The sequence below is a fragment of the Chlorocebus sabaeus genome, chromosome 4 (assembly GCF_047675955.1).
Source record: "Chlorocebus sabaeus isolate Y175 chromosome 4, mChlSab1.0.hap1, whole genome shotgun sequence".
Classification (NCBI taxonomy): Eukaryota; Metazoa; Chordata; class Mammalia; order Primates; family Cercopithecidae; genus Chlorocebus; species Chlorocebus sabaeus.
In genome coordinates this window covers 66060585-66204763 of record NC_132907.1, presented here as the reverse complement: position 1 = coordinate 66204763, position 144179 = coordinate 66060585, and the positions used below count along the sequence as shown (strand labels likewise).

The 144179-nt window shown below is 36.1% G+C and overlaps 1 pseudogene; it reads right to left on the bottom strand.

Moving 5' to 3' along the window:
- Nucleotides 1-49136: 49136 nt before the first annotated feature.
- On the bottom strand, nt 49137-123636 carry LOC140711548 (uncharacterized; annotated as a pseudogene).
- Nucleotides 123637-144179: the final 20543 nt, after the last annotated feature.

Here is a 144179-nt window from a genome sequence, read left to right as displayed (position 1 = left end):
ATCAAAAAGATGTGAGTTTTGAATCAGTTATTTTTTAAAATTATGCACAGTCAAAATTATACTTACCTTTGTTGTTTTTACTAGGTTTTTATTTTGTTACAAATTATTACAGAAATCTCAATAATTAGATCAAAATCTACCATGAGAAAATCCAGGAGTTTTCTTTCATTAGTCCCAGTTAAGGTAGTTAACAGAAATTACACATGAAATTTTTCATTTGTTTCCTTCTGACAAAATTATGGTTACTTATGCAATCGCCATTCAGAATTTCATTCTAGACAACAAAAAGAAAAATACAACTTTCTAACTCGGTAAATTAACATTCTTATTTTTCTCAGTTTTAATTTCTTGTCCTTTTTTCCTGTTGCTTCCTTCCTCACCTGATTAATCACCTATGAAAATTATTCTCATATTTTTTGAGCTTTCATTTTAAGAAAGTTAAAAAGATAACAACTTCATCTTAAAAATAATTAGAGTAAAACATATTTTAAGACAAATGTTCTGCAGCAAGTTTTTGTAATTTTCGTCAATTTATAAGGTCATGATAGACTTTTTAAAAATTGTATCAATCAATATATTAATATTTGATCTTGTATATATGACTTCCATTGAAGGAGCCTTCCGTTGAAGGAATGCTAAAAGATAAAAATCACATTATATACCTTAAAGGGATTTATTCCTTATTCTGTCCATACTCCTGAACTTTCAAAAAAATAAAAATAAAATAAAACCTAATTTGTATTTAACATTGACTTGATGCATTTTATAGCTAAATGCAATCTTACAATCGCGTATGGTAATCTTGTTCTTCGTCATTTATTATTTGATTAGAGGCTTTCCTCAAGTACACTTTTCAAAAGATGCATGCAGGTGATGTAATCTGAGTTACTGTCTATTTTTAAATACTTTGCTTTCTAATTGACAGAAGAATGCTATTTTGGATGTCCACAGGATTCTTGATAACTTTCCTTTTTTTCTGATAAATTATACCCCTTTCTCCTAACTTCAATATAGTAGTTGTTAATTTCAATGGCAGTCTGATTTGTTATCTTTTGAAGTTAATTTGTTGTTTTATCCTAGCCAGTGGTCATTCTTTTCTACTAATACTTAAATTGCTGTTTTCCATTTTAATTTGTTTTGTAAATTACTGGCCCAATTATCTTTTAATGTGTATGCTCATGTCTTTTGTCAGCTCAGGAAAATCTTCCATTATGTTATTAATTTTTGTTTACTCACTAATTATTTGTTCTGTTCCCGAGACATCAATTATTCCTGTGTCAAGTGAGTTGAACATATTTATCAAATCTCTTATAATTTTCCCAATTCTTTCTCATTTTATTTTGTCTTACTCTGTGTTTTGGGATATTTCCATGCCAGTGAAGTTCAAGTCTACTAACTCAGGACAAAAAAATGATTGTTTTATCTGCTTATTCATTCAGAATATATTGGGAAACTTGATATTCAGCTCCAGGAAGTAATTTGTGATATTTACTTAAATCGCATTAAATGTTTGATTATTTTATTACTCTTATTGCCATCTCTCTCCTCCAGCAGATCCCATTTGTCAAACAAGTTTTGCTGTTGTTCTTGATTTGATGCATCTTTTTTTCCCCAGATTCTGTGCACTCTATAAGAATGAACATTTTTATTTGTCAGCTCATTTTAGCTGAGATATGATTGTTGAAATACACATAGAAAAATACTAAAAAAAAAAAAAAAATGAAAACTTATATGGCTACTAACTCCATGTGCTTGTATTGCAGAAGCAGGTCTACTGAAAAATTGCATGCTTAAGACATTTTGAAAACCTCCAAAAGAAAATCTTTCAACTTTAAGACAGGTAAATTAGGTTAGCCCTAATTTACTCATAAATCTCATAATCTCATAAAAAATAATGAATTAAAGTTGAAGAGTCCTCAACATCATCGAATTCTTGCCAAATGTTTTAATAGGTATAATTTATCACAGGAATTTTACATATATACTGCATAATTAATATTAATCAACGCACATAGTAGATTTACTCTATTTATTAAATGTGCTGATATTACACTTCATGTATTTGGAGAATTTTATTGCAAATATTTATGTTACAATTAGTTAATTATAAATCTCATTTTTGAGGTGGCTATGGTTTAACTGTTTTCTCAAAATTCATGTTGAAATTTTACTGCCAATGTAATGGTATTGGGAGGTAAGGTCTTTTGAGATGACTAGGTCATGAAGCCTCTCCCTCATGAATAGATGAATGCCATTATTGCTGGTATAAGTTAGTTATAGAGGGAGTGGGTTCCTAATATTAGGATGAGTTAAACCAGATTTGCTGTTTCTATCTTAGGCACTCTCTTGCCCTTCTATTATGCCATGGAATAATATAGTATGAAGGCCCTTGCCAGATGCTGGCAGCAAGCTCTTGAACTTCTGAGCCTCAAGAACTCTAAGAAATAAATTGTTGTTCCTTATAAATTACCCAGTCTGTGGTATTTTGTATGGCAGTATGATAGCCCAAAATGAACTAAGACAAGAAGTTGTGGTCAAATTTGGATATTTTTATAAGGAGACACACACACACACCACGCACAAGCACACACACATGCACACACATGCTTGTGCATATATAAAAGCATGTACATGTGTATATAGTCTTTAAAATTACCTTCAAGAGCAATTCATTTTGCTATGATCTTTTTCTTAAAGAATAGCAAAATATTCAAAGTTAACATTCATAAAAATCTGTTATCAGTCTCAAGCTGTTGTTGAATGAAAACTGAAGACAGCAACTTTAATTCCTATATTGACATCTATCTATTCTTTTCCTTGAATGGTATTAATCACAGACTAAAATAATCACCTCTAAGTAAATAAGTAAGCATAAACGTTGAATCCTTTGTATCATCTGGCCATATAACGCAAAGTTTCCATATATTATTTCACCTCATAGAAATTATTGGGGAACCCCATAACAAGATTTTCAAAGTTGAGAAGAATTTGTGTTTAATTAATTCAGACTTCACTGCTAGAGCAAGGACGACATAATTATTATCACTGACTAATATTATTAACATACTAGTTGAATGGAAGATTTGTTAGACTTAGTAAAGCATATTCATACACTACAGCAACACCATCAAGAAGATGTGATAAAGTAGATAAAGACAAATTATTGAATTCTCTGTCTAAAAAGAGAATTTCAGATCAGGTGTGGCGGCTCATGCCTGTGAATCCCAGCACTCTGGGAGGCCCAAGAGGGTGGCTGACTTGAGTCCAGGAATTTAAGACCAGCCTGGGCAACATAGTAAAACCTCATCATTACTAAAATACAAAAAATTAGCTGGGCGTGGTGGCACATGCTTGTAATCTTAATTACTTTGAAGGCTGAAGTGGGAAAATCACCCGAGCTTGGGAGGTCAAGGCTGCAGTGAGCCATGATTGCACCATTGCACTCCAGCCTAGGTGACCAGAGTCAAAAACAAAACAAACAAAAAAGCCAAAGAGAATTTCAAAAATAATAACTATAAAAATAAAACAGCAACTGAAGTAGTAATAAGGAATAATAAGGAAATTGTTGCTTTGACACTTCTTTTTACTTTTTTTTTAGGTTTGGGGATATATGTGAAGGTGTGTTTCATAGGTAAGCATGCAACACCAAGGATTCTTGTACGTATTATTTCAACATCCAGGTATTAAACACAATACCCCTATAGTTATTCTTTTTTTGCTCCTCTCCATCCTCCTACCCTTACTGTTCAAGTAGATCCCAGTGTCTGTCATTTTCCTTCTTTGTGTTCATAAGTTCTTACTATTTACCTCCCACTTACAAGTGAGAACATGTGGTATTTGGTTTGCTCTTCCTACCTTAGTTTGCTAAGGATAATAGCCTCTAGCTCTGTCTGTGGTTCCAAAAAAAAAAAATCTTTTTTTTTATATGACTACATAGTGTTCCATAGTGTATTATGTGCCACATTTTCTTTATCCTTTTAGGTTGATTCTCTGCCTTTGCTATTGTGAGTAGTGCTGCATTGAACATTTGCATGCATGTATCTTTATAATAGAATGATTTATATTTCACTATACACCCAGTAATGTGATTGTTGAGTCAAATGGTAGTTCTGCTTTTAGCACTCTGACGAAATGCCATACTGCTTTCCACTAACTTACACTCCCACTAACGTATAAGTGTTCCATTTTCTCTGCAACCTGCAGCATCTGTTATTTTGTTTTTTTTTTTTTTTTTTACTTTTTTTATAATAGCCATTCTGACTAGTGTGAGATGGTATCTTATTGTGGTTTGGATTTGTATTTCTCTACTAATCAGTGATAATTAAGTTTTTATTCATACGACTGTTGGCTGCACGTATGTCTTCTTTTGAGAAGTGTCTGTTCCCGTCCATTGCCCACTTTTTAATGGGGTTGATTGTTTTTCTCTTGTAAATGTGTTTAAATTCCCTATAGACACTGGATATTAGACGTTTGTCAGATTCATAGATTGTAAATATTTTCTTTCATTATGTAGGTTGTATATTTATTCTATCAATAGCTTATTTTGCTGTGCAGAAGTTCTTAAGTTTAATTAGGAGGATTCAGGGAGGAGTCATGGCAGACAGGAGGCAGGACTAGATTGCAGCTCCAACAGATAGAGCAGTGTGCGGAGGCTCACATCATGCATTTGTGCTCCAGAATGACTGCAGAAATGAATCAGGAAAATTGAGGGGACCCACAGACTCTCTGAAGGAAGCAGATTGCTACTGCAGGACCTGGGAGACACACCAAATGCTGTGAGTGTCCAAACTGTGGAAGTGGGAAAGGGAGATCATCCACTCCTGAAGAAATACCTGCACTGGAGAAACTGATGCTCTAGATTACGGGAGAAGATTCTGATCTCATCTGGAGCTGAGTCAATTGAGAGAGCTGAGTGAAATACAGGGGTAGAGGAAAAAGTGGGAAAAGCCCTGCGAGCTTACTGGCTTCCTTAACAAGGCATTTCGGCTTGACCTCACAGGGGTCCTTCAGAGGGGCAGTCAGAGAGAGGCAATGAGAAAAGGCCACAGGGAGAAGGAAATCTCCAGCTGAACTTTGTAACAATTTGAAGTGATCGAGAAGTCTCCTGGCCAGAACTCAGGGGAGACCATGAATCCAGTGGGCCTACTCAACAGGCAGGGGAAGAAGGAAAGCCATACTTGCTTTTGCAGCTAGGAGGTGGATAGCTTAGGGCAAGTTCTCAGCCCTACTCACCCACTGCCTGGAAATAGATTCAGTGCTGTTGTGTTGGGGCAGGGAGGGGGACATGCACAGTGGGAGTGAAACTGGCCCTTTGGTTTGCGTGGGAGCTGGATGAGGCCTGTCACTGCTGGCCTTCCCCTACTTCCCTGACAACCTACAATGACACAGTAGAGGCATCCCTAATCGTCCTAGGAACATAACTTCATTGACTTGGGAACCTCACCTCCATCCTGCATGGCAGCAGCAGCAAGACCTGCCCCAAGAGAGTCTGAACTCAGACATGCCTAACCCTGCCCCCACCCAATGGTTCTTCCCTACCCACCCTGATAACTGAAGACAAAGGTCATATACTCCAGAGAGTTCTATGGCCCTGCCCACCACCTGTTTTTCCCCATAATATCACAGCTGATGCTCTCTGGAAAGTGCCAGCTTCTGGCAGGAGGCCAACCAACACAAAAATAGTGCATTAAACCACCAAAGCTAAGCACCCTCCCAAATTCTATTTCAAACCCCTGCCACCTCCACCAGAACAGGTGCTGGTATTCATGGATGAGAGACCCACAGATGGTTGACATCACAGGACTCTGTGGAGACAACAGCTGGTGCCAGCTGGGAGCCTGGGAGATTTGCTGGTGCTAGATCCAGAAGAGATATAACAGTCACTACAGCTTGGCTCTCAGGAAGCCACATCCATAGGAAAAGGGGGAGAGTACTACATCAAGGGAACACCCCATGGGACAAAAGAATCTGAAAAATAGCCTTCAGACTTAGACCTTCCCTCTGACAGAGTCTACCCAAATGAGAAGGAACCAGAAAACCAAATCTGGTAATATGACAAAACAAGGTTCTTTAACACCACCCCTAAATCACACTAGCTCACTAGAAATGAATCCAAACCAATAAGAATTCCCTGATTCACCTGAAAAAATTAATTCAGAAAGTTTGTTATTAAGCTAATCAGAGAGGCATCAGAGAAAAGTGAAGCCCAATGTAAGGAAATTTAAAAAAAAATTATACAAGAAGTGAAGGGAGAAATATTCAATGAAATAGATGGGGGGGTGGGGAGGAAACAATGAATCCTTCAGGAAACAATGGGCACACTTATAGAAATGCAAAGTGCTTTGGAAAGTCTCAGAAATAGAATAATAATAATAAAAAAATAACCTAGAAGAAAGAAATTCAGAGCTCAAAGACAATGTCTGAATTAATCCAATCCAAAAAAAAAAAAAAAAAAAAAGAATAAGAAAATATGAACAAAGCTTCCAAGAAGTCTGGGATTATGTTAAATGACCAAGTCTAAGAATAATCAGTGTTCCTGAGGAAGAAGGGAAATCTAAAAGTTTTGAAAATTTGAAAATATGTTAGGAGGAATAATTAAGAAAATATTCCCTGGCCTTGCTGGAGACCTAGACATTCAAATACAAGAATCACGAAGAGCACCTGGAAAATTCATTGCAAAAAGATTTTCCCTAGGCACATAGTCATTGGGTTATCTAAAATAAAGACAAAGGAGATAATCATAAGAGCTGTGAGATGAAAACACCAGGTAACCTATGAAAGATAACCTATCAGATTAACAGCAGATTTCTCAGCAGAAACATTACAAACTAGAAGGGATTGGGGCCCTATCTGTAGTCCCCTCAAACAAAACAACAATTGCCCGTCAAGAATTTTGTATGAAGTGAAACTAAGCATCATATATGAAGGAAAGATATATATGTATTTTTTTCAGACGAACAAATGCTGAGAGAATTCACCACTACCAAGCCACCACTGCAACAACTGCTAAAAGAAGCTCTAAATCTTGTAACACATCCTGGAAACACATCAAAACAGAACCTCATTGAAGCATAAATTTCACAGGACCTATAAAATGAAAATACAGTTTAAAAAACACAAGCAAAAAAACAAGGTATACAAGCAGCAAATAGCACAATGAATGGAATGGTGTCTCACATCTCAATGCTGACATTGAATGTAAATGGCCTAAATGCCCCACTTATAAGATACAGAATTGCAGAATGGATAAGAATTCACCAGCCAACTATCTGCTGCCTTCAGGAGACTCAGCTAACACATAAGGACTCATATAAACTTAAGGTAAATGGTTGGAAAAAGATATTTCCTGCAATTGGACACCAAAGCAAGCAGGAGTAGCTATTTTTTATATCAGAAAAGACAAACTTTAAAGCAACAGTAATTAAAAATGACAAAGAGGGACATTAGATAATGATAAAAGGCTTTGCCCAACGGGAAGATATTGCAAACCTAAGTACACATGCACCTAACACTGGAGCTCCCAAATTTGTAAAGCAATTACTAATAGACCTAAGAAATGAGATAGACAGCAACACAGTAATAGTAGGAGACTTCAGTACTCCACTGACAGCATTAGACAGGTCATCGAGACAGTCAACAAAGAAACGGCAGATTTAAACTATGCCCTGGAACAAATGGACTTAACAGATATATACAGAACACTCCATCAAACAATGACAGAATATACACTCTATTTGATAGCAGGTGGAACTTTCTCCAAGATAGACTATATGATAGCCACAAAATGAACCTCAATAAATTTAAGAAAATTGAAGTTGTATCATGCACTCTCTAGGACCAAAGTGGTATAAAACTGGAAATCAACTCCCACAGACACTTTTGAAACCATACAAATGAATGGAAATTAAATAATCTACTCCTGAATGATCATTGGGTCATAAATGAAATAAAAATGTAAATAAAAAATTCTTTAAACTAAATGACAATAATGACACAACCTATCAAAACCTCTGGGATACAGCAAAGGCAGTGCTAAGAGAAAAGCTTCTTGCCCTAAACATCTACATTTAAAAGTCTGAAAATAGCATAAACAGATAATCTAAGTTCAAACCTCAAGGAACTAGAGAAACAAGAACAAACCAAACCCAAACCCAATGTAAGAAAGAAAATAACCAAGATCATGGTAGAACTCAGTGAGATTGAAACAAACAAACAAACAAAAATATGAAAGAAGAATTAAACAAAAAGCTTGTTCTTTGAAAAGATGACTAAAATGGATAGTCCACTAGCAAGATTCACCAAGAAAGCAAGAGAGAATATCCAAATAAACTCAATAAGAAACAAAATAGAAGATTTACAATGGACACCACAGAAATACAAAAGATCATTCAAGGCTACTATGAACACATTTACGCACATAAGCTAGAAAACCTAGAGTAGGCCGGGCGCGGTGGCTCAAGCCTGTAATCCCAGCACTTTGGGAGGCCGAGATGGGTGGATCACGAGGTCAGGAGATCAAGACCATCCTGGCGAACACAGTGAAACCCCGTCTCTACTAAAAAATACAAAAACCTAGCCGGGCGAGGTGGCGGGCGCCTGTAGTCCCAGCTACTCGGGAGGCTGAGGCAGGAGAATGGCGTGAACCCGGGAGGCGGAGCTTGCAGTGAGCCGAGATCCGGTCACTGTACTCCAGCCTGGGCGGCAGAGCGAGACTCCGTCTCAAAAAAAAAAAAAAAAAGAAAACCTAGAGTAGATGGATAAATTCCTGAAAAGACAAAACCCTACTAGCTTATATCAGGAAGAATTAGATACTCTGAGAAGATCAATAACAAGTAGTGAGATTAAAAGACAATTTAAAAATTACCAACAAAAAAAGTCCAAGACCAGACAGATTCACAGCAGAATTCTATTACAGATTCAAAAAAGAATTGGCACCAATCCTATTGACACTATTCTACCAGATAAAGAGAAAACCCTACCTAAATCATTCTATGAAGCCAGTATCACCCTAATACCAAAACCAGGAAAGGACATAACCAAATAAGAAAACTACAGACCAATATCCATCATGAACTTAGATGCTAAAATCCTTACTGAATCTAACAACATATTAAGAAGATAATCCACCTTTGATCAAGTGGGTTTCATACCAGGGATGTAGGGATGATTTAACATATGTAAGTCAATAAATGTGATATACCACATAAACAGAATCAAAAACAAAAATAACTTGATCATTTCAATAGATGCAGAAAAAGCATTTGGCAAAGTCCAGCACTGTTTATGATTAAAACTCTCAGCAAAATCAGCATACAAGTGACATACCTCAATGTAATAAAAGCCGTCTATGACAAACCCACAACCAACATAATTCAGAATAGGGAAAAGTTGAAAACATTCCCTCTGATAACTGGAACAGGATGGGGATGCCCACTCTTACCACTCCTCTTCAACATAGTACTAGAAGTCATAGCCAGAGCAATCAGAAAAGAGAAAGACATAAAGGGCACCCAAATTGATAAAGAGGAAGTCTAACTGTCACTGTTAATGATATGATCATTTACCTAGAAAACCCCAAAGATTTATCCATAACGCTACTAGAACTTATAAATGAATTCAGCAAAGTGTCTACAAAATTAATGTACACAAACAGTAGCTCTTCTATACACCAACAATGACCAAGCTGAGAATAAATCAAGAACTCAACCCCTTTTACAATGGCTGCAAAAAAAATACTTAAGAATATACCTACTCAAGGAGGCAAAAGACATCTACAAGGAAAACTACAAAACACTGCTGAAAGAAATCATAGACAACATGGAAACACATCTTATGCTCAGGGATGGGTAGAATCAATATTGTAAAAAAGACCATACTGCCAAAGTCAATCGACAACTTCAATGCAATTTCCATCAAAATACCATCACCATTCTTCACAGAATTTGAAAAAAATATAATTCTAAAATTCATATGGAACCAAAAAAGAGCCCACATAGCCAAAGCAAGACTAAACAAATATAACAAACCTGGAGGCATCACATTACATAATTTCAAACTGTACTGTAAGCCCTTAGTCACCAAAACAATATGGTAGAAAAATAGGCACATAAACCAATTGAACAGAATAGAGACTCCAGAAATAACCTCAAACTCTTACAGCCAATTGATCTTAGACAAGGCAAACAAAAACATAAAGTGGAGAAATTACACTCTTTTCAACAAGTGGAGCTGGGATAATTAGCCACAGGTAGGAGGATGAAACTGGATCCTCATCTCTCACCTTATACAACAATCAACTCAAGAAGGTTTAAGGACTTAAATCTAAGACCTAAAATTATAACAATTCTAGAAGATAACATTTGAAAAACTCTTGGAGACATTGGCTTAGGCAAGGATTTCAGACCAAGAACCCCAAAGCAAATGCAATAAAAATGAAGATAAATAGTTGGGATTTAATTATACTAAAGAACTTTTGCATGGCAAAAGGAACAGTCAGCAGAGTAAACAGACAACTCACAGAGTAAGAGAAAATCTTCACAATCTATACATCTAACAAATGACTAATATCCAGAATCTACAACGAACTCAAACAAATCAGCAAGATAAAAACATAAAATCCCACCAAAAAGTCAGCTAAGGACGTGAACAGACAATTCTCAAGAAGATATACAAATGGCCAACAAACATACGAAAAAATCCACAACATCACTAATAATTAGGGAAATGCTAATCAAAACCACAATGCAATACCACATTACTCCTGTAAGAATAGTTGTAATAAAAAAATAGTAGATGTTGGCATGGATGCACTGAGCAGGGAACGGTTCTATACTGCTGGTGGGAATGTAAACTAGTAAAACCACTATGGAAAACAATGTGGAGGTTCCTTAAAGAACTAAAAGTAGAACTACCATTTGATCCAGCAATCCCACTACTGGGTAGATACCCAGAAGAAAAGAAGTCGTTACACGAAAAAGATACTTGCACATCATATATATATATGATAGAATACTACTCAGCCATAAAAAATGAATAAATCGCATTCACAGCAACCTGGATGAGATTAGAAAATATTATTCTAAATGAAGCAACTCAGGAATGGGGAACCAAACATCATATGTTCTCCCTCATAATTAAGAGCTAAGCTTTGAAGATGCAAAGGCATGAGAATGACAAAATGGACTTTGAGGACTAAGGTGCAAAGGGTGGGATAGAGGTGAGGGATAAAAGACTACAAATAGGGTGCAGTGTACACTACTCAGGTGATGGGTGCACCAAAACCTCACAAATCACCACTAAATAACTTACTCATGCGACCAAACACCACCTGTTTCCCAATAACCTATGGAAATATTTTTTTTTAAAGGCAAATTCTTAAGTTCAATTAGATCCCCCTTGTCAAATTTTTCTTTTGCTACAGTTGCTTTTGTTGTATTTGTCATAAAATCTTTGCCTGTTCCTGTGCATAGGATGGTAATCGCCTAGGTTGGCTTCCAGGATTTTGAATAGTTTTGGGTTTTACATTTAAGTCTTTAATCCATCTTGAGTTGATTTTTTTTTTTTTTTTGTATGATGTAAGGAAAGGATCCACTTCAATCTTCATAATATCTTGAAAGATATGTTTCAATTCTGTTGAATAATAAAAAAGTTGAAGTTATTTTTGGAATTACAGCTTAACAAAGTAGATTATTTTTCACTAATAAGTTATCATATATCTCTTCATCCATTTTAGAAATGGAATAATTTTAGAAATGGTGTAGTATTTTGAACATTTTTATGTAAGAATTATTTTATGTTTTAATATGTAATAATATATCACAATGTAGGAGATAAATTATTTTTTCTCATAGTTCAATATAAAGGATGGAGAATATTTTTTCCACATTAAACTGATTAAATAAATTAAATTAAAATAAATGGTACATATACATGTCTGCACACTCATTGACACATGTGCAAAAACACACACAAGCATGCAGAAAAAGAGAAAAAGTTGCAAAATATATTTGTTGATTACAGTATGTGATAAATTCTTGGAAAATAATGTTGTTTTGTGGTCAATACTTGAATAAGAAAACTATATTACATTCTCAAGACTTGTGAATGTAAGAATAATTTGTAGGGCAACCCCCTTTGGGTCCCCTCCCATTTTGTGGGAGCTTTGTTTTCACTCTATTAAATCTTGCAACTGCATGCTCTTCTGGTCCGTGCTTGTTACAGTTTGAGCTGAGCTTTTGTTTGTCATCCACCACTGCTGTTTGCTGCTCTCACAGACTCGCCACTGACTTCCACCCCTCCAGATCCAGCAGTGTGTCTGCTCCGCTCCTCATCCAGCAAGGTGCCCATTGCTGCTCCTGATCAGGCTAAAGGCTTGCCACTGTTCCGGCATGGCTAATTGCCTGAATTCATCCTAATTGAGCTGAACACTGGTCACTGGGTTCCACAGTTCTTTTCCATGACCCACGGCTCCTAAAAGAGCTATAACACTCACTGCATGGCCCAAGATTCCATTCCTTGTAATCCATGAGGCCAAGAACCCCAGGTCAGAGAACAAGAGGCTTGCTACCATCTTGGAAGTGGCCTGCCACCATCTTGGGAGCTCTAAGAACAAGAATCCCCACCCAGTAACATTTTGGCAACCATGAGGGGACCTCCAAAGCAGTAAGTAATATTGTACCACTTTTGCTTGCTATTCTGTCCTATCCTTCCTTAGAATTGGAGGAAAATACTGGGCACCTGTTGGCCAGTTAAAAATGATTAGCACGGCCACCGGACTTAAGACTGAGGTGTGAGGCTGCCTGGGAAAGGGCTTTCTAACAACCCCCAACCCTTCTGGGTTGGGAGCGTTGGTCTGCCTAGAACTAGCTTCCACGTTCAATTTTCCTGGGAAAGCTGAGGGTCCACTAGAGGCAGAAAGTTGTTGTCTTGAACTCCTGGCATGAGCCAGTTGAGATAATGGCACAGTCAGAAGTCTCTACTCAACAGTCGCCCATGCATGCACTCCTACCTTTTCTTCTGACCCATACCTCTTGGGTCCTGACCATGACTTTCTTGAAAGTGTAGCCCCAAAATTCTCCTTAGTTCTGAATTTACTTCCTCCAATCCCTGCCTCCTAGGTAGTAATGCTTCAGACTTTCACTTCCTCTTCCAAGTATTAGAGCAGGTTGTATCTCCAAAGGGATCTAAGGAAGCTCTACACTGTGTCCTTAGGCAACTAGGCTACGAACCCAGGGAATTTTGTCCTTGGTGTCACTCCCAATTTAGGCATACAGCTCTCGGCATGGGCAATTATGTGGGACCTGTTCCCCACCACCCTTGCCAGGGCCCCAAGTTTGTAAATGGCTAGGAGGATTGCTCTCCCATTGTGTAAGGTGCTCTCTTGTCTTGATTTCTACCCAGCTTACCCCTCTGCAATACAATCTCCAAGCCTTGACTCCAAGGCCAGGGCCTTAGAACTGATGACCCAGTACTTCAACAACTGGAACTTGGTCTACAACAACGTAACACATCAAGATGAAAGTGAACTGAGTAAGTCAAGGAGAGAAGAGACAGAGGGAGAGACAGAGAAAAAAAAAAAGAGAGAGAAAAGAGAGGGAGAGAGAAAAAGAGAGATAGAATTAGTAAAGAAAAAACAGTGTGCCCTATTACTTTAGAAACCAGGGTAAATTTAAAACTTATAATTGATAATCGAAGGTCTTCTCCGTGACCCTATAACACTCCAATACTACCTTGTTGTTAGTGTAAACAAAGGCATAGCTTGAAAACACTGAGACCACTGACAACCAGTAGCCTTTGTATCAAAAATCCTTAACCCAGGAACCCATGGATGGCCCAAATGCATTCAATCTGTAGCAGCAACTGCTTTGCTAACAGGAGAAAGTAGAAAAGTAACTTTTAGAGGAAACCTCATTGTGAGCACACCTCACCAGTTCAGAATTATTCTAAGTCAAAAAAGCAAAAAGGTAGCTTACTAACTCAAAAATCTTAAAGTATGGAGCTATTCTTTTAGAAAAAGGTGATTTAACATTAACCACTGAAAATTCCCTAAACCCAGCAGATTTCCTAACAGGGGATTTAAATCTTTATTACCATACAATGGTCCAACCAGACCTAGGAGGAACTGTGTTCAGAACAGAAGGATAGATGGTTCCTCCCGGGTGATTGAGGAAAAAAAAAAAAAAAAATGGGTATTCAATAATTGTTACGGAGACTCTTGCAAAAGGAGAGTTAGGAGAATTGCCTAATAATTGATCTGCTCAAATGTGCGAGCTGTTTGCACTAAGCCAAGCCTTAAAGTACTTACAGAATCAAAAAGACTCTACTTCAATCCTGATTCAAAAGGTTACCTACACCCTCTCTGAAGTGAATTTGCATAAGAACTGTTGTTTATGGGAATGTATCTTGATGGGGCAGCTGGGTTGTTATGAAATACTCAGGAACCCAGCCCAGCTCTAGAACTCATCCTTGAATGCAAAGGCAATGTAGGGCATGCTGGCAAAAGACCACTAGAATCCAGCAGCCCGGATCCCTTTCTTCATCGTCAAGAAAGGTAGGAAAACAGGTGCAGGACTGCTACATCAGTGAGCGTAACTAATCCCATAAGCAGAAGACCATGGGTGGTTACTCACTCTGCAAAGGAATAAGCATTAGGACCATAGTGGATGCTCTAGAACTAATGCTCATTGGAAAATGACCAGGCGTGCTGGTGTCGCTATGTTTTTGTTTTTGTTTTTGTTTTCCCAGTTGGGAAATGTGCCCCCCAAGGCAAAAACACCTCTAAGATGTATTCTGGAGAATTCGGCCCAGTCAGAGTGTATGTACCTTTTTCCCTCTCAGATTTGAAGCAAATTAAATAGACCTAGATAAATTCTCAAATAACCCTAATGACTATATTGATGTTTTGCAAGGGTTAAGACAATCTTTTGATCCAAAATGGAGAGATATAATGTTACTGCTAGATCAGTCACTAACCCCAAATGAGAGAAGTGCTGCCATAACTGCAGCCCGAGAGTTTGGCGATCTCTGGTATCTCGGTTGGGTCAATGATAGGATGATAACAGAGGAAAGAGAACAATTCCCCCCAGGCCAGCAGGTGTTTCCAGTGTAGACCCTCATTGGGGTGCAGAATCAGAACACGGAGATTGGTGCTGCAGACATTTGCTAACTTGCGTGCTAGAAGGACTAAGGAAAACTAGGAAGAAGCCTATAAATTATTCAATGATGTGCACTTAGACACAGGGAAAGGAAGAAAATCCTACTGCCTCTCTGGGGAGACTAAGGGAGGCATTGAGGAAGCACATCTCTCTGTCACCTGACTCTATTGAAGGCCAACTAATCTTAAAGGATAAGTTTATCACTTAGTCAGCTGCAGACATTAGAAAAAACTTCAAAAGTCTGCCTTAGGCCCAGAGCAAAACTTAGAAACTTAGAAACCTTATTGAACTTGGCAACCATTTTTATAATAAACCTTTTTTATAATAGAGAGCAGGAGAAACAGGCAGAATGGGACAAATGAGATAAGAAAAAGGCCACTGCTTTAGTCGTGGCCCTCAGGCAAGCAGACATTGGAGGCTCTGGAACATGGAAAGGCTGGGCAAATCAAATGCCTAATAGAGCTTGCTTCCAGTGTGGTCTACAAGGACACTTTAAAAAATGTTGTCCAAATAGAAATAAGCTGCCCCCTTGCCCATGCCCCTCATGTCAAGGGAATCACTGGAAGGCCCACTGCCCCAGGGGATGAAGGTCCTCTGAGTCAGAAGCCACTGACCAGATGATCCAGCAGCAGGACTGAGGGTAGTCGGGGCAAGCGCCAGCCCATGCCATCACCCTCACAGAGCCCCAGGTATGCTTGACCATTGAGGGCCAGGAGGTTAACTGTCTCCTGGACACTGTCATGGCCTTATCAATCTTACTCTCCTGTCTCGGACAACTGTCCTCCAGATCTGTCAGTATCAGAGGGGTCCTAGGACAGCCAGTCATTAGATACTTCTCCCAGCCACTAAATTGTGACTGGAGAACTTGACTCTTTTCACATGCTTTTCTAATTATGCCTGAAAGCCCCAATCCCTTGTTAGGGAGAGACATTCTAGCAAAAGCAGGGGCCATTCTACAATAGAAATAGGAGAAAGAAAAAGGGTAAATATATATACAGACTCTAAGTATGCTTACCTAGTCCTCCATGCTCATGCAACAATTTGGAGAGAAAGGGAATTCCTAACTCCTGAGGGAACACCTATCAAGCATCAGGAAGCTATCAAGAGATTATTATTGGCTATACAGAAACATTAAGAGGTGGTAGTCTTACACTGCCAAAAAAATGGAAAGGAAAGAAGAAATAGAAGGGAACCGCCAAGCGGATATTGAAGCCAAAAGAGTTGCAAGGCAGGACCCTCCAATAGAAATGCTTATAGAAGAAACCCTAGTATGGGGTAATCTCTTCTGGGAAACCAAGCCCCAGTACTCAGCAGGAGAAATAGAATGGGAAACCTCACAAGGACATAGTTTCTTCCCTTCAGGATAGGTAGCCAGTGCAGAAGGAAAAATAATTTTGCCTGCAGCTAGCCGATGGAAATTACATAAAACCCTTCACCAAACCTTTCACTTCGGCATTGATAGCACCCATCAGATGGCCAAATCATTATTTACTGGACCAGGTCTTTTCAAAACTATCAAGCAGATACCCAGAGCCTGTGAGGTGTGCCAAAGAAATAATCCCCTGCACTGCAGGCCATACATTTCAATCCCTGTAACTTTACCCTCCTTGTTAAGTTTGCCTCTTCCAGAATTGAAGCTGTAAAACTACAAATGTTCTTCAAATGGAGCCCCAGATGCAGTCCATGACTAAGATCTATTGTGGACCCCCAGACCAGCCTGTTAGCCCATGCTCCGATGTTGATGGCATCGAAGCACCCCTCCCAAGGAAATCTCTACTTCATGACCCCTTCTACGCCCCAGTTCAGCAGGAAGCAGTTAGAGTGGTTGTCGGCCAACCTCTCCAGCAGCACTTGAGTTTTCCTGTTGAGAGGGGGATCTGAGAGACAAGACTAGCTGGATTTCCTAGGCCAACTAAGAATCCCTAAGCCTAGCTGGGAAGGTGACTGCATCCACCTTTAAACACGGGGCTTGCAACTTAGCTCACACCCGGCCAATCAGGTAGCAAAGAGAGCTCACTAAAATGCTAATTAGGCAAAAACAGGAGGTAAAGAAATAGTCAATCATCTATCGCCCGAGAGCACAGGGGAAGGGACAATGATCGGGATATAAATCCAGGCATTCGAGCCGGCAGCAGCAACCCTCTTTGGGTCTCCTCCCATGTTACGGGAGCTCTGTTTTCACTCCATCAAGTCTTGCAACTGCAAAAAAAAAAAAAGAATAATTTGCAGAGTGACTGCATTTTGAATCAATCACTGACCTGTGTTTTGCCATTTATATAAAACATTACATCATGGTTAATGAAAATGTCCATCTACTTCTTATGAATCTATAATAATAGATTTGAGATAATAGTTAATATTAAAATAATGACATTGGAAATTCAATATTGACATAGTCAACTAACATATTTTTTAACATGTGGGGTGCATTTGTTGCTTTGACAGAGAAAGGAAGAGAAGTACATGCAATTTATGGGAATACTGTGAATTTATATTTTATTTATAGCTGCTGATTTAGTTTTATTATGAATTAGAATAGCTTGGAGGATTTCATGACTATACAAGGAGAGACCATATCCTTTGCACTATCACCCATCAACAAAATAAAATACAAGATTTTTTTTAAAATCTGAGGAAAGATGTTTTTGTGATGTGCTGCCTGGTATACTAATTATTAGCCATATATGACTCTTGAGATTCTAAATTAAATTCGTTAAAATTAAGTAAAAGTATACAAATTCGTTTTCACAGTCACATTAGCCATATTTCAAGTGCTAAATAGCAAAATTTGACTAGTGACTATAACACTGAACAGTGCATCTGTAGACTATTATCACAGAAATCTCTAATGGAAAGTACTAGTTAGATTTCAGATGGCTTACAGATGATTGTATTTCATTGACTAGTTGGAAGGAATCCTCTTTGGTAAGTTTGGCAATGGAGAAAAGGGCAGAATAAACAGTCTATTTTTATATAAATGGAGTCATTTGAATAGCTCTTATTAATCAACAAATTGTTTCTCTCTTTATTCAATCGAATAAATATCATGGGAATAAAGGAACATTATTATAAAACGATTCCAAATACATATAGAAACCTGACTAGTCTTAGAAAAATGAAGACAAAAGCAGCAAAACCTTGCCAACTCTATTTCAGACTCAGATTTACTAATTTGAAACACACTTATGAGTGAAGATGTGTACTAAAAATATAAACTTGTTTATGTTTGTGTGTTAGGACTGCTATAATAAAAATACTACTGCTTGGTTTTAATGACAGAAATTTATTTTCTCACCGTTCTGGAAGCTGGAGATCTGAGATCAGGTGCCAGAAAATTTTTTTTCTTCAGAGGTCTCTCTCCTTGGCTGTGGATTCTAACTTGTCAGTGAGTCCTCACATGGCCTTTCTTCCCTGTGTGTGCATCTCTAGTGTCTCTTTCTCTTGTAAAGACAGTAGTCATATTGGATTGTGAACCCACTCATGTGACCTCACTTAATCTTAATTACCTCTTTAAAGGTTTGATCTTCAAATGCAGTCACAGTGGGGTTTGTGCTGTGGTTAGTACTTCCAGCATTTGAATTTTAGGGGGACACAACTTAGCCTGTCACATTATCTCAGCTTACTGAACAACACTTAAATTTCTGTCATAGACAATTAAAGTCAATAAAGGGAAATGAATTCATTCTATCTCCTTTCAAACTCTTTCTATCACCTATATTTTCTGACTTAGAAAACTACATAGATTTCTTTTTCAAAAAAATATTAATTACTTACTAGGGTCAAGTTGGGTGTGATTCAAAGATAATGTAAACTGGGTATTCATTAAAGGAAAACAAACTTTCATAGTTACCAGGGAAACCAGAGCCCAATATTTCAATGTGGGTTCTTCTCTATTTTCCTTAAGTGTTGGCTGGTCTGAGAAATAAAAAGAAAGAGTACAAAGAGAAAAATTTTACAACTGGACGTCCGGGAGTGTCATCAGATATTGGTAGGACTGTGATGGTGACCTTGAGCCACAAAACCAGCAAGTTTTTATTAGGGATTTTGAAAGGGGAGGGGGTGTATGAACAGGGAGTAAGTCACAAAGATCACATGCTTCTTTGTGGGCAAAGATCTTTTAAGGCAATAAAAGATCACAAGGCAAGGGCAAAATTACAATTACTGATGAGAGTCCATGTCCCACTGTGCATGCATTGTCTTGATAAACATCTTAACAGGAAACAGGTTTGAGAGCAAACAACCAGTCTGACTAGAATTCCCCAGTCTGGAATTTCCCAATCCTAGCAAGCCTGAGGGCACTGCAGGAGACCAGGGCGTATTTCAGTCCTTAACTCAACCTCATAAGACAGACACTACCAGAGCGGTCATTCATAGACCTCCCACTAGGAATGCATTCCTTCTCCAGGGTTATTCCTTGTTGGGAAAAGAATTCCATGATATTTCTTCCACTCGCTTTCTGCAAGAAGAAAAATATGGCTCTATTCTGCCTGACCCCACAGGCAGTCAGACCTTATAGTTACCTTTCCTTGCTCCCTGAAAATTGCTGTTATGCTGTTCTTTTTCAGGGTGCACTGATTTCATATTGTTCAAACACACATGTTTTACAAACAATTTGTACAATTAAAGCAATCATCACAGGTTCCTGAGGCGACATACATCCTCAGCTTATGAAGATCACGGGATTAAGAGATTAAAATAAGACAGGCATAAGAAATTATAAAAGTATTACTTTTGGGAACTAATAAATGTCCATGAAATCTTCACAATTTGTGTTCTTCTGCCATGGCTTCATCCAGTCCCTCCGTTCAGGGTCCCTGACATCCCGCAACACATAGTTTCATTTCAAACTAACTTTCATGGTAGTTGGTATAATATCAAAATCAAGAATCAGAAATATATAATGATCATATAGCATGTGCCATGCTTGAAATAGTCACATGGGGCATTATTGTCTGAATGTTTTCATCAAACCCCTTTTTTTCACTTATTCTGCCCAATTCAATAAACTTCTAAGCATTGTTGAGTTTTATCTCTCAAATCCACCTTTCCATTTCCACCTCTATTGCTTCCATTTGAATCCTTGACACCTTCCAACTGAACTATTACATTCACCTCCAATAAGTCTGCCTTTCTCCAAAGTGCCTCCTTAAAATGTTTCTCTTAGGTTGCATTAGGAATGTCCTTATGAATGTATGGCCATAGCACTATCTTGACAGTCTTATTTGGATGGACGCATCAAGCTTTTACTTTGATACGCAGGGCCCTGGGTTAATCTTTTACTTGAGATTTGGTGTCCAAGAACATGTCAGAGGTGCACAAAATCACTTGTAGTTTACTAATTTCACCATAATTTCCATAACTTTTTGACTCTTCTCAAGCTATTCTCATCGTACATAACTCCCTGAGTTGCCTTTATCTAGTTGGAAAAGTATGACTTATTCTGGGGAACTAAAGTATCAAATTTAAGTTTAAAGCAATAAGACAATTCACACTAAGATACTCCATAGGCATTTACAGTGTGAAATAATGATGGGATAAAGAACATCTGGAATAGCCAGATGATGTAAGCATAGAAAACTATTTTTATAAGAATCTATTTTATGAGAAAACCTGTACCCTATGTGCTGAAAATAACAGTAGATTACTAGGCATGCTATTAGTAAAAATACAATAAAACTTGATATAATTTCAATGTATGTTTTCTCTTCATCTATATGAAAATTTAGTTCTTATTTAATTGAATACTAATAAAGACATTCTGTAGTTTGAACATAATATGTTTCTGATTATCCATTTTTAGAAAATTTAAAAATAGACACACATATATATGTGTATACATATATATATAAAAAACGTATTTGTTTTTCAATAGAGTTAAGAAATTACTTAAAAATAATTATTAAAGTGCATTAGAAATAGAAAAAGTCTGGGCATGGTGGCTCACATCTGTAGTCCTAGTACTTTGGGAGGCCGAGGCAGGTGGATTGCCTGAGTTCAGAAGTTCGAGACCAGCCTGGGCAACATGGTGAAACTCGCTCTCTACTAAAATACAAAAAATTAATTATTTGGTTGTAGGGGCACGCACCTGTAGTTCCAGCTACTCACGAGGCTGGACCAGGAGAATTGCTTGAACCTAGGAGGCAGAGTTTGCAGTGAGCCCAGATCACACTATTACACTCCAGCCTGGGCAACAGAGTGAGACTCTGTCTCAAAAAAAAAGAAAATAAATAGAATAGAAATATAAATTGATGAATATAAAAGGAAATATTCCTATTTCTATATTCAGCCATAAATTCAGATTTATGAATCTGGAATACTATAAATTTTTATGCTAATTTTCAGTCCATAATTGTAAGAAAATTTTTTTCTTTTTTCAAAGCATCTAACTTTTTAGACCTCAACAAGCTCTTGATTCATCAAAATAAATTAGCTTTAGTCTAAAATCCGTGGTTACAATAATTTCCCAGCAATCATAGTTCCTTTTGAATATCCAAAGGTGATCTACCCCTGACTTTTTCAGTCCAGTCTCAAAATATTATCCAGATACAGTGATAAAGATAAACAGATCTGGTCACAACTCAGTCTTAAAATTAGAGAGACTTGAAAACAACTGGAACTTACTACTTGTTACCAGAATTTTTTGAAATTTGGTTTCTTGAAAAGAAATCACTGAATCACAATTGAAACCAATTTCAGAAGTGGTATAAGCAGATTTGTCCACTAGGGACCAGGAACGATTTTTGAAGGTGTAAAAGGCACTACTATGGGAGTCGAATACAGACAGGAAACAATAAACACAGATCTTCTATGACCTAAGTGGTCATTCAAATTATAACTCTTGATAATCTACTTAGGACAAAGGAAAGAAGGATTTGAACTGCCCCATTTATAGGAAACAGGGACACTAATGCAATTTTTCCTGAGGTATTTGGGCACACTTGAAAAGCTGAAATCAATACACATTTTACTCCTTACAGAACCATCCCACACATGAGAACATTCTTGTAAATAGCAATATACCCACTCTCTTCGTTGGATCAGCTGACTCTCTCAAGCTACTTGAGGGACTGTGTTGGAAACTGGCTGGTACAGTACAGCCAGTACTTTTTTTCCAATACACCTAGAGTGGTCCAAATTGGGACCACTCTAGAGGTTCCACCACATGCTCTCTGCCATTTTCAAGAACTTATAAGGAGAATAAATTAAACACTTGCAGGTAGAAAGGGTTGAAGGTGATTCTACCCTTGCTTCGGTTATTTAGTAGAATATCCAAAACTAGTAAAACATTTGCCTTGCTGGGCACGGTGGCTCATGCCTGTAATACCAGCACTTTGGGAAGCTGAGGCAGGTGGATTACCTGAGGTCAGGAGTTCAAGACTAGCTTGGCCCACATAGTGAAACCCCGTCTGTACTAAAAATACAAAAATTAGCCGGGTGTGGTGGCATGTACCTGCAGTCCCAGGCACTCGGAGGCTGAGGCATGAGAATCACTTGAACTCAGAAAGCAGAGGCTGCAGTGAGCCGAGATCGCACCATTGCACTCCAGCCTGGGTGACAAGCAAAACTGAGTCTCAAAAAAAAAAAAAAAAAAAAAAAAAAAAGAAAGAAATTTGACTTCAAAGAGAAGAAAATTAGATGCTAATGCTATTTGGTCCTATAAAAATCAGCTCTTTATCAAACAAAAGGTTTATGAGAAGGAAAAAAGACAGTCTCAATGGGTGTAATAGCATATCTGGAGATAATTTACAGCATTTTACACTTTCAATCTCATTAATGTATAAATGTAAAATGTATACAATGTTATTGCAATTGGAAACCTTTTTTATTTATTACACTCAGTTCTCAAGAATTCTCTGGTATAGGGAATCTTTGCAGATTAATTATATTCAGTTGTAAATTAAGAAACTAACTTTACAAGTAAAATTATAAATAAATTTTCATTATTATATAGTATAAAATATAGTTAATTCATTTCATTTTAGTATGTGTGACATAATGTGGGGTAAGACCCATGGAAATAAGAGTTCCTGGTCTGAAAATATATTTTGCATTCATATTTGTGATTTGAGAGCATTGATTAGGTGACATAATTTAATTTGTAATTTAGGAGCATTGATAAGTGATATAATTAGGGATCTAGAAAGGCTGACTGTAGGAAATATGATGAGAGCAGTGTTATTAATGCCTGAGTTCCTGACTTTCCATTTCCACTATTCTGAAGGAGATGCTGGTTTTACTTAGCAGTTTTTCTCCACCATGTTCAAAGCACAGTTATTCTAAACCTGAAGTCTTTTTGGAAAGCACACTGGCAGGAAAGGGGCAGAAAAAGTAGATGCTGGGGCATACAGAAGGGTATAATATTGTTCAGAAATTTTGGATACTGCGAGGAGAAACTCTAGTATAAGCATAAGGGCAATAAGGTCTTAAAGAGTGACAATGAAAAAAATGTTTTTATACTTGTATAGACTATGTCATACAAAAAGCAAAAAAGTCAGTTTATTTTAATTTCTCTTTTGCTTCCCATGTTTTATTCTTTTAAACTCAATAGATGTACGACCCTATAGTAGAAGTTACAGCTCTTTTCATAATTTCTTTCTATAGGTGTATTTAAGTACAATGCTATACAGATATATGTAGACACGTAACTAAATAACTCAATATATATCAGCAGTAAGATTTGGGATTTACTTGCTTATGTTTCATGTGGCAGTATTAAATGTAACACATGACAATAATATAATTTAGATATTCTTCACTTAATAGAAAACATATTTCTAAAATGTTGTTATTAAAGTTAGTTTTTATGTTTGCTCATATTTTATAATATACTGATATTTTACATTTAATTTGAAATATAGTTTTGCTAAAAATACCAAGTTGATCCCAAATCCACATCATTTTGAACTGTCAGTAAGAAGTCTTAAATTAATGATAGTCAGAATCATTTAATTCCCATCAATTTCTAAACATTTCTGAAGTCCAAATAAGTCACATCCTCCAGGAGATACCTCAGCACTATTATTCTGTTTTAAGTGGCATTATGTTACCTAGTTGATGCCACCAACATAGTAATGTGACAAAATATAAGTCCATGAGGCCGAAATTTTCAGGTTGATGAATTTCTCCTGGGACACAGTCCGGTTTAAAGAGAATGTGTTATTGAATGTGGTCCCTGCATACAATTTCGAGACAGAAAGTAGGCTAGTCAATAGGATAAGAGCTAAGTGTAGGCTGTACCCTAACTCATAAATTACACTTTTATTTATTGTGACTGGAAGAAAGGAATTAAACTATGATTGATTTCTCTCCAGATTATAGGAGAATATTTCTGCAGGAAAAGAGCAAGCAATAGATGTCCTCTAATCTCTTTGTAAATGTAATGATAACAGATCTTTCAGCAAACAGATTAATGATATTTGCCGGAAGGAGAGTACTATCTATGGATTGATCTTAGCAGAATGATCCCAGTTTAGCATAGAGTAAACAAACCTGAAATCTGTAGGTTTATAAGGCACACCACTCTATAAAAAAGAGATGTCTCAAAACTTAAATACAGAAGGTTGTCCACAAGCCTCATTTAGAGAATTAAGTTCTTCTGTGTCTGATGTGAATAAAAGGGTTTGAGGAGCTGGCTGAATTTCCCAAACCTCTCCTTATTTTAGCTGTGCCCCTCGATGTCGATATCTTATATTCTTAATATTATTAATAAGGCTGAATCCTAGACAAGGTCTCTGATTCATGTGAGTCTCATCTGAAAATTCTATTTTCATGTTAGCAGAGTGATAATGTCCTAAGTTGCTCAGAGCTTATGGACAGGTGTGCACGTGTGTATATCATCCAAGCCTACTGAAGAGCAAAGCAATAAACAGATTTTTTTTGTTTCACCTTTTTTGTGATCTCTTGTGTAAATTGATTTCCAAACTGTTGAGATGATGGCTGTAGAGTTACAAAGTGAAGCATTGAAAAGATCATACGCATTGAAAAAAATATGTAAATACCTCCCATGTATCCTGTATGGTGCAAGGTTTGAGCACGGGGAGCTAAACATTCCTGCCCAAAACAATAGGCTATCCCCTTCATTAATAAGTCATGATTATAGGGGTAGACATTTTTACATGCTAAAGCTAGAGAAAATTATATTTTGTCACTTAGAACATATTGTAAGTGAATGTTTCTGTGTGTGCTTATGCATGTACAAGTGTATGGGCTTACACAGAGCCTTAAATATATAAGACAGTTTCAACTTCAAGTTGGCAGCATTTGCTAGCTTTTGAAATAAGGATTATATTAATTTTTCATTGTATTCAAAATTATTCATCTGATGAAGTTCTTAGTACTAAAAAATGTGGTGTCTTACCAAACATGAAGTAGCAAAACATCACAGAGTAAATGATCTTAGTACTTATGACCAATACTTAGTCCAGAAAATTCAAGGTGAATGTGTCAAAAGAAATTAATATATTTTGTGGAAAGTATCTTCAAAATTACAAAATTTTAGTAGTAAATGTTTTATTTTAGACAGTGTATAATAAAATACAATTTTACTGAGGAGAAAGTAACATTAATCCATCACTCAAGTAGTACAAATCTTATTTACAAGAAATATAATTTCTACTGCTCCCAATATGTGAGCAATTGCAAATTGTGATAGATGTATTATAAATAAAGTAGGTAAGTTAGCTAGCAAACTGTAGCTCTTCTCTTAACTACGTTGAAGTATATTTGAAGTTTTCTATAAAGTGCTTTGCAAACTTGTTATGTGAGAAAAATGGCACTGTATGCAATGTTTAAAGAATATTTACTACTTAATTATTCCACTGGCATTTAGCTCCTGCCTCAAGAAATGGTTTCTTTAATTATCTGTAAAAGAAAAAGAACTTTAGACTAACATGTATATGAATTATCTGGACTTTTTCAAGAAACCTAACAAAGGAGCTAACAATAAAAATATTTTAAACCTTTCTGTTTCCTATTAGCAAACTGATCAGGTAACCTGCACAGATGTTCAGGTTATATACATAAACTACACAGATATATCAACTACACAGATGTTCAGAGGTAATTATAATTATCAAAGCGATTAACAAACAGCGTTGATTTATTATTTAGTAAATATTAACTACTTAATGGAAGGCTACTACATTTTATATATTGGAATAAATTATTATTTGTGAAATTTTACTATTTGTTATAATAAGCTTTATGTAGGCTTTTCCATTTGCAAGGATATATTACATTCCTGGAAAGCTTTTCTCTCATTTGACTTCAATTTAAAAATAGTTAAAATTAAATTGAAAACACCCTAATAATATGATTATAGTAATAATAATAGAAAAACGACATTTATTTTGATAACTACCTCTGGCATTCTGCTAAATATTTTTTATGTATGACCTTTGCAATCATTTCTCTACCCCTTTAAGGAACTATTATTCTAATATCAATAGAAAGAACACGAGTGCATACGTTACATTATTTAGTTGTCAGAACCTCTTTACAGTAGGCAGTCTTATTTTGCCCTTGCAGACACAAGTAAATTTATTCTGAGAAGGTCGGACAATTGCCTGAGGACACACAGTTTACAGTGGCAGGGCCTCAATATTCTCCTTCATTGTCTGAAATTAATACACATAGTCATGTCTTTGTACTGCCTATAAGAAATGAAATATTAGTAATACCTGCCTAAAATAAATAGACAAGATCTCTAAGTATTTTTACCAATCAGGAAGTCAAATGTGTATTATTCTATTTCTTTAAATTATGCCTTAAGTTCTAGGGTACATGTGCAGAACATGCAGGTTTGTTACATATGTATACATGTGCCATGCTGGCGTGCTGCACCCATCAACTCATCATTTACACTATGTACATCTCTTAATGCTATCCTTCCCCCCTCGCCCCACCCCACTACAGGCCCCGGTATGTGATGTTCCCCACCTTGTGTCCCAGTGTTCTCATTGTTCAGTTCCCACCTATGAGTGAGAATGTGCAGTGTTTGGTTTTCTGTCCTTGCGATAGTTTGCTTAGAATGATGGTTTCCAGTTTCATCTATGTCCCTACAAAGGATGATTCCTCAAGGATCTAGAACTAGAAATACCATTTGACCCAGCCATCTCATTACTGGGTATATACCCAAAGGATTACAAATCATGCTGCTATAAAGACACATGCTCACGCATATTTATTGTGACACTATTCACAATAGCAAAGACTTGGAACCAACCCAAATGTCTATCAATGATAGACTGGATTAAGAAAATGTGGCATATATTATTCTATTTTTATTTTATTTTTCTTTAAAAGATGTTTATTTAAAATATTTGATGGCTCTTGAAAAACAACATTCAAGTTTTAGATGTAGTTTAACTATCAAATTATATTGCCAAGACTCTAAAATGTTTCGCTTACATGTTCATGTGAGAGATTAAAAAGTATCAGAAATTTCCTTTTTTTAATATTTTAACTAATATTATAAAGGTCAAAATGGCTAATTGTTATTTAATCTTGTTGTAGTCATATATTAGGGCTGCCACTGCACATGAGGGTACACAGGGTGGCTTGAAAGAAAAAAAAAAATTTCCTTCACTGACTGTTAAGCCAGAGTCCTAAATCGAGGTGTCAGCAGCACAAGCTCTGGGAGAGAATCAGCTCCTTGCCTCTTCCAGCGTGGTGGTTCCAGTTGTTCTTTTTGTTCCTGCCTAATTCCAAACTGCTCTGTCTACACATGGCTTTCTCCTCTGTGTGTCTACCATCTATGTTTCTCAGAAGAACCCTTGCTATTGGGTTTAAGTCCTGCCCTAAATCAAGGATAATCTCATCTCAAGATCCTTAACTTGATTGCATCCACAAAGCCCTTCTTCCAAATCATATCACAGTACACAGTTCCTGGGAGTTTAGCACTTGCATGTATCTTTTGAGGGGCCCATTATTCCACCCACTACCCTTCTTTTCTAAAGAAAGACTGCTTTGTTAATGGTGAGTTGATCTTATATTTATTAATAAAAGCAGAATGACTTTAGGCATCCAAATCCAGCCACCCTTCCTTTCCTGAAAATTTTAAGAAACGCTAAAGTTTATTTGGCTCTCCAGAAATCAGTGCTGAATCCTCTTTCTGATTGTACTTAAACCTGAACTCAGACATATGCCTTTTGAATAGGGAATATCATTACTGCTACCAGAGATTATTGACTGTATAAATAAAGGCTATATACTTACTGGCTAGGAATTGTAATGCATCTGCTCTGAGGGACTTCCTCATAGATAATTCTACTGAGGATTTTGTAGAGTGTAAACATCAGACTAACTTTAGGGTTCCAGAATCAGGCTATTAAGGTAGAAATATTGCTCAGCAATTTCCTCACTGTGTTATCTTGAATAGCTTACTTAATGAACACATCTAAGAAAGGTCCCAATTGGCACCAAATTAAAACTCAAGAGACAAGAAAGCTAGGTTTCAATATCTAGATCCCCTAAATGCCCTTGTCTCTTCACTATCAATTGGTTCTGTAAGTACAGCGTTGGGTTGGTAGGTCTCTCATCTAGAAAAATCACAAAAATATCTGTTTTCTGCACCCCACCTGCATGGCAACAATACCTTTATTTACTTGCATTTACATGACTGTGTGAAAATGGACAGAATCAAAATGGAGTCACTTGTGTTAAAAATCCTGACAAAAGAACTGAGAAGGCCATGGAGGGAGCATTCTCATGCATGGATGCCTGATAACAAGAACTATCACAAAAGATTGCAAAAGCACAAACTGATACAAAGGCCATTGCAACCTTACAAACACACATGAAAATACTGTGCAGGCATTTGCCCAACAACTCCCTTCCCAACTTTGTATTGGTGCCACCCTTGTTATTGATTCTTGTAGCCTAGGACAATTGATTTAAAACAATTATGTAAACTTCTTCATTTAAAAAAAAAAAAAAGTCTTTACCTTCCTGAATACCCACATAGTTTACTACGGCACATATATTACCACTGAAATTCCTATTCCCAAATAACTGTAATTTTCTTTTATGAAATAATATCTATGTTATCTAGGTGGACACACAAGAGGTAACTTAAGTTCTAATTTGCAGAAATAATTTTTGCTTTAAAGCAAATTTCTTCTTCTAGCAATGTACTTGAAACTACTGACAACTTTCTTTCCATAACCACTTTCTTTACAACTTTCTTTTCCACACGTTCCAGGAATGTATTTGGAACATAAGGAACAAGATGTACACTTTAAAGAATTTTTAACAGTCTTTGGATCTCTTTGTATTTTTGTCTTTTTATGTGTTTTGATCTAAAATACATTATAGATGTTTAAAAGTATGTAATTCATTTATGTATTTGGTTAGAGTTATGAAAGTGAAGGATTATGTCTTTATTTTATTTTACTATACATACTTTAGCAAATAAGCATTGGGAATCTTTTCTGCTTTCTTTGTTTCTGCCCTCTAAAATATCCTTTGACTTGGGCTAGGATTTGAATTGCATGTACCTCTCCGTAATTAATATGTTGGAACTTAAACCCCAAGGTGAAAATATTAACAGGGGAGGCTTTGGGGGAATGATTAAGTCTTAAGTCATAAGGGAGTTTCCCTCATAAATGGATTAGTACTTTTTGTTTGTTTTGTTTTGTTTTGAGACAGAGTTTCACTCTTTTCACCCAGGCTAGAGTGCAATGGTAAGATCTTGGCTCACTGCAACCTCTGCCTCCCGGGTTCAAGCAATTCTCTTGTCTCAGCCTCCCAAGTAGCTGGGATTATAGGCGCCTACCACCAAGCCTGGATAATTTTTTTGTATTTTTAGTAGAAATGGGTCTTTGGCGTGTGTGCCGGGCTGGTCTCAAACTCCTGACCTCAAGTGATCCACCAGCCTCAGCCTCCCAAAGTTCTGGGATTATAAGTGTGAGCCCCCACCACACCCCAGTGGGTTAGTACTCTTAAAAAAAAACCTGAAGAGAGAGCCTTAGTGCATTTTACCCTTCCTTTCTTTTGCTGTATGAAGATAGAACTTTTGCCTTTATGACACATGATGATAGCAAAAAGAAACCATCAATGAGGAATGGACCCTCACCAGACCCCCAACTTGCTGGTGCCTTGATCTTGGACTTCCCAGCACCCAGAACTGTGAGACATAATGTTCTCTTTTTATAAATTACCTAGTGTTAGGTATTGTGCTATAGTAGTACAAATGGACAGAGATAACTTGCTATATGTTTAATATTTATACTCCAGGCTCAAAAAAATTTTAGTGGATCCAACACTTCTTTAAAATCTAGAAAATAAAGATGCTTACATTCATTATTTTCAATGTCAAGAATATTCCTACTTTGTTTCTTAAGCACTATATATACACACAGATACACATTATTTATAAAATGTATATAAATATGAAATAAATATAAATAAGCTATATGTAAATTTACATTTTGTTAAAAGATGCTTTCCTTACTTTCAGTTCTTCACATTTTTAATGAAATTCTTCATATTGCTCTGTAATTAAAATGGTTCCTTTTCTCCTATTCATACTGTCAACATTTATTAATGTTTTAAGGTCTGCTCATATCTCAGTTCTAATATTCCATTCATTATTATAACCAACAATGAATTATGTATTATCTTATATTAAGCTTTTGCATTTAGAAACAATTCAAATATTTCAATATTCTTGTAAATATTCTTCAATTCTTTAATTTTTGTGTCTTAACCTCCCAAATAAATTGAAAACGTTATGAGAAAAAGAGCCACATTTTATACCGTTTTTGTTTCTCCTTTAAAACCAAGAAAAATACTATTACAAACTTAAGACATCATTAAAGCAAATTAAACTTCTTAACTATCAAATTTATTACTAGTTGAATTTTAAAATATTCAATTAAAAGTCCATTAATATGTTAAGGGGAATAATATGATACCCTTCAATTAAAGAAACTTACTTTATACATTTAAAATGTTACCATTTCACCTAAGGAAAAAAGAGTGGTTCCTTGGAAAAGCTTAACCATTCAAATCAATGTCACCCACTTACATGGCTTCAACTGACTAAGTTTAAACTTAATTTCTTTGTGGATTTTCGAAAACAAAAGATGAAGAAATAAATGATGAGGCACTTGACAGGCTAAAAGATGCTGTAAATATGTGGAAAAAATCCAAAAACACAAAATCAATAGTACTATTTCTAATAATAGCAGTTAAACATTCTGAAAGGGTCCTCCTGGTAGCCTGTATTTCAAAGTTACAGTTAAGTGGAGGACCAATTTGACATAAAGTAAATGAGTTGTGTTAGCAAATAGCTATCGATTAGCACAGGGCTACTCAATAAAAATTAATTTACATTACAATATACATCATTATACTTTCATGTTGATAGAAGGAAAGTAGTAAAGCTACTTTTTCTTTGACACTAAATCTGAATGTTCTGAAGGCTATTACAAAAATCACTGGCAAAGACTGTAATCCCGGGCTCCAGCCCTGCCCTTTTTTATAGTGTCAAATATGCTTGAAAGTCTACTTTAAAATCAGGCTAAATATCTTGATTGGAATTCTGTGTCAAACACAATTATATATATGAATAAGAGCAGTTTTAACTTTCAAGTACATATCTCAGTTTTACGTTGTCGCGTTTGCTTTTCTTGTTTAATTTCTATTTCAGATAATTATTAGCATAATTTGTCAGAATACTTTATGGTTATATACATTTTCATGAAATCAACTTATAGGCTATCTACCAATCTTTTCAGTATTTTAAAAAAATTAATTAACATAATAATCTCTTTATAGCTGCCTTTTAATGTTTATACCTCTTCTGATCATAGGCAATTTATGATTTTTGCTTAAAGAGCTTTCAGAATCTAAGGTAAAATTTTTGAAGTGGAATCTGGAATTCATATTAATACATAGTTCTGAACATTATTCATTATTAAGTGCTAATATATTGGGTAATTATTTTAATTCTCAATTGTGTGATTCAAAGTTTTTCTAGCATTAGAATGCTGTAGTTAAGCTTGGATTCTACCTCAGGACTGCTTGCATTTATCATTTAGATACGTTTTAAGTTCAAGTATTTAGAAAACCTCTGAGTAATATGTCTACAGATACATTCCCTGTGAAATTTTATGTCCCCTGTTTCATTCTTTATAAACATATTTAGTGCTAAATTTACACCCTGGAATTTGTCATTTATAAGTACATTAGATAATTAAATAGTTCAACTTAGGAGTATATTTTAGAAATCAATGACATACGGAAGACTGTGACTATGAATTTAATTATTTGTAAACAAGATTTTTATGACTATTTGCCCTTGTAGAATTATTTGTATTATTCTTCTTGAGCCATTAATTATGCTTAAGCTCCTGGAAAAGGCTTTTTGGGGGTTAGGTTTAACTGTCAAAATCTCAATCTCAGATATATGTGTATATAAAATAACAACTGAACATATCTGCGTAGTTTTTTAAACGTGTTTTAAAATCAAGGAAGAGAGAAATGTTAAAAATCACCATGGCAAACCTTACAAAAAAAAAAAAAAAATTGGTGGATTACAGACAAAATTGTCTATGTACATTTCATGCTGAAAACAAATAAAAAATATTTATTATATAAAGTCTGTTACACATATATTTTTTCTTAACTAAGATAAATTTGACTAAATAAAATTGTCCTGCCGATTATAAGATTATGTTATTCTTTACTCCTCATTTTTAAGTCCTTTCTGACTAAAGATATCTACACATTTTTTGACATTCCTGCTATCAAGAGAATGGGTCTATGTCCTACACAAATTAAATCCATAATGAGATGTCAATATGCTAATAAAAGGAGGGCAATAAAACAAAAAAGGTAGATCACACTAAGTATTTTCAAGGATAGAGAGCAAACAGAATGATTATGTAGGCTGGTGGAAACTCTAAAACGTTCTCCTGTATTCTTTGCCTCCATCTACTAAAACACAATGTACACATACAACAATTCCACATCTACTATATGCCCCAAAAGTAATGCAAATTATGTTTTCAAAAAAGTATATATAAGAATGTTCATTGTAACATTATTTATAATAGCCGCACATTTTTACAAAGTGTGTGCAATATACAAAAGTTCAAAAGCAGCCAAATAAAGTCTATAGTTTAAGAAATCAAATCAGTTGTTACCATTGTGGGATATGGAGACCAGAAGTTATCTCAGTGGATTTCCGGATTACTGATATGTTTCCAAATTGGTATGCTGTTTACATCACTGTTTTGTGAAAATTCAGCAAACTGTACAGTCATGATATATGTTACTTTTTATATTTATACTATGCATGCTTTGCTTTAATAATTTTTAAAAACTTAAATTGTAGTATCTTCAAGTAACAGCAAAGTATTATTTTCTTGTGTTCCAGGAACTCAGACACAAGCCATAGATATTTATTTGTCATAAATTGTAGATAGTAGTATCTCTCTCTCTCTCTCGCTTTTTTTTTTTTTTTTTTTTAAACAGTCTCACTCTGTCACCCAGGCTGGAGTGCCATGGCATGATCTTGGCTCACTGCAACATCTACCTCCCAGGTTCAAGTGATTCTTCTGCCTCTGCCTCCCAAGTAGCTGGGAGCTCCCAGGGACAGGCGTCTGGCACCACACCCAGACAATTTTTTGTATTTTTAGTAGAGACAGGGTTTTACCATGTTGGTCAGGCTGGTCTCGAACTCCTGACCACAGATGATCCACCCGCCTAGGCCTCCCAAAATGCTGGGATTACAGATGTGAGCCAAGATGACCGTCTAACAGTAATCTCTTTTGTTTGTTTGTGTTGTTGTTGTTGTTGTTGTTTTTGAGACGGAGTCTAGACAAGACGGAGTCTTGCCAAGCTGGAGTGCAGTGGTATGATGTTGGCTTACTGAAACTTTTGTCTCCTGGGTACGAACAATTACCCTGCCTCAGCCTCCCGAGTAGCTGGGATTGCAGGCGCCCACCACCATGCCCGACTGATTTGTTTTTGTATTTTTAGTAGAGATGGGGTTTCACCAGGTTGGTCAGGCTGGTCTCGATCTCTTGACTTTGTGATCTGCCTGCCTTGGACTACCAAAATGCTGGGATTACACATGTGAGCCACCGTGCCCGGCCAGTAATATCTCTTTAAGTGTAATTTATTAACCAGGTATTTAGTAGTCTTTTGTTGTAGGGGGAATAACAAAAAAAGAAAAATCTACTAAAGGATTCAAATCTAATTATTCAACAACTATTTAAAAATGATTTTCTTTTTAAAAATAATACATATTTATTTGATAAAAATAATCATAGTAGCAGTAGAAATGACTGGTATTTACTAAGCACTGACATATGTAGGCATTATATTTTTTATTTGAGCAAGCCAATTTCTCAAAAAAAACAAAGATAGTTGGCATTAGGATTTTGTAAACATAAGAAGTATATTTGCTACCAAAACCTTTTTATGTTTGTTTTCAATTTTCTACTTGTTTATATCATTTTAATTGAGCAAATTGGTGAATTATTTATGGTGTAAATATGTGGTATAACTTGGAGTTGCTACTCAGTTGTTTCCAGAGACAAGCTCCAGTGACTCTCAACTGCATTAAGGTGAGTCACGTCATGTCTTCCATACATAAAGTACAAGAAGTGAATTCATTAGATGGAGTGGTTACAGTGGTAACCAACCTCTAAGAAGGCTCTCAGTGACACCCACCCTCTAGATTTTCATACTCCCTTCTTGAGTATGATTAATACTTTTTACTCACTGCTAACAGAAGAAGGCAGAAGGTATGAGATGTCACTCGTAAAATTAGACTGGCTTCCATTTTGGGCATACAATAGAGCCCTTAGACCCTCTTTAACCTGTACTTTCTCAAAATTCTCACCCCAGGGGATGCCATGTTTCATGTCACAAAACAAATGGCAAGGAAGTGCCAGAAATACATGAATGAATTTCAACTCAGACCATTCCTCCTCCTACACACATTCAGTTGAATCTCTAATGAAATGAAAGCTCCAGGCAACAATAACCTCATGAGAGAACTATATGGGGCACCCAGCTAAGCGTTAAACATAAACACAGCCAGACATTAGCTGAAGTATTGAAAACATTTTATTCAGTAACTACTGACAGAAGGGGAAAGCTGAGCTCGGTTCCAATTTGTGCGGAGGTGACTGGGTGTTTTAAAGGGAGAACGTGGGAGGTGGACAAGTAGGGATCAGGTAGAATCAGAGAAGTTGAAAGTTACAAAGGTTTGGTCAGTGTTAATGGATTAGGCCAGCTGTGTCTGCTCTCTAGCTGGCAATTATTGAAGTCAAGAATCAAATTCTACCACAAAGGCTGGGAGACAAGGCCTTACCCTTTCTTATGAATACATTTCAAAGGAATGGCTTTCAGGTTCTTCAGAAAGACGCTTCTGAGTTATAAGAGATGCACGTAAACCTCAAAGAGGTAGATAAAGAATTTATGATTCTAAGTCCTTTTTAGCAAATGCTCTAAGAAAAGGAAATCAGGGGCCTATCGTCAGGTATTGGCTAGAACAAACAGCAAATTCTCTTGGTACCATTGAGCTTTCTCAGGCAGAGATTTCACTTGGGAGGAGGGAGACCAGGGTCATCCTAGGGGCACAGCTTTATGCTGCAAGAAACCATGTTAAAGTTTGCTCGTCTCTTAGAGCAGAAGTTTGGACAGACTCAGCACATAGCTGAGTTCTTTAGTTTCATAAGATACACCTGAATTTCTAGCCCTATCTCACAGAAATTGTGAGATACTAAAAACTGGCTGATAATGCATTATGTGGTAATAAATAACTAATACAGGTTTTGGTTGCAGTAAGTAGCAATAACAAACCCCTAACATATGGAAGTGGCTTTGGAACTGAACAATGAGCTTTAAAGAAATTGAAAAATGTCGAAATAGCTAGGACATGCTGTAGATTTTAATCTCGAACATGCTGATAAGGGCTTAATGGACAGTGACAACTATCTTATTGAAATGGTAACAAAGGGGATCCTTGTAATGCAGTGGTATAAATCTTGCATGAAGTATTGTAAACTAGGAATGGGCCTAATGAACTGGGTCATCTAATATTTTAAAGCAAATTATTGGTCAGGCACGGTGGCTCACACCTGTAATCCCAGCATTTTGGGAGGCCGAGGTGGGCTGATCAGAAGGTCAAGAGAACAAGACCATCCTGACCAACATGGGGAAACCCCGTCTCTACTAAAATACAAAAATTAGCTGGACTAGGCAGCAGGTGCCTGTAATCCCAGCTACTGGGGAGGCTGAGGCAGGAGAATTGCTTGAACCCAGGAGGCAGAGGTTGCAGTGAGCTGAGATAATGCCACTGCACTCCAACCTGGGTGACAGAGTGAGACTCTGTCTCAAAAAAAAAAAAAAAAAAATTCTTGAACATGTTACCTGACTTTTCCCTTTGTAGAATAAAATGTGAGAAGAGATAGATAAATCAGAGGAAACGCTACTAAATAAGAGAGTCAAATTGATAGTTTTGAAAATCTTCATATACTATATTATAGCATTCATGTTGTTAAAGCAAACTAAAAATGACCTGAGAAGGACTCTCTACTTCTATATTTGAATCTTTGTAGTCAAACTGTAATATAACTTAATATAAGTAGACAAGACTGAAAACCTAATTTAGGAGTATGCATCTGTAACAATAACTGAGTCTTGGCCAGTCTCAACTGCCATACTTCAACCACTTATGCAATACTGAGTGTCCAAACTGTGTTCAAATAAGGCAAAGGCCAACCTCTAACCAATCCAGCTGTTTCAGTACCTTACTTCCAATTTCTGTACTTCCTTTCCCTTTTTTGTTTAAAAATTTGTTCTGGCCACAAGGCACCCCTGGAGTCTCTCTGAATCTGCTGTCATTCTGGGGACTGCCTGATTCGTGAATCATTCATTGCTGAATTAAACTCATTTAAATTGAATTCAGCTGAAGTTTTTCTTTTATCAATATATTATTGTATAGCCTCTTCAGAAGCTATCTGATCATAAAGTTAAGACATGACTTCCAAGCAAAGATAAAATCCAGAGCCCTGCAAGAAAAACATGGTCTAAAAATAAAGCCCAAACCAGAAATCTTTCTAAGATTTTAAAGGTATAAGGTATATATCATAGACCTGCCAATTCAACATGAGGGCTTTTATGATAAGGGCATTCTATCTCAGAAGAAGGCACAGGTGAGAAGGAAAGATCTGTAGTTGAGGCTTTTGTCTAATGGAGTGTTTCCCAAGAAGGTTCACAGCAGACATACACATTGTTAGAAGAAGTAGATATTCAGAAATATCACTAGCATTTACTGAGGAAGACAGAAACAGCACAGACTGAAAAGAGTCCTTTGGACTCTCTGAATAACACTGGCAGAAATCAGGCAGGAAGATCTGCTCAGCAACAAACACATGCAAAAAGAAGCATGGAGAGGGTTGGATAACTCAGAGGGCATAATCCTGAATTCAAAGGGTAACACAAAAGCAATGAAGAATTATTCCAGGGACTTGTATCCTATTCAAAAATGTCCAGCATTTGCCTAACTGGATACCAGGATTGACATGAGTCAGTGATTCCTTTGTGCTTTCAGCTGTTCCCATCTGTAAAGTGATTCCTTTGTGTTTCCATCTGTTCCTATTCCAAGACTGTCTGGAAGAGTTATCTTCTGTCTTTTCCACTCTTTCTATTGAGTAGCTTAAAAAGTACATAATATTCTTTAATTTCAAAGGTAGGGAACAAGTGAAACTTCACTCAAGAAGAACTAGTTAAGGAACCAGGAAGCCTCATTCATATCTAGACCTAATATAGAAAATGAGATTCTCAGTTTTAAGCAGATACTATAATTGGAGCAGACTTTTGAAAACCTTGGAAGGGTCTGAATATATTTTGGATATTGCAATGACATGACTCATGGGTGCCAAAGGACAGACTGTGATAGGTGACCTTTAAGTGGTTCTCATCTTTCTCACTTCCTAGTAGTCACAGCCTGTGCAATTACATCCCCTTTATTTTTATCTGGGTATTGAATATTAATATTTTTTCATTTTGGTTAGTACATGATGCTGGACCACATTGAAATATTTGAAAACATGAGGAAAAATATGGAAAGAAAAGAAAAATAAATGAAAAGGAAAATTATCCATAAATCTATCTCACAAACCAACCACCCTTTAAATGTTTTATGCATTTTCTGCCATTCAACTTTCCATGTGTCATTTTTTCTTCTTAAAAATGACCATACAATATTCACAAAATGGTCATAAATAAAACTACAGTAGTTTCACATTTCATCAAATTGTTGCCAGTCGTGTGCAATTGCATGTAATTCTGCAGACACCATAATAGTACATAACATTTTCCTTTCTAAAGTTAAGATTTTGTTTGTTTATAGAAATGATACGTAATCTCAAAGTACATTTCTGGTCTAATGCTATAATCTTAATGTAGTGAAGCTCTTGATTGGAATCAATCCATTATTATTAGGTGAATAAACATGCATTTAATATTATTCAATAAGTAAATTATTGCTAAATTATAAATATAAAATTTCATGGCTGATATTTTTCAAATACATTCTGAATGCTTTCTATTCAGAGTAATTAGCTGGTAAGCTATAAGCTTCTATTGATGATGTTACCATTATTCAAACTATTTGTGGAATATTTCTCTTAAATATCTCTTTAGAAGGCACATATCAGTCTTACAAATGCCTTCAATATTTATGTAGTTTTCTTTAAAAAATGGATTCAATGTCAAGAAACATGCCAAAAGCATTGGAGGACAATTCTGGGTTAAATATTATTTTTCTAGAAAGATATGTTTAATATGCTTTGAAAACCACTCTGAGCTGAATTCAAAATGAAGAGAAGACAAAAAATAGTTTTCAACTAAAAGAGCTTCATTACAACATGTTCTATTCCTCCAAAGTTAATACTGTAAAGTTCAGTATTCATTGGAGTCTATAAGCTGGGTATGCTTATAGAAATAATCCGTCACATTGTCATCACATTTAATACATTTCACTAATTGTGTCTTTATGGTTTAATGGAGTTATTTTTTCACCAAAAGCATTCAACTTAAACAACATTAATGAGATCAAGCTTAATTTTCAACAGACTCAATGAAATGAAAAATGAGGTTAGCTTGATTAAACGCATTGGCCAAAAGGCCAAACTAAATCCTTTTTTAGAATTCAGTGTCTCTATTCTGTCCTCTTAGGACCTGGTGCTCACGTATTTTGTTTCAAAAAATAAGTTTTTAATTATTATTTCTTTGTATGCATCACTGCTGACATTTACTAGCCTTAACTTTGACTTATCTCTCTATGACTCAGTTTCCTATTTTGTACAATGAGAATAGCAATAATTACTTTGTGTTATTTTTCATAGCTTTAAAAATGACTCCATCATAATGCAGAGCAGAGTGCCTCACACATAGTAAGCACTTGATAAAATGTAGATATAATCACTTTTCTATTCCATTATTTATTTAATTACATACCCCTGATCCCATCTTTTCTCTCTCTTATCTTCTTAGAAATATTGTCTTCTAACATCATTTGCAAATATTTTATCTCATGCATGTCCATCTCCATTTCTCATTGTTGGCCTGTTCTTTCTTTATATATGTTTACAAATTCAGTTTATTTATGGTCATACTTCACAGAATGAGAAGCAGTTTTTCTTTTTCAGTTGTTCTTTCATATTTAAAGCCAACTTATTGAATGAGCCGAAGTAAGTTAGAAGTCAAATTTAATTTTTGTTTTTCTCACTTGTCTTTTAAGTGTGTTCTGTCAAATCACCTTCTGTCAAATCACCCTGAGATTCCTCAGAATCTCAGGAACATCTCTGAGTTTTCTGCACATCCTCATTTACTAACACAGTGTGTCAGTCACACACATGAAAGAGGCACAGTCAAGTCTAATGTTCAAACCTCGGTTGTTCCCAACTTGGATTTATGAGACTGCAGTGGGAAGGGAGTGTGGCATGATAGGATTATCATGTTTAGCTCATTTTCACCTTTACTTTTAGTCTTCTGGTCCAAAAGTGACAAAAGGAAGCACAGGGAAGGAGGCATAAGGACCCTGTGTTTCCACCAAAGAGGTGTGGAATCTCTTTAGTGTTCTGCTTTATAGAGCTCTTTTGTGAATTTTTGAGGCTCTCTTGGAAAACTTCCACCATATTTCTTTCTAATACAAGAGATTCATTTTCTTCTGGATGGCTTTTCTCACACACTCCCCAGTAGTTTTTTTGATATGATGACTCCCATTGGTAGCTGATTTACTAGGGCCAGTATATTTTCTAGGTAATTCAAACTTAGCTAACTTCCATGGGGTCCACCTGAGTCTTGAGAAGAACTGCCAGAATCTGGAACTCCAAGCTGCTCTCCGCATCCTCTTATCACAGGTAACCACATCAAGTCCTATGTATAGACTGTTCCAGGAGGGGGTCTGGCACTCTTCTCTTTATTCCACAATCTCCACTGGACACAGGTCATGTTTTAGAAACATTTATCTTTAAATCAGTCCTTTACTTGATTGGAGACAGACAGGAAGGAAGTACACACCTGCACTTTCAATAAAAGAAAGAAACTAAAAGTGCTTAATGCTCAACCATGCATTCAAAAGAAACGTCCAGTATTTACTCTTTTTTAAATCAATTTTCTTACTTCCTTTTATATGCCCTCAACTTAGGTGAGGAACTTACGTTCTCCTGACTGCTTTATTTTGATATTGACCAAAATTATAAAGCTAAAGACAAATCTCACTTGATATCTTGAGACCTATTTATGCCCAGAACCATTAAATATTTAATTCATGACTTTGAGCACAAGTTCTTACTCCCCTATTTTCAATTATTTGGTAGAGAACATTTTGTTATATACCCTCTGATACTGATATTAATTAACAAGTTTTTAGTTACAATTCAGTCACTAATTAGTTGAAATATCAGAAGCAAGCTAATCATATAGAGAACTGTTAAAGTTTAAGTGCCCTGAATAGAGTCCAATTTGTATACAGAGTTAAACTTGCTGAGTTCTCATTCTTGCACCATTTATAAATTGTGTGACCTTAGAAAGAGTATTTAATTCTCTAAAGTACAGTTTCCTTTTGTGTGCATTGAGAATTATAAAGCCACACAAATTGTGATAATTATCTCAGAACACGCATGTTAATCCTGCAGCTCTGTGTGTGGCGCATTATAAACACTCAGCATATCATTAACACTCCTAGTTTCTCTGTCTACACCCCTCACACATTATTATCTGCCTCATGTGGAATTCCCCATTGTGTGCAGTAACAAAGGAAGCCGTGCTGCCTTCAGAACCGCAGGGAGCCAGTTTTTCCAGCTCCCTTTCTGCGCACAGTCATAGAGCAGACATATATTGTACAGATGGGCAACCATTTCCTTTTCCAGGACTTTGAAATTTGACAATGAAATGTGAAAGTGTTGGAAGAAAAGTCATTGCAGAGGCAAAGTAGACCACGGAATGGGGACTTGCCTTTATTCCTACTGTTGAATATCAAGTCATCCTTGTGGCCCCTGACTTCTAGCCACTTTGATGGCAGCAGTGGCCCATTTAAAATGGCCGCTGCCAAGACACCAGCCGCAATGGGGAGGCACTGCCAGGGCTATAAGGCTCCGTGGAGCAGACAGGACCTTCGCCCTTCCCAGGTGCCACTGCAGCCATCCTGCCACGGCTCCAGACTCGGGCTCCAGACCTGTGCTCTTGGGGGCCCGGGAAGACCCCTCTACTCCCTCATGCTCAGAAGGGCCTACCCCCCTGTCTGGCTTCTCCCCGCCATTGGCACTGACTTAGATTTCAGAAGCGTGGCTGGGGCTGCATGCTCTATAGAGCCAGCAGGAGCCAGGGACAAGCCGGTGCCCCATCCTTTCTGAGTTGCTGGAGTGGCAGCTCTCCGGGTAGCTGCAGCTACCCTCCCAGACTAGGACCCAAATGTCTAATCAGTCTGCAACGTCGGGGTCCCGGGAGGGTCCCCCTCCGCTGCAGGCTTAGCGGTGTCAGCTTCCACTGCCTGACCTCTCCTCTTCTCCCGGCACCCGCTCTGATCTTGGAGCGGGCTCGAAGCTGTGCCTGGGCACTGTCACAAGCTGGCTGGGTGGGCACACACTTGGGGCAGCGCTGACACGCCAGCCCCCTGCCGCCTAGGCTCCCTCCACACTTTGGGCACGAATGAGCCCAAGAGGGGAAGCGCAGGCAGGGCTGAGAGTGGTTCGGTACTGGCCTGGAGATGCCCCTTGCTGCCTGCCCCATTGCTCGGCACCTGCTGCAGGTGCACCTGAAGCTGCCTGCCCCATTGCAGCAGCTAGCATGCCTGACTGTGCACGGTGGTCAGACCCTATGCTCGCTCGCTCACCAACCCTTGCGCTCTATGCCTGGCTCGCCCTTGGCGGGTGTGGGATCCAGGTCAGTAGCATGAGCTGAGCACAGCCTGCCAGGCTGAATGGGCTAAACGAGCCAAGTGCGCCCAAGCAAAAGAAGGGCAAAAGCGCCACCGACCACAGAGGTTTCTGGCCAGAAAAGCGACACCCCAGACATCCCACAACAACTTGTCCTCTGAACCTCTGATTTTCCTTATCTTTTCAAATATCCAGAGTCGTCATTTTTTTGAGGCTTACAGTCACCCTCATAGATTCAATCATGATTATTGTTTTACTTACATCTGTCTTCTCTTTTAATGAGAATAAAAGTAGGAATGGTCAGAATATTCAACATTTAAAACATTACGTCAATTTAAAATGTTATGCCATATTGTTCCTATGACTGCTTCATTGCTTTTTTTCAATCTCTTTGCGGCTCTCTTTTCTCTGTCTTTCTAATAAAGATTTCCCCAGATTTTAGGCTTTGCTCCTGTTAAGTTTTTTTTCTTCTCTGTCACATATTCTTCTTTGACATTGACCTCCAGGAACAATCTGTTCTTCTAGCGGAGACATTTAAAGTATCTATATTTCTAACCTGAGTTTGACAGTTATATTTCTTTCTCCAGTAATTACGGAATGCTTCCATTTGGATATTTAGCAAATAATTAAAAATAAATATGAATCAGATTGATTGTACCTCTTTCACCGATAAATGTTTCTTTCCAATGTATTCTCTATCTTGATGAGTAATGCTGTCTTCTACCCTGTGACCCATAGATGAATTTTTAGATATAGTTTCGTCAAATTTCCACAGCCAATTACTTGCTAATCCTAGTGATACAAATCCTAGTGATACAACTTGACAAGAATTTTTAACTTCCATTCTTCCCTTTGCAATACTGGTGCCCTAATTTGGAGCTCATTATTTTCTTTCTGAATTGCTGAATGTGATTCCTTACCATCTTCCTGCCTCCAGTGTCTATTCATTCAAAATACATGAATTATACACTCCGCCACCAGAATATGTCTTCTAAAATGGCAATCTAAATTCTACTATTTTTCTATTGCCCTCAAACACTTCCAGGGACTTCAGGGTAGATATCTGAGATCTCACTTATGACAGTAATGTCATAAGTGCTTTGAGTAAAGTTAACAACAGGAAAAAAAATAATTTTTACTGTTATATCATCACGAATACACATGCCATTTCTTGCCATCTTCACATAGTTTGAAAGTTCTCTCTTTCCTTCTAATTGTCACTCCTTCTAGTCCTCCATCTCTCGTTTTCCATGATCTTCTTAGTCCTTCCTACTGAATAGTCATTTTTATAAAATCTAAGTTCCATGCTAAAGTAGTAAGGCAATGTGTGTTATGCCTTGGCCATCACAACTCATTTAATTTTAATGACACAAAAGTAAGATGTTTTATATATAGATAGAGCCAGTGTTATATTTGTTATAGTTTTCAAAATCTAAAAACAATCACATTTTCTTGTCTGCAAAGGGCTGATTCAGATGGTTGGAATTAATGCCCTTCTAAAAGTGACTTCAGAGAGCCACTTTGTCTGTTCACCATGTAAGGCTATAGAGAGAAAACACCTTTTCTGAATTGGGGAGTGGGCTCTCAGCAGAAACAGAATCTGCCAGTGCCTTGATCTTGGACTTTTCAAACTTGAGAACTGTGAGAAGAAATTCCTATTGTTTATAAGTAATGCAGTTTATGATATTTTATTATGGTAGCCCAAACAGACTAAGAAATTGTCCCAGAAGACAATTCAACATGTATTTCAATTAACAAACTCTATGCCTCTTTAATCAAATATTCTCACCAGTGGTAAGCAGCAACATAAAATGGAATGAAGATGAAAATTTCATAGATAGATGGCATCATATTCAATTTCCTTTACTGATGTTTAATTCTCATACTTGTTTATTATCTAATTTATTCTTTTACTATAATGTATTTTGGCAGATACTAAATGCTACCATACTACATTTACTTCCTTTATAGATCTTCTTTAAATATTTTTCTCTAAGGCAAACATTTTCAAACCTAAAAGATCCATTTTAGAGTGTGTTTTGCATTAGACAGTCAATATGATGAAGATCTGGACCATGAGATAGAAATAGAAGTATGAATGTAATACAGGACAAGTAAGCTCCAAAATTGGGGCTTAACCTAGGAAGATTCTTGGCTTCACCCAGGAAAAATTTAAGGGTGAGATGGTGGTGTTAAACAGCAACTTTTATTGAAGCAGCTGTGTATGGCAGCAACAGAGGTGCTGCTCCATGCCAAGCAGGGCTATACCTCACAGACAGTGTTTTCAGAGTAGCAGCTCAGAGCCAGTTCTATAGTCATACTTATATCCACTTTCAATTATATGCAAATTAAGGAATGGTTTATGCAGAAATTTCTAGGATGAGGGTGACAACATTCAGGTCAATGGGTCATTGCCATGGAAAAGAGTGGTAACTTCCAGGTGTTGCCATGCCAATAGCAAACTGACATGACCTACTGGTACACGTCTCTCATGGGGAGACGGCCCTTCAGCCTTCTTTAGCCTGTCTTCAACTTTGTTCATTGTCTGAGCCCCACCTCTGGAGTCCAGTTATACCTCCTACCTCACACCCCCTTCAGAGATTAGAAGCTCTTCCTTAAATTTAAGAGTGCTGCAGAAGGGAGGAAGTCCATATTGTGTAACTGCTTCCTGTTGAGTTTACGGGCAAAAGCCCTGCCTAGCATCGAAGGACTAAAAATTTCTGGATACCTAATCTAAGGGTCCCAGAGGCAATATGATTTTATTCTCCAGGTAAGCAGGTGGGATGGGTTAGGAGGCCTGTGTCAGCGTTGTCTTTACCTACGACTGTTGTAATCGATAAGACACAAACTTCAACATGAAGTTAAACAAGCAAGGGCCAAAGATTAGTAATAGCAAGACAGCTATTAAAGGTCCTAGGAGAGACCTTGGAAGGTACATTAAATTGTTAACCAGATAGAGTTGGGGTCAGTGCCCTATATATATCTGTGTAACCAGTTAGCTTGCTCATAGGTCTTTGAATGTTAATCTCAACTTGTCCACAGTTGTTAATATATGTGCATAGATTTTAGCAATAACTGCACAGACTCCACCTTGCTTGGCTAGTAAATAATCCAACACTAGTCTGTTATGAATTACTACATTTGCCAGAGTCTAGTGACTCTTGAATTCCCTTTAGTGCCAGATTTGTGTTGGTGGCTGAGGTTTCCAGGGTTTGAGTCTAGTTCCTTAGTGTTGACTCATGGTAGACAAGCCACCTCAGGGCACTGCTAGTTTTATAGCTGCCCCGATTCCTGCTAGAATTATTCCTATTGCTCACTTATTTCTCATAATCTGGGCTCTTATGGGGTTATAGACAGTGACCCCTGGAGAGGCAAGAGTTGCCAATGTATATTTACCTCTGTTCCAAGTTTTTAGTACAAAAGGTTGGCCATTGACACTGCCTTTGTTACACCTTGACCAAAAGGGAGAATATAAAACAAACATCAAAACCTATAACCCCCAACAGACCAAAAAGATGCCCCTCCCCTAGACAAAGGTAATGGATTTGGGCAAGCTCCCACCAGCCTCCAAAACGCTTCTAAGTGAAATAAAAGTCAAAAACCAAAAGCCAAAATAAGGTTACACATCAAAGATAACCAAGAGCATTAGAATTAAGCTAGAATGGGAGAAAACACTGCTCCCACCAACCTCTAAGACAAAACACTTTGCCATCAGGCTACAAGAGCAGTCAAAAATGAGAGAAGAAAAATTCACAGTTGATAATGACAAAATGTGAAGGAGTTACATGAATCTGAGCAGCTTTAAAAAATAGATTACAAGATTGAAAATAAAAATTTCTGGTAATTTAGCAAATTAATACCTTAAGAAAACTTTGTTGTGATATATAGACTATTTTTTAGGAAGTCTGTAATAGACAATTTCCTTTGAATCTTTTCATAAATTCCCATTTATAAATCTTATCATTATGAACATGGACCATCTACAACATGCTTGAGCTTTATGGCTTGTCCTATACTACCTCTTACTTAAATAATCAGCCATTTTACTCTAGGGCATAAATTTAATATACACGATCCCTCCTCATGTAAAATTACTATTTCTTTATACAATTCCTTGTAAAAAATACATTTTCTATACAAAACATTCTTTACATCTCCCTTTTCTATTCACCAGTTTTTTCATATTTTGAACCTTCCTTTCAATAATTTCTGTATTAGACAAAAATTATTTTTTCCTCCTAAAAAATACTATTCTTTGGTACATTTTATATAAACCTAGGAAGGAAGAAATTTTGAACTGCCCACCAGACATTGGCATTCTATAGATGAGAATTATTTTCTAATTTTTATGTATTTATTTATTTTTATTTATTTATTTATTTTTGAGACAGAGTCTCACTCTGTCACCTAGTCTGGAGTGTAGTGGTGCAATCTCAGCTCACTGCAACCTCCACCTCCCAGGTTCAAGCAATTCTCCTGCCTCAGCCTCCCAAGTATTTGGATTACAGGCACGTGACACCATGCCCAGCTAATTTTTGTATTTTTTGTACAGATGGAGTTTCACCATGTTGGTCAGGCTGGTCTTGGACTCCTGACCTCAGTTGATTCACCCACCTTGGCCTCTGAAAGTGCTGGGATTACAGGTGTCAGCCACCGCACCCAGCCATTCTGTCATTTTTAAGACTTTAAACCACACAGTAAGCTCATTAAGTATCTATTCCACTTTCACTTTTAACAGGTGTAACTAGACCACCTCCAAGAACCAAGATACCATGAGAAATTAGTCACCATGTAAAGCCATTTTAACTATTTGGAAGCCTATGGACATCAGCAATGCCTAGGTAAATTATCTCAAGGTTAAATTTCAGAACACATAACATTCTCTTCAAGCTAATACACTCTGACTAGTTTTATTTAATTTGTGCATGCTCTTTTATTTATAAGTCAACTCGATAATATGTTAGCTAGACATAATACATTTTGCAATATCTGTATATACACCTAAACAAGCACATTAAATAAAAAGACCTATACAAGAAAACTGAATTCAAGTAATTAAAAAAATTGGGACCCATCTACCTGGACAAATTTTATTTGTCCCAGTGGGTATGGAAAACAGGAAGAGACAGGAAAAAGATCTTATAGCATCAAATAAGGAAAGGAAGGGGCAAACAGCATTGCTCAAGGGGAGACTCTGGAGTCACTAAGCCATTAGAGACCTCAGCCAGCAGTGGAGACACCAAAGAAACATGTTTGGACAGCTGCTTGTCTGCTACTGTGGGAAGCTGTCTGTGGGGCAAGGATCCAAGACTCCCAGTACACTCACTTAAGCAAGGCAGCTCTTTGGGACCAGTGCAAGAAAGTCAGCTCTAATATTGATGGGGGAGTCTATTTTTTTCTCTCTCTCTCACCAGGGAGAGTTAAGATATTTCCATTGCCAATCACCTTGCTTGTAGTAGGTACAGTGATTCTGGCTTAGGGGCCAGAGAGTCAGGGACATTCTCCTGGGCATTCCAGATGCTGATTTTGCTATATTTTCTTGAGATGGGTAACCCTGAGGGGGTAGGTGACTTAAATTAACTGTTTACAATTGTACTTTTTGGCTTTTTTTTTTTTCTCCCTTGCCCTGTTTCTATTGTTATAAACTTTAAAGGCTACATTTAAGAGTTTGCTCATAGGTGTTTGAGGTCTTATTGCTGTTTTTGTAGCTTCATCCAAATGTCAGGGGGAGATTGAGTAAATAAATATATCCCCAAGGACAGCTTGCCCTTCTGGGTTGCTGGGCCTGCATTAGTATATTCTCTGAATGCCTCAGTCAAATGATCCTGAAACAAAGTGGATTTTTCATATTTTCCCTGAATTATTTCTCTAACCTGTCATAACTGACTGGCTTAACCACACATTTTTTTTTCTTTACATATTTCCCACAGCATAGGAAGCAGATGACAATATTTGTAAGTCATGACAAGTTAAATCAAAGAATATGGTAAACTTAACAAACTCCTCTATACATTTTTCCAGATTCTCTGAAAACTGTCCAGATTTTTCCTTGTATAAAGCTAAATTAGACATAGAAAATGGCACAAATATTGTGTTTCCTCACTTCCTTTAGCTACCTTCCACAATGGGCACAGGTTTGACTTTAGGGGCTGATATAGGGCCCCCCTTCTGGTGGTACTTGTTGGTCTTACTTTCTTGGGAAGCAAGAGGTACAGGTTGGGGCTAGTTGATTAAGAGGTAGGTGGTTCTGACGACTTTGGGATGGAATCCTTCATTAAAGAACCGCTTGGCCCCCCTCAGAATTGGAGGAATGAGGAGACCCTGCAGAAGGTGTAGGTCTTTCAAGGAGAGCAGCTAGGAAGGCATCCCTTAGGCATGGATTTCTGGTGCCCGGAAGTAATGTGAGCCAGTAAAGGGCCGTAAAAGCCTGTACGTAAGGGACCTTTTCCCATTTTCTGTTTTATTTACAAAGTAAGTCTAATGGTAACATGTCATTATAACATATAGAACCATATTTAGGATCAATCTGTTGGTTTTTGAATTTTTATTGAATCCAAATGGTGTTGCAATAGAGATGGGTTTATTTTTCTTTAAACTGAATTTGAATTTGTTCCAATAGCCTCAAGGATACTCTAGTGGCAAGTCCGCTGGGGTACTTCTCATTGTCTCCATGACTAACAATAACTGCTATTAGGGGCAGAACTTTTTCTAAGTCTAACAAGAAGGAAAGCAACTGGGCCCACAATATGTTTTTCTTTTAATCTTCCACTTTCTATAAAATATAGAGGGCAATGCATTACAAAAGTGGGTTATGGGCTACAAATGAAGAGTTGGATGTTGAGCTTAAATTCCGTATAGAACAAGGATTGGGCAGAAAGGGGCTAAATAAATGATGATTGTGGAAGGGTGGAAGAGAAATGTCAAATAGCATTGCCCAAGGGGACACCTCAGAGGCTCTGATTTGTCAGCAAAGCTACCCAGTAATGGAGACACCAAAAACATACTCGGATGGCCACTGGTCTACAGCTGTAGGGGACTATTTGTCAGACCAAGAGTCTGGGAACTCCTAATTCCCACTGTCTTCATCACTTCATGGCTGCTGGAAGGTGCACGATGGGCAAGTCCCGAAATTCGGCTTCACTCAGGAAAGAATTTAAGGGTGAGCCAGTGGTGTTAAACAGCAAGTTTCACTGAAGCGACAACGTATAACAGCAGCAGAGGTACTGCTCCTTATGGAGCAGGGCTACCCCATAGGCAGTGTGCCCAGAGTAATAGTTCAGAGGTAGTTCTGCTGTCACATTTATACCAACTTCTAATCATATGCAAATTAATGGGAAGTTTATGCAGAATTTTCTAGGATGAGGGTTGTGATGGTTAATACTGAGTGTCAAGTTGATTGGATTGAAGGATGCAGACTGTTGATTCTGGGTGTGTCTTTGAGGGTGTTGCCAAAGGAGACTAACATTTGGGTCAATGGGCTGGGAAAGGAGACCCACCCCTAATTTGGATGGGCACCATCTAATCAGCTACCAGCATGGCCCAGATATAAAACAGGCATTAAAAAAAACAAAACAAAACAAACAAACAAAAAAAAACGTGAAAGGACTAGACTAGCCTAGCCTCACAGACTACATCTTTCTCCCATGCTGGATGCTTCTTGCCCTCAAACATCTGATTCCAAGTTCTTCAGTTTTAGGGCTTTGACTGGCTCTCCTTGATCCTCAGCTTTCAGATGGCCTACTGTGGACCCTTGTGATTGTGTGAGTTAATACTTAATAAACCCCCTTTTATATATATGCCCACTCCATTACTTCTGTCCCTCTAGAGAACCCTGACTGATACAACGGTGGTAACTTTTGGGTTGTCAAATTGCCATGCAAAAGGGCAATAAGTTCCCGGTGTTGCCATGGCAATGACAAACTGACATGGCACACTGGTGGGCTTGTCTTCTGAGGAGGTGCTTCTGTCCCAGACTTGTTTTAGACCTAGTTCTCAATTTGGTCCAGTGTCAGAGCCCTGCCTCTGGAGTTAAGCTCTACCTCCTACCTCAGATAGGTATTCTAAAAATTATCTTATACAAATTTGCACCTCTGTGCTTTTTTCTTTCTTTTTATTTTTTTAGATGTATATTTTCCGGCCTGTCAAACATGCATGATGATTGAGCTTCAGGACACTTTTTGGATCAAGAGGTTTTTCTAAAAAATATATTTTTGAAGCTGATTTATAAATACAACAAAGTAGATAGAAGAATGCTAGATCTCTCTAGAAACCACCATACGAGCCCTGGACAGCTATCTTCAGAATATGTTTTATGTGTTCTAAAAATTAATTTGTATTTTTTAAATAGTTTTCTGTTATATATACCTGATCTCAATGCTAAATGTTATGTCTTCCCACTCCTTCCTTTACTTCTTCTCTGTCCCTGATACAGGTAAACACAGACACAAACATAAAGGAAAACATTCTGGTAAGCTGAAATCAATTCACACATAAAAGACAATTTTGTGCATCTCATCCCAAATATGCATTCAGTAACATCAGAGATGGTGGGCAGTGATACCAAAGAACTAAGCAAACATAATAAATCAGATTGCTTTTTATTTTTATAGTTTTAGACACAGACAACAGTTGTTAAACCCAGCACAGTGCTGTGCATGTACACACACGTGTGTACACACACACACACACACGACACATTCCTCATGCTCAAGCTACAGCAGACAATCCTGATTTTTGCCACTTGATATTTTTCGTTCTGTTCTCTCTCATCAGAAGACCACACATCCATCTTCTGTTCACATCACTATAGCAATGTCTGCTTAGTAAACATCAACTTATTTTTCAAGATCCTCTACAAAAATAGTCACTTTATAAGACCTTTCCATATTGAACCACTCATGTAAGAGTTAAATTCACCCTCCTTGTTCTCATCTTGAAATTTCTTTGTGCCACTACATTGCTCATTAGAGTTTTTAGTTGCATTATTATCCTCCCACACCCCTGTCAGTAAGTTGAGATCTCTTGGAGGGCAGAAAAGTCTATCATTCTTTTTACATCACTCAATTCATTGCATTCAGTTAAAACTGAACAAAACTTTGCTGAGATTAATTGGCCTCATTATGAGTTTGGAAGCATCTGAGGATGAAGGATATTTATTATTTTTCTTAGAGCTCTCTAATGTAGGCCAGATTTTATAGTACACAAAGTATATTTTTGTTATTGTTGTTATTATCATTTTATTTTATCTAAGTGTTTCAAATGGTGAATTTATATTATACAGCATACATTTTTAATACATTAAACACATTGATCTGTAAATTCACTTTCTCTGACTTATGAAGTGTTCTAGTTCATTTTGGTCTCATTTCAAATGTATGATTTAAGTTTACACGTGCACTATGTGACTATAAAATAAGAGCTGATAATATTCAGAAAATTATCCCTTTACACTGTCTGTGGATGTGTAAATTAGGAAAGACATTATGGAAAACTCTTGGGGGTTCCACTAAAAATTAGAACTATAAATGCTATATGATCCAGCAATCTCACTCCTGAATATACACTAAAAAAAATGAATCACTGCGTTGAAGAGATACCTGCACTCATATGTTCATTGCCCGATTATTCACAATAGCCAAGGTATGGAATCAACCTGAGTGTCCATAAAAAGATGAATCAGTAAGCCAAATGTGATATGTATATGTCATACTATTCAGCCATAAAAAGGAAATTTTGTTATTTATCACATGTATGAGCCTAGAAGACATTATGTTAAGTGAACTAACCCAGACACAGAAAGACAAACGCTCTGCAATCTCACTCATATGGAGAATCTTAAAAAACTGAACTTAAAGAAGTAGAGAGTAGAATGGTGGCGACTAAGGGCTGGGGGGAGTAAAGGACATTAGGGTGATGTTTGTCAATGAGACAAGATTTCAGTAAGGAGGAATAAGTCCCAAAGACTTATCGTATTGCCTGGTTACTACAGTCAATAAAATTTATTGCATATTTGACAATTGTTAAAAGAGTAGATTTTAAGTTTTAGTACTATGGAAAAAAAACTATGTGAGATAATACATATACCAATCAACATGTTTTAGCCATTCCACAATGTATACGTTTTTCAACACATTCTGCTATATACCATAAATAATTTGGATTTGTCAATTAAAAGAAAGAAAGAAAAAAGATTTCTTCATGTTACTTAATTTTATACTGTATTTGTTAAGCAATTATTTAAAAGTCTTAAAATATGTTAAGCAAATATTTGATAACAATGTATACTGTGTACTAATTTTCTGTTGTATGATAAGCAATATTTTTTTTCTGACGCAAGGTATTTGTTGCGTTGGTGGTAACAAATTACATCCAAACCATAACACTGGTGTAAACAAACCTATAGCACTGCCAGTCATACACAAGTATAGCACATACAATTATGTACAGCACATGAAATATGATGATGATAAATGACTATGTTATTGGTCTAGGTATTTACTGTATTGTGTTTATTATTTTTATTTTAGAGTTTACTCTTTCTACAAAAAATTAGTTAACTGTAAACAGTCTCAGGCAGGTCTTTCAGGAGGTATTCAGCGTGTTTTAGCCATTCCACAATGTATGCATATTTCAAAACATTCTGTTACATGCCATAAGTGGACCTATGCAGGATGCTGGTCTCATCCCACGTTGGGGAAAGTTACTGGGGACTCAGTGTCCATGTCAAAATTATTTTATCCACATTTGGACAACAAGGGAGGTTTGAAGGGTATGACTCTTAGGCTAAGTCTACCGGGAGTTCATGATTAGTTCAATTTTGTCTGTTTCATCTCAATGTGCTGAGCCAGTCCTATTTTGTTAAGAGTTGTATTTCATCAAAAGTTTAAGGGGGAAATAATTTAATTTAAATTAATTTAAAGGGGAAATACAAATAAAATTAATAGTGGTATGACAATTCCAGTTTGCAAAATAATTTGGAGCCATACATTTAGTCTTAAAGCAAATAATTGAATAAATCAAATGACAATAGGAAATTAGGTCACTGTTGTAACCATGTGACTTGTTTTCTTATGTTGTGTATATGGATCTTAACTTTCCCAGAGGGATTTATCCAGGTACAACATGTGGTATTAGTGACAGCAAAAAAATGCTCTTGTTTAATGAACATATAATACAGAATTTTTTAAGCTTAGGTTTTGTTAAGTTAGCAGCAGAAGCTATTAATTGTGATATTTCAATTACACCATTTTCTTGTCAAGTGGAAAAGATAGCATTAAAAGTGATAAACATCTCAGTAAAATATGAAGTCTCATTCTGACATTTTGGAAAAAATCTGTCTACAGCATAAAAACATTTATTTCTCTGGGCTTATAGTTTGAATGTCCTTAATTATGACATAGGAAAGTTTGGTAAACTTTTTATGTGGTTCGTACATCAAGCATGAGGCTTGTTTCTTAAAATTTGATGAGTTTTAACTTACAGGGCTTTGGGAAAAGAGCAGTTTTTGTTTTGAGTTGAAGAGTTGTAGCGAAATGTTGGAAGAAATTAGGAGAATTGAGGATCTAGTCCAGTCTACAGGTAGACAACAAGAACTTGAAAACAATGCACCAGCGTACACTCCAATAATAAATGGATTACAGTTTTTCTTTTTAGAAACATAACTTTTTCCCTTAGATTAAATATAGATATCTCATATTTAAGAGCCTCCTCAGTCTAGGAAGTCAAACCAAAGTAGATTTTAGATTTCACTTATAGTCTTAAAGTTCTTGGGCCTCTCTGGAAGTGACAAATTTTATTCATTCATTGTAAAGCTGATAATTTTTTGTAGCCAGGAATTTTATGCACATTCTTAAATATGACATTCTATTTAAAGTCTTAAAAATATAATAAATGTTTGTAAATGTATCTTGCTTATAAATAAAGAGCATATTTTTATTAAATTTAGGTAAATAAAAAATAAGAACACTCACAAATCATTTCTGAATTTTAGAGAAATCAAGCAGGGAGGAAAAGTGTATACCTTTAACCTTTGTTCAAATAAGTATACTTTTAAAAATTGTTATAAAATATAGATAGTTTATAAGAGAAAATTTTCTTAAATCTGAAAAACAAAATAAGTAACCAACAATAGTTTAAATAAAAGTCTTTGAATCTATCATTATTAATTACTTAATTTCATGTAATTTTTTTGTTTTGCTTAATCTTGATTAGAAGTTTTATGAACTCAACAATATCTTTATCAGACTTCTGGAAATTTTTATATTGTCTTTAAGTTATCACAAATCTGTTTTTTTCCATAAAAAAATAACTATAGGTAATTGCATTTGCAAATGTACATTTATCTTTAGAAAAGAATTCAAAACAGTAACTGTGGATGGCAAAAAATTGGCAATAACCATGGTTAAAATTCGATGAAAGCTCTAAATTGACAAAAACAGTAATTATTTCTATCACGTGCAGAATTAAAGGATAGCAGCAAGAATCATGACTGACAGTGTCATATCAGGAACACCAAACTTTCATGCATCTCATATAATCTTTAGAATATTTATACTAATAACATATACATACAAACAACTTTAGAAAATAGTTAACATAAAAATCAAAATTATACTTGATAATATATTAGAATTTCATAAATCTAAAACCTGTATGTAGGTTCTAGAACATATTAATAACATACCCATACTATAACTGAAAGATCTAGTATCATTTATCATTTGACAATACCTTCCACACAATTTACCAAATAGGTCTAATCATTTAATATCTCTAAAAGGTGAGATGTCTGTTCTTTGAGGCTTCCCAGCGGCCCAGCTGAAAAATCCCAAAGTTAATTTTAGGCCAAAAGACTTAAGTTTTGAACATGGAAAGTCCCAGAGATGTTAAAACATTCAAAACACTTGGTCAAAACAGGTAACTGTGAAATAATAGTCATTCTTTCAACCGGAGTGATATTCAAAATACTTCAAAAGCAATATAGAAATTTACATGGATATAAAATTTTTAGCCCTTTTAAAGGTCAGTTTCCCTAAATAATAAAAAGCCTAATAAAGACCACACAGAAAATTACCTTTATAAGATGTAAAATCTTTGTTTCTTAGGCCAACTACCAAAAAGATGAAGGGAAACTTCACATACTGTGATTGCTTCTCTTCATGAAAAGTCTATTTAGATAATCCAGAACTCCAACCTGATAAAAACGGTACTCAAATTTTATCCAAAACAGGAAGAGTGTGTCCAGCGTTATGATTGTACTCCATATTATAGAGAAATGTAAACAAGATAGTGCCTTGAGCAGGAGAAGAGCCCATGGACTTGAAATTTTAGAAAAATTTCAAAACAACAACAAAAAAAGAAACAACAAAAACAAAAACAATTCTAACTTATTTTTTCTTTTTCTCTTATAGTTTCAAATGAGTATAGAGTGAATCTTTTAATGCTAACCTTTTCTTTGGTGAAGAAAAACAAAATGTCCAAGTAGCCTGGAATTAGTGGCAAATCTACTTTTTGTTCACCTGTCTCCTTTGCTTAGTTAGCAAATGCAGGAAAAAAAGAACGTGACATGTTTTTTTTTGTTTTTTTTTTTTTTAATTTCCTCTAGCTCTTTATTTTTTATTTTTTCTGTGTGGCAGAAAAAAATGATTCTGGACAGATACATGTTACTCCTCTTTCCTCAAGATTTTGACTTGTTTGATCTTGGTCTGAGAGTCCAGCTTTTAACTTTTACAAACATTTATCTAGTTTTCTTTTTTTTTTTTTCCTGGATTATTAATGTTTCAATGAAGTCTCCCATCAGCATACAAAATTACTAGTTAGTCAAACCTAAATTTTTATTTTTAAAAGTATTCAGTTTGTTGCTTACCATGGAGCTGTTGTAATTTGTAAAGCCATTATTTGCAAAGCCCTTTAAACCTTAAAAAAAATTCTTCACTAGAATGCCATAAACAGTGAGTTTTATCTTAATATCAGTGGGAAAGTAAGCAGATTCAAAATAGACAGAAAAAAGCAAACAAACAAAAACCAGAGAGATAGAGAACTTAGAGGACTCTGCCTGTTAATTCTATAATTGCTGAATTTTCAAATTATGACCATTTGAGTTCTGAAGTTTCCTTGGTGTAATGTATCTATCATTTTAAAATGTACACAAGAATGGGCCATGGTAGGTAGCCAGCTGGAGTCCCAGAAAAGCTGGCATGGCTTAACGTTTCTTATTAATAATCTCTTGAGAGCAAAGAAAATCATATAAATCCTATCAGGGAATATTAGGGTTTAAAAACCAGTGTTTTAGATGGTGGCAACCAGCCTGGCATTTTTTAATTAATTAACCATCTTGAGCCCACCATCCAGAATGTTTACTTTTGCTCTTGGAATATTTTCAGAAACAAGCAAAAAACAAAACAAAACAAACAAACGAACAAAAAAACCCAAAAACAAACACACACACAAACAAAAAACACAAGTCAAACTAAATTAAAAAAACAAATCAAGATGAGTGTTCACAAAAATTTTAACCTAGTCATGTAGTTCTAACAAAATATTGAATTACGTGCACAAAACAGAAAATATGCCTCACAAATAAAATATAAATTCTGCAGAAACTAAGATTACTCAATCCAGAAAGACACTTTTCTTTAGACCACAAATAACTTACCAGGAAACACAAAAAAAATAGTCTTTCATAGTCTAAGTGGGATGCAAGTTTTTTAAGCCAGCCTTATTCATCCAGATCTGAAATGAAGTTGAGGATATCTACAACAAGGACATAAACTCAACCCTAGAGAAGACACATTCAGAGAGAAAAGGTGAGTCATAAAGCAGAGAACTCAGCGGGGTCAAACGAGTACAGTAGCAAGGATCCCTGATTCTTTCTGATAGCGATGTCTTTCAGATTTCATTTCTGGCACCACATGTATCAACCTAAATAACAGAGAGGCTCCATAAAAACAGCGCAACAACAACAACAACAACAAAACAAAACAAAACAAAAAACAAACCAAAAAACGTGCTTTTTGGGGATTAGAGTGTTGCAATGAAAATACATGTGTGACCATAAACTATGTGCACCTTCAGGGAGGTAAAGGAAGACAAATGTTTTTAAAGATTGCATGACTGCTTTGAAATAAGTATCCTTGACAGCAAAGATCAATGACAAGAGTGATGCCAGTCTGAGGTTAGACAGGTAGTTGCTGGGCAGATTTCCTTTCATGTAAGTTGGAGATGGTCTTTGTGTAGGGTAGTGGTTTTAGTACAATATTTTTCCTAATCAGGAAAACAAATGTGAGAACCCTTTGCTTTTGGCATTTCCTGACTATTTATTAGAGGATTCTTAACAATAGTGATTCTTTTTTTTAATTTTTAGACAGAGTTTCACTCTTGTCACCCAAGCTGGAGTGCAATGGTGCAATCTCAGCTCACTGCAACATCTGCTTCCCGGGTTCAAGCAATTATCCTGCCTCAGCTTCCAGAGTAGCTGGAATTACAGGTGCTCACCACCATGCCTAGTTAATTTTTATTTTTATTTTATTTTTAATTTTTTTTAGTAGAGATGGCGTTTCACTACATTGGCTGGTCTCAAACTTCTGACCTTATGATCCACCCACTTTGGCCTCCCAAAGTACTGGGATTACAGGCCTGAGCCACTGTGCCCAGCCTGATTCTGACAATTTTTAATGTCATATATATCTTTAATGTCATATATATATATATATATATATATATGAGAGAGAGAGAGAGACTGTGATTATTAGAAAGATATTGGCTCATATAATTTTGGAGACTAACAAACTCCATGATGTGCAGCTAGAAAGTTGGAGACCCAGGAGATCCAATGGTGTAGTTCTAGTCTGGAGACTGGGGAGTTCAGGATTCAGAAAGAACCATTGTTTTCATTTTAGTCTAAGGCAGGAAGACTGATGCTCCAGTTCAAAGTCAGTCAGGCAGGAGAAATCTTATTCATGGAAGAGTCAGCCTTTTGTTTTATTCATCTTTCAAATGATTGGAGGAGAGCTACTCATATTTGTGCGAGGAATCTGCTTTATGTACTCTACCAATGTGAAGGTTAATCTCACCCAAAGACACTCACACAGACACATTCAGAATAATGTGTGAGGACCTGTGGCTCAGTCAAGTTAAAATTAACTATCACAATATAATATGATACTCTCTGTTTCTGGCCAATTCTTTCTGATTGACTACTCTTCCTAAATCTTATTTATGAGTTTTATTTCTCAGGATTTTATGCTAAACCTTTTTGGGTGATCTCAGGCATGCAAGTTGTAATAAAAAAATTCAAATAGTTAAATCAGAAAAAAAATTAATCACAGTTTTTACTCAGCACAAGTTTTTATGAATTATTGATAGAATAACAACTCCAGGCACAAATAAACTACCCTTTTATCGAGAGGTTGGAGAACATACATACAGACCCTCAAAATTGCCTCTCATCTTCTATATTTGGGCATTCTTGGTTTCAGATTTAAAAGATGAGGGACCTTCTAGGCAATGTATGAAGAGGTAGTGATTGTGCTAAGGAAACATTTCAGCAACTATATTTCTGTAAATTCACAGATGACTTTTTTCTTTAACAATAGATAGCCTAGGTAAACAAGAAATATACTGCTAAAAACATTTTATAAGTAAGGACTCTATTATCTCTCTGATGCTAAATAAGACTAGTATCTTTTCCAGGAATCCTGACATTCAGCATGCTCAGAAGGAAATTAGACAGAGTTTATTCCTCTATCCGGAAGGACTTATAGACTTTAAAAAAAAAAAAAATAGTTAAAAATCTGTATTTGGCCTTAAAATATAATTATCTTGGATTATCTTGGTGGGCCCAAGGTAATCCACATGATCCCCTAAAAGTAGAAACTAAGATTACTCAATCCTGAATGACACTTTTTTTTATAGTACAAATAACTTACCAGGAAACCCAAAAAAATAGTCTTTCACAGTCTAAGTGGGATGCAAATTTATTAAGCCAGTCTTATGCAACCAGATCTGAAATGCATTTGAGGATCTTTACAACAAGGATAAAAACTCAACCCGAGAGAAGACCCATTCAGAGAGAATAGGTGAGTCATAAAGCAGGATCAGAGAGATGTGTCAGGAAAGGTGGCTGAAGATACTTGAAGCAAAAGAGAGACTCAACCTTTTTTGTAATAAGACTGCCAGATGGAAAGCATGAGAAAAAAAACTGCAAGAAGCCTCGGGAGCGAAGACTAACTCCTTGATGAAAGCAACTGAGAACATGGGGTATTCATTTTATAATCACAAGAACATGAATTGGGTTAACAACCTAAATGATATTGGAAGCAGGCTCTTCCCAGCACCTCCTGGTAACAACCCAGCTGCCTAACAGGTTGACTATGGTTTTGTGAAATGCAGAAGAACATAACTATTCAAGACAATCAGGACTTTTGACTTATAGAACCATGAGACAATAAATTTGTGTTGTTTTAAGTTATAGTAATTCGGTAAGTGATGTGGTTTGGTTCTGTGTCCCCACCCAAATCTTCTTGAATTATAATCCCCATTTGTCAAGGGTAGAGCCTGGTGGAAGGTGATTGAATCGTAGGGACAGTTTCCCCCATGCTGTTCTTGTGACAGTAAGGCAGTTCTCACAAGGTTTGATATTTTAAAAGTGATAGTTTCCCCTGAGTGTGCTTTCTCTCTCTCCTGCTGCCTTGTGAAGAAGGTATTGGATTCTTCTTTGCATTTGGCCATGATTGTAAGCTTCCTGGGGCCATGTGGAAATGTAAGTCAATTAAACATTTCCTTTATAAATCACTCAGTCTAAGGTTATATTATTATAGCAGTGTGAGAATGAACTAATAAAGAGAATGCTACTGGCAGAGTGGAGTACTGCTGTAAAGATAACCTCAAAATGTGGAAGCAACTTTGGAACTGGGTGACAGGCAGAGGTTGGAACATTTTGCTCTTGCCCTAAAGATCTGTGGAACATTGAACTTGAGAGATGATATAGGGTATCTGGCAGAAGAAATTTCTAAGCAGCAAAGTGTTCAAAATGTGACCTGGTTTATTCTGAAAGCATTTAGTCATATATATTTACAAATAGATGATTGAAAATTGGAACTTATGTTTAAAAGGAAAGCAGAGCATAAAGGTTCAGAAAATTTGCAGCCTGACCATGTGGTAGAAATGAAAATCCCATTTTCTGGGGAGGAATTCAAGCTGGCTGCAGGAATTTGTGTAAGTAATGAGGAGTCAAAACAACGGGGGAAAATGTCTCCAGACCATGTCAGAGATCTTCACAGCAGCCCCTTCCATCACAGGCTCCAAGGCCTAGGAAAGAAAAATGATTTCCTGGGCCAAGTCGAAGGTCCCACAACTCTGTGCAACTTCAGGACTTGGTGTCCTGCATTCTAGCCAGTCCATCTCCAGCCACAGTTAAAAGGAACCAATCTACAGCTTGGGCCATTGCTCCAGAGGGTGCAAGCCTCAAACCTTGGTAGCTTCCATGCGGTGTTGGGCCTATGAGTATGCAGAATACAATAGCTGAGCTTTGGGAGCCTCTGCCTAGATTTAAGAGGATATATTGGAATGCCTGAATGTACAGGCAGAAGTCTGCTGCAGGGGTGGAGCCCTCATGGAGAATTTCAACTAGGACAACGCAGAGGGGAAATATGGATTGGAGCCCCCAAACAGAGTCTCTACTTAGGCACTGCCTAGTGGATCTGTGAAAAGAGTGCCATCATTCTCCAGACTCCAGAATGGTAAATCTACCAACAGCTTATACCATGTGCTTGGAAAAGTTGCAGGCACTTGACACTAGCCTGTGAAAGCAGTCATGGGGGAGCTATTAAGCAAAGCCACAGGGATAGAGCTGCCCAAGGCCTTGGGATTCTACTCCTTGCATCATCATGTTCTGAATGTGAGACATGGAGTTAAAGGAGATTATTTTGGAGCTTTAAGATTTAATGAGTGACCTGTCAAGCTTTGAACTTTTATGGGGCCTGTGGCCCCTTTGTTTTGGACAGTTCCTCCCATTTGGAATGGAAACATTTACCCAGTGGCTGTTCACCCATTGGATCCTGGAAGCAACTAACTTGTTTTTTATTTTACAGATTCATAAGTGGAAGGGACTTGCTTTGTTTCAGTTGAGACTTTAGTCTTGGACTTCTGAGTTAATGCTGGAATGAGTTAAGACTTCAGGGTACTATTGAGAAAGTGTGATTGGTTTTGAAATGTGAAAAGGACATGAGATTTGGGAGGGGCCAGAGGCAGAATAATATGGTTTGGCTCTGTGTTCCTTCCCAAATCTCATCTCAAATTGTAATTTCTACTTGTTCAGGGAGATACCTAGTGGGAGATGAAGGTGGTTTCCCGTATGCTGTTCTCATGACATGAGGGCATCCTCATGAGATCTATGAGATCTAATGGTTTAAAAGTGGCAGTTTCCCTTGTGCTCTCTTGCTCTCTCTCTCTCTCTCTCTCTCTCTCTCTCTCTCTCTGTCTTTCTCTCTCTCCTGGTGAAGTAAGTACTTTCTCCCCCTTTGCCTTACACGATGATTGTAAGTTTCCTGAGGTTGTGCAGAAGTGTAAGTCAATTAAACCTCTTTCCTTCATAAATTGCCCAGTCTCAGGTAGTATCTTTATAGTAGTGTGAGAGCAGACTAATACAGTAAGGCAGCAATGGAAAAGTAATGCAATGTCCAAAAACAAAACTTATTTTCTTCCTGCTCCCTTTACCCTTTCTCTGACTTCCTCTTCTTTTTGCTTTTCCAGTCTCATTCACCCAGTTTTTGGAGACAGAAATAATCTATTTTCATTTGGTTCATTAGCTTCTTTAATCAACTGTGAAATCTCATCTGCATCAAACCTGAAGTATTTTTTGAAGTCACTCTCTTTTTTCTATTTGCTATACTATTCTATCCACAAACTTCACTTGTTGAAATATCAAAAACATATTCTATCTTTCTTTATTTTTTCAAAATTTGCTGTGTGGAAAGATATTCTCTGCTTTGTAGTCACAGTAAGTGTTCTAAAATGTAATCATACATTTCCTTTACTTAAAGACCTATAATATTGTTATATTGATTGAAGAATAAAAATAAATTTTTAACATAAATTCATTAACAGTTTTATAAAAAAAAAATCAAGTAAAAACTTCTAAAACTGACCTAACCCACATATTCAAAAGAGAAAATCAAGATCAAAACCATAGTAAAGAGACGGAGGTGGAGTAAGGGTTAAGAAGCACCAGCAAAGATTTAAAAAATGTAATATGTTTGTGTCCAGCATATCCACATTCAGTTTATCTGTTGTACCACCACCAAAACAAAAAGCAACAACTAAGCAAAACAAATAAAATAACTGTTTATGACAGGAAACATACTTCTGAAAGATGACCAAACCCTTTTTTCTTGAAATTCATCAGGTTGGGAATGGCATCACATCAATGAACATGCCCCTAAATGTCAACCAATCGCTTATAGTCCCAACCTCATAACCACACATTTACAATTAACATCAACTTGCTTCCATATCTAAAAGTTCACTAATCATTGAAGTCCATACTTTCCAAGAAAATCTATGTAAGATAGCAGTTTGCTCTGCTCAGAAAGATTGTGCTTTTACAATGTAGTTTTCCAGGATCTCAGTAAGCAATGAATTCAGGGGTGTGCGTGGCTAATTTTAGATACCAACTGGTAGTGTTGTTGTTTGATGGAATATAATGATCTGGGCATCAATCAACGACTTGGCTGATGGGAGCAAGATTGAAAGATCAAGTATGAGCCTAAACAAGAGTGATGTGGATGGATATGTGGAGAGAACACAAAATGTGAGAATTTTTGTGTCTTATGTTAATGCTTAGCAGGAACTACCCATACCAAAAGAGGTTCTCAACAATCAAAAGGAACAGTAATCCTATGACCACAAACACTTTGCCATTATAACAGAGATAAAGGATAAAGGAAGCGCATGTGCTCACCAACATGGATTTTCGTAAAGATTAATTTGGCTACTGCCACTGTGAATATTCTAACCAGCCACCAGTAGAAACCAACACTGTGTCTTCAATATACTACCATTTCTAAAGGTAGACAGCAAATTTTATCAGACCTCTTCCCTTCTGAAAGAAACAGCAACTTGACACCAATTTTGAATGTGTCTGCTTTCTGTGTCTTTAATGCCATTCAAAACACCACTACAGAAGTTTTAAAGAATGTCCTATGTTTGTAATATGTGCATGACATTGAGTGTAAGTTATTAACCCTTTCAATAGCAAAGGAAGTGCTTCAATGGGTACATGGCCAAATAATCACCTGTCTTACTATACATGATGTCGGCAGAAATCTGCGATCTGTGAGCTCAAACAGCATTTAAAGAGCTCATCTAAGACAGAAGATCACCACAAAACTCTGCAGGAGTTCTGTCTCTCCTCCCGGATGCTAGGCCAACAGGCAGTATATGATGTTTTCACTCTTGTATCGATTAAAGGAGATGAGAATGGAGAACACTTTTTACTACTGCGTGGAAATATTTGGGTTTATTGTCACTGCAACTGGGAGTCTACAAGATTTGACATCCTGCTAGACTGGGTGTTTTCTGCCAAAGAGTATCATAAGGTTTCTGCAGAATTTGAGTCTAAAGCTACCTCTCCTTCACTTTTAGGTTCCTCTAGATGAAGAATGATAAGGGTTGGAGGGGAAGGATTGAGGGAAAGGAATGTAGTCTACTGGCAGATTCCAATAATCATAAGGATCTATAACTACTTTTACAGACTGGAAGGAATCTCAACCCATAAAATTAATTGTGGCATTTCTTGAAACTTTCATGATTGTAAAACAGAGAATGTGAAGTTATAGAAACTTCATCCTCAAAAGAGAAAGCCACTATTGTCTCAAATATCTCTGTTATTAAGTTCTAGGTTATACCAAATGGTAAGATAGTCAGCCAGACACAGTATTGTCTGACTATGAGGGAAATACAGAATTAGTGACAAAGGAGAGAGGTAGATTATTAATTACATATTCAACATAAACTACAGAAGTAAATATTTAATCCACTAACTTTCTTACATTAAATCTTTGAAGAGATTAGAGGTCTACTTTTAAAGTGCCATAGATGAAGATAAGATTTCAGCCAGGCACAGTGGCTCACACCTGTAATCCCAGCACTTTGGGAGGCCGAGGCAGGCGGATCACCTGAGGTCAGGAGTTTGAGACCAGCTTGGACAACATGGTGAAATTCTGTCTCTACTGAAAATATACAGATTAGTTGGGCTACTGTAATCTCAGCTACCCAGGAGGTTGAGGCAGGAGAATTGTTTGAACTCAGGAGGTGGAGACTGTAGTAAGTGGAGATCACGACACTGCACACCAGCCTGGGTGACAGAGTAAGAACCTCCCTCAAAATAAAATAAAATAAAAAGATTTAATGGAGGAATAGAACAGTTCTGAATGGTGCAGGTATGGATTGTTTCTGACAGCTCTTGTGCTCCACTATGATTCCCAGTGTCACTTCCATGTGTTTTTCATTCATGACAATATTCAACTTTCCATAGGTCACAATCAGTTTCATGCTAGCACAAAATGACTGTACCCTTAATCAGGTCTATGCAATTCAGGAGTGCAAGGCAGTTAATCACTCAGGACGAGAGCTTCTTACCAACTAGAAATGAAAGCCTGTGAATAAGCGCCTCCATTTTTATTCCCTAGACGGATGGTCGTAGGAACATTAAATATATCTTCTCAAGTGGTATCATGAGATAAAAGTGGCAACCAGTCATAAATGTGGCTGACTCAAAACTGCATTTTTGCATTGTTTTTCTTTCTTTGATATGTTTTCCTAATTCCTAATACTTTTGGGTCACATTTTCCAGTAAAGTGGATTCAGAACATTATTTGAGGATGTGATTTCTGGAGAATCCAGTGTGTGTTGTGCGGTGTGTGTGTAAGTGTACACTTACACAATTGGAACATTTTTTGGAAATTTTAGATTCTCCGTACTCTGTAAAAGTAATTTATGACCATTATAATAACTGAACTCTGCTAGTAGAGGGCAGAGTATTTCCTTCTCACTCCTACCCCCACCCTCATTATTTGGAAAACAAATACTTGATAAAATTAAGTAAAATAAAATAAAGTACTTAGAGTCATTCAGAGTGAATGGTATAGAATGGGTCAAAGGTGAGAGTTAAATATAAGTAGAAACAGATTCTTGAGTGCTTTTAAAGCTAAACTGAAGATATTTCCAAAGTGTTTAGAGAGTCATTGATAATTTGAGTTTGGAAGTCACATTTTGAAAGCTGTGATTTAGAGAAATTAGACACTCATGTGAGAAGGAATGATGCATGAAATGATTTGTGTATGGTTGCCAGAAGAGAGGCTATTTCAGTAACCCAGGTGTAAGATGATGAGCTACAGAGTCAAGGTGGTGGGTGTTGGCAAGTAAATAAAATGACACATTTAACGATATTTGGAGGGAGGGATTGACATGATTTGATTGCCTATTAGATAAATAACTGATGAAAGAAGAAAATGTATTAAAAATAACTCTAGGAATATCAAGCTGTGCACAAGTAATTTTCTTCCTGAAACTCTCATTTTTCATAAAGCAAATGATCATATATAAAGAAGTGGCTGTATTGTACTAAAAAGTGCAGATTTAGGAATCAATAAACTTATTCAACAGATATTGAGAGTATATTTCAGGCTAGGCACTAAATATTATGCTAAGGCTAGCGTGTGGTGAATAACAGTGTATAAAACAAGCAAAATATAACCGTCCCAATTGCCATTTATTCTATAATGGTAGAGGGAGGGAGGAAGGACCAATCAGAACAACAAATTAACTTTCAAAAATACTACAAATGCTATGGAAAAGCAGAGTTCAGTGAAGAGACTCAGAATTTCTGGTTAAAAATTTTAATAGAGTGAATAGGAGGAGCCTCTTTGGCAAGACAACATTGGAATGAAGACTAAAGGTGAACCAGTCGGCTATGTGGGGATGCACTCTCAAAGCAAAATGAACAACTGATGAAAAAATCCTGAGGCAAAAGTTTCAGAAAGGAAAGAGAAGCCACCTTGAAGAGGTTCCCACAAAGAAAGTTTAGTATATTTATAAATCTAATAAGGTTTTTTGACATGCTTCTTTGAGTTTTTGTGCACATTCTTAATTTCTGACACACAGAAAACATATCAGAGGCTTAGTTTGTATTTCATTATTCTCCACACCTGAAATTATGTATTTATCAAAGAAGCCTTGCAAACAATTTACAAAAGCATGACTGATGTCTAGTTATGCTCATTATTATTGTGGTGTCATTACTTCTAGGTCTTGTCAGCAGCCTGTGCCATCTCTATATCTACGTCATAGATTCCATCTATGAGTTCATAGGACACTTTTGATTCCAACCCTCCCACTGCCAAAAGGAAATGTGTCTTTTCATCTTGCCATGTTTGTATCTATAGCTCCCTTTTCCCATACAGAGTATCCGATATCCCAACTACATCCAAATTTGTTAAATAATTTCCTCTTACATTATGTACAACATTGTATTAGAGTTGAATCACCAATACTGCTACCAATAACCAGCATCCTAAGTTCAAGGTTTTTATTGTTGTCAGACTATGTCTCACAGAAAAAGTATAATCCAAGTATTCTGGTCAAAGTCACTTAAAATGATTCTGTGTGTGTGTGCGTGTGCATGTTCTATATTTTATCAATTTCATATACTTATTGTTTTGTTCATAGTTCATTTTAATTTCCCTTTCTTTTAATATAATTGAGATTTAATTATATTGTTTGAATGTGGGAATCATATGGTTCAAAAATTAAAGTCTCAATCTTTTTCTATCCCTACTATACTATTGCTTTGCTTATTGGTTACAAATTTAATTAGTTTTGTTTTCATGGTTTATGGTTTTGTTTCTCCAATAAAAGATTGCACATACATAATAATATGTCCCACTTTTTGTTTCCTTACAAGTAGCAGTATAATATATACATATATTATTTTACACAATACTTTTTTAAAAAAAGATTTTATCCTGGAAATCACTTCATATCAGTTCATAAAAGTCTTTTCATCCTGTTTTACAATTTCATAGTATTCATTGCTCCCTATATTGTAGTTTTCAACCAGTCTTCTGAGGAAGTTTTTGGACTTTCTAGTATTTTACAGTTTCAAATAATGCCACAATAAATATCTTTGCATGTGTTTGTATGTTGGAAGTATAATTTAAAGTAATTTTTAAAAGTAGAAATGCTAGCTGGGCATGGTGACTCAAGCCTGTAATCCCAGCACTTTGGGAGGCCAAGGCGGGCGGATCACCTGAGGTCAGGGATCGAGACCAGCCTGGTCAACATGGTGAAACCCCATCTCTACCAAAAATAGAAAAATTAGCTGGGCGTGGTGGCGTGTGCCCGTAATCCCAGCTACTCAAAAGACTGAGGCAGGAGGATCACTTGAAACCAGGAGACAGAGATTGCAGTGAGCCGAGATGGTACCACTGCACTCTAGGCTGAGTGATAAGAGCGAGACTCCGTCCCAAAAAACAATAAAAAAAGAGAAAAAAAGAATTGCTAGGTTTCAAGTACAATTGCAAGTTTAGTTTTTTAGATGTCATATTCTGTACATAGGAGTTATACAAATTTTGCAGCCCCTCTAGCTATGTATAAGAGTGACTCAGCCTATAGCTTGCCAATAAAGTGTATTTTCAGGGTTTTGAATTTTTGTCATTGAGAGATGAGAAATAACATCAGAGTATAGTTTTAATATTCACTTATCTATTGTTGAGTGTATTTTATAATTTTCAAAAGCCACTTCAAAATGTATGGGGATGTATGTTAGAGTACTATTCATTTTATATGTGTGAGTTTATAACTTCTGCACATTTTTTGATCAGTTGTTTAGTCATTTTTTATTCAGTATTTAAGAAAGTATTTATATAATAAGAAAATTGGCCTTTTTTATTACAATTTTGTGCCCCATTTTAACATTTCATGTTTCTAATTTTTTAAATGCAATTATTTTATAAAGTTGAATATATTATTTTATTGCATCTGAATTTTTTAGTTTCAATTTAAACTTTGTTCTCTCGCACTCAGATTAAAAGTGAATCCACATGTAGCTTGTTTTTCCTGCTTGTATAATTTAGTTTTTTTAATATTTAGGTAACATTTATTTGGTGTTTATTCAGATATATGTGTTCTTTAGGTATTCAATTTTATCAATTTTTGTTTTTCAAAATGCCTATCCAGTTTGGCCAACACCACATAATATAACATCAACCTTTTCCTCTGCTATTTGTGATGCCACTTAATTGTATATGAAAATTGCCCCTGTACTTGGGTGTATTTCTGAACATTCTGTGCTTTTCCTCTGGTCTACGTGCATTGGGATAGCTTAGAGTTTATGTTTTTGCATCTGACAAATCTAGAGTCCCCTCATTGACCTACTTTTCAGTTTACTGTATTATTTCAATTGCAATGGACTGAATGTCTGTGTATTTCTAAAATTCATACTGTGAAACCTTAATGTCAATGTAAAGACATTTAGAGGCAACGTCTTTGGGAGACAATTAGGTCATGAGAACAGAACGCTCTTGTATGGGATTTGTGTCCTTACAGAACAAGGCTAGAGAACTAAATAGTCCTCTTTCTACTGTGTAAGGATATAAGAAGTTGGCAGTCTGAAACCTGGAAGAAGATCTTCACCGGAATCCAATCATGCCAGCTTCCTGATCTTAGACTTCCAGCCTCCAGTTACCGGAAATAAATTTCTGTTGCTTATAAGGCACCCCAGTCTATGGTACTTTGTTTAGCAGCTCAAACTGTCTAGGAAACAAATGTGTGTGTGTGTGTGTGTGTGTGCACGCGCGCACGCGTGTGTGTGTGAACCTTACAATCAACTGTTATATAGGTGAGGTAGAGGTATGCTATGTTTATTGGAATTGCACGAAATTGATTATGTATTACAAAGATTGCTTGTGTGGTGTGTTTATGCAGATCAATGGTGAAGATTGTGAGAAATAGTGGAAATAGTATAATCTTTTGCTGTTGCAAAGCATTTATTTCATTTACTACAACTTATTGGGGGCATAAATATATATGGATGTATTACACACACACACACACACACACACACATATTTCATTCCATTCAAATGGAATGAAAATGAAATATCCAGATGAATGGCATATATGCTGTTACAAAAAAAAAGATTGAAGCTAATTATTTCTCCAAGTATCCTGACCTGAGCAATCAGAATGAGAATGTTGCTATCCATTAAATGACACAAAGCAGCGGAAGAAACAGGCTTGGTAAAATTAGTGAATTTTGAGAAGTTTTTTCAAAAAAATACTTAAGAGTGATTTGGAATAGGAAGTAAGATGTAAGAGCCTGGAATTTTGGAGAGAAATTTGTGCTGGAGTTTCTGCACAATGAGTCTTGCTATCTTTCCTACAACTGCTGATTTTGATTTTAAGCACTATGTCTCCTCAAATTTCTCTATTGCCTTCCATTTGTTGAGATCAGCTTACTTTGGTTATGTAAAGAATACACAGACTATTTGCCAGATTTTGTACTGTAGTTGTCTAAAATAGCTTCCCTTTTAGGGATTACAAATTGATTAATCCTAGCCCTAATTTGGGGGTTTAAACACATAGTAAAATCACATATAAGATATTAGGCAGGGTAAAGTAGCTAAAAGTGTAAGGATCATGATGAAGAATTGTTATAATAAATATAAGAATATGAAAAATACACCTTAAAAATAGATGCTTCATACAGTTCTCCTTACTAAGCAATTCAAACAAATATATCAAAATATAGAAATTTTCAATTTTCTTCAGTAATAAAAAGCAGATATGAGAAAAGGCAAAAAATCAACAATTTTACACTTGAAAAAATCAACAATTTTACACTTGAAATGAATAGTTTATGACTTTTCCGGTCTTATATCTTTATTTTATGATTAAATATAATTTTTGTGTGTACATCCTCAAATAGTATTTGGTATACAATAAATTGTATAAAGAGCTGGAAATGAACACTCTGCCTGTAATCTTTCTAGCTGTATATCAAATACATAAAGTATAAATAAAGTATTCTTTAGTTTGGAACAAAACTTCCGTGTGTGTGTGTGTGTGTGCGCGTGTGTGTGTGTGTATGATTATGTTCCTAAATACAGTTAGGAATTTAAAGATGTTATAAATTCTAAACATTATTAAAAAACAGAAAAAATAGCATCCAAACGAGGTAGAATTTTAAAAGTTGGCTTCATGCGAGAAGTGACTTTCTAGTTCTATAGATTGCAAGGAGGGAGAAGATAATTTATGGCTTTGTAAATGGCTGAAGTAAAGGCTAAAAAAGAGAAATAAACCTAGTGAATTATAAATATTGTTATAAATATGTTGATGGAAATATAGGAATATATGGAATACAAATAGAAATATTCACACATATTAAATATGTGGATGTGAAAAACATGTTTGCTCCAAAGTACCATAAAAATATACAGCTTTTTCTTATTTATTGTGTGTTATTAAAATTACATTCTACAGGAATAAGTTGCTAGTAAGATGCATTACAATGAAGAAGTTATGGAACATGAATTAGGAAATAACTTTTGAAATATTTGGGGAGATACAGTCATGAGTTAAAATAATAGCACATGATTTGTTATTTAAACCTCAACAACTACTGACAATCAAATGGAAATAAATAAATCATCTCCAAAGTATAGGGGCATGTAACAGATATTTTAAAATTATTATAGAATCAGAATTACCAAAATAATGTGCATTGTTAAGTGCCTTTGAATAAAAATATAGTTCCAAGTTTTTGAAAGGTTATGTTTATATAAATAAAGCAGAACTGAATTGGACTCACTGAAGAATTATAGGTAAAACCTATACCTGTGATTTGTATGTATGATTAACAAATTGCTATTTTTTTCACTTGAAAAATAAACACAAATATTTGACTCTTATAAGATGATCCTCTGTTGTTTGATATATAATTTATAATTAAAGGTTATGTCTTAGAAATCTAAGGTGTGTGTTACTCCAGAGTTTCTGTAAGCTATTCATTTAGCATGCCTTCAATAGATCAGTAGAGTGCACTGACTTTTAGGCAAATCCATTGTATTATTATACTTGAGCTGCCATAACAAAATATCACAGACTTCATGGCTTAAATAACAGACATTTATTTTCTAACTTCTGTAGACTGAAAGTCCAAGATTAAGATGCCAACAAGACTGGTTTTTGGTGAAGTCTCTCTTTCTAGTTTGCATGTAGTCACCTTCTTGCTGTGTCCTCAAATGAGCATGACCTTTTTAATATGCCCATGAAGACAGAAAAATCACTGGTGTCTCTTCCTCTTCCTATATGAATACAAGTTTTATTGACTTAGGGCCCCACTCTTGGCCCAATTTAACCGTAATTACCTTCTTAAGTTACCCATCTCCAAATACAGATACATTGTGGGTTAGAGCTTCAACATATAAACATATTGGGAGAACCCAGTTAGCCTATAATCTATATAGTCAGATTAAAGAGCAAGTAAATAAACTTACAGAAGAAAGTTTTAAAAATATCCCAGGTGGTTTTTTACACTTTCATTCCAATCTTCATTTTCATAAGGTGGGGATGGAAAACAAATAAAGTGGTGGCATAACAAATAATTCCCAATACTAATACTTTATGTCAGTAGTAATCCAGAAAGTTTTAAAAAATGTATCTTTTGTGTGTGACAACACGGATGAACTTGGAGGAAATTATGTTAAGTGAAATAAGCCAGACACAGAAAGAAAAGTACTGTACATTCGCACTCTTATTAGAAATCAAAAACAGTTGATCTCATAGAATTTGTGAACAGAATAATGATTATCACAGACAGGGGAGGTTGAGGGGGACATGATGAGAAGAGAATGGTCAATGGAAACAAAGCTATAATTAAAAAAGAAGAATAAATTATTCTGTTGTATTGCACAGGAGGGTGATTATAGTCAACAATAAAATATTGCATGTCTCAAAATAGCTAGAAAACAGAAGTTTGAATGATCTTACCACAAAGAAATGATAAATGTTTGAGGTGATGGATACACTAATTACATTGATTTATTACACAATGTATGAAAACATGGCATTGTACACCACAAATATATATCATTATTATGTCAGTCTTTAAGAAGTAATGATAATGGCAATGCATGGAGATGTATGTGGAGCTTTCACTTTAGAAAAATTAACATCTTTGTGAATGCCACAAAAAACATAATTTTTTATCAATGTGAATTACAAATGAGTTTTCCTGAAGAAATAATAAGTACAAGTAAATTAATTCAAAAAAAAATTTAGGTGGGTTGTTTATACCACTTTAAAAAATGTATACCATATACTATTGATGGAAATAATTTTATTGCTAATATATGGTTTTTATAAAGTGATTTATACTTCGAAACTCATTACTTCTATGAAAATCACAAGCATTGTATTTTTTTATAATTATAATCTCATTTCATTAATGATGAGAATTTCAAATTATCAGAATTTAATGTTACAGGTCACTTTATGCTGTCATCAAGTATGAATGATGGTAACATTTGGCCATTTGAGCTTTACATATATTTAGAGAGTAAAACGAATATAGCGTTGAGATACAGTTAAGAATTTCCATCCATCTCGTCCACCTTTCTCTGTAGATAAAGACAAGGCTAATTTGGGCATATGTTTTTATCATGCAAAGTGTTTTGTTTACTTTTTACTGTAATTGTATACAACCATACAAACATATAGGTGTGTTTTATGTTCAACAGTCACATTTTTGGCAAGATACAGTGCGCAGTATTTTATGCCAGGATTCAATAATTGAATATTTTTTCTATGACTTTTTTGTGCCTATATATATAGAAGTAATTCATTTATTTAACTATTACATTATATTTTTAATGACATTCTTTTCTCATTTTGGTAACAGAGAGGTTGTTAGGCCATTTCTTTTTATTTTACATTTTTATTGTATTTTTTTCTAGATTTATTCTGCTAATATTTTACTTAAAATTTGAAACTGCATACATACATAAGGTTAGACTATGCTTTTCTTTTTCTTTTCCCAGATTAACACTTAACTGGTTTTGGCATTAAAAACTATGTATTCATGCAGTCACATAATGTAATTATATATAAGCCACATAACATTAAGGAAAGAATTTTTTCAATTTTTAAAAATGTTATGGATTGTGTTATATGAAATAGGAAGTATTTTTTAATTTTTTGTTAAAAATTTGCATAAACAAGTGAGCTTGGTTTTATATTTAATTGCTTTATTTTGTTGACTTGTTGAAATCTGTGAGTTAAAGACCAATACAGATTTTCAAAGCTGGGTGTGTCGGTTTTGGTTGGGGCTATCTACAAGTCATGGTTGATTTTCTCTTTAAATTATCACAAAGTTGATCATAATATTTTCTAATTAATTATTTTTATATTTTAATTATATTTTAATCCATTAAGGGCCTTGCCCTATTTTTCAGTTTTGGCTATTAATATATGACTTCTCCTTTCCTTTTTTCTCTTGATCACTTTTCTTATAAGCCTATTTTTTGTTAGTCATGTTAGAGAGTCATCTTTTTATTTGATTGTTTCTATTTCATTATATTATTTGCTCTTTATTCATTTTACTTTTCTTATTGTATTTTTCTTTGAGTTTATACTTCATTTCTGAACTGACTAATTTGACTATGTTAGCAAATTTGTTTTATCCTAGTTTTCTAACATATGCTGTTAACATTATAATTTTTCTTCAGTAAAAATTATGGTTGAATTCAATAAGTATTACATAAGGATTTTTCCTGTTTTTTTTTTTTTTTTTTGAAATTGTGTATGTTTTCTAATTTCAAGGATTATTTGTTTATGAAACAGTAAAACTTCCCTGGCAAATTCTTGTTCACTTCAAAAATATATGGGCATTGGCCTCTGGGAGAAAGTTAAGATTTCCCCAAAGAAATTCTATCTTCTGAATGATGGATTTTTAACACACATATTTGTATGGACTATAAACACACATTAAGTAAATAAATCATGCTGTAGGCAGGTAATCCTCTGGATAATGAAGGCTTATTATTTGGTAACAGAAATATTATATCATGATGAGATACTAAACCAGAGCCAAAAGTGTTTGGGCTGCTGCTTTGTTAAAGAAGTGGTTTGGAATTATTTTACAGTAAATATTTCATTACTAAAGAAAAAAGTTCAGAATGATTGGAAGCAATTTAGTTTTAGAATAATTTCCCCAAGGATTATAAAGGAAAACTAATCTCTAGGTACTTTAAAGTCTCTCTTATTTGAACTGTTTATAATCAATGATTATTATATAATTCTAAAATGCTTACATTTTTGGAAAGAAGAAATATATAAGATTTTACAGACAAATGTAATTTGAAAATAATTTTATGACTGTAACTGACTTTTTTTTTTTAAACAGTCTCATTCTGTCGCCCAGGCTGGAGTGCAGTGGTGCAATCTCAGCTCACTGCAACCTCTGCCTCCTGGGTTCAAATGATGCTCGTGTCTGCTCGTGCCTTAGCCTCCTGAGTAGTGACATTTTCATTCATGGAATTAAAACCTGAGATCGCTGACTTGTTGGCAGCCCAGGAATTACACAGTCATTGGTCAATGTTGGCCTTGATACCTCTAAAACCTCTTTTCGGTTTTTGTTTTCCTCTTACTAACCCCTGAAACTGTATTCCATCATCTCTTCATTTTCATCATGTCACTTTTTCATGATCCACTGTCATTTATTTTTTTCTTTTTACTTCCATATCAAATTAATTCAGAGTGGGATGAAAGGTGATGAACATTAGCTTAACTACCAAGTGATAAGGCCTCAACAGTCCAGGCAAATTCTAGCCTAATTTTGCATATGTTAGCAATTAAGCTCAAGGAATCCAAAAATAATTTTAATGTATTGAACTCATGTTGAATTAGGTGAGTGAATAATTTCTTTTAATATTCTCAGATAAGTGACATTTAAAGAATGATACTAAATGATTTTAGAAAGCTGGTTAATTTTGCAAAAACTCAAATAGTTCACATTCTTTTCTCGATTGATCTTTATGTTCCACTTTCTTTGTTTATTTGAGTACAATTTTAATTTGTGTTATATTTGTTAGGAAGAAAACACATGTATAATAGTACCGCTTAATTGTATTAACATTTCTGCATTTCTTTTATATAATACACACAAGATAACTTTAAAAAACGCTATGAAAAAATCAAAGTAAGCCTTGTTCTCTGAAAAATGTAGTTGGTATGGCCCTTACCTGAATACCCAGAAGATATGTCCCCTTCTAGAGGTGTCAGCATCATTCTGGGAGGTGAACAAGAGTGTTAGTCCATTTGCATCGCTAAAAACAAGCAAACAAACAAACAAAACCCGCAGGTTCTATAATTGATAAAGAAAAGTAGTTTATTATGGCTTACAGTGCCGCAGACTGTACAGGAAGTATGGTGCTGGCATCTGCTTCTGATGCAGTCCTAAGGAAGCTCCCAATTATGTCAGTAGGCGAAGGGGAAGCAGATGGCATCACACAGCAAGAGTAGGAGAGAGAGAGAAAGTGCCATACACTTTTAAACAGAGTTTGCTTGAACTCAGTGACAGAACTCACTCGTCACCACACAGTGATAAGCTATTAAAGAAGGATCTGTTCTCATTGTTACAGTAGGTAGCTAGTCAGGCACAAGCAGCTCAGCAGAGGTCTCCCCCAACCCCACAGGGAATGTCACGCAACCATCAGGTGATGGTCAGGTGGTGGTTACACTGTCTTTTCACAAAATAATATTAATTGGTTGCAGCCAGTGCCGGAGAAGGGCAGTCTCCCAATAGATAAAAACACCTGAAACTGTTGATCAGCAGCTTCCCGGTAAGATCTCAGGAGTTTGGGAAGTGAGTCCAGACATGTGCATTAAGAGGTAAGATGGGGCCATATACGGTGGCTCATGCCTGTAAACTCAACATTTTGGGAGACCAAGGCAGATGGACTGCCTGAGCTCAGGAGTCCCAGACCAGCCTGGGCAATATGGTGAAATTCCATCTCTACTAAAAAATACAAAAATTAGCTGGGCATGGTGGCATGCGCCTGTAATTCCAGCTACTAGGGAGGCCGAGGGAGGAGAATCACTTGAGCCCAGGAGTCAGAGATTTTAGTGAGCCAAGATCACACCACTGCCCTCCAGCCTGTGGCAGAGTGAGACTCTGTCTCAGAATACAAAAAAAAAAAAAAAAAAAAAAGGCAAGATGGCAGGGTTTGACTGGTGTATGACCTCATAGGGACATTTGACTATGTATATATACATATATATATAGAGAGAGAGAGAGATGGAGAGAGGGAGAGAGAGATGGAGAGAGTGAGATAGATAGAGAGATGGAGAGGTATATGAAATAGGTTCATGCTATTTATAGAGTCTGAGAAGTCCAGACTCCAGGGAGCTGATGACATAGTGCCTATCTGAGTCCAAAGGCCTGAGAAGCGGGAGAGTGGTTAGTGTAGGCCTGAGTCAGCATTCAAAGGCATGAGAAGACCAATATCTCAGCTCAAAGAGTCAGTCAGAGACAGAATTCAGACCTTCAGTGAATTGTGTAAGACTCTCCCCAGTAGGGAGGCAATCTGCCTTACTCTGTCTAGTTATTCAAATGTTAATATCCAGAAATATCCTCACAGACACACTCAAAAATAAACTTTAACCAAATATCTGCACACGTTGTGGCTCAGTTAAGTTGACTCATACAAGTAGCACTCTCACTGATAAATGCTAATGTTGAGAATCCTGCTACCAGTATACATATCATACAGCTGCAACCACAAGGGTTGGAACACAGCCTTTTAAATTATTTATTTATTTATTTTTTATTTTATTTTATTTTTTTTTTGAGGGGGTATCTCACTCTGTCTCCCAGGCTGGAGTGCAGTGGGGCCATCTGAGCTCACTGCAACCTCCACCTGCCAGGTTCAAGCAATTCTTCCGCCTCAGCCTCCCAAGTAGCTGGGATTATAGGCATGAGCTGCTGCGCCCACCTGATTTTTGTATTTTTAGTAGAGACAGGGTTTCATATGGCTCAGGTTGGTCTTGAACTCCTGACCCCAGGTGATCCACCCGTCTCGGCTTCCCAAAGTGCTGGGATTACAGACGTGAGCCACTTATCACTATTGCACTATGTTTCCTGAGCCTATATAGACTGTGGCCAGTGCCTCCCTTGTTATGCAACTCCATAACACCCAGGTTGGAGAGCGTCTCCTTGAGTGTGATGTCTCGTCCAGGTCTCTGTATTGCCATGTGTGCAAGCAGTTCTGAGGAACATGTGTACCTCCTACAACACTTATGTCCTTAAGGATTCCACAACAGATACAACTCCAGCAAGCTTGGTAAGTATGCTGCTTGTCTGTTTGCTCTTGTTATGTGAAGAAACAATACGGAAAACTGGAAAAAATTAGCACTCGAGATCTTCAAAAACACCTATTGATAAATGCTTACTTAATAAAGATTTGTTTTAGTAAAAACAACTGATGAGAAGATGATAATGAACAACTTGGAATTATGAAGGCAGAAGAAAAATGGAAGAGCTCAGCATGTTCTGACAAGAGCTCAAAAAAGAAATATTAAAAAACAAAATAAGCAGGTACTGAATGCACAAACTTTCTGAGCTCCAAGTCTGGATCCAATGAGATTCAATTAAATAATGATAACTAAAGTATTACTGAAAGATAGTGACTGATATTATGTACTTATGTTCATAAATCAAAGGGAACCATTAAAAGAACAGTAAAAAAAAATTTTTTTAAAATGGCTGAGCATATGACAAACATTTAAATATTAATAGTCTTTTTTTCTGTACTAATTACAGTCAATTAGTAATGAAGAAATGAATTTCATAAAACATTACAGCAAAAAGTAAATGCATGTTTTTCATGAAGAAACAGCAGATTATGTGTAAGGTCACTATAGATAAAACTATAAAATAATTTAAGATATAAGAAGAGACCTAGATAATTGGAAGGAATACCTAATCCATGATGGGTAACCTCTGTACCAAATGATGCTAATTTTCCCTAATGTAAATATGTCACATACTCTCAAACAAAATTCTTATTTTTATTTCTTGGACTTTGTAAGATGAGTCAAGCATTTGTGGAGAAAAATAAAAGGTCATGGATTTTTAAAACAATTTGAGAGAAGATCAAGATTGAAACATATGCTCTATAGGTTGCTAAGAGATATTGGGAGGTAGTAGAGTATAATGGTTAATATTTTTATATCTCAGTCCATACTGCTAGAACTTTTCAGTCATTAGCTATATGACCAGGAACTAATAACTTAATTTCTTTTTGCCTTTGTCGGTTCATATGTAGATAGGCAAAAGTAGAAATTAAAGGCACTAATATCTCTAAGCCATTATAAATAGTGTCTTGTTAGCTATAGTTTTAGTCTGCTGTTTCCCAGCAATATTTGTTGAAAAGACAATTTTTTCCATTGTATATCTTTGGTATTTTTGTTGAAGAACAATTGACTGTATAGGCATTGATTTATTTCTGGATTTCTTATTCTCTTCATTTGGCCTATATGACTGTCTTTATGCCAGCACCATACTGTTTTGATTACTGTAGCTTTCTAATATAATTTAAAATCAGAAGGGGGAACCTCCAGCTTTGATTTTCACACAAGATTAATTTGGACTATTTGTGGTCTTACATGATTCCATATGATTGAAAGAATTGCTTTCTCTATTTCTGTAAAAAAAAAAAAAAAAAAAAAGAAAGAAACAAAGAAAATGCTGTTGGAATTTTGATAAGGATGTTTTGAATATGCAGATCTCTTTGGGTAGTATGGAAATTTTTAACAATATTAAGTCTTCCAATTTATGAGCACAGAATGTCTTTCCATTTGTTTGAGGCTTTCTTAATTTATTGCACCAAGGTTGTGTAGTTTTCAGTGTATGAGTCTTTCATATCTTCAGCTAAGTTTATTCGTATCTGTTTTATGATGTTTGTTGCTATTGTCAAAGAGACTATTTCCTTAATTTACTTTTCATAGTTTACAGTTAATATATAGAAACTCTACTAATTTCTGTGTATTGATTTTGCATTCTGCAACTTTATTGAATTTATATATTTGTTCCAACAGTTTTTATATAGAGTCATTAAGATTTTCTATATATAAGATCATGTTATCTACAATCTGGGACAATTTTAGTTTTTCTTCTCTGATTCTGATGCCTTGTTTTATTGGCTAATAGCTCTGGCTATTCTTTCCAGTACTATGTTGACTAGAAGTAACAAGAATGGGATTGCCTTGTTCCTAATTTTAGAAGGAAAGCTTTCAGTTTTCCCCCCTGAGAGGTGAAGTTCAGAGTGTGACCCATGAGGAGGTTCAATACAATCAAAAAGAACTGCTCGAGTGTTCTAATTTATATAAACAGGTATCTGAAGAACAGGCACAAGAATGGATATAAAGGATGTGGGATCATGGTGGAAGAAATATAAAGTTGGATCAGGTTGAATTTATTGATTTGGGCCTACTAAATAGGGACTCTGCATTTAACTTTGCAGCTTGGGGAGTTAAAAAAGGTTCTAATAGTTTATTTTCTTGGTTAGCTGAAATATGGATTAAAAGATTGCCCAATGTGAGCAAGCTAGAAATGCCTGATCTCCCTTGGTTTAATGTAGAGGAAGGAACCCAAAGGCTTAGGGATATTGGGATAGTGGAGTGAATTAGTTACTAATTCCAGCTGTATGGGTCCAGAAGATACACCCTTGACCAATGTTTTGTGGAACAGATTTGGGAGGGTAGCACTTGCATCTTTGAAGAGCCTTGTAATTGCTATTCTCTGTATGTCAGATATAACAGTGGGAACAACAGTCTCTCAACTACAAAATTTAAATACAGTGGGAATAATTGGATGTTGAGGCCGCAGGAGCCAAGTTGTAGGACTCACCCATCAAAGGCAAGGTGTGCATATTGTAATGAACAATAGAGGCAAAGCAGCAATCAGAATAGTCTGACTCCTGTAGAGCTCTGGCATTGGCTAATTAATCACAGTGTTCCTAGACATGAAATTGATTAGAAATCTACTGCATTCTTACCTAATTTATATGATCATAAAAGTTCCAAGTCAAATGGACAAAAGACTAATTTTAATGATAAACACAGAGAATCATAGTCCCTCAATCAATTTCCAGACTTTAGCCTGTTTACAGACCAAGAGCTGCTTTAATAAAGGGCAGGCTGGGTCCCCTTGAGGAACGCCCTCACTACACTACTGGCAGTTTATGCTGTGTATCTTTCTCCCATCCTTCTCTGAGGAGATCTCTGGCCTTTTGCCAGGGTTATTGTGCATTGGGGAAAGGGAAATGATCAAACATTTCAGGTACTACTGGACGCTGGCTCTGAGGTGACATTGATTTCAGGGGCACAAAACGTCATTGTGATCCTCAAGTTAAAGTACGGGCTTATAGGGGTCAGGTAATTAATAAACAAAGTTGTAGCTCAGGTTACTCTTACAGTGGGTCCAGTGGGTTTGTGGTCACTTCCCTAGTGCCAGAATGCATAATTGGTATAGACATATTTAACAGCTGGGGGAACCACCACATTTGCTCCTTGATTTGTTTGATGTGGACTATTATGGTGGGAAAGACCAAATAGCCATCCGAGCTGCCTTTACCTAGGAAAATATTATATCAAAAACAATATTGCATCCCTGGAAGAGTTGCAGGGATTAGTGCCACCATCAAGGGCTTGAAAGACGCAGGGACAGTGATTCCCACCACATCCTCATTCAACTCTCCTATTTAGCCTTTGCAGAAAACATATGGATTTGGAGAATGACAGAGGATTATCATAAGCTTAACCAAGTGGTGACTCCAATTGTAGCTACTGTACCAGATATGGTTTCATTGCTTGTGCAAATTAACACATCTCCTGGTACCAAGCATGCATCTGTTGATTTGGCAAATGTCTTTTTCTCCATTCTTGTTCATAAGACCCACCAAAAGCAATTTGCCTTATTGTCAAGGCCAGCAATATACTTTTACTGTGTTAATCAGGGGTATATCAACTTTCCGCCTTTGTGTCATAATCTTATTTAGGCAGAACTTGATCGGTTTTCACTTCCACAAGCTATCACATTGGTCCATTACATTGACGACATTATGCTGATTGGATCCAGTGAATATGAAGTAGCAAACACACTGGACTTGTTGGTGAGACATTTGCATGCCAGAGGATGAGAAATAAACCCAACTAAAATTCAGGGAACTTCTACCTCAGTAAAGTTTCTAGCGGTCCAGTGTTTGGAGGCCTGTTGAGATATTCCTTCTGAGATGAAGGATAAGTTGCTGCCTTTGGCCACTCCTACAACTAAGAAAGGCCTTTCGGATCTATTTGGATATTGGAGGTAAGACATTCCTTATTTGTTTGTGTTAACTCTGGCTTCTTTGTCAAATGACCTGAAAGGCTGCCAGTTTTGAGTGGGGTTTAGAACAGGAGAAGGCTCTGCAATAGTTCCAGCTGCTGTGCAAGTTGCTCTTGGGTCATATGACCCAGCGGATCCAATGGTGTTTGAAGTGCCATTGGCTTATAGGAATTCTATGGGGAGCCTCTGGCAGACCTCCACAGGTGAATCACAGTGGAGGCCTCTAGGGTTTGGGAGCAAGGCCCTGCCAACTTCTGCAGATGAATACTCTCATTTCGAGAGACAGCCCATGGCCTGTTACTGGGCTTTGGTGGAAACTGAATGTTTGACTATGTGTCATCAAGTTGCCATGTGACCCAATCTGCCTATCATGAACTGGGTGCCCTCTGACCCATCTAGACATAAAATGGATCATGCACAACAGCATTCCATCATCAAATAGAAGTGGTATGTATGTGATTAGGCTTGAGCAGGTCCTGAAGGCACAAGTAAGTTACATGAGGAAGTGTCTCAAATGTCCATGGTCTCCACTCCTGCCACCCTGCCTTCTCTTCCTCAGCCTGCACCGATGGCTTCATGGAAAGCTTCCTATGACCAGTTAACAGAGGAAGAGAAGACTAGGGCTTGGTTCACAGATGGGTCTGCATGATTTGCAGGTACCACTCAAAAATGGACAGCTGCAGCACTGCAGCCCCATTCTAGGACATCCATGAAGGACAGTGGTGAAGGGAAATCCTCTAAGTGGGCAGAAGTTTGAGCAGTGCACCTGCTTGTGCACTTTGCATGGAAGGGGAAATGGCCAGATGTGAGATTATATACTCATTCATGAGCTGTAGCCAATGGTTTGGCTGGATGATGAGGGACTTGGAAGAAGCATGATTGGAAAGTTGATGACAAAGAAATTTGGGAAAGAGGTACGTGAATGGACCTCCCTGAGTGGCAAAAAATTGAAAATATTTGTATCGCATGTGAGTATTCACCAACAGGTGACCACAGCAGAGGAGGATTTTAATAATCTAGTGGGATAGGATGTCCCAATCTGTGGACACCACTCAGCCTCTTTCCCCAGCCACTCCTGCCATCGCCCAATGGACTCATGAACAAAGTGGCCATCGTGGCAGGAATGGAGGTTGTTCATGGACTCAGAAACCTGGGCTTCTGCTCACCAAGGCTGACCTGGCTATGGCCACTGCTAAGTGCCTAATTTGCCAGCAGCAGAGACCAACACTGAGTCCTCAATATGGCACCATTCCTCAGGGTGATCAGCCAGCCACCTGGTGGCAGGTTGATTATATTGGATCTCTTCCATCATGGAAAGGGCAAAGGTTTGTACTCACTGGAATAGACTCTTACTCTGGATATGGGTTTGCCTATCCTGCACACAGTGCTCTAACAAGACTACCATTCGTGTACTCACAGAATACCTTATCCACCATTATAGTATTCCACACAGCATTGCCTCTGACCAAGGCACTCACTTTCTGGCTAAAGAAGTGCGGCAGTGGGTTCATACTCATGGAATTCACTGGTCTTACCATGTTGCCCATCATCCTGAAGCAACTAGATTGATAGAATCTAGTGGAAAGGTCTTTGAAGCCACACTTACAATGCCAACTAGGTGACAATACTTTGCATGTCTGGGGCAAAGTTTTCCAGAATGTATGCTCTGAATCAGCGTCCAACAAATGACACTGTTTCTCCTATACCAGGATTCACAGGTCCAGGAATCAAAAGAAGGAAGTGGCACCACTAACTGTCACCCCTTGTGATCCACTAGCAAAATTTTTGCTTCCTGTTCCTGCAACATTACATTCTCCCAGCCTATGGGTCTTAGTTCCAGAGGGAGGGACACTGCCATCAGGAGACATAACAATGATTCTACTAAACTGGAAATTAAGATTGCCACCTGGACACCTTGGGCTCCTCCTACCTTTAAATCAATAGGCTAAGAAGGGAGTTACAGTGTTTGCTGGGGTGATTGACCTGGACTATCAAGATGAAATCAGTCTGTACTCCACAATGGAGGTAAGCAAGAGTATGCATGGAATACAGGAGATCCATTAGGGTGTCTCTTAGTATTACCATGCCCTATGATTAAGGCCACTGGGAAACTACAACAGCCCAATCCAGGCAGGACTACAAATGGCCCAAGCGCTTCACGAATGAAGGTTTGGGTCACTCCACGAGAAAAAAAAATACGACCTGCTGAGATGCTTGTTGAAGGCAAAGGGACTACAGAATGGGTAGTAGAAGAAGAAGGTAGTCATCAATACCAGCTATGACCACATGACTAGCTGCAGAAAAAAGGACTGTAATTGTCACGAGTATTTCCTCCTTCTTTGGTTAAAAACATGTTTGTGCACATATACACTTGTACTAATAAAATATCTTCATTTTATTTCCTTTTTCCTTTATTATTTGACACAAGATTTATTGACCTCATATTAGTGTTTAAGTGTTGTTAACTTTATGTAATAGCATTTGGGTTGGGGATTGGTACATTTCTGGTGGTAGGAAGGATAGTTGTATTATGTTAGCTGTAATTATGACCTTATTATTGTCTGTATTTGAAGATTTTGTATGATCTCAGAAGATGTGTATGGGTTCAAGTCGACAAGGGGTGGACTTGTGATAGTTAATACTGAGTGTCAACTTTATTGGATTGAAGGAGGACAATATTGATCCGGGGTGTATCTGTGAGGGTGTTGTCAAACGAAATTAACATTTGGGTCAGTGAGCTGGGAATGGCAGACCCACCCTTAATCTGGGTGGGCACCATCTATTCAGCTGGCATCACGGCCAGAATATAACACTGGCAGGAAAATGTGAAAAGACATTTCTGCGTTAGCCTCCCAGCCTACATCTCTCTCTCGTGCAGGATGCTTCCTGCCCTCAAACATCGGACTCCAAGTTCTTCAGCTTTGGGAGTCAGACTGGCTTCCTTGCTCTTTAGTTTGCAAGCAGCTTATTGTAGGACCCAGGGATCCTGCGAGTTAATACTCTTTAATAAACTCCCCTTTACATATATATATACACACACACATATATATCCTATTAGTTCTGTTTCTCTAGAGGACCATGATTAATACACTTCCTTTTACCAAATGTTAGTATGCTTTTTTCTCCCTTCTCTCCTTTCTCGCCAAATAACCACATCCTACTCTAGTGGAAAAAAAAACTCTAAAACTCTTCCCATAATTGTATTATTTTCAATTCTAGCATCTCTAAATGATCTATCTGCCAGCTCAAATATAGTTCGTTGCTGTCTAGTGACCTCCCAAAGCAAATTATTCTCTTAAATAACCAAAAAGTATGGTGTAAACCACTTCTAGTATGAAATGGAAAGAATGCAGTTCATAGAGAGAAGTGGTAATTCTGGGCAGTAGCATCTTGTAAAAATTGTTAGACAGATACTGAGATAGACTATCATCTTGGGCATGGGCCATGTTTTTTTAATAGGCTCTTCATTGTCTGACTTCGTTTATGGGTTGAAATTATCTCATCCATGTTCTCTGTGTTTCTTGCCTCCAACCTCTTGGAGGTTCTTCATTAACCAAGATTTTTCTTTCCACAACTGAAGTGAGTGTTGGAAAAATATATGCCTCTCAAGCAGAATACATTTTGGAACCTACTCTGTACTCCAAAATATTAAGACTGACAAACAATATAAGCACTTTTCTGACCAGTCTTCTGGATTTCTTTTGCCTTTTTAGTATATAATCCTCAAGAAATGGAGTACATTTCAGATCTATATTTTTCAGTTAGCTCCCTGGGTCAGAGAAAATATCCAACATTCTTTTAGACACAGAGTTCTCAAATCTACTTGAGGTGTTTGCATTCTTGTCCCCAGGCCTTCTTCCTTGGCAACTTACTGGCAAACACCTTGAGTATATCATGCTTGACGTGAAAACACACTGAATTAAAATGTGTTTTTCCCAAGATTTGCGTTACTTAGTTTGCTAAGAGCTTTACTGATTGATGCTCAAAGCTTTTTAAAATTCATATATCTTATTGACTTTGTTATAAAATAAGCTACATATTCCATCATTTGATATAAGTAATTTCTGAATTCATTCTTTAACATTTAATTTCTGCTTTCAAACAAATGCATAATTTTCTTAGTTAGCTTGTTTTTTGTTGTTGTCGTTGTTTGGTTTGGTTTTGGTTTTTTGAAACAGACTCTCACTCTGTCACCCAGGCTGGAGTGCAGAGGCATGATCTTGGTTCACTGTAGCCTCCACCTCCTGGTTTCAAGCAATTCTCATGCCTCAGCCTCCTGAGTAGCTGGGACTACAGGTGCATGCCACCATGCATGGCTAATTTTTGTATTTTTAGTAGAGATGGGATTTCACCATGTTGGTCAGGATGGTCTCGATCTCTTGACGTCGTAATCTGCTGCCTCGTCCTCCCAGCTCACTTTTATATCTTGTTGAAAGTATCCAATGATAGTCAACACTACTACTGATAATTTCAATCAATTTTCCCAAAGCCATCAAAAGCAGATACACTTACTTTCAAACTAATACGGAAAACAGCTTAAGCAATATTTTTACTAGTGCATATGAAAGTCTATCTTGCCAAAACATGCCATAACTTCCATCACCACACACTATTTTATCACAAGAGCAAAGTCGTTTTAAATATTTTAAGTTTTTGTTTTTACAGAATGCCACTTCAATATACTAATTTCTATTATATATTAACAAAGGAAACAAACACTAATAAACAATTCCCAAATCTCGAAGGCTTGAGGTAATAAAGGCTTACATCTCACCCATGCCACAATATGATTATGTGTTGACAGGCTTTGGGTTATGGGCGTAGGCTCTGGTCCACTCCTGTGGTTCTGCCATTTCCCTGGGGCCGAGTTTTGTACTCTCGTCTCTATTTCTGGTTATAGACAAAGAATAAAGGAAAATGAAGGGGATACATCTGCTCTTAGCTCTTTAGCCCTGGAGTTGACATGCAGCCCTTTAAAAAAAAAATTATGAGTACAAACCAATCGCATGATCTCTCCCAGAAACAAGGGAACTGGGAAATGTGCCCTGAAATGCAGCGATGAAATACGGGATAAAACAGAGGGAGTGAGCAGAGCAGATACACAGTTACATATAAGAGGAAGTAAAATTAAAGTAGCTCTGTACTCACACCAAAAATAAACTTCATGTGTGTTACAGACCTAAACATAATAATAAACATCTTACACTTTAGGTGTAATTATAGCAGAATACCTTATGATTCAAGGTTGTGAAAGATTTCTTAAATGAAATATTTTCTAAAAACTTGTAGTGGACAATACTGTAATATTGATACGCATACAATTATTTTAAGAATTATTCATGAAACTACTTAATTCACAAAAATTATTCATAAAGACATAAATAAAAGTTTTAAAAACATACAAAAATATATTCAATACGTCTACATGATCAACAGTGCAATCTTTATTCTTTATTTTCTATGTTTGCATAAGGTATGGGAATTTCCCACTGTTCTACCAAAAGGGTAATAGTTGGTTGGGATATTTCTGACCTCATTCCACCACTTCTGTCATTCCTATTTAAGGAGTGAAGAGTTGATTTCCTGATTAGCGAATTTGGGAGAAAAAAATTAACATGGTGTACATAGCCACTTTCTTCTTGTTTAACAAAACCAGCCACTAAGAAGTAGTCATTCTTAGCAGGTCCATGTGGTACACTTTCTAGGGTAGGTTATGCATTTTGTGGCAGTGCCGAATGCCTGGGCTGTCATCTGGAGGCGAGAGTTCAGTTCAGTGGAAAGGATATTAGAAGCGTCTTTGGCCACTATGTAACTGCAGTTCCTGATTCAAGTCTATTAGTAATTAAATTTGTATTTTATTCTCTAGCCATCTGATTTGTATATTTTCTTCTTAATGAATTCTGAACTTAGACAAGATTTAAGGGAAGAAAATAATTCGCTATCCTAGAGTCTAGCATAATGATAAACATGCGGGAAATTAAGGAAATAATTAAGAGGACCTCCTTGTGGGCTGAAGGCTAGATCAAAGTTTTGCGCTACCTGGTAGGTTGGCTTTTAGGCTTTGACTTTAGTAAATGTGAGTCACAGCGTCCTTGATCACAATGATTTGTAGGAGTTATAATTGTGGATCTGATGTCTACCTGGTATTACCAGCACAGTCCTTGATAGTTACAGATTTTTTTTAACCCAGTATGTTTAAACTTAATTATATCCCAATTTAAACATCTTACCTTATAGAGATTGGATTATAGGTAAAAGGGGGGAATGAGAACACTAGTTAGTGCTTTATTTTTAAAATTCATGATGCTTGTGTATACTGGCTTTTCAAACCTTTATTAGTGAGAGAAAAATCTGTTGCTTTTATTATATTTTGTAGTCAGACCTCTAAGCTATGATTGTTAACTGTAAAGATGGTTAATTTATCAGAAAACTTGCTACACTGTTTAATTGCATGCACTTTTTAATTCTAATGATATCTGTGGAAACTTTTTTATTTTCTTATGTGCATTCATAACTAAAAAATAGTGGTTATTTTATTGATTCCTTTTTTATCTTTATAACATCTATTACTTTTTCATACTTTATCACTGGCTAGAAATTCTAGTTCCATGATCAATGTCACTGGTGATCTTAATCATCCTTGTCTCACTCCCTCAGAGAGTAATTTGTAGTTTTACTGCTAGGTTTTGTATGTTGATACCTATATTATATTAAGAAAGTGCCCTTTATTTCTTAGTTTTAGAAGAGAGTATCATCTGAGATGATTTGACTTCTTACAAATGCTTTTCTTCTGTAGTGTTTGAGAATATATACCTCTTAGGTACTTGGTTAAAGTAGTCAATAATGTTACTGAATTGCTAAATTTTCAAACCAACTTTGTACTTCTAGAATAAATCCAATTGTGTTTTATGTTATTTTTGTAAGTATTGCTGGATTGATTTCTTAATATTTTGATAACTATTTCCATTTTTGTTGATGTATAAAAATAGACGTGCACATACATGTGCTTCAGATGACTTATACAAAAATGATGGTAGCATCATTGTTTTCTGTAGCTAAAAATGGGCAAAAATTCATCTAACTGCAAACATAAATATATTGTGGAATAGTCGTGCATTAAAATGCTTAGGATCAATTCGAATGAATCAAAAAGATCTACATGCAAAAGCACTCATAGATGTCACAAAATTATACTGAGCAAAACATACAGCTACAAAAGAATACATTTGATGTAATTTCAGTTATAAAATTTAATAAACACTCTGTGATTGGGGACAGTAACACTAGAATCAGGGGGTTTGATTTTGTTCACTAATTTCCTGAGCTTGAGGCTGTTATAGTTACTACCTTTCAGTCGTCTTAACCCTGACACACCATACCCCAGTCACCATAGTCTTAATAGTTAAGACAAATGTGGTATGAGACAGAAATTTAGGGCTGGTAGTGAGCAGAAAGATGTCTCCACTACATCTTCTAGTAGTAAAAACTGTGAGGCAACCACCGTTGGGTGCTCTCCATTTCCCTTCTTCACTAGTTGCTAAGCTTGAAGAAATAAACAGTATAGTTGGCTGATTAGCTTCATCTCTGTCTGTCTCATATTGCTGCCTTACCTTCACACATAGAAATTCGAGTTATTCTTACTGGCAGGATTTCCGGAAGAGACTCAGGGGCTTTTCAATAGGGAAGTTGAAGTTGTTTAGCAGTGCCCGTGGTTCTGAAGTTCTGTGAATACAATTAGTTATGTAGGAAAAGTGTGAAAGCCCATGTGCCCACTTATCTAGCTACATTTTCCAACAAAACATTTTGCATTTTATTTCTATCATCTATCTATATATCTATCTATCTATCTATCATCTATCTATCTATCTATCTACCTATCTATCTATCTAATCTATCTATCTATCTATCTTGGTTTGATTTGTATATGTTTCTTCATAGGTTTTGAATTTAGAAAATTTTAATTAGAGAATAATTATCATCTTTTTATACTCCACACCAGGGAAGATTCATATATCAAGAATATAACCATTTTTACAGATAGCGATGGACAAAAAGGGATGGAGGTTGTAAAGATACCTGATTACATTAGTAATCAAGGATATGTGGCCCTTCCCTCCAACATAATAAAAAGGGATTTTATTTTACAACTACCGGAATACAAATATTTAAAAGGATGTAAGACTTCATGAGAATGTGATGAAATGTGAGGTAATGATGGAAGTAAACAAACAGAATTTTGGAAGGCAATTCAATCTGGCATTGTGAAGTGCCTTTGAATAGGAATACAACTTTAACATTTAGCCATATGTTGCTAATAACTCACCACATGCATGTGCTTGAGAAGACACATGTAGTAATGTCTCTCACAGCTCACAGTAATAGTGAACAATTGAACCAACTAAAATGTCCACGATGGATAATTGGATGTGCATACAAGGGTGTATTGCAAATGAGTAAATTACAGACTCATTTATCATTTTTAAACACAGATTGTATACAACATTTACTAAACAGAACAGAAAGATATGTGATAATAAAAAGTAAATATTTATTTCAGTTTTCACTTGGTGTCAAGTATATTCTATACTGCTAACTCACTTACCACACACAACAACTTGTTGAAATAAGTACTATCATCTCCATTATACAGATGTAAAAAATGAGACACCAGAAGTCTAAGAGATTTCCCCAGGATCGCACATGGCAAACATGTGGAAGAGTGGATATTGAATAAATCTTGGTATTCCATATATTATGTTTTAAGCTGGAAATTCCCATTGCATTTTATTACTTACACAATATTTATAATAAGACATCATTTGTGTAAAATTCAGAAAAATAAAGTACAATATTCTATATTGCAATGGACATAAACATATACAGTAATAATCATTTATAAGATATAAGAAAAAGTGAGAATAGTAGTTAAATCTAGAAAACAAGAAACAAAATTAGCATTGGGGTTATAAAGATAACTTCAATATTATGTGGTATAATATTCCCTAAAACTCTTTGAGGCAAATATAGGAATGTTTCAAGATACTATGTAAACGGTTGATAGATAGTTTTTTACATATATATTCTACTGTTTTATTTCTGTAAAAATCATTTTATAGGATGCTTTTACAAGAAAGTTAACTATTATCTGTGAAAGACTGAATATTTTATTTTACTCAGTCCTATTCCTGAGGAAAACTAGAAAACCTGCAGACACAAAAAATAAAAATAAGAAAACTTATTTGGAAGTCATCAGATATTCCTTGAGTCTGTGAGATTTTGTAGTGGAGAATCTTGGGGAGGAGGCAGAAAAATCAAAAGACTGGAATTTAATGAGAATTTTCCCTTTGATCTGATTGTCAGTTTTTAAAGTTGCGGCTAAGAGTCTGAAAAAGTCTGCAGGGGATGGGGCAATTACAATTCAGAAGCTGCCATGGTGCAGGGTCCTTGTGAACTTTCAGGCTCTTACACAGGATTAAAACTTAAACTTGTATTTTCTTTTCTTTTTTTGAAGACAGAGTTCTGCTCTTGTTGCCCAGGCTGTAGTGCAGTGGCACGATCTCGACTCACTGCAACCTCCACCTCCTGGATTCAAGCGATATCTCTTGCCTCAGCCTCCCGAATAACTGGGATTACAGGCACACACCACCACCCCTGGCTAATTTTGTCTTTTTAATAGAGACGAGGTTTCACCGTGTCGGTCAGGGTGGTCTCCAACTCCTGACCTCAGGTGATCCACTCGCCTTGGCCTCCCAAAGTTCTAGGATTACAGGCTTAAGCCACTGCACCTGGTCCATATATTTTTATTATAAAATAATCTGAATATAATACTTCAAAAAATGAATAAAAATGGATGACTCTAGAATTCTATCATACTATTAGAGAAAATGCCCAATACATAATGTGTGCTATTCTTTCTCTTAACTTAAAAAAGAAAAATAAACTTTCCCTTAACCCTATTTTGGTTCTTGCAATTGTTCCTTTATTCTGTTCCTCTTCATAGCAAAACTATTTAAAGCAATTATCTATAAGTCGTTGTCAGCAGTTCCTTCTAAATATACTTTAATCAGGCTTTTAGCCTGAACATTCTATCAAAAGTGCCTTTGCCTAAATTACCAGTGACCTCCAGATTCCTAAATCCAATGGTCAATTCTCAGTGTTCATTTTACTTGATACCTTGACAATATCTAAAGTATTACATATGTATTAACTCTTTAATCCAGAAGTTCACTTTGTAAAGTTACTGTAAAGATAAACCTCTGAAAGTATGGCAATATTATATGCATGAGTGTATTCATTGCAACATTAATAGTGCTTGCAAATATTCTAAATAAACTAACAGTCCAAGCGTAGAAGATTGGGTAAATTAATGACGGTGCCTACACAAAATAAAGTACTATTAAGCTGTAAAATAAAGAGGAATAGCTCTATGAACATATATGGAGGGATTTCTGAGAAAGTAAGTGAATAAGAGTAAAGTGCAAAGGAACATTTGCATCTGCTTATATTTACAAAAATATTAGAAAAATGAATAAACCATAAACAGTTATAATGGGTCAGGGAAAGTGACAGGAGAAAGCAATTGGGGAAAAATGACGGCACTCTGAAAATCCACTTTGTGTAGTTTTGGCCTTTGAAAGAATGTAAGTATTTTTTCATATTCAGAAAATCAAATCAAATTAACAAGAATGAGAAGAAGAGGAAAAAGAAAATACCTAAAACTTAAAGCAAATTATAATAAGTTATAACAGTTCTATTTTGAGAAAATAACCATTCAGAAAGAAAAATAATAATAAAGGATTAATCCAAGTAATTTATGGTTAAAATATTTCATGATACACACTTCTTGAATGTAGTTTGGTTGGTAGTGGGGAGACTACAGACAGATTCTCAACTCCTTATATTTTTACTTTTGTAACAGAAGCATCAATTATAGTTATACTATGGAAGTGAATAAAAAAGGAAAAGTGGTGGTATCATTTAGAGCCAACATTTTCACTCTGACAAAAAAATGCATGCAAGCAAAAAGAGATAGAAATATGTGTGTGTGTGTGTGTGTGTGTGTGTGTGTGTGTATGTGTGTGTGTGTATATATGTGTGTGTGTGTACATATATGTATTAAAAATACATATATTTCTTTTACCCTTACCTTTATCTGCTGAAGGGACCCAGAAAAAGATACAAAATTATTAATGAACAAATCTCAGGCTATAATACTATTTCCCACTAAAGTAGGCTCGGGCAAGATAGGTATAAGATGAACCTGAAACATTTTGTTATGCTAATTGTAGGGAAGTTCTTGTAAAAATAATAGGCACATGTTACAACAACACAGGAACCAGGCAGAGAGGTGTATGCTGATCAAATATAGTGTAATTTGAATGCCCAAATCATTGTAAGTACAGTAATAATTTATAAATGAAAAGTTGAGAATGCCCATTATAGAGAGATGAATACTAGATAGATATATAGATAGATAGATACATACATACATACATACATACATAGATGATAGATAGATAGATAGATAGATAGATAGATAGATAGATAGATGATAGGGAGACAATAGATAATAGATAGATGATAGATTAGACAGATAGATGATAGATATAGATAGATAGATAGATAGATAGATAGATAGATAGATAGATAGATAGATGGATGGATGGATAGATAGATAGATAGATAGATAGATAGATAGATAGATAGATGTAAAAAGAGAGGGCCTTTGCTTACAGTGGAATGTGCAGTGCTGAATGGTAAATGTGGAATGAGTGCTGGAGTCAGAAATTCATCATTTTGCAACCTCCATTTTAAAGATAGGACCAGGAAAAAAATGACAATGCATACTAAACCCTAGGGGGAAATTTTGATGCGGAGTAGGATATTTTCATGGTCCTAAAAGAGCTACTGTGAAATTGCTTATTAGTTGTACAGGACTGAAATGGTGCCGATAAAATGGTGAAATAGGAAGCAACTTGAATGGATTATCAAAGTCAATGTGCCAGGAAAAGAGACGGATATGTGCCTCCAGAAACGAATATACCAAGGACGAAATGACATCACTTATTACTTCAGCTGGAAATGCATAATCTGAGTGTAATCCTGGGAGAATCTCAGACAAACCAAAAGTGAAGAATATTCTATGAAAATAGTGGCAGGGGAATGGTGAATTTTTCAGAAATATCAATTTCATAAGAGATAAAGAAAGGCCATTGTAATTACTGCAAAATAAACAAAGGAAAATGACATTTAGGAGTAAAGATAAAGAGCCATGCGCTATGCAAGTTACCCTCAATTGAGCAATTGTTCACTGACGTACTTAGTGATCCCTGAACATGCCAGACTGACTCTCACATCAGGCCCTCTCCATTTGCTGCTCCTTAGTAAAGAAACACTATTCCAGAACATGCATCAGATATATTTCCTTACATCTTTCAAGTGTTTACTCATAAACCTGTATCCTTCTGAGAGTCACTCACTGCTTAAAATTTCCAGTCCCCCAAAGACACTGCCAACTTCACGTTTCTCTACAATGCTTATCATGTTTTAATGCAGTGTTCATTGAATTTATTCATCTTGTTGTAATTTCCCATGCTAAAATGCAAGCTTCAAGATAGCATGGATTTTTACATTCAGTTTGTTCTTTGTTGTTGACTCATCTCCTGGAACACTGCCTCATTATAATAGGTGCTCAATAAAGACTTTTTTGATTTAAGATTTCTGTCTCGGTTTCATTTGATATTTAGAATAAAGTAATCAATGAATATAGATTCTACCAATATCTAGAATAAACTTTATTTAAGTAATAGCAGTGATCATTTGTCTATTGTATTTTAATAAGTGTTATCCGGAATAGGTTAATATAATGCTACAGAAAGTGAAAAATGTCCACTTAGCTGTGAATCCTGAATAAAAGGATCATAATGCTGAATAAAATAATTCCGAATTAAAGGTTTTATAATCCTGAAAAGATTTTATTAGCATACTATTTTACCTCTTAGAAACAAATGAGTTCTCTCCTGCTAGAAGTAGTACATGGAAGAATTCACTGGTTTTATTCTCATGGATTTTTCTTCTCTCCTTCACTTCATGCACCTGAGGTGCTGGTGATAAGCAGAAATGAAATTCGACAAATATTCTCTAATTTATTTTTGCTTTTCAAGTGTGCAAAACACAGGCTCAAATCAGAAAGCCAGAAATCTTGTTATGATGTCAAAATAGGAATGAAATCAGAAGAGAGCATTTTAGACAAAAGATGCATTTGTATGTGATCATAAGTATTAAACTTCTGAGTAACAAATTAGTGGATTTCACGCCCTCTTGGAAGAACAATTGCAGTATGTTAGTCATTGATTTAGCTAACTTTGACTTACCAACTGTTAAGCGCATGGGGAATTTTAGTAAACGAAGTAAGTACCGTGTATTCCCTCACTGAGGTTACCACATCACAAAGGCATGGATTCAATAATTCATTTAGAAATGTTGATGTCGACTCACTTGTTTAGTTTTGCTTTGTTGCGTGTGCTTTTGGTGTCAAATCCAGGAAATCATTGCCTAGATCAATGTCAAGGAGTTTTCTGCTGTTTCCTTCTGGGAGTTTTAAAATTGCACATCTTTGCATTTAATTATTTAATATATTTAGAATGTATTTCTGTGTATGTTGTAAAACAAGGATTTTACTTTTCATTTTATTTTTTCAAATGGATATCCACTTTTCCCAACACCATACACTGAACAGTCTTTTTCCTCATTGTGTATTTCTGATATGCAATAGACAAAATGAGATGTAAATTTCTAGTAAGCATGCCATTGATATATGAACTAGTCAACTTGAATTACAATATAAAAATGGGACCTCTAGAGGTAATCTATGGAGATTGGGGAGATGTTGATCAAGAGATACAAAATTTCATTAGGTGAAGGAATAAATTCAAAAGATCTATCATACAACACGGTGACTATAGTAATTAACAATGTATTGTATACTTTAAAATTGCTAAGGAAGTAGATTTTCAGTGTTTTTACCACAAAAAAAGATAAGTATGTGAGGTAATGCATACATTAATTAGCTCAATTTAGCCATTCCATAATGTACACATATATTAAAACATCACATTATACATCATAGAAACGTAAAAATTTATGTCAACTTAAAATTATTTTTAAAAGTAATCCTAACAAGTAATAAATTATAACAAATGCTATTTTATTTGAAACAAAAATTCTGTCAATTCAGTGATCAAAAATTTCCAGGTTGTAATTTGATTTGTTAGAAAATATGAACTGATTAGAAACGACATACTGATATTTTCTAACCTGTAAGATAGTGTTGTGTTGCAGTTAAAATCTAATTGAATGGGGCTGAAAAGGTGGATGAGAACATTCCTAATACAAATAAGCACTTCAGAATATATCTGACAGATTGTAGCATGCATGGCATATGCAAATATACTTCTAAGATTCAGGGTGTTTGTGTTAATTGTGTGATCTTCAAGTTTCACAAGAGAGTGTGAACTCGGTAGAGTTTATTCACTTTGGGAATGCTTAAGAGAAATAAACTACCACAACATACACAATATGTATCCCAGTAGCAACAGAGGAATTCACAGAAAAAAGTACAAGGTCTAAACTCACCATTATACCCAGGAACCTGACTTACTAAAATGTCAGGTACATTCTGGTTAAAATCGTTTATCTCACTAAAGGTAATGTTTCATCTTTAAGATGACTTCCTTAGCTACACAGTACCTGGATTTATGGCTTATAAAGACTCTATGCGGAGTGGTAGATTGAATGTTTCATGTTATTATTTGTATTTAGAAGAGAGATCACTGATGCATTCACAAAAATTGCAGCTTCTGATGGTTTGGCTATGAGAAAATCAGTGTCCATTATCAGATAGTGTATCTCTGAGAAACAGAGCCTGAAAATACGGTTAGGATTGTATGACACATAACTATGTAGACATATAGTTTGTGTATGTATACACATGCATGCTTCTATTGGCGACGGGAAACTTAACTTTTAGTATTAATTGTTGCTCACAAGGCTGTGGGTTAGCTGGGCTCACTCACATGTTTTCAGTCAATCCTGGGTCAGATATGCAGGTCTACTGATCTACATTATACTTTCTGTTATTTGTGGTTCCTCTGGATTTCAGTCAATTCAACAATCATTCCTAGGTCTGCTTGGTCTACTAGAGTTTCTCCATGTGGTGTTTCATCTTCTTGCAGGCGATGCTGTACTCCTCATTTGTATGTGAGCAGAATTCCAAGAGAGACGAGAAAAACAAAAACGTCTGGAACCTAGGCACAGAACAAGCACATCATCAGTTCCACTACACTCTATTGGTCAAAGAAATTCACAAGGCTAACTCTAATTTTAAAAATCCTCAGCTCTAAATAGTATTTTCTTAGAAAGGACCACTCCACACTTATTATCCTGTAATTTTGTTTAATTCTGTGATCAGCATGTGTAACTGTGAGAAGCTTCAACAATTACTTCTATGTTTTGTTTGTGCTTATTTTCTATCTTCCCAGAGGAGAACTTTCTCCTTTTAAGGGTTTCTCCTATTAATGGTTTTGTCCATTGTTTTAACCCCAGCAAATTCAGTGGTTCTGGGAGGGTCATATATTGTTATACTCTAGCAAGTGAACTGTTTCACATCTGGGATTGAAAAGGGAGAAGGGAGGATAAATAAAACAAAGCTAATTTTGTCATATTTATGAGCATATGTAAAAGCATCCAAAATGAGGTGATATGCATCTTAACATACCAGTTCACCAGTTTATTAATTATTAGCAGAAAATTTTAAAAAAATAATTAAACCTTAAATAGCAATATATTCAATAAGCAAATTATTCATTATAACATAGATCATGAAAGTTTTTATTTTTTATACTCTCATTTTAGGAAATAAAGCTAGATTTGTTAACTGTGAATTTTATTCTGCTGCCTGTGCTTTGTTGTACCAGGAGAATGAAATAAATTTTCCACCTTAAATGAAGGAATATATTAATAAATTGTGATCACTTCTATTCTGTGAATCATCTCTTTTGCATTGTAAAAAAATTAACGTCTCTTCCTACCTTGAATAATTTATGCACTTTCCTCAGTCTTTGCAGTAGCATAATAAATGTACTACATTCCCAGCAAGTTGATTATTCAATTCATAAAGCATGAAAAATTTTTTACGTGAGTTACCAGGTTGATAATTCTAAGTCACTCACCTACTAATTATCAACTAGGCTGTCATTCAAGTCATGCAATCTAAACCTTTTTCAGATATCTGACAGATCTGTCTGCATTAGATTTTCATCAAAGATTACCAAGCAAGTATAATGTTTAAATTTTTTGATTTCTCTAAAAAAGAGAACTTCTGTTTCATGAAGGCTTAAGGCCTAATGGTCTAAAAGTAGATTCTCAGAGTCCTCATTTTGTTCTCTACCTTTAATAGCTATATAAATTTGAGCAGTAATTTTTTTTTTCTCAAAGGCACACTTTCCTTATATATATGATGAGGTTAGGAAAGATTTTTAGTGTTGTAAGGTTGATAGAGTGATTAAATAATGCAATTATTAGAAGTTGACTAGGACTCTATCACATAGATATTTATAACAAAATATATAAATTTAGTTATTAATAAGTAGAATTTATAATTAATCAATTAAAAGGTAAATATTATTTCATTAATATCAGGAATACATGTTGATTGTAATATTACTTCCTATAATTAATAATTTTTAAGGTGAGAAATTTCAATATTTAATTTGATTGCAATAGAAACATGAAATGATGAAAAGGAGTATTACATACTGCATGTTTTTTTTCTCCCCCAACACAGATACCATGAAACCATAAACATATTTTCACTTCATTTTTTAAAGAACTCAACTCAAAGCAAAGCTCATGTTAAATGCAAATAAATATTGTTAATAAAATCCAGGCAATGAAAGGTTATGGAAACTGCTAACACAGATATACACAAGCGAATTCTGGGTTTCCTTCACTAAATGAACTACTGCAGATGTCAAATGGCTGAGATGGCAGAAGTTCACTTTGATACGGACATTGAAGTAAATAAATAGATAAAATGAAACAGAGGTGTTCTTGTCTCATGTAGGGTAGATATCTGCTCTGCAAAATAAGTTATTTCCTATCCAAATTACAGTTTTACTTGTTAGCTCTTTTAAATGTACCAAGACACATAGTCAGGAAGTTCTGTATACCAGAGAGCACAGGGAAGGAAGAGTTTTATTGTAGAGGCCGGTAACTGCAGGAGAGGGTCAGAGTAGCAGAGGACAGGGAAGAGAAGCTACTAAACCAAGATGTGCAGCAGTAAAGCCCAGAAAGATCACAGGGTGTGCAGACAGCAGGGAAAAGCAAGAGCGATGGAAAGAACTTAAAGCAAGACCTTCAACAGCACTAACATAGAAGGGGAAATTACCAGGAAGGGACAGGAAATTATGACTATTCACAGAATGATGGAGAAACATTAAAAACTTTAGTGATAACACTGATAAAGTAGCTTTCAGTTTACTAAAGAGGGCAGTTGATATCAACATGGAGACATAAATGAACAAAGGAAGCCATTCCGATAAATCAGCCACTTGAATACGTGAAATCAACAGAACATGTTACTTAACAAGATAACAGGTGTTAGTTCAGTATTAGGTTATGATATAGTTAGGCTTTGTGTCCCCACCAAAGTCTCATCTTGAATTGTAATCTGCATAATTCCCATAATCCCTACGTGTCAAAGGAGAGAGCAGGTGGAGGTAATTGAATCATGGGAGCGGCTTCCCCTATGTTGTTCTTGTTATAATGAGCTCTCGTCAGAGCTGATGTTTTTATAAGGCACTCTTCCCCCTTCACTAGGCACTTCTTCTTTCCACCTTGTGAAGAAGGTGCCTTGCTTCCTCTTTGCCTTCTACCATGATTGTAAGCTGCCTGACGTCTCCCTAGCCATGCTGAACTGTGAGTCAATTAAATCTCTTTCCTTTATCAATTACCCAGTCTCTGGCAGTTCTTTATAGCAGTATGAAAATGGACTTATACGGGTTATGAATTCCCACTTAATAAAGTAGGATTGGTACAAAGAACAATCCTATCCTATCTATCCATCCGTCCATCCATCCATCCATCTATCCACTCATCCTTTTATCCTTGTATCCATCCATCATCAATTGATAGTAGATGAATCAGTCTAACATCATTCATTAAATATTTAGTACCGTGCTGAATATTTGGGATATGCACATGACATGCACATATTTATATTTTAAAACATACAACTAAATTCTGGTGTTCTATAGCACAGTAGGTTGACTGTAGTTAGTAATAATAGAGTGTGTATTTTAAAATGGATAGAAGAATGGATTTTGAGTTTTCTCACTACAAAGAAATGACAATGATTTTCAGGTGATGGATATTTTAATTACCCTGATTTGATGATTACACAAAGTACACATGTATTGAAATATCACACTGTACCTGTGTATATGTGTGTGTGTGTGTGTGTATATATATATATATAAAATTAATCATGTGTCAGTTAAAAACTACAACTTAAAATATTTATTTGTATTTTTAAATTCTGGCTATACAGATTTATTAATAATGTTGAAAACTAACTTGAATTTAGTCATCTGTTATTTAAAGTTCAGTTATGAACTCATTTTTAGCAGAAATGCTTAATGTGCAGACTTCGTTACCCAGAAGTTTAATGTACATATTGCCTATTCAGGATTATACTAAACATTGCATTATTGGGTATAACATTGTAGAGATGCTAGTTTGAATAGGGATATCCTTTTGGCAACTAATATTCATAATTACCATAAAATAATTTCACTCTAAGTCCCTTAATCAACTATTTATTAAAAAGTATATTAAAGAATATAATTTTCTAAATATTGGTGTAATTTCTGTATATGTATATGTATACATTTAATCAGAAACAATTCTCGTGTTACAAAAATAACAAACTCTAAATTACCTCTCTAAACATACTATTACTGTCTTTTGAAAGTTGGTGTTCATAGAAAAAGTGAAAAAGCCATTATTACAAAACCTTCTGAAGAGAGTTCTGACATATGTTATGATTTAATAACATTTGTAAATAATATCAAAGGCCTAATGTATCATTCTCTTTTTATTTATAAATTAGCCATTCAAAATCTGTATAAGACATGAAAGTGTTTTAATGCACAATTATCACACATAATTTTGTGAACACAAAATATCTTAGAAATAACAATGTGAAAGGATGTAAGCAAATATTAAAGTTACAGTAAATATTATTTAATTATATACCAGTTTCTACATATTCCACTAAATATCAACAAATATTTACTGATGGTGATGATAATTCTATGCTTGACTGACAATATAAAACAGGAGAAATTAAAGTTAAAAAAGAAAAAAAAACTAAAAACAAAGTTGTAAACTATCCATAAAACCAATATTACCTATCTGACATTACTGGTTAAAGTACCATTTAAAATTCCTTAAGCAGTTAACATTTTACTTTTGTTTGCCTCCCTACTGAGTAATCACCAAAAAAGGTGACACCATTTTAACCACATAAGTAATCATAGTTTGACTTAGTGATTGGGGTGGTTAATGTTATGCATAAACATGCATAGGCCACGGTACTAGATATTTGGAAATACCAGTCTAGATGTTGCTAAGAAGATATTTTAGATGAGATTAAAATTTAAATCAGCAGGCTTTGAGTAAAACACATTAAGCTCCATAATGTGGCTGACCCTCATCTGATCAGTTGCAAGGCCTTAATCAAAAAGAAAATGAGGTCCTTCGAGGAAGAGGAAGTTCTGCCTCTAGAGAATTCTTCAGACTGCAGCTATAACATCTGCTCTTTCTTTGGACTTCAGCCTCTTGTTCTGCAGTGTGAAGTTTAGACTTGCAGGCTTCAAAATCGTAAAATCAATTTATTTCCTTGAAATAAATCTCTCTCTCTCTCTCTCTCTCTTTCTCTCTCTGTGTGTGCGCACGTGTGTGTAAAATACATACGCCTTTTTGCTTCTGTTTATCCGAAGAACTCTAGTAGAGTAAATGTAGATAAATTATTGGTTATTCTTTTAAACAACTTTATTGAGATATAACTGATTACAAAGAACTGTACACATTTAATGTACACAATTTGATGACCTTGGACATATTCGAACACCTGTGATACCATCACCACAATCAAGGTAATAAGCATACCCAATATATCTCAAAGTTTCCTTGTGTTCCTTTGTTTTGTTTTTAGAAATTAGTGGTAATTTTTCAATATGTTGAGTAGAAAATTGCATAATAAAATAGGTTTTCTTGAAATTTTGAGCACTCTTTATACTGGTGAGTATTATTATATGCATTCAGTGATTCTATTTTTATTCACTTGCTGGTAACCATAGGAAAAAAAATGTGCTGAGCAGATTTTATCATTTAATTTAATTTTCATTTGGGTCAGTTTTCAGTTCAGTCAGGGTGACTTTTCAGACTTTGGAGTTATTTTATTTAAGAGATAGCATAACAGCATTGTAAAGCAATTGCACCAATTTACTGAAGAAGTCAATCCAATTTCTGCAAGTTCACTACTGTCATATCTGGTTTCTTGTACATGCATTGATTATATCAACAGAATCTTAGATGGTTCTTTGAATACCTGACTTCATTGCATTAAAAGCTGAAATCTGTTATCTACATAGATACTTGAGAGACTTGCCTTTCTATATTTTAGACGTAAATAAATTGGCAAATATATCCTAAAGACTCCATGGTTAAATATAAATTCCCTGAGGTTTGAGATATATGTATATGTATATATATTTTCAAGTGTGTGTCATTGAAATAATTTCAGAAATGTTGTTTAAAACCGGCATATGTATTTTTTATTCCTGCCATTATTATTACCAAAATGTCATTCCTTTTATAATTTACTCAATTTATATAAACAGAAAACAATCAGCATCTGCCTTACCTTATACAAATGTAATTTAAGAGTAGCAATTGGCTTTTTAGCTATCATTGTTGGCAATAGCTTCTCAGCAGAGCTAGTAACTAAAAAAAGGGGGCTTAGCCAATCTGAGGTGTTCATTGTGGCACTTTCCGAAGTATTTCTGTGGACTTGGAAATAATTTTGAAAAGATCGTTAGGGTGATGTTTTTAGTATCCTTGTTTGAGTAACGCGAGACCAAAGAGTGTTGTAAGAAAAGGTGATAGAAATTGAATTGGAAAAGGAGACCCAATCTGAAACATTGATTTATTAGGCACTATCAATAATGTAAAAAATATTTTAGCATGCATATGCTGTTGTCCTTTTTCTCCCTTATGCCTACATGAATTAAATTGAGATCATATTTAGTATTTCTCTTTCCTCTATAACATATGTAAATATTATTTATTCATCCACAACTGAAGTTCAGAAACATCACTATATCAGCATCCAATATCATACACATTTCAAAAATTTACATTTAGATCAAAATTGACAGCTAATAAAGATCCAAGTGTGTTGAGAATGCTTGTTTAGAAAACCCAATATTCCAAGTTGATGTGTTTGCATTTATCCTTCTACTGCTACCTTACTACTTCCTCAGCGTTGATGGAGTGTAGTTAATACTTCATTGTTCTGCGTGATGACATGAAAAATTTCATGTTAAATACACGTTTAGATATTCATCCTACTACAATTTTATGTGCTGTTTCATTACTAAGATGTTTCTTCCTTAGTTGAAAATAAACACTTTTTAAAAATATTTATCTTTCATAAGATAAAATTACATGTACATTTGTTTTTATTTGCTTTATACACTAATCTTATATTTTTCCTAATTTATATTTTCAACCATAACAAATTTTCTTCCTTTGAGTTCAAGAAATCTGCTACATCCTACTGTTGTTCACAGTCAAGTAATTACTAAGGAATCAAGATCAAAAATAATTTTCATAGTTTCATGGTAATCTTTCTCACATCTAAGTTCTGTACATCTTTCTAAAAGTTTTATTTGTAGTCCATGTGTTTGTCATAGGAAAAATGGAGTATCTTTAGTAACCTCTTCTTTTCTGTTGACAATTGAAGTGATATGTGATGCTTTCACTGCAAATTGAGTCTACAAATATTCTTGCTTGCTTCCATTGTCTAGATGGATGTTTCTTTTTTCTTCTCCAAGATAAATTTGCTGATATGTACTCAAAATCCTGTCATTTTCAGTACCTTCTGGGAACTTGCTCAATCCATTACCTCATCTGTTTCATGGATCTTTATCTGTCTTGTTTCCATTGGCTCCCTCATAGCAGGGCATAAAAAGCAGCATTCACTCTCACCCTGCTCCTTTCTAGATCTTATGTCTCTTTATTTCCATAACAATGATAGAAAAACAACAGCCTACCCTTGCTACTTCTATGTCTTAACCTCCTAATTATTTTTCGAAAACTGCCCTGCCTTCTGCTTTTTTATCTTTACCCGAATTGCTTTTCTTAAATTCCTGATGACCTCCTCATTTCTAAATAAAAGAGGAATTCTTCAATTCTTCATCCTTTTGACTCAATAATATACAATAATATATCTTATCCTACTTCACAGTCATAGACTATGTTTCCCAGAATCCTTGGTACAAGTTGTGCGTGGTACCCTGTTTGAGTTCCAGCCAATAGAATGTGGAAGCATGTGACATATGTCACTTTCAGGCTTGCCTTACAAAACCTCTTTCATAGTACTCCAAGCTTTCTCTATTTATTTACCGACGGGTTAACTGCAGAGACTCCAGAAGAAGGGTTTTCAAATATTGGAAAATAGTGGAGTTAAAGAAAGAAGCTCTAGTTTCAGAATTCTCAGTACAACGATGTTGACAAGTTGTTCCTGTTTGCCTACAACTTTCCCAATTTGAGAACTGAAGAGGCCTGTATTCTGGGAAACCCTTTGCACCTGAAACTTCAGAAACTTGGTCAACCTAGGAAGAATGCTACCCACTGAAAATTGAAACGGACTGAAATTGAACAAGTGATAACCATTCTACTGTATTTACACACATTTATTTGGGATTTATTTGCTATAATAGTCTACTCGAAAAAATATCTAGCTTAAGTAAGACAACATCAATTACCATCCTTCATTTTGCTTTGCCATCCTTTTATTTTTATTTGTGATTACTACTATCACTTATATATTTAATCAGTCCAGAGTATAATAGTTATCCTGTATTCCATTCTTTTCATTAATTTACAGATTCATTTAAACCCTGTGTATGCTGACACAGCCATCTAAAATATCTAATTGTTTTCTTTTTCTCTATTTTTCTTCCCAGACACTGTTAGTTCATATTCTCTTATTTCGTCACTTGGAACACTGATATTAACATTTAGGTGCATAACATAACTATCCAGTGAGCATCTGAAAGTTTTCCCAGACACACCTGAAAGGCTCTTATCGTAAACTCAGGGTAGAAGAGGGGATCTTATTATTTAAATTACCCCAATAACTGTTATGGTAAATGTGACAGTTTAGAAACACTAATCTGGAATTCTACTGAACCCTTCTTATGAGTGACATATGTAGTAATAAAAATACTTCTATATTGGGAGTTTGGTAATAATGATTTTCTAAAGGAAAAGAATATTTTATATGACTCTGTAGTAGAATAAATAGTTGTCCTAACATAATCTGTCCTCAAATCTATGAAAAAAATATATGCTTCCTTGCCCCTTGATTAAGGGCTGGATTTTAAGTATTTAGGACTTATGGGGGTTATATTTAAACTTTAATTCTAAAATGCAAGTAGTAGCCACAAAATAAGGGTACTTGCCTCAACTTCCACCAGAAATGATCAAATGCTGATGATGATGCTAAATCCCCAAATCATATTAGTTTTCATATATAAATTTAACTTGATGTGACTCACATGCAACTTCTTTCAATACTTATGTCATTTTTGGTGACACATCTTCTTTTTATTCAAGTTGCTCCTTCATGTCCTTTTAAAATAAATATATCTGACACCCTCAATGTAAAAGCCAATATTGCTACAATAGTGTAAAAAGCCAGACATGGCTCCATCCTCCTTCACTGATCTTATCCTTCAGTTTCTCCTGTTCTTGCTCTAATCCTAGTATCCTGTTTCCCTTGTTTGTCCTCTGCTCTGTGCATTCTCAACAGAAGTGATCATTTTCCTAAGGGCACATAAATGGATTATTGGTGAGAAAAAGACGGTGAAAGAAAACCTTACTTTTTCTTTGTGCTTACTCAATTTAGCTCAGCCCTCTTCCCCTTGGAATCACACCTCGTCATGGCTAGCACAAACTTTCCTGTGTTATTCCATGGCATAGAATTTACTTTATCTGTTTCTACACTGTCTGAAACTGAGTGGCTAAGTATGCCTCACTAAACCTACTTAACAAACAAAGCCAAGTCCATGCTCTTCATCTTGGCCTCTATGAGTCATAAACATGATATTTTGGCCTGAATATAGCTTTGTTTTTCTTCTCAATTTGTTCAGAAACTGAGAAGAGAAAAATATATACAGGCAGTTCTCTTGAATAGACCAATCAGTATGTTCCAAAAGTTATTCTTTTGTGCACTTATGTATTCAATTTCTCACTTAAACAGCAATATTTACTTAGACTATTTATTGAGACTATGACATTGTATGTGCTGTGCTAGCACTATGAGGGGTTGCCATCTACTCTGTCAATTACAGGAGGTCCTTTTGATGGAGAAAACAGTAATCTTGCTCCTACATTCATATTTGCAGTGGTTCATAAGACTGGGCATAGAGAAAAGATAGGACTCCCAATTGAGTGTTCTGGCCATAAATCATATGCTAAGCTTCCTATGAATATTTAGATACTACTTTATGGCAAGGAGTCGTTAAAACTCAAAGTACTTACTAAAATGTCAGCACTTATAATTATTAAAAAAAGAGATTGCTGATGTGACCTACTAAATTAGTTAAGACACATGAATGAATGTTAGCAACAAAAACTAACTCAAGCTAAGCAATTTATTTTTGTCCAATTCCTAGATTGGGGATGTTGTTTGGTTTCAAGCAGAGACCCTGCATAAGGATTTGGAGGACTCTTCCTATGTTTGATAGACTGGGGTCATCCTGTACTTCCCACAGTTTCCAGCTTATGAAGATATTTTCTTTGGATCCTATTTCTAAATTACAGGCAAAGATAATCCGATTAGCCCAGTTTGGAGCAATCATCCTTCCTCTCTTATCAGCTACAGCCAGGGGGCAGAAGAATATTGTAGTAAGAGAGAACAACCTTATGTGTAAGGTAAGTATTTCTAAGAGAGAGATTGCTAGACAGACATATCAATAGGTCTCTTGACTCAGGGAATACTATAGGCTTCAGTAATTATTTTTCATCCTAATGTTTATTGATGTGTGATTTTTAAACAAGCCCATATGTGTTTGGATTTTCCTGCAGTTGGAAAGCTATGTCAACCATGTTAACATAACTATGGGAATAAATAAATATCAACCTTCAGGGAATACTTGGGGCAATTTAACTATTCATGTCACCCTTTAGGATGTGTGGCTATTTATTAGTTTTAATTATTGATTAGTTATTTTGATATTATTCTCTGCAGTAAAACAATGATAACTTCTCACTGCAGCTAAGCCCAGAATTAATGTATATTGAGAATAATTTGCTAGCAGTGTGCTAAAATGTGACAGATTTACAATGTTAAAACTAAATAGAATACATTCATATCACTGTAACTTTCTTTACGGTGTCTTAAAGAAGGGAAAGAGATAGAGTTATGGTTAGTAACCTAGCAATTACATAAGTGAGAGAAAGGAAAATATCAATGTGTTAGCATTCCCAGCATTTTGTACAACTTCTTATTTATTTAAAATGATTTTGTGTTTGCCCCTTTGCTCCAGGGAATTGCTGAATTGAATGAGATAAAGGATTCATTAGAAAATTATGTGAATCTGAGCTAAACTAAATTGATTTACCATAAAAAGAATAAAACACCACTACAAGGGATGGGGAAAGTAATGGTGTATCCAGGGAACTGGAGAAAGTCAAGCTAGATACAGTCAAGAAGGAAGGGATAATAGAAGGCCAGGTTAGAACTGTTTGCTGGAGAAAAACAGAAGGATGATAGAATAGTTAACTGACACCATTAAGAATTTGGTGATCACTTATTTATAGATGCTCAGAAAATTTTTGCATGTCTTATTTCAAGGCTTTTGCTCCATCTGATAGCCAGGATAATTTGTGTTAATTTTTAAATACATGTCTTCATAAGTCCTTAACATTTGAATGCCACTGATAATGCTGATGACACCACAGACCAACCTACACAGGTGTTCTGCATCTAAGTATTCCAAGAAATTATTCATTATGTACAATGATTCATATGAGGGCAGTCAAAACTTTAATTTTGAGAGCCACATAGAATAGATTCCAGGACAAGTTATACTTACTGAGTTATATAATTTATTGCTTATTTGGAAGTAGAAAACTCTTAAATGTTATTAAATATAATTATTTTTAGATTTATTAATTTCTAAATATGATTAATTCCTAACCTTCAAACCTTTCTGTTACCCTAAATTGAATGCCCTTTTCTAAAATGGGCATGGTTTCACCTGGATTATTAACAAACAGAATAAGGAATAGCTTTCTATGTACTTTGAAACAATCTCTCCTCAAGTCTAAGAGTTTATTGTAACAGAATAATGGCCCCCCAAATGTTTACATTCTAACCCATGAAACCTGTTAATATGTTTTCTTACATGGAAAAAAAAAAAAACTTTGCAGATCTGATTATGTTTAGAGATCTCAAAGAGATTATCCTAGATTACCTACCTGAGCTCAATCTAGTCACATGAATGAGTTCTTAAAATCAAAGAACCTTTGCCAGCTGTGATGAAAGAGCAATATGACAACAGAAAAAGGGTTAGAGAAGTGGCAACACTTCTAGCTTTGAAGATTGAAGGACAGGGCCATGAGCCAAGCAATGTAGACAACCTCTAGAAGCTGAAACAGGCAAAGAAACTAATTATCCAGAAGCTCTGCAAAGAAAAACACCTTTGTTGATACCTTTATTTTAGCCCAGTGGTATAGATTCTTCGTGTTAATCATCAATGTTGTAATGTTGTAATGTGATGTTCAATTTTACATTAGAATTGCCTCAAAAACTAATAGATGATAGATAATAGATGATAGATAGATAAATACTAAAAAAGATAGATAAAGAAATATGTAACTACAGTCACTACCAGAGACATTTAAATTACAATCTTTAAGATGAGAAGAGCTATTCATAACTTAAAAATTTTTCTAGATAATTCAAATTGGCATCAAAGTTTGAGGACAACTAATATAAGTAATAATTTTGACATACTTAAACATTTTTATAATTTACATAAAATTTATTTTCTAAAATAATTTAAATTATAAATTCATTAAAAATAAATTTCTACTCAAAAGATAATACGTTATTAAAAAGTACTGGCATGGTGAATTAATTATCTATTGCACTATAACTAACCATTCTAAAACTTAGTGTATTGTACGTTAATTTATCTTGCTCATGACTGTACAAGACAGGTTGGATTTATTGGCGCTGCTTCTGCTGGGCTCACCACTCCAATGACTACAGTCACCTGGCAAGTTAACAGCATCTCTAGGGGCCACAAGGGCCTCATTTTCGTGTCTGGCAGTGAGCTAGTTCTATTGGCTGGGACTCCTTGGCACTTGTTCCTGTAGCCCCTCTAACCTTTCCAGCAGATCAGCTTAGGTTTCTTACATAGAAGTGACAAAAATCCAGGTTGCCAAGACCACTTATAGAAGTATTTATTAAGCCTCATTTTCTGTAATACGTATTGATATACCATTGATCAAAGCACATCTCAAGGCTAAGCCCAGTATCAGTACAGAAAGGGAATACATAGGCATGAATTTTGGGAGGTGTGTTTAATTATGGACCATTAATGTAGTCATGTACCACATTCAGTGTAATTGATTAGTGCCATATATAAAATCTGCGACTGGGCATGGTGGCTCATGCCTGTAATCCCAGCACTTTGGGAGGCCAAGGAGGGTGTATCACCTGAGGTTAGGAGTTCGAGACCAGCATGGCCAACATGGTGAAACCCTGTCTCTACTAAAAATACAAAAAAGTTAGCTGAGCATGGTGTCATGCACCTGTAATCCCAGCTACTAGGGAGGCTGAGGCAGGAGAATCACTTGAATCCGGGAGGATTCATATATATATGTGCATATATATATATATATATATATATGTGCACGTGGCTAATTATGTAATATATATTCTGATTTCAGCTTTTTAAAAGTTTTTTTTAATACTCTAACAAAAAGTACATAAAACATAACTATCGAAGTGAATAAATGATTGTGAATGAGTAGCAAGGAGAACAAAAAATCAGCAGCAGAAGAAGAATTTTGCCAGCATCCCAGAATCCCCTTGAACATCCCTTTTGTGTCACATATTCTTATTTCACACAATGGGTATCTTTTTTTCTGAAATCTAAGGAATCCCTTTCTTGATTATCTTCAGAATCCCATTCAATGATTTTTTTGTGTGTTTTTAAACTTCATAGAAATATGACAGAGTGCATGTTATTTTTTATGTGGCTTCTGTTGCACAACAGTATATATTTCAGTCATTCAGGGTGCTACATAGAGCTGCATTTCATTGATTGTATGGTTGTATTCTTAAAAATAAACCACATTTTCTTTGTTCATTCTGTTGCTGCAGAACATTTCAGTTTCTATTTTAGATTTATTACAACGTATTATATATAGTATTACTCTAAACTTATAAACATATATACACATTGTACATATGCTTTCCAGGTTTCAGTGTACATAAACACATGTGTATGCGTACCCCAAAGATATATATAATCTAAAGGAGAATTATTTCTGAGTCATAGAGAATGCATTCCCATTTAAAGATAAAAAAGATAATAGACACTTTAGCAGCATATGGTTAATTTTAGTAAGTGTTTCCTATTTACTTGGTGAGAATATGGATTTATCATTCTTCATTCCATCACTTAACTATTTTGCTAAACTTATCTGTAGATTGTTTTATGTTTTATGTTTATAATTATCTGTGCATAAAAATTTTCTTCTTTCTCCTGTTTCGATCTTCTGAGTGTTACTTTTTTTTTTTTTTAATATTCAGGAAAATATTTTTTGGCTCTACTATGATTAAGAGTGGTGAGAACAAGTAAATATTTTTACATGAAATAAATTAATTTGCCATTCAAGCACTGTAGAAATGCATTTTTGCTTTCTCTAAATCAAATTCCCATTTCAATTTTATCTGCAGATATTATGCATTTCCCTTCTGCCTACTAACTTTAATTACTCCATTATCATTGGAATTCATTATTATTTTTCTATATTAAGCACTGTGAAATGAGTTTTGGAGGGATGCTTTGAAGGCTATTTTTATTGCATGTTAATATTATTATATTCATTATTTAAGAAATAAAATGAAGAAAGTCATTTTTGGAAATCCAGTGCCTCAAGAGTCAATTAATATTTTAGATACTAAAACCACTATTTAAGAAGGATCTTAGTCGGTTTAGGATGCCTAGCAAAATGCCACAGACCAAGTGGCTGAAACAATAGACGTTTTCTTCTCACAGTTCTGGAGACTTCTAAGTCTGAGATCAGAGTGCCAGCATGAGTGGTTTCTGGTGAAGGCCCTCCTTCTAAGGCTTACAGATGACCACTTTATCATTCTTTTTGTTCACATGGATCAAGGGAGAGAGGAGGAGAGAAGGAGAGAGGGAGAGAGAGAACACACAAGCTCTCTGCTGTCTTTTATAAAAAATACTAATCCCATCTAAACCTAGTTACCTCCCAAAGCTCCCATCTCTCAATCATTACATTCGAAGGTTAAGGCTTCAACATATGATGTTGGAGAAAAACAATGCAGTTCAACAGTTCAATTCAGTTCCTTCTCTCCTTTTTTTTTTTTTTTTTTTTTCTTTTGAGACGAAGTCTTGCTCTGTCGCGAAGGCTAGAGTGCAGTGGCCGGATCTCGGCTCACTGCAACCTCCGCCTCCCAGGTTCAAGCGATTCTTCTGCCTCAGCCTCCCGAGTAGCTGGGACTACAGGCACGTGCCACCACCCAGGCTAATTTTTGGCAGTTTTAGTAGAGAGGGGATTTCACTGTGTCAGCCAGGATGGTCTCTGTTTCCTGACCTCGTGATCCGCCCGCGTCTGCCTCCCAAAGTGCTGGGATTAGGGGCGTGAGCCACTGCGCGCGGTCTCCTTCTCTCTTCCTGCCTTCCTTCCTTCCTTTCCTCTTTCTTTTCTTTTCTCCTTACTTCTTTCCATTATTTTTCTCCTTCCCTCTTTCATTCCTTTTCTTTCTCTCTCTTTCTTCCTTTTTAGCCTTCCTACTTTCCTTTTTTGTTAAAATTATTTGAACCATAATCTTTACATAGTAGTATAATTTTATTTTGGTAACAATTTCATAATTATCTTTGAATGATTTATTATCTCTTTGAAATTTTCAAGTTGTCAGGCGTTTTCTTCAAATATCTTTAGCTACCTTTTTGCCTGAGGATAAAACAAGGAAACACGCATACCTCTGAAATACTGTAAGTTGGCTTCCTGGCCTCTACAATAAAGCGAATATCTCAATAAAGCAAGTCACACAATTTTTTTGGTTTTCCAGAACATATAAAAGATATGTTTACACTATGCTGCAGTTTATTGAATGTACAATAACATTATGTCTAAAAATAATAATGTACCTACTTTAATTAAGATTTTATTGCTGAAAATTCTAATGATCATCTGAGCCCTCAGTGAGTTGTAATCTTTTTGCTGGTAGAGGGTCTAGCCCAATTGTTGATGGCTGCTGACTGACAAGGGTGGTGGTTGCTGAAGGTTGAAGTTGGAGGGAAAATTCTTAAAATAATAAAATAATAAAATCTGCAGCATCCATTGGCATTTATTTTCATGGAAGATTTCTCTGTAGTGTGCAATGCTGTCTGATAGCCTTTTATCCAAAGTGGAACATCTTTCAAAATTAGAGTGAATTCTCTCAAACATTGTTGCAGCTTTATCAACTAAGTGTATACAATAATCGTAATCCTAAATCAAACTATCTATATGTTTTTATTAAATTGATCTGTGACTATCCATGTTTATACATAATTTATATAAAACTAAATTACTTTAGTTCCATATAAAAGAATAGCCAACTTGAGATATTGAAATACAAGTTATCCCTTTCAACTTTACAATATAGTACTTCCTTCTGGTCCTTTGTATGTTGGTGTGTGTATATATATCTCTCTCTATATATATATATCATTATAATAATGTTTTATCTGAATACATTAGATAAACTTATTACAGCATTATTATTACTTTATCTTTAACTTGGAGGACTCAAATATATACTTGCTCTGCACTATCACCGAAATATTTCCATTGGCAAATTAAAATTAAAAAACACCCAAATCCTAGTTACACAGGTTGGTCATGAATATTAACAAAATGAACTTATTAATTATACTAGAAATTCCTTACTCTAGGATAGTCTAATCACCTTTTAAGACTTCCCTTTCTCTAAAATGATTTTAGAAATATAAATGTGTGCTCCACACGTTATTTAGAATGGCTTCTAGATGTTTTCAAATGAAGTACAAATACTTGCAATAGATGTATTTTCTGGCAAATTTTTTAAAAAGTTACTTTAAAAATGTCTGATCACTATCATAAATTTATTCTATGTAACATGTCTTAAAGTTGCATGAATGTATTACTTTTAACAGGATTACATTTTTGCATTTTGCATTTTCTTTTCTTATTTACTTGCATTTGCATTGTCTTTCCTAAAATATTTCACCTTGATGCAATATGTTTTGTTTTTGTTTTTGTTTTTTTGAGACGGAGTCTTGGTCTGTCGCCCAGGCTGGAGTGCATGCAGTGGCACGATCTCTGCTCACTGCAACCTCCACCTCCCAGGTTCAAGCAGTTCTCCTGCCTCCGCCTCCCGAGTAGCTGGGATTACAGGCACATGCCACCACGCCCAGCTAATTTTTGTATTTTTGGTAGAGACAAGGTTTCACCATGTTGGCCAGGCTGATCTCAAACTCCTGACCTAACGTGATCCACCCACCTTAGCCTCCCAAAGTGCTGGGATTACAGGCGTGAGCCACCACACCCAGCCAATATGTTTTTTAAGAAATGTCTTTCTAATTACTCTGTCCTCAAAAAATTGTGAACATATGTATTACTTAAAAGCAATTTATTTTGCTTAATATTAATATATATTCATTTTGGTGTTAGTATTTTTGATTATATAGTAGTAAAGAACTAATCATACATTCCAACAATACCTAATTTTTATTGAGAGTTTTTAGCGTGAAGGGCTATTGAATTTTGTCAAAGGCCTTTTCTGCATCTATTGAGATAATCATTTTGTCTTCGGTTCTGTTTATATGCTGGATTACATTTATTGATTTGTGTATATTGAACCAGCCTTGCATCCCAGGGATGAAGCCCACTTGATCATGGTGGATAAGCTTTTTGATGTGCTGCTATTTTTTGCCAGTATTTTATTGAGTATTTTATTGAGTATTTTATTTGAGTATTTTATTGAGTATTGTATTGAGTATTTTATTGAAGATTAGAACTCAAATTTACAAGAAAAAAACAAACAGCCCCATCAAAAAGTGGGCAAAGGATATGAACAGACACTTCTCCAAAGAAGACATTCATACAGCCAACAGACACATGAAAAAATGCTCATCATCACCCGCCATCAGAGAAATGTAAATCAAAACCACAATGAGATACCATCTCACACCAGTCAGAATGGCAATCATTAAAAATTCAGGAAACAACAGGTGCTAGAGAGGATGTGGAGAAATAGGAACACTTTTACACTGTTGGTGGAATTGTAAACTAGTTCAACCATTGTGGAAAAGAGTGTGGCAATTCCTCAAGGATCTAGAACTAGAAATACCATTCGACCTAGTCATCCCATTACTGGGTATGTAACCAAAGAATTATAAATCATGCTGCTATAAGGACACATGCACACGTATGTTTATGGCGGCACTATTCACAATAGCAAAGACTTGGAATCAACCCAAATGTCCATCAGTGACAGACTGGATTAAGAAAATGTGGCACATATACACCATGGAATACTATGCAGCCATAAAAAAGGATGAGTTTGTGTCCTTTGTAGGGACATGTATGCAGCTGGAAACCATCATTCTCAGCAAACTATCGCAAGAACAGAAAACCAAATACCACATGTTCTTACTCATAGGTGGGAATTGAACAATGAGATCACTTGGACACAGGAAGGGGAACATCATACACTGGGTCCTATTGTGGGGAGGGGGGAGGGGAGGGATAGTATTAGGAGATATACCTAATGCAAATGATGAGTTAATGGGTGAGTACACCAACATGGCACAAGTATACATATGTAACAAACCTGCAGGTTGTACACATGTACCCTAGAACTTAAAGTATAACAGAAAAAAAAAAAAAAAGAACTAATCCAAACCTATCTCAGTTGAGTGCAGTAGCTCATTCCTATAATCCCAGCACGTTAGGAGGCCAAGGTGGGTGGATGACCTAAGGTCAGGAGTTCGAGACCAGCCTGGCCAACATGGTGAAACCCCATCTCTACTAAAAGTATAAAAATTAGCTGAGCATGGTGGCATGTGCCTGTAATTCCAGCTACTTGGAAGGCTGAGGATTGAGGCAGGAGAATTGCTTTTAACGCAGGAGGTGGAGGTTGCAGTTAGCCGAGGTCGTACCATTGCATTCTAGCCTGGGAGACAGAGTGAGACTTCGCCTCAAAACCAAAACCAAAAAGCAAACAAACAAACCAACCAAACAAACAAAGACCTATCTTAATTTTCCAAAACACATTAAAACTGTAATGTAAAATTTGATTGAAAAGTTTTTTTGCTTGTTTGTTTTTCAGTGAGATAGGATACTGCCTTATTAAAGTTAAACTTCTTTGTATGAAGATCTTTTGAATTGTCTCTGCTTTTGACAACCACAAAAGTTTCCCACTGGAAAACTGTTTCTCTTATTTTAGGATAAGTGAAGACAATGTTTTATTTTTTGTAAAATGAGAAAAAGGTGATTGTGAAAAAAAATAGCGTAATCTAAATAATACTTTGGTGATAATTACTTTCTGAACCAAATCAGTTGCAAAAAATATTAATTGATTTCTTAAAATTTATTGATCTTAGTATATTCTTTGTAAAGTCTTCATATATCTCAAGGGTTAAAAACACCCCAATTTGAAAATTTATTATTCCAGGAAGGAAATCAAAGTAAGACATTTTTTCTCTGAGAATCCGATAACCTTTAATTTTACTCTCTGAAGGAAGCATTCCTTTGTAACATATAAATTAGTGAAACCTTCACATAAAGCAGGAAATGTTAGCAAACATTTTTCAGGCCAACTTATTAATAGAAAATATTATTCAAAAAGGATTTACTTTTCAAAGAGTACTTACAAATAGGGAAACAAACAAAAATCTCATTAAGTTCAAATAGTTAAATTGGCCAAATACTGAAATGCTAATTCACTAAATGTAAATAACTAACTATTACAATGTCAGCAAAAATGATTCATATTCACCAATAATTTTTAAGCACTAATAATAAATGACCAGTTACACTTAGGAGACACTGAAAAATATGTGATTTAAGATGGTAGAAACATACATATTCTTATTTTGTTAAAGTATCATGAATCACTGTGGTAAAGAGGTCTCTTCTACTTTTCTCATGCAACAGATTTGTTCATTAAAGACAAATACCTAAGACAAATATTTCATCCCTTCTTTTGAGCACATCACTTTCTTGTTTATCTATGACGAAGGAATTGTCAATCTGATTGGTCAGCACTTGAGAAGTTTTATTAGGCTATATTTCACTAGTGTTTGGGGTTTTGCAACTTTAATAAGTTTGGGTGTATCTTCTCTATTTTCCTTCTCATTCCTTTCTGTTGAACTAAACTGATCAGGATCTGTGTTTTTGGTTCAGACTAAAGCAGGATCTTCTCTCTTTTCCATCCTTTCCATTATAGCGCGATGAGTCCCTTAAGATTTGGAAGTAGTGAAGCAGAAAATTTTCCCTCACCCCTTTGCGGGTAGGAACTGGAGTGCTGGAGCTAGCTGGCCGCTTCAGCGCTGGCACGGGGCAAACTTTGTTCACTCAAACCCGCTGTGCGCAGCCGCTAGTGGGAGGGAGCACGCTGGTGAGTGGGTGCAGAAGCTGCGCCAAGCGTTTTTGGGTGCTGGCAGGAACGAACTACTTACCAGCCCGCGGCAGCATCTAGGGGGTGGCTGCGACCCCTGAAGCCCCAGAGGGTGGGTGTTAATAGTGCTCTTTTAGCTCGGCTGGCCGCGGATGGCTTAAGTGTTAACAGCTCAGTGTGACAGCCTTTTGCATCTGCAGCCGTAGTACCCAAGCTCTCGTTCAGTGTCCAGGAAAAATCAAGTCACACGAATGAATTGAGGGGTGGTGAATGCAGATAATTTTATTGCCACTGAAAATAGCTCTCAGCAGGAAGGGGAGCTGGAAAGGTGAGGGAGCGGAAAGGTATTCTTCCCCTGAAGTCGCGCCATCAAGCTATTTTTCTGAAGTCAAGCCACTTCTCTCCTACGGCTGACCATAGTTTCGAACGCCCAGCTGCTTCTCCTATCGACGTTCAGCCTCTTCTCTTTTCTACTGTCTAAGCCTGGGGTTTTTATGAGCACACGATAGGGACCGGGGCAGGCATGGGAGGTTTTGGAAAAAGGCAACATTCAAGCACGAAAACAGGAATGTAATGTTCTCACTTTGGGCCTCAGTTCCAGGCTTGAGGGTGGGGCCCTTGCCGGGAACCCACCCTCTTCTGCCCAGAATTTTCGTATCAGTAGAAGAGTAAAAAGTCAGGTCCTAAAACTCCCACCCTAGGATGAATTCTTCTATCCACCCTTCTCAGAAACTGCAGTGTTTACTGTCACTGGGATCTTGCCAGTTTTATTTCGTTTTAGTTAACTTGGGAATTAATTTCATTTTTCAACTAGAGTAAAAAAGCTATATGCAGAAAACTGAAACTGGACCCTCTTCTTTACACCTTATACAAAAATCAACTCAAGATGAATCAAATACTTAAATATAAGACATAGGACAGCCCGGCACGGTGGCTCACGCCTATAATCCCAGCACTTTGGGAGGCCGAGGCGGGCGGATCACGAGGTCAGGAGATCAAGGCCATCCTGGCTAACACAGTGAAACCCCGTCTCTACTAAAAATACAAAAAATTAGCCAGGCGTGGTGGCAGTCACCTGTGGTGCCAGCTACTAGGGAGGCTGAAGCAGGAGAATGGCATGAACCTGGGAGGCAGAGCTTGCAGTGAGCAGAGATCGCACCACTGCGCTCCAGCCTGGGCAACAGAGCCAGACTCTGTCTGAAAAAAAAATAATAATAATTTAAAAAAAAAAGGCATAGGACCATAAAATCCTACAAGAAAACCTAGGCAATACCATTCGAGATGTAGGCATGGGCAAAGACTTCATGTCTAAAACACCAAAAGCAATGGCAACAAAAGCCAAATTTAACAAATGGGATCTAATCAAACTAAAGAACTTCTACACAGCAAAAGAAACTATCATCAGAATGAACAGGCAACCTACAGAATGAGAGAAAACTTTTGCAATCTATCTGTCAGACAAAGGGCTAATATCCAGAATCTACAAAGAACTTAAACAAATTTACAAGAAAAAAACAACCCCATCAAAAAGTGGGTGAAGGGTGTGAACAAACACTTCTCAAAATAAGACGTTTATGCAGCCAACAGACATATGAAAAAATGCTTATCATCATTGGTCATTAGAAAAATGCAAATCAAAACCACAGTGAGATACCATCTCACGCCAGTTAGAAAGGCGATCATTAAAAAGTCAGGAAACAACAGATGCTGGAAAGGATGCGGAAAAATAGGAGCTATTTTACACTATTGGTGGGAGCGTAAATTACTTCAACCATTGTGGAAGACAGTGTGGTGATTCCTTGGGGATCTAGAACTAGAAATACCATTTGACCCAGCAATCCCATTACTGGGTATATACCCAAAGGATTATAAATCATGCTACTATAAAGACACATACACACGTATGTTTATTGCAGCACTATTCACAATAGCAAAGACCTGGAGCCAACCCAAATGCCCATCAATAATAGACTGGATAAAGAAAATGTGGCAGATATACACCATGGAATACTATGCAGCTATAAAAAAGGATGAGTTCATGTCCTTTGCAGGGACATGGATGAAGCTGGAAACCATCATTCTCAGCAAACTATCACAAGAACAGAAAACCAAACACCACATGTTCTCACTCATAAGTGGGAGTTGAACAATGAGAACACATGAACACGGGGGGGTGGGAACATCACACACTGGGGCCTGTTGGGGGATGGGGGGGCTAGGGGAGGGATAACATTAGGAGGAATACCTAATGTAGGTGACTGGTTGATGGGTGCAGCAAACCACCATGGCACGTGTATACCTGTGTAACAAAAACGGCACGTTCTGCACATATATCCCAGAACTTATAATAAAGTATAATAAAAAAGAAAAGAAAAGCTATATCTTTAATTGCAGTAGTCCTAAGCTGCTGTATCTTAAAATAAAACAAAATTGCAAACTAATATAAGTAAATATTTATCACAAAATTTATATTTATATAAATATTAAATGACTTTTAAGACTGGGTCAAATGTAATCATAACTATAAACAAAGATTAACTCAGATACTCAGCAATAAAATTGTGATTAAGTATATTATCATATAACTCAATAAAATTTAGTATGTAATATAAAATTCTGTGTTTTTAATCCAGCTAAAACATGGAAATGTTTAACAGACTCTTTGGAGAAAAATCCAGATAATGCATTATTTATAAGTTCAGCTATATGGAAAGAAGCTTACATTCAAATATAATACAGAAATTTAAATAAAATAAAATATGTATATTTTTTAAAAAGATATTGTGTTTTTGTTGTCAGATCTTCTCTATTTTCACAATTTACTAAGCTTAGTAATGAACTTAAATGACTATTGCAATTCAGTTGTACAAAATCGTCACTAAAGGACAAAAAGCAAACTGTGCAATTTTTGTGGAACTCAATATACCTTACAATATTTCTCATTTTCAATGCCCTCTTACATCCACTAATAAATCCTTTTTTTTTTTAACTTTTGAGTTTAGATCTTTATTTTTTATTCTTTTTAAGATATTTATCATTTAATAAATATAGAAATATATTTTCTTTTGTATCTATAATTCTTAGGGTGACATACATATATATATGTTTGATAGCTTCATATCAAGTCATTTGATTTTAGATTTATTCTGAATGAATTCTTCAGTGGTATTTTTTTTGCAGTGACTTTTCAAGAATATTACAATACTTTTCAAAGACATAATAGAGTTAACTTCAATCTGAAGGCCTTTGGCTCTTTTGAAGGCATTTCACTGTTATTTTCTGTTGATATTGTCATTATAATTTGCATTAAGTGACATTTTGAATATAATATACAAATGTTTGTGCCCTTAAAGTTTCACCATGCATTTTTCATGCTCAAATTTTGTTAAATGTCTCTCTTTTCATTCGATTTTAGAGTTCCCTGAGACAATAGAGAGGAAATATGCCAATATTAATGTATAAGTGTTTGTATTATCTTGTTCAGTTTTATTGTGTAAGCGTATGTTTAAGAAATTGTTGCTTATTGTGAGCAATTTCTGGGCCAAGTTTAAGGACAAAAGTTCGTTATTACTAAGAATATAAATAAATCCAATCATGTATACATAATTAGTATGGTATTTTTTGAATGAAATAACAATATTAGTGCATTTTACTTCATACTTTCCAAAATAATACTTTATTTCCCTCTATTTCGGTTAATGTTTTCCTCATCTTTACTATACACATTGCTGTATTTAAAATGTTGATGCCCGCCCCGCTGACTGACTTCGTATGTTAAAATTTTTACAGTTAAGGGGATGATATTAGGAAGTGGGACCTTTAGGGGCATTTAGGTCATCAGTTTGGAGCATTTGTAAATGAGATTAGTCTTCTTATAAAAAAATGAGAAACTCCTCATTCTTTCCCCTATGCGAGGAGGCAGCCAGAAGGAACCATCTACAATCTAGAAGTTGGGCCCCCACAAGGCAATGGATCTGATTGTGCCTCAAAGTTGGACTTCCCATCCTGGAGAATTATAAGGGATATATTTCTGTTGTTTATAAGTCACTGAGTGTATGAAATTTTCTTAAGGCTCCCCAAGAGGACTAAGACATACACTGAGGAATGAAACACATTCTCTACCTGTATGTTTTGTTATCAAATTTAAACAAAATAAATATCATACAAAAATCTAAACAGTATAAAGCTGCATTTACCAGTCTGAAATAATCTCACCCCAGGAATCAAAGAGCAGCACATTTTTCTCTATTCCCCTGACAAAGCCCTGAGAGAAGTGAAGAATCGGGTGCATTAATCAAGAGACAGCAGCAAAGTGGAAGCACCAAAGCATTGCCGCAGGTGGACTCTGCCTGTTCTGCCATTTCAAATTCCCTTACTCTTACTTGTATAGGTCGATTTGTCCTCATCAGCTTTCCCCAGGTTTCATGCTTTCTCCTACAACCTATTCCTCTATGCCAGAATCACCTGGTCTCAATCCATTTATCTCATGAATCTGGGAGGGATTTCTGACTGTCGACAGCAGAATGAAGAAATCAGACTTGGAGTGTGACCTTTTAAGAGACCTCCACTCATGTATTTCATCTTTAATCTCCACAGAGCACAAGTCACAAGCAATTCCGCCCCCGGTGATTACATGAGAACTACGTAAATAATCACCAAATTTTTTATCACATTAATTCTCACATTAAGTGCATTATTTCCTAGCCTCTTATGGTAAAGATTTTATTGTAGTTACCCAGAGGTTACATACATGTCATTTTGTACTTGGAGAATTCCTTGTCGTTTGTGTTTTGCTTACATCAAAATCCCACGTCATCCTCATAGGAACAAATAATGCTTGATAATCATGTCTCCTTTTCTCTCTTGCAATTTAAAAATTAATGAGTAAAAATAATGCTGTTGTGTTTCATGTATTAAGTGTTTTATGTATTTAAAATTATTTATTCTTCAAAAAAAAAAAATCCTGTGAGGTGACCACTATATTCTTTTTTGTACAGATGAGGAGTCTGAGGTACAGAGAGGTTAAGAAACTTGCAGCAGTCCAGACAGCTTTTTAGTGTGATAGATGGGCAGTGCAGCATCAGAGTCTGTGGTCTTAATCACACCACTGCAAGGCCCCTGAGTACTATGAATGCCCAGTTGTGTGCCTTAAATGTTACTGGTGGAAGGTATCCAAGTTACCGGTGGCAAATTCATACAAGTCTGCAGCAACCTCAATTCTTGCCTCTTCAGGAGAAAGAATTTGACTAAGGGAATAAGGCAAAAAAAAAAGAGACCAAGGCAATTTTCAGAATAGGAGTGTACGTTTATTTAAAATGTCTTCAGACAGGGGGGAAACTATGCTTAGAAGAGACCCAAATGGGCATGTGAGGGTCAAGTGCAATGTTTAACTTTGATCCTAGCACTTAGAGGCTGGCCCCTTTCCACTGATTCTTCCCAGAGGATGGGCCAACCACATGTGTAGTGCCTCTTTACACTTGAGAAGTGAGCACGTGCAGTGTGTTTAGGAAGTTGTATGCATGCCCATCTGAGACTTTCTTCCCTTTTCCCTCGGAGTGCCCCCGGAAGATCATGCTCCGCTATTTTGTCTCTTAATGCACATGCCCAGGAAGTTGTTTCTCCCTGACATCTGCATTCAATTAACACTTTAATGCAATAGGTGTGGACCATCAAGAAATGGCCTCTTTCTGACACCAGCCGCCAACTTACCACTTTAAGAGGGGCAATGTGATCATTGCCCAACCATCACCTGACATTCCTGGTAAGTGGGAAAAGCCATCTCCTGGTCTACTCATGCCTATCTGCCTGTTACATAAACTCCTAGATGCCATACATTAGACACATTTTCTCTTGACTTTGACGAAGAATCTGGTATCAGAAGCAGGAAAGTACTGACAGCTCATCTCTCTTGCTCTTTTTCTCTCTCTCTCTCTGCTTAGGGTTTGCGGTAGTTATAATAATTACAAGGTAGGAATCGTGGAGCAAGAGAGACAGTGCTGCAAACTTTTAGTAACCATTCCTTGGTGGCAGCAAGGACATATCCTGATCAGACCAGTGTACTCATCAGATCAGCAGCAACCATTGTTGTCTGTGAACACTTGCTATTAAATTAAGTCTACTAAAGGTTTTATAAGTTTCCTATTTTTTTTTTTAATTTAGTAAAAAGTTTAATCGACTGGATCATTAGCCAGAGCTGCATTTATTACTTTCGACTAGAAATACTAACTAACATGTACTAATGATTTTCAAGGCAACTGCCTCAGAATGAAGAGAGCAACTTCACAAGTAGAAGGCTTAGACATTTACCTCTAATTTCTTCTTCCAAATTGTGACTCTTTATTTGCACCAGGGATGAAAATGTGGCCGAAGCTTGAGTCATCTCTCTTGTATCTTTCTTTTTATCGTCAAGAGCTGAGGTGCACCTGAAAGAACTGAAAGGTCATGTTTCAGGCAAATTGTCCAACCACGACAATTGTCAAATTGTGACAAGTTGTCAATCCATTAAAACAATAAGCTCAAATCAAAGTAATAGTTGAGCCTTTAATTGCTTTTTGCCATAGAATAAAAGCAAGAGACTAAACAGGAAAAGGTATTGACTCCTCAAATGTTCCATTTTCACCACAGTTCTGCACTAAGCAAATGTCATATGTATCAGTGCAGACAGAGACAATTGTCTTACTGTCAAGAGATCGCTGAACAAAAAGCTATTTCCAATTTGTTGACTGTAGGAGCCATAGAAAGGGAGAAGGGAAAAGGCTTGGAACTGGAAATTTCTGAGGACTGAGACACGTTGGAGAGAAGTGTCTGTACTTCTTCTCTGGGCCCCATAAGAAGGCTTGGCAGTGGTGCCTAGGGAGGGACTCAAATGAGTAACCTTGATAAAGGGGCCTCCAAGTGGGGTCTTTCAATTAGAAGTGGTCTCTAGTTGTCTGAGAGCTGGCTTTGTAATAATTTAAGGCAGGGAAAATATTATCTTAGTGTGTGAGATTTAGATAAAGAGTGTAGTTGTAGAGATACACTTGGGATTGCTTTACTGGCATAAGAAGGCAGGTCATATCCAAGGTCTTTGCCATCTCTATCAACTGGTTAAGCCTGAGAGAGACAATCACTTACCAGGAAACAATATTTTGAAGATGACAAAATATCATACTCTATAGGAAAAAATCCATATTAACACAGCTTTTAAAAAAATAGCAACTTATTTGTTCACAGTTGGGTAGGGCAGAAGTGTGAGATTAAGGTGTCAGTAGGGTTGATTTCTTCTGAGGTTTCCCTCCTTGCCTGGTTGATGCCTACTTTGTGTCTTCACATAGTGTTTGGACTAAATTGTATCTTCAAAATGTATCTGTTGAAGCTCCAATCTCTAATGTGACTATATTTGGTGATAGAACATTTAGAAAACTAATTAAGTTTATATGAGGTCATAAAGATGGGACCCTAACATGATGAGATAGGAATTCTTATAAGACAAAGAAGTAGTACCAGAGATCTCTCTCCACACATACAGAGAAGAAGTCATGTGAGGACATAGTAAGAAGGAGTTATCTATAAGCCAGAAAGAGGGGCCTTATCAGAAACCAAGTCTAATAGATTCTTGATCTTGAACGTCTAGCCTCCAGAACTATGAGAAAGTAAATTTCAGTTGTTTAACCTTCCTGGTCTGTGTTATTCTATGATAGCAGCATGTGAATAATACACATCATCTTCATAAGAATATGTCCGTGTCCTAATTTCCTTTTATAAAAACACCAGTCATGAGGGATCAGGACCCAACCATATTGCCTTGTTTAACATAATTATTTTGTTAAAGACTCTATCTTTGAATACAGTCACAACTACTGGGAGTTAGAACTCCAGCATGAGAATTTTGGGTGCACACAATTTAGTCTCTAGCATTAACCAAAGACCCAGTCAAAGATTTGAGAGTTGAGGGCTCTCAGACTCCATTCCTAGTTTTTCTCTGGCGCAGAGAACATCTTACTTTTACGTCATAGTTATAGTTTGTTGTTTCAGTTTCAAACAAGTTTAACTAATTTGAAAACTTATTTTTTCTGCTGTTTTTATGATATATAGAGCAAACTGATCTTTGTGACAATGTGAATGTGGAAATCATAAATAAACGAGCTGAAGGGCCAGGTGAGGTGGCTCGTGCCTATAATCCCAGCACTTTGGGAGGCCAAGGTGGGTGGATCACTTGAGGTCAGGCATTCGAGACCAGCCTGGTCAACATGGTGAAACCCTGTCTCTACTAAAAATGCAGAAATTAGTTGGACGTGGTAGCATGTGCCTGTAATCCCAGCTACTTGGGAGACTGAGGCAGGAGGACCACTTGACCCCAGGAGGCGGAGGTTGCAGCGAGCTGAGATTGTGCCACTGCACTCCAGTCTGGGTGACAGAACAAGACTCTGTCTCAAGTAAATAAATAAATAAATAAATAAGCTCTGAGAGTTAGCAAGGAGGGCATTTTTATTTACAGCTGTTAAAAATGACCATAAAGACACATGCATGTGTGTATTCATTGCAGCACTATTCACAATAGCAAAGACATGGACTCAACCTGAATGCCCATCAACAGTAAACTAGCTAGAGAAACTGTGGTATATATACACCATAGAATGCTATACAGCCATAAAAAAGGAAGAGATTATATCCTTTGTAGTGACATAGAGGGAGGTGGACAACATTATCCTAAGCAAACTAATGCAGGAACAGAAAACCAAGTACTGCATGTTCTCATTATAACTGGGGGCCAAACAGCGAGAACAGATGAACACAAAGAGGGGAATAAGAGATACCAGGGCAGAAGGTAGGAGGAGGGAGAGGATCAGGAAAAAATACTTATTGGCCACTATGTTTATTACCTGGTGACAAAATAATATGTACACCAAACCCCTGTGACCAGCAGTTAACCTATATAACAAACCTGTGCATGTATTCCTGAACCTAAAAGTTCTAAAAAAAAAAAAAAAAAAAAAAAAAAAAAGGTTCAAAGTATCAGTACACTATCATCAGAAATCAATTAATAAACATCCAAAAATTCAAGTCATTAGAATTCCTAAAGGAATCGGAGTGAGGGGAATATAGAATGGGTGGGAGTCAGAAAGGTTGGAAAATCAGAGTGTTGAGCACTTGGATGTGGAATGCAGTGAGGAGGAGCATGGTGTGAAGCAACTTGAAAAAGATGGACACGTGGAAGAACTATGTTATCACATCCATTCACTCATTGAGTTGGCTTAGTCTTTTGGGGATGATATAACAAAGATACCAGAGGCTGGGTGGCTTATCAACAACAAACATTTTTTCTCACAGTTCTGGAGGTTGGGAGTTCCAAGATCAGAGTACTGTCAGTTTTAATGTCTGGTAAGAGCCCTTCCCTCACAGATAATGCATTCTTAGAGCATCCTCCTTGGACCTCTTTTATAAGGAGCAAATCCCATTCATGACGATCTAATCAACTACTGAAGACCTCATGTCTTAATACTATTCCACTGGGGATTAAGCTTCCACATATGAATTTTGGGAGAAGGCAGAAACATTAAATAGTAACATGACTAAAGAAGAACCAGTGAAACAAATGCAGCAGGAAAAGCATATTTAAGTTATTTTGACAGAGAAACAATATTTTCATTGAGGTATTATAAGAAATACTTTTGGTATATACTATATTATACAAATTAATATAACAATAGCACAGCATATTCTGGGAAAGACTGCATTACCAACTTCTTCTTGAGAAGCATCTAGGCCATTCTTGTTCTAAATAGAGCCCTCCTAGCATGGATATGGGCTTTGTTTTTTAATACTTCCAGAGTGATATTTAGCAAAGTATTTTAAAACGCCATATAATATGTACTCACATAACATTTAATTTCTAATGTAGATCAATATGTAAATATATATGTAAAGCTGCTTATCAAAGTTGTGTTTAGTGCATACTGTTTACTAAATCTTTCAAAAATAGTTCTGAAAATTGTATATATCTTAGAAATGCTTGCTGAGGTGTTTATTTTGTTTGTTTGTTTCGTTTTGCTTTTAAACTATTAATACAGCTGTCTTTTTCGGAGCAGTGCACGTATCTAGACCACAGTGTTCCCTAGAAAATAACATCAAACTCTTCCAATGACTTCTTATTTATTGATAGAAATAGGTCTTTTACTTTTGATATCTAGAGAATTACTTTTAACATCAATGATTTTCATTATTATGTGAAAGCTTCTACTGGCTGCTAAGCTAAAAATTGCATAACGTTGCTATAATGCTTAAAACAAGGCCTAAGAGTAGTATATATTCCATATCTTTATTGTGAATTAAGTCGCAAAATTGTTAATAAGAATGTTATATTTAGTTAGACTAAAATGGATTCTTCTGGCCAGACAGGCGGTACTATTGGTTGGGAGTAAGGCATGCAGGGCTGACCAGGTTTGAAGCAAAGTTCTGTAACGTGCATAACCTCTGACATCTCATTTCCCTCCTCTGTTAGAAGTTAACAATGATACCACTTAGAGCACACGAAATAGTCAATCACAGAAACTGGCCATGGCATTGGCATAAAATCCTAGAAAGCCTCTACTGGGCCAAGCATTGATCATTTAGTTTCTGGATCATGGGGATATTTGGGGACAGGGGGTTCCAGGTAAGATTCTACAGCAGCAGAAGAGACAAGCAGTATTTAAGGGGTAGTGGCCACATAGCAAGTATGGAAGAGTTTTGATAGTTTAATATCTGATAATGTCAATATTTTAACACTTAGTAATGCCAACACTAGATATTTAAATGTCTAGTACCATCAGCTTACAGGTTGTATATTAGCTGTGGTTGGACTCATTTTATGTGTTAAACTTTCTCCTGATTGGATATCAGGCAGATGATAGACAGGAGATCAGCATAGGGCTTTCGTAGAGAGGCGTAGATGGATTGTAGCGAATAAGCTGAAAAATGTCCAGAAAGAAAGATCCTTAACCCTGAAGAGGTATAAAAGAATGAGATGCAGGACAAATAGTTCTAGTAAATCAAGAGGGTGGCATTTTTATGGAACATTTTACAAGTGCCTGGGAGGTGCATCAGCTATGTAGAAGGTGCCTACCTAGAAGGTTGCCAGTGGAGAGCCCAGTATCCACATCAGATGTTGCTTTCATATATCATCTGTGTGCCCAGTGACATCGGCAGACAAACATTTAGACATTATTTGAATAAAAAGTTTGCATTGCTATAATCAAGCCACCACCTTGCCACATTTGTGGGAATTTTGTATATCTTCATCTAGAAGATGGAGATCACTTTACTAGAGGAAGAGAGAAGCCTAACCCCTTTTTGTGACTTACCTGGAAGAACACTGTAGTATATAAAAAACAAGGAGGAGAAATGAAGTCATTATTCTCAGCTTTTGAATAGGACAATATATCTCTCACAATGCGAGAGAGAGGCAAGAGAAACAGTACTTTATGTTCTCTGCTAAATTTTTCCGTGTTAGTTTCAAATTAATTCCACACCAGAAACTGTTATGATGTGATCACATATGTATAAATGCACGTAGTTGAGAAAATATAGACGAAAAATTTGAACTAACATATAGAGTACTTGAAATTTGAATACATTCTCGATATCAGCATCCATTCTTTAGACTACTGTTCCATTATGACTTTGAATAGTAAACTACTGCTCTATTATGACTTTGAAGGGTAAGCTTATCGATCAAGTTTATCAAAATATCTGAAAGACCTTGAACAGTGCTTGTGAATTTTAATAATCATGAAAATACATTTAATAGTAAAAGTAATAGGAGTAACACCAAGTGCTATTTTAGAAAGCCCATAAAATAAACATTTTACTAGATGTTTTACATTCATTAGCTTGTTTAATCCAAACAACTATTCTGTGTGTAATCATATGTTCATTTCACAGATGAGTAAAATGAGAATTAAAGATTAAAATTAGATTGCCCAAGAATAAATGAGCAATACCAAGATTTAAATATGTCCCTCTCTAAATTCCGTTGTTTGTCCCTGTATTTAACAGAAATTATAAAAGAAGGTAAAAACTCAATAAAACAACTTTAGAAATTTAAAATTAATGATACATTGACAATTAAATGATATATTTTATGATTTCATTGTATACGTTTAACATTATAATATACATGGCAAAAATGCATAATGCAATATTAGAAGCTAAAATCATGTTTCTGTACTCAGCCCTGCTGCTTAGAGAGAAGCAATTCAATGGTTTCTTGTGGCAAACATTTACATTATTTGCATTGAAAAAAGCATATTTTATTTTTACCAAGGCAGAAATTCTTTTGTTATTGTATAGATTCTTGTGTCATGACTTTGTAAGAATTCAGTTAATACCTAAGTAAATGTTTTTCAAATCTGTATGCTTTGTTGTTGTCAGTAGCAGAGAAATTTGAAAGAGCAATAAACTGACATCTAGTTCAAGAATCTAAACACTGGATCCTTAGTGCAATTTTAAAAAAAAAATGTCTAAATCTGCTTCATTTCCGGGAGCAGACTTGAGAAACAAAGATTATTGGGTGTTTGCATGCATTTAAAGATCATTTTATTATACTTCACAGGTGATTTCTCTCAACATGCTTCCTTGTTCAGAAAGAATGTGGTTTAGCAAAGTGTTTGAAACACAAGGGCAAGAGGAAAACAGTCCTCAAATGAGGAATGTAAGTTGACTATAATGTCCTCAATTCTGTAGTTAACCTGATTTTCAAACTGTCACTTTTAATAATATAAGACAGTAGTCAACAAAATATTTTTGGAGAAATAAAGAGCAATTTTATGATGAGAAGCAGACAGAAATTTAGATGCATAGGTGGTAACTGTGCGGTTTCACCTGGCAATGATATGTGAAATGATCATTTTTAGAGGCATGTGGAAACTGCATTCCATTATATTTTCTTCAATTCAACTTATTTCATTTGGTGAACCTCTTCATCTTCCCAAGGGGAATTTCCCCTCATTTTCTGAAGCAGGAAGAGCACTGAAATTGTGGAAGATGAATGACCACCATAAAATGATTGGCTGTCACCATCAACTTCAACTCACATTGTATCGGGATCTTATTAAAATGCAGATTTGATTTTGAGCAAGTCTATTACTGTTCTTGTGCAAGCTTGTTATTCTTCTTTATTATCAAAGTCCATGGGTCCCTTTAATTCATCTATCCCTATTTCATAAGATAGCTTGAACATTCCCTGAGCTAATAGAAAAAAAGAGTTGAAATGTGGAGTCAGGGTAAAATCTAACTATGGAGACTAATATCACATATTACCTAGACAACTCAGGGTAAAAATAACTTTAGACACTTTAGGCAACATTGAAAATGAGCATTTGTAGGGTATACTTAAGAATAACAAACTCCATTTTTTTCATATCTATGATCCCATTTCCATTTTCTCTCTTCACTTTCTTTTTTATTTAGTAAACACATAAACTAGTAAAAATTTAAATATAAATGTTTATGTTATCATTGCTTATTTATACCACATGTTTTCCTAGATTTGAAGAATACTAGAATTAATTCAAACATTCCTGGTCAAGGAACTGACTAGTATAATACATGATGATAAAAATGAGGTATAGTATTCTATGCATATACAGATGCAAATATAACTAACAATCTCAGTGTGAAATAATTAAGAAATTTCCAGTTTGTTAAGGGGAGGTGTCACATTACACAAACATCAATAGTAGGTGTAAAAGAAAGAAGGCATGAAAACCCGTAGGAAAATGGAAACTATCAGGAAGGCAGATGAAACTGGGCAAAAGAGAATATGGTGAGGAAGCAGGTTATCAGATGCCTACTAGAATACTGGGACATGAATCATAGGAGCATATATGTGAAATTGAGCTGAATAATTCTGGCCATGTAAAGCCTTAAACATAAGGCTGGTGCTCTAGAAGCATTGACATCATTTGGAAGTTTGTTAGAAATGCAGAAAATTGAGATACACCTAGACGTGCAAAATCATATCTTCATTTTGATAAGAATCCCATATAATGTGAATTATATGCATATTCAATTCTGAGACAAATTTCAAATGATATATTTGGAAGTGTATGAGTAGCTTGAAAGCAATTGGCTGAAACCAGATATCATCAACAATGCTTTTTGACAAGAAAACTCAAACAGGGTTCTGTTGCGAAATATGAAAAAGAAAGATTTAACACCAATTAAAAATATTTCCATAATATGACCCTGGATATAAGATCATGTGGATCATGTGGTAGACATGTCAGGTTTTTTTGCTTTGTTTTTGTTGTTGTTTGTTTAACATATCAACAACCTTTTATTTTCATGTGGCAATGAACTTCAGAATAGTGCAGAATGATAGCTCTAAGTAATTTCTATTCTGAAAATGAAACACAAATCAGCATAATAGTTAATACCCTGGAATTACAAATTGTCTTTGTCTATTTCAAAATAAGGTTTCACAGCACTCAAGCAGAGGACTTCCACACACTCTTCACATGTAAGATTTACATTTTGTATTATTATTTCTATGTTTTGATTATTGAAATATTACTTTTCTAAATAAAAACTATAAATTATTTTTATTTTTATGTGGAAGAAAGTAAAAGCTTTTATTTGAAGATTCTACAAGATAGTTCCAATTTGGGCACAGATGTAGGAAAGATTTATAGGGTATTAGCAGGATTAAGTAAGCCAAAGTTTTGCTAGTTTTGGAGAATAGTTAGTCAAGGATGGTTCTTGTAAGAGGGAGAATCTGACGTTATGGCTTAACGTCATTGGGCAATTTAGATATTGTCAAGAAGGTAAGAGGAACAGTAAAGGGCTGCACATTTGTCCAGGAGGTGGTGGGAGAAAGAGCTATAGGGGACAAAGTCAGTCAGGGATTATAGAGAAAAATTATTTGTCCTACCCTATCTTTTACAATTAACACGTTATTTTAGTAGACAATACGAGTGAAATATTTATCGAAATATCCCATGTTTCTTATTATAAATGCATGCATATGACACATTCTGTTTCACTAATGCTAAATAAAGCTCAAGTTTCTATTACTTGTGCTGTGGTTCCCAAGAAAAAGGACTCAATATTGATGGTTTGCACAAATTAAACTCAACCATGCAGGAGAACTTGAACTCTTCCAGTGGAATACATGGAATATTTCTACCATTGCATTGAGATAGCTCCTTACTTCTCTTGTACTGGACCTCATCACTGCTATATATTTTTTCATATATCTTAGGATGCTGAGAACTCTGTTCATTGTACTTTGTTTTTCCATGTTTAAATTAGGGCAGACTTGGTCTATCATTGATTTCATATCAAAAACCCAATTGTCTGTAAAAATCAAGCCTCTAACATAAATGCCGCAAATATGCCATGGCAGTATGCATGCCATGTATATATGTTGCAATGATATTTGACAAGGAAATTGACACAGACTTCTTTGATTTTGTGAAAGGGCAGTAAATACCAGATCACCAAAATCAAGAATGCTTTATTGTAACTCAGATGGTACCACTTATAAATAAAATGTTCTTTTGAGAAAACTCCCTTCTGGAATTTTTACATCTATCTGCCATCCTTCTGAGCTATGCAATGGTGGGTAGTACAGGGTAGGCCAGCAAGTTCCAGGTGAGAGATGATGTGTTAACAAGAGTTTCAAAAACGTTGTGCATTAATTACATACAGTGAGTACCTAGGTGTAATGTTGCAAAACTTAATGCATTGGGAGTTTCATCAGAACAGTAGAGTAAAAACTGTCATGCCTATTTCCTGAGAAGTAGAAAAAAGTATATATATATGTATTTATATGTATGTGTGGGTGTGTATATTTTTCTTTATGGATGAGGAAGCCCCAAAGTTGAGGTAAAAGTAAAAAGTTGGACAGAAATATTGTTTTGTTAACTGGTTTGAAAAATGGTGGTTTCTTGTTCATCCGAAGAAATATGCTGATTGCCCTCATTTTAATTCTTTCCTAGCGTTGGCATGTGAGGTCTACTGCTTTTGCTGTTCTTAAAAGTGAAAAAAAGCTCACAGGTATTAGTGGCTGGTGATTAACCATCAGCGCTTTCTCCTTGTGAACAACTATTTTCAACCAAAAAGATAATTTCAGAGACAATTAATCACTATTAAAATTAATCTAAATATTAGCAACTTGTCCAGAAACCCAATGACAATTATCAAACTAAACTTTTAACACATGCTAATTAGCCTATTTTAAATTAAAATTTAAACACCAACTTTATTTACAGAAAATACACAGAGAATATAGATTGAAAATGCAAATGAATAATATAGAATTTGCACAGCTCCTTTTTGATATTTCAAATATCAGAAAACACCTAATGTTTTAGTCAGTGTCTTATAATTCCCACCTCTTAACATTTTTCTTTGTGATTAAGAAGTCAGATTCTCAATAGATAAATGAACATGAACAGTCTTCAAACAAACATATAGAATAATTATACAAACCCAAAATATCTATAAAATGTGCTCAAACTTGATTTTATAAAAGCCATAAAAATGTGATTTTCCCCAAATAGGTTGGTGAAACAAACAAAAATGATATATTTTCTATTTAGGGACTATCATTCAGCACTATCCTTATGTCAATGATAGGAAAGAGGAATTTTAAGAATCTCCTAAACACTGTTTTAAGAACTTGTATAATTGGTATAAGCATTTCAGCAACAATGCCACATTAAATTTGCCTCTATTCCCTCCCAGTATCTCTGTCTTTCCCTTGTCTCTCCTAGCCTTACTATTTGTCAAGGACGCTAGGCATGCCTACCTCAGGTTCTTGACAATCTTCTCTCTGCTTGATATTTATTTCTACTAGACACGTCTGTATATGTCTCTCTTCATTTAAGTCTTCCTCAAATACCACATTTCTCAGTGAGCCGGATTCTGACCACACCATTTACAATTTCTAACAGTCAAATGAGGCAATCCCTGTCTCTCTTTGTTCCCTGTTTTATTTTTTCTCCATGTACTTATTGCTATCCATGTACTATTATATATTTCATTTTGGGTCTGTTTTCTCTAGAACATATGTAGTTTAATAAGGATTTTGTCTTTTTTGTCACCGTTATACCTTCAGAGCCAAGTACTGTCTGAAACGTACATGTTTTATGACGATTGGATCCCTGTGTACAGTATCATCTCACATAATCATACACCTATACTTATATGCACATTGCTGGGGAAATATAAATAAAAACTAATCTCCTGCCAACTGAGGAAACCTCCTCACAAAAACAAAAAAGAAAGGAAACGGTTTTATTATTGAATAAACAGTAAACCAGAATGTGATAAGAGATTACAAAGACAGAAAGATACCTCTCCCTTTTATATAGGCAGGCAGACACAGCCCATTACATACATGTTCTCAGCATAAACACAACTAGTGCTCAAGTTAAGAGTACTTGACAGCAATATTTGTCACACATAGTTTGTCTTAGATGCACCTGGTAATTCAGGAGGCCATCTGCGTTTGCTAATTGGATTTATGCACAGGAAAAATAAACTTCTCATATATTTATGACAGGAGAAGTGTTGCAACTTGAGGAGTGTGCCTGCAGAACTTAGGCCCCTACCTGTCACAGGAACTGGGAGATAGGGGCACTATCATCCTTGATGGTGACATTTCAGAGAGATGGTTTTCAAGTCCTTGAGAAAGAGACAGAGAAAGAACTTAGAACTAGTAAGTTTCTAAAGTAAATTCTCTAGCAAATGGGAGGGGGGAAGTCTCCCTCTTTATTTCCAATAAGAAAAATTAATCCTCCTATTTTTAATTTGTATTTGCCCTTACAGTCTGTCATATCTATCTATCTATCTATCTATCTATCTATCTATCTATCTATCTATCTATCATCATCTATCATTTATCTTTCCTTCTGAGAATCCACTTAAAATCTTAAGAGTTTTCTATTTATTTACTTATCTCTTGAAGCTTTGACTTAGCGTCTTGGGCAAAAAGGATTAATTTTCATTTACTTCAAATGCATTTGAATTACTTTTTAGAAAAAAAAAAATCATTACAGTGATTTTATTTTGAAATGTAATTTTTAACTTTAATAAATATAAATGTATTCATCAGGGCTCTCTAGAAGGGCAGAAATAATAGGATATATATATTTATTTATAGAGAGAGGTGTGTTTGTTAAGGAGTATTAACTCACACAATCACAAGGTCCTACAATACATTGTCTGAAAGCTGAGGACCAAGGAAGCCAGCCTGAGTACCGAAGCTGAAGAACTTGGAGTCTGATATTCGAGGGCAGGAAGCATCCAGCATGGGAGAAAGATGTAGGCTGGAAGACTAAGCCAGTCTAGTCTTTTGCGTTCTTCTGCATGCTTTTTATTCTGGTTGCGCTGACAGCTGATTAGATGGTACCTACCCAGATGAAGGCTGGGTCTTCCTTTCTCAGCCCGTTGATTCAAATGTAAATCTCCTTTGATGACACCCTCAGAGACACACCCAGGATCAATACTTTCCATCTTTCATCCAATCAAGTTGACACTCAGTATTAACTATCACAAATCCACCCCTTGTCAATGTGAACCCATACACATCTCCTGAGATCATATATAATCTTTAAATAAGGACAATTATAAGGTCATAATTACACCTATTATAATACAACTATCTTTCCTACAAGTAAAAATCTACCAATCCCCAAACCAGATGCTATTACATAAAGTTAACAACACTTAAATGCTGATATAAAGTCAATAAATCTTACTTCACATGATAAAGAAAAAAAGGAAATAACATGAAGATATTTTCTTAGTGCCACTGTATACATGCACAAACATGTTTTTAACAAAATAAAAAGGAAATATTCATGACAATTACAGTCTCCATTTCCGCAAATTGTCATGTGGTCATAGGTGGCATTGATTACTACTTTCTTCTATTACACATTTTCTATTACCTTTACCTTCAGCAAGCACCTCAGCCGATCGTGGGATTTTGTTTGTTTGTTTGCTTTTTCCTGATGAATTGCCCCAAACCATTTCTGAAGGGTCTGGGTCATTATAGTCATGACTGGATTGGGCTGTTGTAGTTTCTCATTGTCCTTAATCACAGGGCATGGTAAGACTAAGAGACACTCCAAGAGATCTCTTGTATTCCATGCATACTGCTCCTTAACTCCGTTGTGGAGTAGCAGACTGATATTGTCTTGATGGTCTGGGTCAGTCACCCCAGTCAACACTGTAAACCGCTTCTCAGCCTGTTGACTTAAAGGCAGGAGGAGCCCAAAGTGTCCAGGTGGCAATCTTAACTTCCAGTTTAATGCAATTATTGTGTCTTTTGGTGGCAGTGTTCCTCCCTATGGAACCAAGACCTCTAGGCTAGCAGAACATAATGTTACAGAAACAGGAAGCAAAAATGTTGCTAGTGGATCACTAAGGGTGATGGTGAGTGGTGGCACTTCCATTTCCACTCCTTTATTCCTAGACCCATGAATTCTGGCTATGGGAGAAACAATGCCATATTTTGCACGTGGATTCAGAGTATACATGGCCTTCTGGAGAACTTTGCCTCAGTCTTGCAAAGTATTGTCACCTAGTTCTTGTTGTACTTGTCACTTCCAAAGGCCATTCCACCGTTCCATCAACCCAGCTGCTTCAGGATGATGGGAAACATGGTAAGACCAGTGAATTCCATGAACATGAATCCACTGCCACACTTAAGCCGTAAAGTGGGTGCCTTGGTCAGAGGCAATGCTATGTGCAATACCATGATGGTGGATAAGGCATTCCATTAGTCCAGGGATGGTAGTCTTGGCAGAAGCATTGCATGCAGGATAGGCAAATCCATACTGGAATAAATGTCTATTCCAGTGAAGACAAACCTCTGCTTTGTCCATGATGGAAGAGGTCCAAAATAATCAAGCTGCCACCACGCATCTGGCTGATCCCCTCTAGGAATGGTACCATATCGAGGGCTCAGTGTGGGTCTCTGTTGCTAGCAAATTGGGCACGCAGAAGTGGCTGTAGCCAGGTCAGCCTTGGTGAGTGGAAGTCCATGTTGCTGAGCCTATGTGTAACCTCCATCCCTGCCACCATGGCCACTTTGTTCATGGTCCCAATGGGTGATGACAGAGTTGGCTTGGGAAAAGAGGTTGAGTGGTGTCCACAGAATGAGTCATTCCATCCAGTTGATTATCCTCTGCTGAGGTCACCCGTTAGCGAGCACTCATATGGGATACAAATACCTTCACAATTTTTTAACCCCTCAGAGAGGTCCATTCACATACCTCTTCCCCAAACTTCTATGTCATCAATTTTCCAATCATGCTTCTTCCAAATCCCTTACCATCCAGCCAAACCATTGGCTACAATCCATGAATCAGTATATAATCGCACATTTGGACATTTCTTCTTCCATTCAAAGTGCACAAGCAGGTGCATTGGTCGAAGTTCTGCCTACTGGAAAGGTTTCCCTTCACCACTGTCCTTCAGGAATGTCCTAGAAAGGGGCTGTAGTGCTGCAGGTGTTCACTTTTAAGTGGTGCCTGCATATCGTGCAGAACCATCTATGAATCGGGCCCTAGTATTCTCTTCCTTCTGTCAGTTGATCATAGGGAACGCCCCATGAAGCCATCAGTGCAGGCTGGGGAAGAGAAGGCAGGGTGGCAGGAGTGAAGAACATGGGCATTATGAATCACTTCCTCATGTAATTTACTTGAGCCTTAAGGACTTGCTCAAGCATAATCATATATATGCCACTTCCATTTGATAATGGAATGCTGCTGTGCATGACCCACTTTATGGCTAATGGGTCAGAAAGTACCCAGTTCACGGTAGGCAGTTCAGGTCACATGGTGACTTGATGACCCACAGTCAAAAGTTCAACTTCCACCAAAGTCCAGTAACAGGCCATGAGCTGTCTCTCAAAATGAGAGTAATTATCTGCAGAAGATGGCAGGGCCTTGCTCCAAAATCCTAGAGATCTCCACTGTGATTCACCTATAGGGGCCTGCCAAAGGTTCCAAACAGTATCCCTATCTGTCACCGACACCTCAAGCACCATTGAATCTGCTGGGTCATTAGCCCAAGTGGCAGAGCAGTTTTCACAGTAGTTTGGACCTACTGCAGAGCCTTCTCTTTTTCTGGACCCTACTTAAAACTGGCAGCCTTTCAGGTCACTCAATAAATGGGCCAAAGTAATACAACTAAATGAGTAATGTGTTACCTCCAAAATCCCAATAGGCTCACTAAGTGTTGTGCCTCTTTTTTGGTTTTGGAGGGCCCAAATGCATCAACTTACCCCTCACCTTAGACGGAATATCTCAACAGGCCCCATGCTACTGGACCCCTCGAAATTTTACTGAGGTAGATGTTTCCTGGATTTTAGTGTATTTCCCATCCTCTGGCACACACATGTCTCACTAATAAGTCTAGTGTGTTTGCTACCTCTTGCTCACTGGCTCCAATCAGCATAATGTCATCAATGTAATGGGCCAGTATGATATCTTGTGGAAGTGAAAAGCAATCAAGATATCTGCCAATAACATTATGACACAAAACCAGAGATTTAATATACCCCTGAGGAAAGATATGCAGCATAAATTGTCTGCAGTGTAATGGAGTCCTTCTTCATGGGGACCCACCCTCTCCTTCATTCAAGGGGCTTTGCATCTATAAACTGGCTCAAGTCTGAAAATTGATTGGGGTCCATGATTCTCTGCTTTTATAATTCAAGTTAGTCTTTTGTCCATTTGACCTGGAAGTTTTCTGCTTATATAAATTAAATTAAATAGTAAAGGTATTTTGCTGCCCTTGACAACTGAAGGCGAATTGCTTATGGTAGGCCTTACAGACAGAAATAGAGAAAAAGGCATTTGCCAAATCAATAGATGCATTCAAGGTACCAGGATATATGGTAACTTTCTCAAACAATGAAACCACATTGGTTCAGCATTTGGAGTCACCACTTGGTGAAGCTCACAACAATCCACTGCCATTCTTCAAGATCTCTCTGTCTTCTCCACAGGCCAAATAGAAGAGCTGAACATGGATGTGGTGGGAATCACCACCCCTGTGTCCTTCAAGTTTTCGATGGTGGCACTAATCTCTGCAATCACTCCAATGATGCAATATTGTTTTTGATTCACTATTTTTCTAAGAAGGGGCACTGTAATGGTTTCCATTTGGCCTTTATCATGTAATAACCATTACCCTACTAGTCAGAGAGCCAATATAGGGGTTCTGCCAGCTGGTAAGTATGTCTATGGCAATTATGTATTCTGGCACTGGGGAAATGACCATAGGGTGAGTCCAGGAACCCACTGATCCCACTGTAAGTCAAAACTGAGCTAAAACTCCAACAATTGCCAGACCTTCATAAGCCCCTACTTTAACTGGAGAACCACAATGACATTTTGGGTCTCCTGGAATCAGTGTCAGCTCAGAACTACTCCAGGTAGTCCCTGAAATGTCTGATCATTTCCCTTTCCCCAATGCATAGTTATCCTGGCATAAGACCAGAGTTGCTCTGGGGAATGATGGGAGAAAGATATGCAGCATAAATTGTCTGCAGTGTAATGGAGTCCTTCTTCATGGGAACCCACCCTCTCCTTCATTCAAGGGATTTTGCATCTATAAACTGGCTCAAGTCTGAAAATTGATTGGGGTCCATGATTCTCTGCTTTTATAATTCAAGTTAGCCTTTTGTCCATTTACCTGGAAGTTTTCTGCTTATATAAATTAAATAAGAATTCAGGAGGCTTCCTATCAATTTCACTTCTAGGAACACTGTGATTAATTAGACAATGCCAAAGCTCTACAGGAGTCAGGCTATTCTGATTGCTGCTTTGCCTCTGCTGTCCATTACGGTAGCTACACCCACCTTGCCTTTGATGGTTGAGAGCTGCCGCTTGGCCCCTGCCACCTCAAGATCCAATTATTCCCATTGTATTTCAATTTTGTAGTTGCGTGACTGTGGTTTTCACGGTTTCATCTGGCATACAGAGAAGAGTAATTACAGGGCTTTTCAAAGACGCAGTTGCTGCCCTCACAAATCTATTTCACAAAGCATTGGTCAAGAGTATATCTTCTGGACCATTCCAGCTTGGATGAGTATGTCTACAGTGACTAATTTACTCCACCATCCCAATATCCCTAAGCCTTTGGATTCCTTCCTCTACATTAATCCAAGGGAGATCAGGCATTTTCAGTTAGCTCACAATAGGCCATCTTTTGATCCATATTTAAATTAACCAAGCAAATAAATTATTAGAACCTCTTTTTAACTCCCCAAACTGTAACATTAAATGCAGAGTCTCTACTTAGTGGGCCCAAATCAATAAATTCAGCCTGATCCAACTCTATGTTCCTTCCACCATTATTCCACACCCTTAACACCCATTCCCATGTCTTTCTCCAGATTTCTGTTTATATAAATTAGAGAACTCTAGCAGTTCTTTTACAGTGTAGTCCACCTCCTCATGGGTCACACTCTGAACCTCACCTCTAGGGACCTGCCAGGACTTTAGTCTAGTTATAGGCCTAGAAGTAAACAGCAGTGTTGGGGGTGTGTCTTGAGAATCAACATTATCTTGACAGGCAACTGCCTACTGGGAGGTCATCACTGTTGCCTCAGGCAGCACAGGGTTTATCTCCTCAGACAAAGGTGGAAAGGCTGATGGCAGCGTGGGTAGGAGAGGGTATGTTGCCACTTCTGGGGATGCGGAATCTGTTTCTTCTGGCAAAAAAGGCTCATCAGAGTTTACAAAATCAGTGTCCTCAGCTTCATCAGAGTCCTCCCACATGTCTCCATTCCAAGTTGCAGGGTCTCATTCTTTTCCAATTAATGACCTCATTTTATCAGTAGATACCTGTCAAGGCTGTGCACGCACCTTTTATTGCAGGTCAGCAACTCGAATGACAAGAGCTTGTGTCTGCTTTTTCATAATTTCAGCTTTTTCTCTACAGGAGGTTAAGACTCTCATTAAGGGCAATTTTACGAGATTTGAGACTCAGTATCTGCTTTGGAAGCCAGGAGTTAGAATCCTTGAGTTCATCATTTTCTTTCATCATTTTGTGCAATGAACTTGGGAGCAACCAACCAACTTCACTGTGTTCCTTCATTCTCCACATATAGTCAAAAGTATTATGTATAAAGTCACTGAGCTCCTTGCCAGTGACTCACAAGTGGTGAACCAGATGTTGAATGCATTTATTTTGCATAACTCTCTAAACAGTTAATCCCAAGGACTATTAGCATTCTCCATACTATTAGAAGTAGAGTTACTAGCATTTTGGGGTCTTATCATATTAAACAGTCAACTCCAGAAACCCCAAAACCTATGAAAGAACTCCATCCTTAATATTCTGTTCCTCTAAAACCACTTCTCATACCAAAATCTGTAATAGTCAGGGTTTTCTAGAGGGACACAGAGAAAGATGTAGGTTAGGAGGCTAAGCCAGTCTAGTCTTTTCACGTTCTTCTGCTGGCTTTATAATCTGGCTGAACTGGCAGCTGATTAGATAGTGCCCACCCAGATTAAGGGTGGGTTTGCCTTTCCTAGCCCACTGACTCAGATGTTAATCTCCTTTGTGAACACCCTCACAAACCCACCCAGGATCAATGCTTTTTATCCTCAATCCAATCAAGTTGACACTCAGTATTTACCATCATAGCAAACAAAAATGAAATTGGGTCTGCTTCTTAGTCAGTGCTAATTACTTTAATGTTTATGTGACCCATATCTTAATGCAGACTTAGATCTACCTTTCATTTCTTTTTGCATTTATCTCCTTGCTTGGTAATGTCTACTGATTATCAAACAGAATAAGACAGTCATATTCATTTTTTAGGAATTAATTACATACATTATATCAGATTTTGATCAACTTAGACAGACCTTATTTAGTTCCAAATCATTGTCTATGATACTGATGTTACTAGGCAGTGTAGGAAGGGCCACCTAACAACACTTCATCTCAGAATTTATTCCATTGCCCAAGCACACTTTGTAGAAATCCAGACTGTACTTCTGAACTTTGAGGCAAAATGGTATGCAAAACAAGACTCCTCATGAACTGTTCTCTGAACATGGGGTAAACCATTCACAACTGGTATAAAACCGGTAAGTAAAATATGCGAATTGAGAGTGCATTTTGCTACAAGTGGAGAAATGCTAATTGCTTTATGCAGAAAATGATTTTGTTTATTGGTATATTTTCATCATCATAATTTTCATCATTGTACTGAGCCATTAGCAAATAATAAAAATAACTTTTTTATAGGAATGTATATTCTTTGAAAAGTCACACAATATTGAAGAAAAACTTTTCTCCATCTTACATTAAGTGCAGATGATATTTTGAACCATACAATATCCAAAAAGATTGTTGCAAACAAAAAACACAAAAGGCAACGTTTCAAACATCTAATGGGAAGAAACAGAATTTTATACTTGGCATATGGAGAAGGAATTTGTTTTTCCAGTGAGCCATCAGTTTCATAATATCTTGTTTCAAGTCAGAAATAACAGAATTTCTAAGCATAGAGTTCAAAAAGTCAGGTAATTGTTGCATTTTAAATTTTGGACTTTGAGCTTCACTAACCATAAAAAGATAGAAACTCTGCTTTATAATATCTGAACTCAGAAGTGAAAAATACCAGGCTCATGGGGATCATATGAATACAGAAAGACATTTAAAATGTTTACATAAAGGAAAATGATTTTTTTACAGGAGGGGATTGAAATAAAGTTAGAAAGTCAGAATCACTTTTTTTTTGCAACTGCATCTTTGGGATTCTAACAAGAATTGAATGGAAGGAATGAGTTAACCAAAGCAACGTTGTGGAGTATTTACTATTGCTTAAATAATTTTTAGATTATTTGTATAGAAGACAGTAAATGTTTTAACTATGTAGCTTTGTCTGTAGTTTTGCTATATTGCTGATTGGAACCCAGTATTATGAACATAATATTTTGATCCAAATATTTTTATATTTATGATTTAAAATAAAATATGCAAAAAAATCCACATTGATTAAATTTTTATTATAAAGCATTGATTATTAACCGTTTATTGCCCATTTATTTAGTAGCTTTTAGTAGCAGATTTTCTGCATAGAACACTAAACATACTTCCGACATGCAGTAATCTAATTTAACCTACATTAACATCCGTTTTAAATAATTGTTTTCCATATACACATTGCCATTGTTTTTTTCCAAAATAAGACAATAATATTGCAATATGAGTTTTATAAATTGTTTCCCAAATCAATTTCCCTGGATCAACTTTTCTAACCTACATTTTAAAATGAAAATTTATATTTTCAGCAGTTTTTAATAAATAGCATTTTATGGGCTGCAATTTTAGTAACTAAATTTTAATTTTGTACAATTTATATTAGTAATAATTATTTTCAGTATGTTTTTGCTTTAAATTAATCTATGAGAAAAATGTGAGAAAATTCCTTGAGAGATAACCAGATGTATTGTTCAAATGTGTAACTGCAATTATATAATTTATCAGTAGAGCAGCTACCATTTTTCACACTGGAGCAAACTACAACAACAGGATTTAAAGTATCTTGGGTAGCAAAATTTTCAGGGCCCATTTGGGTAGCTCAGAATGAACGGACAAAAACTCTATTTTGGAAACAAAACTCAATTTAAATCCAGTGAGTCTATTGCACAACCACAGTAGTGGGATTAAATCACAGGGTAAAGATATTTCCTCCCCTACTGTTGCCATATCCCCTTGGCTTTTCTTAAGCCAATAAATACGCCTTCTCAAACTTTAAAATCATCTGTCAGGTGTTAAACTGGATGCTCCAAGCGCAGCTGCAGCAGTCTTGTATCCTGTTTTCTGAGCGAGGCATCTTAAGCTTCTGCCTTTAGTCCTGAGTCTGGGAACAAATTCTCTACTCTCCAAAAATAGAGGGAAGGGTTGGTAGCAAACCAACAA